At 43.6% G+C, this 143,687-nt stretch overlaps 3 protein-coding genes across 8 annotated transcripts; 1 reads left to right on the top strand and 2 right to left on the bottom strand.

Moving 5' to 3' along the window:
• Nucleotides 1-35,716: 35,716 nt before the first annotated feature.
• MTX3 (metaxin 3) lies at nt 35,717-46,402 on the bottom strand. Of its 5 annotated transcripts, XR_015261470.1 has the most exons (10): nt 46,304-46,402; nt 45,666-45,735; nt 44,034-44,110; nt 42,455-42,547; nt 41,245-41,427; nt 41,021-41,097; nt 40,003-40,160; nt 39,502-39,590; nt 38,879-39,048; nt 38,056-38,127 (listed from the first exon to the last, which is right to left on the bottom strand). XR_015261470.1 is itself a non-coding variant. In XM_086770897.1 (9 exons), the coding sequence occupies exons 1-9, from the start codon at nt 46,382-46,384 to the stop codon at nt 38,053-38,055; spliced, it is 903 nt and encodes a 300-aa protein (XP_086627023.1). In that variant the 5' UTR covers nt 46,385-46,402; the 3' UTR covers nt 35,717-38,052. The 5 variants fall into 5 exon arrangements, 3 of the variants coding, with proteins under 3 accessions (XP_086627023.1, XP_086627022.1, XP_086627024.1); XR_015261471.1 differs by lacking the exon at nt 39,502-39,590 and having other exon boundaries at nt 35,717-38,101; XM_086770897.1 differs by lacking the exon at nt 38,879-39,048 and having other exon boundaries at nt 35,717-38,127.
• Nucleotides 46,403-51,090: 4,688 nt separating this feature from the next.
• THBS4 (thrombospondin 4) lies at nt 51,091-91,877 on the top strand. The gene is made up of 22 exons (XM_086771466.1): nt 51,091-51,189; nt 55,283-55,486; nt 59,602-59,849; nt 60,943-61,048; nt 67,463-67,545; nt 68,114-68,165; nt 69,500-69,672; nt 73,556-73,693; nt 74,277-74,354; nt 77,957-78,109; nt 79,450-79,554; nt 79,789-79,896; nt 80,935-81,094; nt 81,771-81,889; nt 82,699-82,751; nt 84,736-84,929; nt 85,225-85,403; nt 86,359-86,407; nt 86,492-86,688; nt 87,197-87,369; nt 89,511-89,650; nt 91,649-91,877. Exons 1-22 carry the CDS (start codon nt 51,111-51,113, stop codon nt 91,708-91,710), a joined length of 2,853 nt encoding a protein of 950 aa, XP_086627592.1. The 5' UTR covers nt 51,091-51,110; the 3' UTR covers nt 91,711-91,877.
• Nucleotides 91,878-95,534: 3,657 nt separating this feature from the next.
• SERINC5 (serine incorporator 5) lies at nt 95,535-139,872 on the bottom strand. Of its 2 annotated transcripts, XM_086771468.1 has the most exons (13): nt 139,711-139,872; nt 126,395-126,562; nt 119,105-119,283; nt 118,683-118,765; nt 115,675-115,768; nt 113,868-114,079; nt 112,938-113,033; nt 109,469-109,595; nt 106,776-106,842; nt 103,829-103,868; nt 103,009-103,156; nt 102,633-102,708; nt 95,535-95,616 (listed from the first exon to the last, which is right to left on the bottom strand). In XM_086771468.1, the coding sequence occupies exons 1-13, from the start codon at nt 139,735-139,737 to the stop codon at nt 95,605-95,607; spliced, it is 1,329 nt and encodes a 442-aa protein (XP_086627594.1). In that variant the 5' UTR covers nt 139,738-139,872; the 3' UTR covers nt 95,535-95,604. The 2 variants fall into 2 exon arrangements, with proteins under 2 accessions (XP_086627594.1, XP_086627593.1); XM_086771467.1 differs by lacking the exon at nt 95,535-95,616 and having other exon boundaries at nt 96,011-102,708.
• Between the last annotated feature and the right edge of the window lie 3,815 nt (nt 139,873-143,687).

Below are 143,687 nucleotides of genomic sequence, written 5' to 3'. Positions count from 1 at the left end.
CAGAAGCATGGGCATGACTTGCCTCAGAGAGGCACAGGCATCTGCATGCCTCAGCCACTTACTCTCCATGGGGAAAAGCATTGGTTGGGCTTGAGTGACTTCAGAGGCTTCACAGCCCAGTGAGGGGGTAACACATGATGAACTCAGTGGTTCTCTATATCATTTTTTTGCTGGTTAAGTGGATAAAACACTGTCCACACATATAAGGAGACAAGGAAGATTTCTTTCCCTCCTCCATCTTCTGAAAATGAGTGAGACAATAAAAAGTGCCTTCAGCAGTAACACAGAGGAAATCACTTTTGATCTTAGTCATCCCCATTTTACCTCTTGGTAAGAACATCAGATAGGTCACAAATTCTCTGGTGGATACAGTCCTGGACTCAAGTTCTCCCACCCTGAATATATCAAAGGGAGGAAATAGAGCCATGACAGAGAAGGCAAGGAGAAAGTACTGGATAAGAGTTGTACCTTTTTCTTTTTTTTTTCTCTAATAAGTACTACCTTTCACTGGCATAAGAAAAGCATGTTTAAAATCAGTTATTTGGTTGAAAATGCATTATTCTACTCACATGAGAATTTCTATCAATTTTAGGTCTTTTAAAGCAGTGAATTTATTGTACTTCAATTAATCTGGTACCATTTATTAGGTCACTGATTGGTACAATAAAGGACAGCCCCAAGACATGTCAGTACTATAAAGACAGGCAATAAAACTCTCTCATACATCAAATGTTACGTATCTTTAAATATCTGCTATTGTATTTAGGATGAAACCTGCCAGAATTAATCACTTCAGGGGGAAAATGAAATCTTTTGACTCTTCTTTTTGGAGGAAAAAAAAACAACCAAACCCCCAAACACTTGACTGCTTCAGTTGTTTTTTACAAGTAAAAGACGTATGCAGGGTGGTAATGTTCTCACCTGTGAATCCCTGTCTGCATCCCCTCATTTGGGGGATGTTTATGGGCAGGCTGCTAGAGTGGTAGTACAGAAACCCTATAGGCAGTCATGCTGCTTGTGTCACAACTAACCAAATGCAGACCTTGCTGTCAGTGGTGGATCTGCTTGAAAGAACCTGGCTCAGCCAAGCGTTGACCAGAGTCATGACTGCTCTGTAGGCACTGGTCAGCTCTGCTTGTCTCCTTTGTGAGCTGGAGGCTTGAAACAGTGAGAATTATATATTACTTATCTCCAAATTCAGGCAGCATTCTTTGTCGAGTACCCTCTTCATGCCTTACCATGCTTAGGGCTCTCCTTACTCAGCTTACTCTGATACATGGATGGCTCAGAGCCACAATGGTAGCGCAAGGGGTGGCTCCAAGCAGATGCGAGGCCTGGGCACATCTCTTCTCCCACCGTTACTGTGTGCTTTGCACTGCTACCCTGCTCTAGGACCTGCAGCAGTTTTCTTTGCTGCTCTCCCCACAAGGCTATTCTGGATTGAGTTAGCATTAAGTAACAACACAGTAGTAGGGGCAGGAACAGAAATGGAAGGATCTGTACTTTTTTAAAAGCTCCAACAGTAGGAGACATGTCAGCTTGAATTTTTCCTTGCTTCAGCATGCCTTTGGTTTTATAGCTCTTATGCTGAACACAACATGTATTTTATAATTTACACGCTTGAGTATATGCTTAACTTCAGAGGACTGTTTCCATAATTGGAGTTAAGACTGTGCTTAAGTGTGTTACTTAATCAATGACTGAAGGCTGATGCAGAAACATTGATTCATTATGTAATAAGAATTACTAACACCTTAACACACTAATAAACTGCTAATTGGTTTCTGCCTATTGCACTGATAGGATTTAAGACAAAAACAGTGTACTTGCAAAACAATTTGGGATCCTTATTAAGCAGAAATGAGTGGACTTGCCTGAACTCATTATGTTTGACTGGAAAAATGATATTTGTTTTTACTGATGGCGTAATTAATTGTGTCCAGGTTAGGTGGAAAGCTTTTTATATCAGCTAATGCCTTAGCACATTAAGAAAATTTCAAACCCAAGTTTTTTCAACAGTTCAGTGGCGTGGTTCTGGTCTGTGTGTATGCTTGACAGATGTGGACCTGGAATCTTACTGTGGTTTTCTTTTGAAAAAAATATTAAGAAGGAATAACAATAAGCAGATTTTTTTTTAATATTCTGCCCAGAAGGCAAAACTATTTTTTTTTTTTTGCTGAAAGCATTAATTTTCTTTTCAAAATGGGGCATCTTAAGAGTTGGAGGAGTGCAGGTACCATGAGTAATTTAAGAAGCTTGCACCTTAATATGAAGACAAGTGGAGAACCCAGAAAGACTGAGGGGCAAAAAGCACTCCTCAGGGAAAAAAAAAAAAAGGAAAGAGTGACTAAGGCACAGTCAAGTTAACAAAGTAATTATTGATATAACTTCTTGCCTATTAGCAGCCTTCATCTGGAAGAGGCCAAGTTCAAACCTGTTGTTTGTGAGTATCTGGCTTGGCATATGTTTTAAACTCTGTTCTGTGGGATGAAGTTCCTTACACAGGGACTGTGTCTTATAACCTAAGGTAAAGCTTCATATCCCTCTGGTAAATAGAAGATTGGCTTCTAGGACTTCAAATCCACTATATGCCCGATGTTTGCTCATCTGGAAACTCAATCAGACGAAAGAGAAAGATACTCCTGCTACAGCCTACTACATCAGTGTGCTGGATACCTGAAGCTAGGTACTTCAGTTACCCAGCACCACACTGAAGTTAAGAAGTCAGCTAGAGTTTTATGGAAATACTTGAAGAAGAAATGTTTTCCTTTACTTTATTCACTGGGTTAAAGTCTTAGGATATCGGGCAGTTCAGAAGAGCAGAATAAACAGTAACAGAGAGCTGAGCTAAGTCTCCAAGTGAGAACAGTGGGTGTTCTGGGGATCAGATCCTGGCTTGAGCATTATGGCATCTGAAAACCCTCAGTACGGCTCCTCAGTTTGGATTCCTTCAGACAACACCCTCAGACAGGGACTGCATCTAAAGCTAGAGTGCGTCAGCATTGGAATAACCTGCCTTTTCCAAGTGCTGAGCTCTCTCCACAGTACTGTGCATACTGAATCACAGCATATCAATTAAATTGCTGATTACCCATCTTCAAAGAGGACAGTGATTCAAGTGGTAACACAGTGAAGAAGCACACTGCTCCTTTGGACTGGCACAATATACAGCAAGACCTTTACTAAAAGTTCTTTCACAAAGCTGTTATTCTGTATAAACGGGGAGGGGGGGGGAAGTGAATGCTCTCTGTTGTATTTATTTTTTTTTTTTATTTAGTTGTTGATCTCCAGCTTACATTACACCAACATCACTTTTTTCACTTGAGTGTTGCCCAGACTGGGCACTTTTTAACATTCTGCTTTCCTCACTTAATCAAGAAAAGTTTCTCACTGGAATATCTCCTAAGAGCAGATACTTGAGGTTAGTGTTATTTGTAGCAAAGAATACTGCTTAATGGGGCAGTGCTAAATGGGAACACCAGCCACTTACGGCTTTTGTTCATCTCTCCTTCCTGACAGTGCTGCAGGTTCCTGGAGGCTCCTGCTCTCTGTCCCTCAGATGCCAACTCTCCAGCTTGCCTCACCCCTGAGACAGGCAGAAGAGCTCCTCTCTTCTCTCTTGTGCATTCAGCACCAACTGTGAGTGCTGGGCCACTAAACTGGAGATTTTATACCAGTTACATATGATCAAGGAGGAAGTCCTCATCCCATATCAGCCAGGGCCCCCTCACAGCTTCACTTTTCTTGCAGGTACCATACACCAGTTAATGGAGCCAGAGCTGCTCAGAGGCTGCTCCTCTGAGAAGATCCTGCTTTAGTCACACAGCTTACAAACAGTCACCTTCCTGCGCGCTTTTCCTTTCCAGTGGGAGTGAGGATGTTTGGAGTAGGAAGCGCTGTGAGAAATCTGCGTGGCTTTGGAACAGTTTCTTCTTGCAGCGACTGAACACTGAGTTCCAGCTCTCCCACCAAGAAAAGCCAGCTACCCCATAGCAGCCTGGATCAGGTTCTAATCCTGCCACATCATCAGTCAAAACAGCGAGAAAACATCCTTTATTGGATTGGCTAAGCTTTGAATTAAAATAGATGGAATGCTAACACATTATAAATGCTTAAGCAGTAAAGTGAGGACAGGATAAAAATGAATGGTTTTAGAAACCAGCACTGAGAGAGAAAAAAGAGGTCTTAAAGAAACCCAAGAGCATAATACGTCATATCTACGAGGGACAAAAATAAGCACTAGGAAAGGAAAACATATTACTGTGATGATAAAAGGAGCTGTTTGAGAGTGATTGTCTGCAGACTCCAACATCAAAATTAGACTAAATAATTTCTTTTCCCAGAACTGCAAAATAGCTGTTTCCTCCACATGAAAAATGTGTTTACCAAGTATTTTCTTGTGCTTTTCATTACTGAGCCATTGCAGAAAAGAGCTCTGATTTTGCTCTTGGAACCCAGTACTTGCCACAGTAACACCTGAGGCTTCCCATGAGCCATCAGTCTGGAGGTCTGTGTATTAGTGGAGAAATCCGATGTTCATAGTCTAGTAATACTCCTGGGCTTGCAGAAAGCTACAAAGCATTTAATCTTTGCATGTCTTCCTGCAAGGCTGACCTTCATAATATATAGTACAGGTCACTGTGAGCTAGGAATTCATGCTGGGAAGTAAGAGTGGATCTTCTGTAGGAGCATAGGGATGTAGCAGCCTCAAAAAGTTCTCTCATAATAATTTGTGGGTTTGTAGTAGTCAAATGAGAGTATTCAAAGGAAAACAAATGACTACTTCTAGAGACCACTGAATACCTTCTGCTCAGTAAAGCAGTCTTTGAAGTCTAGACATAAATAACCGGGATGGCTAAACTATACTTAATATGACTGGGTAACCGTTTGCATGTGCATGGCAGCACAATGTGTGGGCAGTTCTTGCTTTTGGAAAGCAGTATCAGTGCTTCTGTGTCACGTACCAAGCAGTGAATAATAGCTGAGACCAGAACAGCAGCAAGGATGGAGGAGCAAATGTGCCTGAACACCACTAGCTCCAAGTGTGATCACCCAGGGAGAGCCTGCATGGAAGGAACAAGGAGAAACTGCCTGATGAAGGGTTGGCAAGGAAGTAAGAGAGTGTCATAGTAAGTAAGCTTAGCACAAAGTGGTTAGTCTGATTAGCTTGTGAGTTTTAACTAAATCCTTGTATTGCTGTTGTATTGGATTAGACTGCTCCAAGGTCCTTGCTAAAACCTAGAACTGCTCATCTTTTTGCCCCTGCAGTCTCACAAAGCTTTGCAAGCAACAGGGCTCCTCTGAGTCTCTCCTTGCACACACAGAGTGGGGGGAGCTTCCTTGCTTCTCTTTTCTACTACAAAAATGCATCCCTTTTGTGAGCTCTACTTATTTTTTTTTTCTTTCTTGGCTCTGATTTGTGCCAAGAAAGACGCTCTCCTGCTGCAAACCCGCTTCTGCATTGGATCCTGCTGTGGTTTGCCCTTACTCTATCACATCCACCTAAGCCAAGCTAAAGCAGGAACAGAGGAATGGGATCATGCAGACTTTCTCTGCCAAGTCAGCTTTTAGCTGTTACCCATCTGTTTGATCTAAGCAGTTGTTGTGGAGTTTTTAACTCCATTTCACCATCTATGATAGGAAAATATTCTGGCCATAATTTCCAATTAAGAGGAAAGGAGAATTTTGGTTCCCTTTTCAAAACACAGCCAGCAATAAGCATCTATCTGGATCGCCTGTTGCTTCTGACACCAGCCTAATGGAGCAAAAATGTTCAAAATTATGACCTGCTCTTCACCTGATCTCTTTCTCTGTGTCATGACCAGCAGGTAGCGTGGCAAGCTGTTTTCTGAGCACAAGCAGGGAAAAATTGAGTCTGAAAATGGAAAGTGCCTGCAAAGCTTTGCACCATGGAAAGGGCACCAGCCCAGACTCACATTACCTAGAATTTGTATTAAAATTGAGCATGCCTAAAAGTGTTAAGATCAGCATCTTGTATTTGTATCTTTGTATTCAGTTTCTGTATTTCAACCTTTTTTATTCCACTTTTTGAGTGCATTTTGACCAATCCTTTCTCTTTAGGAATGCTACAGCAAACTCAAGCTCTATGTCATCTCTTAGTTTTCTCCCTGCAGGAATGTTCCCTTTCCTCAGCCATCAGCTGGTTGATTTCCTGCCTTTGCCCTTTGCTTCTTACCATATTGAATCCCATCTGGTTCATACACCTTAAAAATGTAATGTGCTAGTGTGCTAGCTGTCTTTATATCACACAGAATGTATAAACATAGGAGAAATCAATGACCTGAATTTATAAGCCATCAGAGAGAGAAGATGAGAAAGCACTAGAAAAAAAGATACATTTGGGCAAATAGAGAAGGAGGGAGTTATTGTGGGTCTAAAAGATAAATAGGTTTTCTCTTTAACAGCAACTGCTCTCAGTTTTCATTGAGGTAGTTTGAACTGATTTTTAAAGAGAAGTGGAAGGACTGAGAAATAGGAAATGTTTGGCAATTCAGATTTGTTAGACCTCCAGAGGATATCACAAAGATAAGGAATAAGGAACTTTTTTTTTTCTCTTAATGTATTCTATAAACAGCTTTTGTGCTAGATTTCAGAAGGGGCCAGAGTGGTCAAGAGACTCTATAATAAGAAGATGCAGGAATTCCTCAGGAGGTCTGGTTCTGTCTTCTTGCTGGTAATGGATGCATGAAAAGGCTAGATTTCTTTGCATTTATATAGCTGAAATTTCACTTTGGCACTCTGGCAGCAGATAAAGTATATCCCACAAAAGGCTGTGCCAGAAAGATCTCCAGTGAGAATTCAAGGTACTACAAGGTGCTAGAAAAATACGTATCACCTTTCAGGCTTAAAGCAATAGAAATTGCAATTTTAAATCTGGATATCCTCTCAGATCCCTAGGCTTTATTGATAGGCACCCAGTGGAAAAACTGGGAGATTACCAAGACTGTGGTCTGGAATATGCTGAGGAGTTTAGCCATAGTATGTCCTACTTCTTGATAATAACTGCAGATGTCTGATATCCACAGTTGAATTTTGTTGCAAACCATGGGTGCAGTTAACTCTGCTCTGTTTTTTTTCCAGTTGTCATGAGTCTATACATTGTGGACAATAGAATACCTGCTATTTTTAAAAATTACCACTAGAGATTCAGTTGCTGTCGTAGCACATAAATACTGTTGCCTTTAATCAATTTTAACCCAAATACTGTTCTGAGTCACAAAGACAGGAACTGACACAATGATATGTCGACTCACAGTAACTGAAGGATAATTAAGTATTGGTTTCTCATGTCTTGAGCAAGATAGTAACTTCTGAAGGTTTTCTGAACACCACTCTGCGAGTTCCTCTGAGTCAGGTCTTCAACCCTCAACAGATGTCTTATTCAGAAGAACCTGGACCTAGACAGAGGTTCTAGAAGTGGACACTTGCTTGTAGCCAAGACAGGAAAAACACTACAGGGGTTTTTGCAGAGCAAGGGTCTTAGTCAGATGAGGTGCTGGTGTCTGTGCATTGCAGGACATTCTGTGGCAAGGATGAGGGTGCAGAGACTAGAGACTAGTGTTTATCTGTGTTTGTACAACATCTGCCCCAAACAGAGCCCTGCTCCATGACTAGAGCATTTGAGTGCCCTCTGCGATGGCAGTAGAGCTGATTTATTTGAGCAGTCACTTGCAGAGATTTGTGAAGACAGTAAGCAGCCTTTAATAGGAACTGCTATTTTAAAAGAGCGTAATTTGTTCCCACATATCATCAGCTTCACCCCTCACTGAGATTTAATTATGTGGCACTCAGGAGGATTTTCAGCGCTTTTTTTTCTTTTGTCTATCAAATCCTGAAGATATCTCATTAAAGCCTGTGAAAGTCTTCTCAAAATCTTCTCTGCACCAAGGCCACAACAGTTGATGAGCTATGTTCAATTGTGTTTAGAACCAGCTGAAGATTCACTCTGTTCCTTTTTGACACTGTGCTTCTGGGAAGACATCAAGGATTTTTATCAAGGATTTTATCCTCACTGAGATTTAATTATGTGGCACTCAGGAGGATTTTCAGCGCTTTTTTTCTTTTGTCTATCAAATCCTGAAGATATCTCATTAAAGCCTGTGAAAGTCTTCTCAAAATCTTCTCTGCACCAAGGCCACAACAGTTGATGAGCTATGTTCAATTGTGTTTAGAACCAGCTGAAGATTCACTCTGTTCCTTTTTGACACTGTGCTTCTGGGAAGACATCAAGGATTTTTATCCTATAGAATTTTTTAAAGGTTTCAGTCACAATCCTTTTCCAAACTGGGAGACAGAGATGTTCTGGCATGAAAAAAAATTTGTCTCATCCACTCAGAAACAATCAGTAGTTTCTGAGTGCAGCCATATCTCTAAAGGTCCAGTCCCTGGGACTCTGATACTTAATTATCTACAGAAATTTAAAAAGTATTAAGAAAAGATGATTGGTAAGTACCGAGGAGAGAACTGCTGGAGTTGTCAGAACTCTCAGCAGAGCAAGGTGAGCTCCAGCAATTGTACCCACTTGGTACCATTTCATGATGCTACTGTTGTAAGAACAAGTAGCTGAGTTAGCTTCTTGTAAATCCTATGTAAAAACTCATACCAGCAAGCTCTTGCCTACTCTGAAGTGAGCAGGCTTTGAAAGAAAATATTTCTTCATAAAATTCCTCCTCAGCTCTCATATTGCATGCTCAGCTGTGTTTCAGCTAGGCTTGTTCCCTTGGGCAGCTCTTAACCAGTGCTACCTAGTAATTTTTGATGATCCAGGTTTTCATCAGAATTTGTTTAAGTCTGGATAGGTCACACTCTGCCATCTGGCAGTTAAAAATTACCTTGGCTAAGTCTTTGTAGATATGGTGTCTCTCAGCCCCACATGCTTTAAGGAGGGCTACCTATGGTAGGATGGGATTTTCCCTTAAGACCACGTAGTGCACTGTCCTGATTTTTTCAACCTGTAGCTGCTGAGCTGGCCCTGTACTGCTAGCAAGCAAAATGGAATCTCTGAATTGTTGATTTTTTTCTTTTAATATGGACATATATTGCTTTATCTGGTGGCTCATTTACTTGTAGGTTAGAAGAAGATACTGCCAGAGAAACAAAGCTTCTTAGTCTATTCAGCTCATGTCTGTTCAGGCTAGAAGGCCTTGTGATCTGTTGTGACTGAGAAGATACTGAGAATCTACACTTGCTTAGCAAGTATCTTACAGGTAGCTCTATGTTCCCTAAATATCCTTTGCCTAAGCTTTGGTGCCTAATAATCAGCTGAACAATTCGCTACAGGCTTCTACTCATGTCTGCATAAGTTGTATTGCACCTACCAACACCAAAACTGCTGAGATCTGGTACAGTGGCTGTGGGCTTTGAAGTGACATCAAATACAGGTTGCAGGATGTGGTCAGGAGAAATCCTCACAGACATTTCTGGGTGTTCTTTCAAGAAACTCTCTGAGATCAGGTTAGTCATGATATTCCTCAGCAAGTGTATCGCATGGGGGCCTGCACCAGCCCTAACATACTTTTAGGAGTGACATTTCAGGTTTGACCCATTTTGGATGTGGTCTTCCCTTCATATATGAACCACAGGCCCTAAGAATAGCAGTTGGCTTTTCTGGATGATGTGCATTTCCTTCACGTAATTCTAGTCCTCAATTGTCTTCTAACTACATGTACAGATGTGATGGTTTCCCTTATCTAAATATCATACATACAGAGGTTCAGTCCCTCCTTATTGTTAAAGAACTGCACTCCTTTGAAGAGTTTCTGAAGCTGTTGTGACACTCAACAGCATTGATATTGTACACCAGTGACATTCATGCCAAATGGGCAATACAAAACCTCCGCTCTCTTTCACTGGTCCAGGTTAAATCTGTACAGATTTTGTAAAGACCTAGCAGGTGTCTTGCCTTTGCAGCTTGTCAAAGGTTTTGAATTATCTTTCATGAATTATTTGCCCCTCTAGTTACCGAGGAAAGTGACCCTGAGCCATTCCAGTCATGAGCTGAAGTTCATCTGTGGGAAAGTTTCCAGGTTTCCTGTTGTTGTGCAGCTAGCATAACCTTTGCCTTGAATTTAAAAAGAGTATTGCAGATACCAAGCTATAGATCCCACCTCTCCTGAGAAGTTCTGCAATTCAGCAGTGGCCTCAGGAATGACACACCAATTACCTTTGCTTGAGATCTATTTCCTCTGCTTTGATCTACTCTTTCTTCCAGTGAGGTTACTGCTGGTTTTCTGGTGATCTGACAGACCACATCTTTCATGGGGTCTTCATCATAGCTGCCTCTGCCCTGCTCCCAGATTCAGAGCACTTATTCTGCATACTGTGCTAAGAGATCCAGACTCTACGGCAAGCTCCCCCAATTACTGCTACTGGCTTACTTAAGATTACCTGTCTCACAGTTGGCAAAGACATTTCTGTTTATTATTCTGAAGTATGGGCACTTTTCCCATTTCTTTATAAGCACTTTCTCAGTCCCTTTGTGCCTTCCAGCTAGTGATGGGACATAAGACACGTAAAGCTTGATTTCCGGCATTTTATTTATTTTCCTTTCATTCAGTAGCTATTTCCATTAACTACTGGAACAGAAGTCTGCAGTGTTGAATCTTTTCTCTGCTATTGCAGTAACCTGCTCCATCCTGTCCCCTCTCCCACTCCTCCAGCCTATCGGGTTGACTTTTCTCCCTAGCTATTTGTGTTGGGGCCTCAGGCAATGATATTTCAGCCCCAGCATTCTTCCCAGGTCAGGAACAGCAGGGAATTTTCCTTCTGACTGCTTCTGATAATTTCCTACAAGGTGCAAAGCGAAGAAGTGTGTGCTCTGAGCTCCCAAATGGGCATTTATTTACATGTTTGGAGTTAGACAGCCATTTGACTAATGACATTTTGAAAGTGCAAATATGCTTTTTTTTTTTTTAATCCACCTTCTGTCATCATTCTCAAGCAACAGACAATCAAAACATCTTGCAGGTGGTAGCTAGCTCCCATGGCCTCTAGGTATAACAGGTTGTCAGTTATTGTTTTTTGTGATCTAATGTTGAGAAAGGCAAGAGTCTCTTAACAAAGCTTTAGGGGTGGGCTGCTTTAGGTGAAATTCTCAGTTGTAAATTAAAGTGTTATGTTATTTACTGTTTGTGTAGGAAATTCGTGTAAGAAGACTAAGCACAAGACCCTGTGAAGGAAGAGTGGGATTTTATTTTACAAATCTCCATGTAAGTTGCTTCTACCCAGTGACCTTCTCACACATGCATATTCCAAAGCAACAAGACATATAAGCAAGTTTCCTGACTATTTGCTTTTCCAGTTTTGGGTATCTGTGCAGCTGTGGTCTGCTGTTTGGTTGGGAGAGCTGGAAGAAGAACAGCACATGCACCAGGCACGTTTTGTTGACACCCTCCAGGCACCAAAGGGTGGCTTTACCAGAGCACGGGCTCTCTGTTCTCAGTGTAAAGAACACATTCCTCTATGTTTACCAGGTTCATCACTTACAGTCACGTCCTTGGCTATGAACACAGGCCATTCTTTTAACCCTTGTTCTGTTTTTTGTCATACTTTCACACACATATTTCAACTTTATCTTAGAATTGCAATATTTCTGTTACAAATCTCTGCACCTGCCAGTAGGTATCGGGGTAGCTTGAGGGTGGAGATTTTCAGAGGATACCGTATGGCAGGTTTTCTCACTAACGAAGTGTAGTCTCCATGTCACACACTAATGCCAATACAATCCCACTCTGGGTATCTCACAAAATACTGAGTAGCAGTATTTTGAAAGAATTTTATATTCTTCAAGAAGCCATACATTCCTGATAATTGTGGAAGGTGCTAGGCCTGGAGGAAGATTGTCTCTTCCAAGAAAAACAACCGAAAATTAATTTGGAGGACTGTGCCAGTAGGAAGCCACACTTCAAGTTGGTTCATTTGCTGTGTACATCCAGAATTGGCTTCTCTGCTGGAGCTTCAGCCAGGATATGAAGCATTCATGACTGCCTTTGGGATGAGACTTGCCTGGGTTGAGACCAACAAAACGCATTCCACACACATAACCCAACAGTCCCTTGAGGGACAGACACATTGTGCCATCTGCTGTCTCCAGCCCAACAGAGGCACGCTGATCATTTTCAGCAAACAGAAATGTTGGAGTGGTACAGCAAATGGCAATACTTTCAATCTGTTAGCAGAGCTGTCTTCATTTTTTAAGAAGATTCGTCCTTTTGGTGTCTTGCCTTACTCTTTTGGGAATTGTCACTGGGCCTGTCTTTGTCTAAAAACTGCGCCTAATTCTGCTGGTATGTGTGTAGAAGCATATTTCTTGACCACTGAGCTCAAAAGATCTCATTGGTGAGCTGCTGAGCTTCCAGATAGTGCCATGATGAAGTCCTTGTGAGACGTATGCTCCAAAGACCTTACACAAAATATATCCATTTTCTTTTATTATCAATAAAGATTACAGAAGAAAGATTCTGACACTAAGTATAGTGTAAGTAAATAAATTATACAAAAAAAAATTATAGCAGTCTAGTTATTCTATGGTTTTGTAGAAAAACATATTATCTTTATTAGCTGTAAAAACAAAATTAGAACCATCTGCGGGATTTTGCAATAATTTATTTAATTTCCTGTTTTCTGAGTTATTTGACTTCTAGAGCACAATTGTTATGGGGAGGGAGGAAACCATCAACTGCTTTTCTTTGAAGATGGTACAGGAAATTCAGGAAACTTAAATTTCAAAGATTAGCCAGTTCATAAGAGGAATGTGTTTTACCAAGTCCGTGCACATTCCAAATAGTGAACTGACTCTTGACAGAGCTGTGGCGACCAGCAGCCTTCATCTGCTTTTGAAAAAGGAAGAAATAATGTTCTTCCTGTATGTTGAGGGCCAGGAAAAAAAGGGATATGTAAAATAGTTGTGTAATAGTGTCAGAAAATAGGCACTTGCCATCTTTAACGTATCAAAATAGTTGATGTTTTCTCCCCCCTACTGCCTCCCAGTCCCACCTCCACCTCGATGTAAAGATCAGGTCTTCACTGATGAGTTCTTCCCCATCAAAGCATTGCAACTGTTTTCCTTCCCACACTCTGAATCGAAAGCCAGAAACCTTCCCTTCAGGGAAACACAAGTATCTTGTTGGGGAGTAGCAAAGCCATCATGTCAAGTTGGCCTATGGAAACATAGGTTAGGGGTTTAGCTCTCAGCATGCAGATCTTCAGCAGCTCTGCCCTGTCCCTGTGGAGTTCTTGGGCCAGTGTAGGCCATAGTCTCATTCCTATTACTGAACTCCAGCTAATATGCCTTCCTCTGGTATGCCTCAAAAAGGAGGCAACAAAAATGCAGCAGCATGAATGGGCCACATGTAAAAGCTAATCCTGCTGAGGTCTTTGGAAATATTTGCATGGATTCGTCTTAAAGGCTTGATGCAGCAGAGAGAAATAGTGGTGTCTGTAATGCGCATGGCTTTATTCCCATGTCACCTGCTCCCAGGGACCCACAACACCATCTTGTGATCCACCCAGGTTTCAGGGTTAGGAGGCTAAGCCATGAGCACAATCCCACTAATGCAATTCAGCTCCCCTCCAGCTGCTGAACAGTTTCAGCAACCACCCCCTCTAAGCAAAGTAAATCTTTCAGGGGCTAAGACCAGAAATCATCCAACATTATCACCACTTGGGATACTGAGGAAATGCCCTAGTTGCCCTCTTCAAGAAATGCCAAACTCCTGACTCAAAACACACCCTTCTGCACAGGTTTCATCTTTGCTCCTAGGGAAGAAAAGCAGCCAAGGAAGAGGAAGTCTCCTCAGAGAACAGCTTTTATCTAACCTCAAAGGCAAAATCTTCAGAGAGCAAAGGATTAATGAGCTCATTAGCAAACAAGTTGCATGCTGCTACAGACAATAGCAATATCTGCTTTCAGGCACTGTGAAACCTTTCAGTTCCTTTCTCATTTGTAGGCCAGATCCCTTGAGCTGTCTATTGCTCTCCAAGGCCTCCAGGGCCTTCCAGGACCAAGCCTTAACTGTATGCTGAAATGCCTAGTTCATGCAGATGAGCAGTAGTTTCAAGAAAGCTGGGCCAGGGAAGATGCAAGTGTCTCAGTACTGAAAACCCAGAAGAGATACAGTGACCATACAGTCTGAGCTTTTCTAAAACTCAGGCCAGAGAAGGATCCTGAATTCACTTTGGCTTCTGTTGGAGCAGATCAGTGCGAAAACCAACCCTCTCTGTTCCATGAAGGTGGAACCACTGCAACATTGCAAAGAAGACCCAAGAACTAAATATTCTGCCTATTAAGAATACACAGTGCCATATTTCTGTTTGAGTTCATCACACCTCAACATCTGGCCATTGAACCTGCCTGTGCCATTCTCTGTCAGAATAATGAAACTTAACATCCTATTTCTGTGCCCTTAAAGTATTCTTAGACTGTGATCAAGAACACTCAAACCCTTCTTTTTTTTTTCGCTAAAGTCCACAAATTTGAGCTCCTGCAGTTGTTTTCTGGAAGGCATTTTCTGATCTGTTAACCATTTGTAGTTCTGCTCTGACAGCTCCTAATTCACCAGCATTCTTCTTGAACTGCCAGCGTCAGGAGCCAGCCAAGCATTCCAGTATCTGCACCAATGTCAAAGATAGATATGTGGCAACTTCTTTGCAGCTGGCTGCAGGCCCATTTTCATGTACTCCTTTAGCCCTTATGGCCTCCATGTCACACACGGAGCTCATGTTTGGCTAGGTAACTGCCAGGACCCCATGTCCTTCTTCAAACTGCTGGGATGACTTCCCTTATCCTGCAAAACCACCACACTATGCTTTGTGGTCTTCAGTGGATGTTTTGCCATTTAGCTGTATTGAAATGTAACTGTTTGCTTACCCCACACAGTCAGCCTGTCTAGGTTGCACATGGTTATATCTTTATTTTGCACTCCTTTGCATTTGGGGGTATTTTTTACCATCTGTGCTGCTAACAGGCAGTGTGACAGAATATAAAAAGAGTATTAGTTATTCAATCCAGGAACAATAGGGAGGGTGACTACTCTTCATCTCCTTCCTTGCCTTTTTTGTCTCTGTCTTGTAGCTGCTGCAATTTTGTCTGAGCATAAGGACTGTTACAAAAGAGGACAGCGCATAGTAATGCAGATGGAGAAGAGGGTGCTTTGGTTTACAGTGAATGTGGACACAAGTGCGCAAGATGTCCTCCATGCTCGCCCCCACACAGCCCACGGGAGGCAGTGCACGGACACAGAGATGGCCACCTTACACAACTGAACCGTGTGAGCTTCCTCTGCGGGTGCACAGGAACACATTTTAAGCTAGCTAACCGGTTAGCCGCAGTAGCCAGCCATGTGGGTTCACCACTGCCACGTTCACACTCTTTAGTAAGCCCTAGGTTGCTGTGACTCTTGTGCTAATGACATTCAAATCCGTCCTTGCAACTGGCTTAGCCTCAGTTGTGTTATATACCCAAAGGCCATTCTGGATTCAGCAATGCTTTATTTTTTAAGGCACTAAACATCTTCCAGAATTAGAGCCTGTAAAATAGACCTCAATGTCTTTTCTCATTTGCCTTTTGACTACCAAAGGAATTAATTAGTATCAGCATGAGTGTAAGAACTGTGGAAAACAGAACGAGCTATATGAACTTTCTCGAGTCTGTTCAGATCCCAGAGAGTCCTCATCAGAATTCATCCAAATGTCATCCTTGGTTTGCTTCTTTCAGAAACCTAGTATTCCTGTGTGATTAAAATGATCCTATGGATGTGCTGTTCATCTGAGCTAATTAAAACCTGTAGACTAACAGGCACATTTTGCTCCTTTTTCTATCAACAAATGTTGGAGAGGATATATATGCAAAGATGTGTGGTAGATCTTGGCATTATACTATGGCAAATTATTTGTAATAAAAGGGATAGAGCTAAGCTGGTACTATTTATCACAAAACTGATTTTCAGTGTTGTTTTTTATTTTGATGTTTCAATAATAACCTAATAATTTTAATTCCAGGAACGGGTAAGGACGAATATATTACATTCTAGTCTTTTAAAATAGTTTCACTCTTATAAAACAGTTAATATTGAATAGGTTAATGTTATAATTTGGTTTATTAATTCTTTCAAATATTTTTTTGGCCAGCTCTTGATATAGCTTTTTTAATTAAAATCTCTGAGGGTTACATTTGAAGAATGCTGCCCAGGCATTTGTTAGGTCTCTGCCTTTTAAGTCTTCAGTGATTGGCTAACTAAATCTATGGCTTTGCAAACTCACTCTATTCTGTGTAATGGGCTATTAAGCAAATAAAACAATGGAGAAATCTAGTCTGGAAGGTGTCACTGTATGCCCTATTCTAATATTTTATTGTTGTTACTACCTTTATAGCATATTAAAGACTGCAATCGTTTGAATGGAAATACACACAAGGTTATTTTAACAGCCAAACCCAGAATGTAACACAGCCACATTTCTGTTGAGATTTCAGAAAAGTGATTTTTTTTTTCTTGTGTTTAGGTATTGGTTCATCTGTGATCCTCTATTGTTATCTACAATTTGCCTTGTTGGCTGCAACCCCTTTTGAAAACACAAGTGCTGTTCTCTGTTTGGAGCATGGATCAGCAAAGGCTGTTCCCACAGTATGTATTAAGACCATATTGGAATGAAATGTCTGCGTAACAAATTAGATTTATAGGCAGATGGATAAGACAAGCAAGTAGATGAATTGGGTAGAGATCCAGTCCCAGCTGACATATGTTGAATCAATATTAAAATAGCTGTGTTAAACCACAAGGCTTTTACACTGTGTATGTTGACAGGAGTGGAGAATGGATGGAGAATGAAAGTGAGCTTTTTCCAAAGCAGGGTAGTGGAACAATTTTTTCAATTATGATCTCAGTAAGACAAAAACATTGGTATCCCAAAACAGACAACATTTGCTATTTAAGAACATACAGTACTGGCACACGTTTCACAGGTTATCCTGTAAATGCAGACTGAACACATTATAAGCACTGGCTGAAGGGAGGCTAATACAAAGAAAACCCTGTTGCTCCTAACGCTGAGAGTAGCTGCTCTAATTGGTGCAGGCCTTCCCCCTGCGCTGGCCGGATGGCACAGGACAGGGAGTGTTGAAAGAGATACCCTGAGACAGGTTGGACAGCTTGGCACCAGCTGTCGGAGGGATATGCAGTGCCATGCAGTGAATCTGGCATCACTGCAAGCTCTTACCAGTTTTGAGATGTGTCTCATTTAATCAGAAACTTCTGCTGCTGCAATATTATTAATGGCAATGGTGCTTTGAGCATCGCTAGGCTGAGATCCTTTCACACTAGGCATTATAAGAAAGTTGTAGCAAATTATAGTCCCTGGGACTGATATCCCACTCCTATTGCACTCAAGGGGATCTTTACCCCTGGTACTAGTAGGAACTGTAGCATACCTTCCCATATCAAACCATGCATGTCCTTTGTAGTACAGCTTTCAGGTAGTAATGCACAGCTTGAGATCTGATCTCAGTAAGGCAGGTAAAATCTGTTATGAGAAATAATGGGATCAGTGGCTGTGCTAAGGTAAAATAACTAGCTAAGGGGCAGGACAAGAAGCTGTAGGTATCTGAAGATGAGTTTAAACTATGACCCATACTTCTGCATTGACTTAATAAGCCTGTGGGGGGTTCCCATCAGCAAAGAGTCAGATGCTGAATGTCACATTTTTCTACCAAAACAAAAAAAAACCCTAAGAAGCCACGGGTCTTAAGGACCGTTTTTCTGGATTTGGAGATGCAGAAACAAAATTTGTTATCCATCATTTTAACCACATAAACCCAACACTCATCAAATTATTCTCAACCTTTCCCTTCCTCATGTATGGAAACCAGATTTAAAAGCAGACACACATTGCTGTTTGGGCACTTTGCAAACATCTGGTGGTGATCAGAGGCCTCTATGTCAGTTAATCCAGCTCACAGTTGGATTAATTCTAAGAAAAATAATTATCTTCCATGGCTACTGGACTGTTGAACCCCTGAGGAGCTGGGTAGGCATAAGGAAGGTTGTTATTAAATTGCCACCTGTGTTATGAGCTGGTTGTGCCTTACAAAAGGGACAGGCGTCCTGAACCCCCAGCCCCGGCTGAGTGAGGTGGCTGAAAGTGCCTTGGTCTGGGTCTGTCAGCAGGTGCCATGTCAGAGGGTTCTTGGTGGTCTGGAAATCACTGCCTCTGCCCATTGTAGCATCAGTGTAGTCCTGCTATGTCTACCCTCATGCAGAGCCAGGAAATAGGTCTCGGTCTTGAAAAGCAAAAGGGAGATCAGCTCAGCATATGAAGGACAACCATCTCCTGTGGGAGAAGTGGATTTCTGAGGCCAGATGGAGAGAAGGACTATCTGTTTTAAGCCTGGGATGGATGAGTGTGAAGATCAAGCTATGAGAGCTAACTACCTACAGCTGCCAGGTTTGAGTCTCTTCTCTGTGTTACACATCTCAGAGCAGAAGGGCTGGTTGGGTTGGAGGAGGGTGGGATCTCTGCACTCAGCAGTTATCAGTATTAACTGCTGTTTTGATGGTGCCTTAATACTGCTACCACAGGGGCTCATTACCAGTTTCTCACTCTTTGTGAAGTGCTGGCATCCTAAAGGATTGCTCAGATTTGGTTTTATTCTATCAGGGTAATATTGATATAGGGAGGGTCTTGAAAGGCTTCACTTAGTTTACAATGTCAGCCTTAGCCCTTTTATCACCTCCGAGGAAGAAGCTCAGAGCTGCTGCAGGTGATGTAAAACCTGCACCTGACAGCACGTGAAATAAAAAGGTAGCTGAGCATTTTGGAGAGGTGAGAGAAAACATAGAACTGCTGTTTACTTTGCTCAAGTGGCTTATCTGGATTTTCATCTAGTCAAAAAGCAATGCCAAGAGGAAATTCCAGCTGAAAAGGCATGAGCTCCCTTTTTCAAGGCATCTTGAGTATTTGACAACACTCTCATGCTATTTTTTGGCCTCTTTCATACTGGGGAAACGCTTGAGATACAGTACTGTCAAATGAAGTATAGCACACAGAGCCGGTGAGAAATCCGAGAATAACAGAGTAGCACATGGCCCAGTGTAGGCGACGTTGTACACAGGTATATGTGTGTCATCTTATTATAGCAGTTTCCAAACTCTGGGGTCATGGAGCAGCTGGTTAGCTCAAGAGGTGATAAACGCTGAGGTAGAGAGAAAAGACTGTCATATAGCCATGTTGATTGGCGAGGCTCTTTGTGCCTTGGAAAATATGAAATCTCATGTTTCTCACCATCTCTTCTAATTTAGCTTTCTATGGAGGGTTTTAACAACGTGAGAAGTAATTAGAAGTAAATATGGAGTTTTTTTCCATCTGCTCATGTTTTAAATCCACAGTTGGTCAAGCCCAGCACACTGAATTTGAAATGGGCTGTACTCTCTGCTGCATACAGTGCAACTCATCCAAAGCCCTAGGGAGAAGGTTTGCAGGAGGAGACAGCGAAATTGCCACAGCACTGATCACCAGATCCCACTGTGCCCTGCAGGGTGATGAACAGCAGAAGAAACCCTGCCGCTTCCAGAGAATTTTCTGGTAATGGGGCCAGAGAATGTCTGCTGTAGGACGGGATGGGGAACCCTGGGTTGGGGATGGAGGAGGGCAGGGAGAGGGCTGCTGTGGGACACTGCGGTTGCAGCCAGGCAGGGCAGGACAACACCAGGAGACCTGTGACCCCCATCTTCCTTTGGTGCTGAAGGACTCACTAGCTCTGCAGTTTGTAAACTCCATACAATGGTGTCCAAAGCAATCCTGACTTGGAAAAAAAAAAAGAGTATTTTCCTTTCCTTGGTTCAGTGTCTCATCAAGTTAACTAATTCATTAGGCTTGTCCTAATGAATACTGGCCTATATTTCTGTCAGAGAAATGATAAGGGTTTGTAATGCAAAGGTATGTACTTAAGATCACCTTATGAAAACACTTTGATTGCCTTTTCAGTTACCGGTAACTTTCCAAAATGTGAAAGCTGCTGATGTTTGCGAAGTTTGATGTTCTCGCTTGCGGCAAGGACACAGCTGAGTGGTTTTGTTTAGGAGGAAGCAAAGGGTGTTTTTGTCAGAAAATGCTGAGTATTTATACATACAACAATCAGCCCTGCTCAGATGGCACATCTGCTTTTTCAGAGACTGGCAGAAATGCAATCGTAACAGCAGTATTTTGTCCCTAGAACCACTTGGAAAAGTGGAAAAAAAACCCAACCCAAAGCTGGTCACTGTCTCCACCTGGAGGGAAAAGGCTGCCTGACAGAACAAACTCATCCCATAGCACAAGCCCTACCCCTGCCCACAGAATGGGGCAGCCCACTGGGAACAGGAGAGCCTCCAGAACCCCCCTGTGGAGATTTTCCCAGCAGCCGGAAGAAGAGACCGGGTAGATAACTGGGAATTCAAAATATCTGCCAGGAGCCCCTGGAAAGTCGGGCACTATCAGCTTCAGGTGCAGTGCTGGTTGCTCTTTTTTTCTTGACTGGGCAGCATAAGTGTAAGAAAAGCACTATTGCCATTTAAATAACAAGAGTGACTTCTAATTGCTCTGCAATATCTCTAGTTTCCAAAGGACTGCAGGAGGAATATAGTTATTGCATTCCTCAGGAAGTTGCATTTACGTTTGATGATAACAACATCAACATTCCTTAACAGTTTCTTGATTGCACTTTCCCCTCTAAACCACACCAGTGGTCTTTATCATTTCCCATCAGATCACAGTTAGCCTCTCATGTGTTTAAGCCCAGGGCTCTTCAAGCTTGTGCGAAGAGCATGAACTGATGATGCTGATGCTGTGAACGAAAAGTCCCCACAAAAAGCATCACTAGGCTCACAGACCAGTGTTAAAGGCTTATTTGCCACCAGGTCACGTATCTCAGTCTGCCTGGGAAAGGGTGACTGTGGTCCTGTTTGATCTCCCAGCAGAGGTCTGACCTGGGGAGGTGGGGATCCCTGCTCAGTTGGTCAGAACAGCAATTGCTGTAGACAATCAAGCTAATTAAAACGTGCCTAAACTCCCACGTGACAATCCATGAAATGCATCCTCCTCCAAGTCACAGTGTTACCCAAGCCCCTCTGATACCACAAGACCATACAGATCATGGAGCAGAGCCCTGCAGTGAACAGTGCACATTCTGGGCGCAGGCCAGCAAAGCTCAGTAGGCAGCTAGGTCCGTGCTTGGGTGAACTGGGGCTTTTCCGGAAACAGCTCAGAGTAAGATTAATCTTTAATCTGATTCTCAGTTAGGAAGATACACCGACCCTAAGGAGGAGATGCACTCTCAGAGGCCATGGGGACCTCACCAGCAGTCGCAGGGAAGGCAGCGCTCTGAAGTGAAGCATGGACCTTGCCTTTGTTGTTTGTCTTTTTTTTTAATCCCTTGTGGTAGCTAGGAGGTGATCTGTTTTCCGTTTGCCTGGAGTGAACATTACTAGAAGCAGGGAAACCAACTGGGAAGCCAATGGAGCAGAGTAGAGACAAGGGTTAGAGCCACTGCTTTTATCTCCCAGGAGGAATTCCGCCATGCAAAAATGTGTAAAACCAGTAGATTTTAGACCCTATTTTGTGAGAGCTTGTCATGCTGGTTTTGAAATGCTGTGGGGCAGGGAGGGCTGGCCACATCTCCAGAGGAATAGCTGTGCAAACAGGAGGCTTGGTCTCATGGAGGTGCACTGGTGTGCAGTGGCTGGGTGGCCTGGATCTGCAGCAGAATGCACTCCAGTATCTCACAGCCTGGGATGCAGCTGTGTGCACAGCCCCAGCCTACAATTAAGCAGTGAGCCTTGGTCATCCTCTCCCTGCCAGTCACTTAACCATACCTCAGCTCCCCACTGTATGCGGTATGTGTCCTGTGGCTCTCAGCCACACTGAGAGCTTGATTCAGAGTTTCCAGGGCTGTGAATACTGACTGTATGCACCACCATGGACGTTATTTAGGTATCTCCACTGTCAATGGGAGATGAAAATTAGAAGAGGGGTGGGATGAAGCTGAGATAATATCTAAGAGGCAACAGCATCTAAAAACCCGCAATAGGAAGGATCTTATCTGTGTACTTAGCACCGCCCCACGTGGTTAGCAGGCTGGGCATACACGTGCTGGCCCAGAAGTTTCATTGTGTGAGAGTCCTGCTCTTGTCATGAAGCCAGTATGTGAACCTGCATCATCAAACCTATGTTCAGCATTTCAGTATGAGAAAAGCCCAGGTTCACCTCAGTCTTTGTAGTTTCCAGGGAGTAATGTCATTACCACTATGTCAAAGGATGTCCAGGGTTGCCTGCTGATCTGGCCTGCTGAGCATTTGTGTGAGAACCACACTTCAAGATGGCTCTGTGATGGGTTCACTCTTACCTGCCAGAGCTGCTCCAGCAAAAGGAGAAGCTCAGTGTTGAGTAAGCAGCAGAGCACGGCTGCCTGAGGAGCTCTGCCCTGGCTTTTGGACAGGTTTTTAAATAGAGGGAGGTAGATTCAGATTAGATATTAGGAAACATTTTTTTACAATGAGGGTGGTGGAACACTGGAACATGTTGCCCAGAGAGCTGGTTGATGCCCCATCCCTAGAAACATTTAAGACCAAGTTGGATGAGGCTCTGAGCAACCTGATCTGGTTGGAGATGTCCCTGGTCCTTGCAGGGGTTTGGACTAGATGACCTGTAAAGGTCCTTTCCAACCCAAACCATTCTGTGACTCTATGACTTGCATGCTGCAACTTGTGGTGGCACTGGCTGACTAAGCAAAGTCTGCCTTGAAAGAGTGTGATGGGAGTGTGCTGCAAGTGAAGTTGTCTTTGACATGAGGCCTGAAAGGGAAGTCCTTACCATTTATTGCTGTTCCAATTTCAGGAGTGCTTTCCTATCTGTAGGAGTGAGTGTCTAGTAAAGCTTTTGCATCAGGATGTTAGCTTGGATTTACTGGCTGGATTCCAATTCAGGCAGTTACCATCTACCTCTGCAAACTTTCCATGCTGTTTCAGTTGGCTACAGAATGGTTTTTCATTACATGTTCAAATCTGATTTAAATAGTTAGTTCATACACTTGAGCAATTCCTTTATTTCTCACGCAGTGGTGGGTGAAAGGATGTTATGCAGCATATACTTGGATCCACTTCAGTGGAAGATATTACCATCACTACTGGGGTTGCAATGCAGAACAAATTCATGCTGAAGGGAGCAAGCCAGCAAAACTGGAAAATACTTCATTGTAAAACACAGCATACAGCTTATAGTGTCCTACTCAATATACCAGCAGCTTATGACAGAAACATTTAGTAACTCCAACACATTATTAATAGTAAATATTTAGTTCTTGAAAAGATTACTCGTGCTTATGCTAACCATAAGAAATGAGATCTCCCCTCACTGAAAACAAGCCAGTTAAACACACAGCTTAGTCTCTGCAACAGTGGCCAAACCCCATTCTAGATGCCTGCAATTTTCTAAAACCCCAAGAGGACAGACTCCTCCTCATCTACTCAAGTTCTCTCATTTCACCAAGTAAACTTTTTTCTTCTCTTATATTCCAGTTGTTGAAATTCATTCACCACCCTCTGCTCAAAACTTTATTTATCCTTTTCCTCCCACTTCTCAGAACTGTCATGGTTATCAGCTCAGCAATGTGCAATGTAGATTCTTGAGATCTGATGTCATCTTGCTTGGCATATGTTACACCCTCAAATAAGCTGTTGTGCTGAATAATGTACCATATGTGTATCTCCCAGGTCCTCCCAGCATTATCAAGACTTATCAGTACCACTTAAACCAGAATTTTTGTCCTTGTTGTGTAGAGCTTCCAAGTCTGGTGTTACCAACTGAAATAAAATCCTCAGCTCACCCTTTCTTCTCTGCACCATACTGCTTTGCCTCTCAAACCCTGAAAAGGTTCTGGGAAAAACCCACTTTGATGATCTTTTTAAGAAAGAAATTGCACTTGCTTATATATGTCCACTTGTCCTGTAACACTCTATGTGCTGCTTTGGATGGGGTTTTTTTCTTGCCTGTGGTTTGTGTGCATATAGGTTGAGAAGTGGAGTCAAAAGAAAATGCAGCAGTGAATTCCACAGGAAACTCAACAGAAAGAGATTTGCACCCCAAATGGTCTTCCCGTAGGAGTTCAAAGTTCCTGAGGGGTAGTGCAGAACTAGATCAGTTCACCAGAGATGGTGTGGAGCCATTTCCTTGCAGTTTTCTGGGGACTTGGCTGGACACTGCCCAGTCCAACTTAGCAACGGTCCTGCTCCAAGTGGGGAGGGATGTGAAACCTCCAGCAGCCCCCTTCCAGTCAACACCGTGATGGTGCTGTGTGCCAGAGTCTGACCACCCTGGTCTAGGAGGCTGCAGACCATGACCTCAAACCTGGAGAAAGGAGAGAATAGAGTGACCCAGAGTGACTACAGCAGGCAGGGTGGTACCACAGTGCTCCTGCTCCAGCTGCAGGTCATGCCTGGGCCTTGGTTTCCCTTGAAAGGACCCTGCAGGGAATGATCCCCACCTGGAACAATGGAGCAGGCAGCTGCTTCTCCCAAGGGCTCTTTCCTCCGTTTCCTCAGAGACTTGGGCATCCTGTAACAGACATCTCCCTGCAGCCAGCCCTGAGCGAGCCTACCTTGCCCTCTGCCCCCACCAGCTGTGGGCACATCTGGGCACTGAGGCAGCAGTCATGGCACTGCTCACACTGAGCCAGACACACGCCATACCATTTTCAGAGAAACTTCCGTAACATCTTTTCTTAGAGGAATAATGAGTGCACGTGAAGTAGTGCTCTCCAATTGTTACTCATCAACAGAAGCATGAGATCTTATGAGCCACCTTCATTTTTCAGCCTTAATGCTTTCTGCATGCATGTTACAGGCATCATGTGTTTAAGTGATGGAAATTTAAAGACTTTGAAGCCATTAAAGGAAACCGGAGTCTGATCACCATTGAGGTATCTGGTTTACAGTTAGCAAAACATTCTGTTTTTCCTGGATCCCATTTGCACCCTGGGTAAACACTAAGAACAGATGGTTTACTATTCAAGTTTTACAAGTGGTTCAAACAGGAGTAGGCACCCTGCATGCTGCAAACATTTATAGAGGTTAAGTATAATCACCTCCCGCTAGTCCCTGCCAACTGCATTAATTAAGTTAGTGGTGAGTGTGGGGAAAAGGCCTAAGAAAAGGCAGTTTTATGAACATATTCCATTATTCTACGCAGTATTTAAGATCACAGCTAAAGAGCTGACATAGATGAAAGAATCCCATGTCTAGAGCAGAGACTTAAATTTTCATGTTAGGTTGTTTACCAATACTGGTGACTAGCAAAATAAATCTTTACTTTCATTTCACCCTGCAGATGGGAAAGGCTCTTACAACATTTGCTTGTGAGTGGTACTCTATCTGGAGTGCTTTTTTGTTAACACTGATGTACTAGCACAGAAGGAGAAGTAATGGGAAGATTTTATTTGCATAGTGGTTCTTCGGGGCGACTGAAAAGTTATCTTTTGTGTTTTTGTTTTTGGCCAACAACAGTTAAACTTTATATATCTTCTCTTTCTTTCTTTGAGCAGGACAGTGTGAGAGCTGCTGATCAAGATTTACAAAGCTCAAATTTATAAGGAAACCTAGGACCTCATCTTCTTTAACCACATCTGAAGTGCAAGCCAACAAGAAGATCTGTCTTTGTGCTATAATTTCTAGGTATATTTGATTTCTGTGTATTTTTCATGTTCAGCAGGAGCTGTACATCTGCAGAGATCAATAGTCAGTTGAACGTGCAGTCTAATAGTTTTATTTCTTGCTTGTCCAAAGTCTAAAGGTCTAATGAGTATCACACTCTCCCTTGCAGGTAAAATATTTTCATAGCTTCCTCTTGATACCTGAAAATGTGGAAGAGCTTCATTATGCTGTTAAAATCAGCATAATGACTCATTTAATAGCCCAAGTAGATCTGCTCAGAAATCACGACAACTCATGAAATATAAGATTCTATTTCATTAGTCTACAGGAATATTGACCTGGAGAAAAAGATTTAATGTTAAATAAATGCCACTAACTAAGAGCATCGATGCTACAAATGGAATTTTAAATTTGTAATTTGGAGAGAAGTGGTGTAATGGGCTCTAGGTTGCAAACAGGCTTTGTTACACAACCTTTATACTGCATTTTTTAAACTAAGCCACAGGTGTTAGTAGCTATAAAATGTCCTATAGATGGAATACTGGCTGTTTATAGGGTTAGTGATTCAGGAGAAAAAAAGTCTCTTTTCTGAGTCAGTACTGAAACCATGTGCCACTCTGGTTTACTTTTAGGACACAAAACCTAAGGCCTGATCAGCTGTCCTCATTTACATACAATAGATCTTTGTTTAACAAGTATTGAATTTTAAGATGACAGAGAACTGGAATTCTGGAATATGAACAGAATCAAAATGCATTTACTGTTCATATTGTGACAGCCAGTATTTTGTTTCCTGGAAAAATCTGCAGTCGCTCTGCTCAAGGCTTGCCGAGAACTGAGACTAGTTGTTGTGACAAGCCATCATCACGTTTGGCACTTTCACAGAAATTGAAGTTCTGTTCTTCTTTCCAAAGCCTTAAATACTTTAAAATACCTTCTAGAAAAAACCACAGCTCTGCCTCAGACACCTGACTCCTCAGGAAAACAGTCACAACTATGTTCAGTTTTTGATGAAGAAAGAGGTTTGGAAAGGAAGGAAAATAAAATTCACTTATGCTCTAACACAACTAATGCTATTGAAAGCAATTCAAAGGGCAAATATTAAATCATTATGAAGTAACAAATGCTTCTATAAAGAAATAATCCTTTTGTTTCTCTGTCTGAATAATTTTGTCAAAAATGCCAGGTATTTTTTACCATTAAATGTTCTGGGGTAAAAAAAAATCACTATGTTAGTTCAACAAACAGAGAACACATGGTTTAGAATGTCTACCTGGTTGCTCTTTGAAGGAATCAACCAAAATGTCAGCTCTCCTTCCTGATACTCTGAGTACTAAAGTATTTGAAAAATAATACGCTTTAAGCATGAGGTGCTACAGCACACCTTGGAAAAGTCAGGTGGTGGGATTACAGATTGCTCTAACTCTGAGCGATGAACATGCTATCAGGTCATCATGTAGGATCCCTTCTTTTATTTCTGGACATGCTGCTTGCTACTGCAAGTCTTTCTTTGATGCCAGGCTCCCAGTACGGTAGCCTTCTTCAGCTCTTGTTTTTGTAATTTCTGTGGAGTAATACCGTGAGCTGTAAAACAACTTCTTTTCTTTCACCTTTGATAAAGTGATCCCATCAGCAGCTGGGCCCTCCAAGGGCACCTTGGGGGTCAATCTCCAGAGGTGACGTGGCTGCACATCAGGCTGGGAGATACAGAGGCCAGCCTTTGGAAATCCTTGTCACCTTGCCCAGCCTACAGCTCTCTGGCTCAGACAGACATAATGAAGCACTAAAGACTCTTCCTTGTCTTGCTTCAGTGTACAAATGCATTAGTGAGGAAATACTAAAACACAATTAGAAACAATGGCGCTAAGTCCTAAGTGCATATCATTTTGTAAGGATAATACTATAAACTGCAGGTCCAAGAAATAATATTGTCCCTTTCAAAAATCTTTCCTCAATGTTTGTGCCTGACTGGTGATGTCAGAACTCAAGGCATTTTGTTCTGCGAGTAAAACAAAGGAAGTGCAGCCACTTCTTTGCAAAAAATACTTGGTTCACGATATTCTCATCCATATGGTAAAGGAGAGCCTAGGAAAATACCCTGTTCTCCTTCTGAAAGGCAACACCCCACCAGGAACTGTGGGGTACCTTCCTGTGACATAGCTGAAGTTACTATTAACTTCTTGCAGAGTTCAGCTACTGAGTGATTGGGAAGATCTAGAAAAAGGGTGAAGAGCAGCAAGGCGCAAGCAGTGCAACTGCTCATGCCAAGTCAAGCTATAGCATCTATGCAGTGTTGATGCCTGACCTGTGACAGTACCATAGGCTTCTGCAAAAGTGCACCAGGTAAAAATTGATTTTGGAAAAACAAGGGACGGGAGAAAGTGGGGGCAAGTTAATATAACCACCATCAGAAGTAGTGAAAAGAAAAAAGTAGGCAAATCAAATGCATCTATATCAATTTTAAATTACTCTATATACATTCTTTCCAGGGTGTGTCATCTTCATACACTAAATTACCTACATTTTTGTAGGAATTATCCCAAACCAAACCCCAGCGAGACATCTGGTAAACCTACAACTGAGGGAAGTGTTGCTAAAGCTGAAACCACACAAGAAGGTTATTAAAACCTCAGACCACACTGAACTGACTGAAAGGGAATGCAAAGGATATCATTATTTTTAAGAACTAGCAGCTAATTGCTTAATGAAAATCAGATGGTTTGCATCCTGTGGGTAAATTCCAGGAGTGTAACCTATTTTATTTCATTCAAATGGTCTTTGAAAGAATTGTGGTCTGGTTTTGTTCTGTACCATCCCCTGTGCAGCAACAGGCACTTTCAGTAATGCTTCAACAGAGCAGCGGATGCAGTGAAACAATGCAGGCTCTAAGGCTGTCAAAAACCTTTCATATGTAGCCTGACAATTCAGAAAGCAGATGTCATTCTGGCACTTAGTGTTTCTTTCTTCAGGTGTACATCTTGTGATACAGGAAATAAGACACTTCCCTCTATGCCTGTGGACAATTTTCGTACTCAAATGGCAAACAAAGCACCTCTCAAAACTGATTTTTCTTTTACGTCAGACTTTTCCAGGCACAAGAAACCAACAGGTATGCAAGAATTCTGGATACTAGAGCTGTGAGTTGGAAATTTGAGAGTGGAAAATGCAGTCTTACGCAGATGCGGGCAGGGCTTTTCTACAAACACGTGCCCTTACTGTAAAGGAGGTAAGGAAATCTTTCTTTACTCTGCCAGATAAATCAGAAGCTCATACTCTGCAAAGGTTTTCCAGACTACAAATCACTTCAGAAACTTGGCATGTGCTTTAACTCAGCTCCGGAAACCTGAGTATTTCTTAGGAACACTCACCTCTCCTGCAACCAGATGAGTCAGCCAACATCCAGGAGCCTCCTTCCAGGAATCTGACCTACTCAGAAACCCATAAAAGAAGCACTGGCAATAGTCAGTGCAGAGGACAGACACCATCTTGATAAAAGGGAAAACACAGTGGGCAAATACTCTTAACAATGTCTACACTGACCATTCAACAAAAGGCCCTAAAATTGCCGTGGAGTCCTCTTCAACTGTTTTCCTTTATGAACCATACAGGTTAGTCAAAGAGACTTCAGTCCCCACTTTTTTGTCACTGATATCCCAGCTTCTCTCATTTAAGCTATGCATCAGGCTTGGTTCAGGAAGCACTTGTCATGGCTGTGGGTGAATTTCTGATGCCCAAAGGCAAAGACAGGGCATCCGTATTTGTCTCCTGTCCTACTTAAAACTGGTCATTAAATCCCAGGGCAAAAGCTGTAAAAGCAGCGATGGGAGCATCCTAACGTGTTGGAATTTTCCAAACCAAACCTAGTAAGCAATCAGCTGCCAAGTTTAGGTTGAGTCTTCCTCAGACTGGTGAGATTGCAGGAGCGCTAACTGGCACATGCCATCAAGACATGTCAACACAAGTCAGGGGCCTTCTACACCAAACTGACCTAAGCACAAATAAGTGTGACCTAAGGCTGACTTGGGGGAAAGCTGAGCTGGTAATATTCGGAGAAGTGTGGGAAATGCCCTACTCTTCCTACTCTCTTTCACTGGGGACTGTAATCCCAACTGACCTTGTTCTCCCTGGGCTCTTTGATGGCATTTGATGTCTACTAGACAGGGCTGTAAACAACACAGGGCCCTTGGAGATTGCTCTCAAGACCTGCCCATTGCTGGAGGTGGTATCTAGCAGGTACCATAGCTCCCACAAAATACTCTTCAGGAAAAAAAAGTAAGCATCCTGCCTGCTTCAGTCCTTCTGAGCACGTCACTCCATCGCTATGTTCTCTACACTGGGTGCCACCAATTGCCAACACCATTTCAACACTTAAGTCTTCCCTCTGTGAAGACAGCTACCTGGCTCAGCTAAAAAAAGGAGACTAGATAAACAGAATGATATTTGTGAGCCACTAAGGAAGCAGATGGAACAGATGGGAAACTGCTTTCTTACTCCATGGAAGTCAGGGGAATCTCCAAGTTTTCCATATCCTGCACTGAGAAAATGGGACCTTTTAAGTATTTTTGTGAAAAATAAGGTATCTCTGCCCACTGCAGAAAAGCTACTAAACCACTATCTCAGACACTTACTTAGAGCTATGGAGCAGCCAAAATGAATTCTCACTTTCCTTAATTCAGAGCAGAGAGCTGAAATCCCTCTCCCACGTAATGACAGAGTATCAGCTATTCCAGGTGAATTTGTGCCTGTTCTGTATCCATCAGTTCTCTTCCTGCCTCTCCAAATTCCTATCTGGGTATGAACAATCTTTCCTGTCCAAAAAATGCATTTTTTGTGAATATATAGGTTTCAAAAATTTGCATTTTCCAGCAGTAACTGTTTCAGCAGGATACATGTCACTGACCGTGGAGGTACTGCAGCCCTTCCTTGTCCCCATGGCTGCTGCTGAGCAGTGGAACATGCTACTGGAGGGTTTTCTAGAGACGGCTCTCACCATGGTCACAACTAAGAGCAAAACTCACTGGGAAATCCTGACCTGAACATATTCAGCCTAGTTTAACCGAATATTAGTCTTGCCTTTCAACAATGAGAAGAGAAGCTATCTCCTTTTTTTTTTTCCCCCCTTTTTTTTGGTGCATTTAAGAATTCTCAGAACACAAAGACACTCCATAGCTTGACCCACATGAAAACCTAAAGACTTTCCCTTCAGCGTCTGACTCTTTAGTGGTATGGCATTCAAGTGCACGTTAAATATAAGTTGAAATAACTGACTGTAGGAATGGAAAAAGGTTGGAGAAGGAGACTTAAGATTTAAAATAAAAACAAATAAAATGCATAAGGAGAAGAAAATCAGCCACATTTATTTGAAATAATTACCTACATAAGCAATAATTGCAAGTATCAAAGCCCTGTAAGAACACAGGTAGGCAATAACAGCTATGTGGAAGTCAACAGAGAGTGATGCATCAAAGGTAAGAGTGCAGACACGGGGATGCTCTTAAGGAAAACAGCCTGTTCCTCAAATAGCAAAGGACAGCTCCCAACATTACCGCTTGCACAATTGCTGTTGTGCCAATAGTAAATCAGCTGGCAGCAACTGGTAAATGATCATTCACCGCAGCAAATGACAATACAAGCAAAGCTGGACTCTACTTCCATCACTTGAAGGTTGCTTTGGGTAAGTCGTAGTGTTGCAGAGACTCGCACTCCCTTGTGTTCACTCTTCCTCTCTCACCTCTTCACTCTTGGAAACAAAAACCGTGAGGTGTTTGTGTGAATTGGCAGGCTGCCTAGCCACCCTTGTCAAAATGGCTTGGCAAATTTGAGCTGAGCCCTGAATGCTTACACAGGAGCTGCTTCTACTTAACGAGCCCGCTTGATACCCAAGGCATGCAATTTCTCTGTGCTCTTGGTTCAACTGAAGGACCAGGAACATTCTGTATTTTGATAACAGTAAATCATCAACAGACCCCACATGCAACACTTCAACATTGTAAAAACTTGGAACACTGACATTCATGATGAAGAAAACCCCATGTGGTTTTAATTAGGGAATGAGCAAAAGGGAGCTGAACAGTGCTGAGGAACAGCCTTCTGCCATAGGCTGATTTATTGCAGTGGAACCAAACTTGTTCCATCATCGATTCCTCGTCTCAGCTTAACTTTTAATGAAACTCAGTAAACCTTGCTCGCTTGGCCTTGCATTGAGGCAGACTGGCCTAGCACATTACAAGTAATTTATGTCTTTATTTTTCAAAATCTGCAGCAAGTCATTGGATTGCCCCTATCTTTTGCCCAGAAGAGCAGTATGTCATACCTGGCAAAGCAGTCTTTCACAGTTCCAAGTACTGTAACACCAATAAATATCTTGGACAACTGGTCAGTGAGGGTGGAAGTAGATGCCCCTGAAGCCTTTCCTTTGCTAACCTTTTCTGTCATTCTCCTTCCCAGGTTCTCAGTGCAACATGATCTGATTTCACTTGGGACCTGGGATCTGTTTCTGGGAGCTTTGCTCCCAGACAGAAACAGCAAACCAGTGTGGTACAGGGAACACTGGATCTCCTTCTTTCCTTCTTTGCTTTAACATCTCCCTGAGGTGGTGTAAAAACTCACCTGCTTTCCTGGCAGCTACCTCTGGTACAGAGCTCTGCCCCATTACGGCTGTTCCCAAGCCCTCCCCGTTGCTGGGCAGGCTTCCTAGTGCAAGGAGGAGACCAGGACAGCAAGGCTTGGCTTCTGCCCCACAGCCCAAACCAGGACATGGGGTACTACAGCAGCATTAAGCCCCACATCATCATCATCGTGCTTAACCAACCTCATTTCCTTTTAAGACTGGGTGACCAGACTGGTGGATGAGGGAAAGGCTGTTGAAGTGGTCTACCTGGACTTCAGCAAAGCCTTTGACACGGTCTCTCACAGTATTCTCCTAGGGAAACTGGCTGCCCGTGGACTGGGTAGGTATACCCTTCTTTGGATAAAGAACTGGCTAGGGAGCCGTGCCCAGCGGGTAGCAGTTAATGGAGTCAAGTCCAGCTGGCAGCCTGTTACAAGTGGTGTGCCCCAGGAGTCGGTACTTGGGCCCATCTTGTTCAATATCTTTATTGATGACCTAGACGAGGGGATTGAGTGTACCCTCAGTAAGTGTGCAGATGACACCAAGTTGGGTGGTGGTGTTGATCTGCCTGAGGGTAGGGAGGCCCTTCAGAGGGATCTGGATAGGCTGGATCGCTGGGCTGAGCTGAATGGGATGAGGTTCAACAAGGCCAAGTGTCGGGTCCTGCACTTTGGCCACAATAACCCCATGCAGCGCTATAGGCTCGGAGCTGAGTGGCTGGAGGACTGTGAAGAGGAAAGGGACCTGGGGGTGTTGGTTGATGCTCAGCTGAACATGAGCCGACAGTGTGCCCAGGTGGCCAAGAGGGCCAACGGCATCCTGGCCTGCATTAGAAATAGTGTGGCCAGCAGGAGCAGGGAGGTAATCATCCCCCTGTATTCGGCGCTGGTGAGGCCGCACCTCGAGTATTGTGTTCCGTTTTGGGCCCCTCACTACAAGAAAGACATTGAAGCCCTGGAACGTGTCCAGAGAAGGGCAACAAAGCTGGTGAGGGGTCTGGAGCACAAGTCTTATGAGGAGCGGCTGAGAGAGTTGAGATTGTTTAGTCTGGAGAAGAGGAGGCTCAGAGGAGATCTCATTGCACTCTATAGCTTCCTGAAGGCAGGTTGTGATGAGCAGGGGTTTGGACTCTTCTCCCAGGCAACAAGCAGGACCCGAGGAAATGGCCACAAGTTGTACCAGAGGAGGTTTAGATTGGATGTGAGGAAAAACTTTTTCTCCCAAAGAGTGGTCAGGCACTGGAATGGCCTGCCCAGGGAGGTGGTGGAGTCGCCGTCCCTGGCAGTGTTCAAGAGGCGGCTTGAAGAGGAGCTACAAGATATGGTTTAGTAGCTGTGGCAGCAATGGTAGTGGGAAGACGGTGGGAGTAGATGATCTTATAGGTCACATCCAACCATGTGATTCTATGATTCTATGATCATCCCTGCATGGCTGGGTCTCACATAGATGCAGAACAGCAGTATTTGACCAGCTTGACCCTCTGCGTGGCTCTTTAATACCACCTGCTGTGCTGATCAGCCTGATCCTGCATCAGTACTCCAGCAAGTGCATCAAAATCCATCACCTCACTGGCATTGGTTACCCCAAGCTGGGTTATGGACCATTTTGCTGAATCAGGCTAACCACTAACACAGACTACAATGATTCACAAAACTGGACATTTTTACCATGAAACAGTACATTTTTTAATGCAGTGACTTGTTAGTCAACACGGTCTTTAAGTATGTTAGGGATTGGACAACTTGTTGCCAGCATTGCAGACCCGCCAGATTTAAGCTACAGCAGTTTGTCAGGCTAGCTGGTCTGCCTTTCTATATGAACCTTTTTTTTAAAAAGCACTACAAATGGTTCCTATTGCGATGCCAAGAATAATATCAGGCAAGAGAGGAAACCTACTCAAGCAACTCTGGAAACCATTTTAACCAGGAATCAAATACAATTGGGTGTTTTTTCTTAATGGAGTGCTAAGCTACATTAGTGAAAGTGATGTGAATTCACCAGCATGTAAGTATATATAAAAATGTATATAAAAGCCTACTGTAACAATATTTTCAGAGGGGTGAAAAGACATTTTTAGAGCTATCTTGGAAATGTTAAATAGACCACATTTGTAGCAATTAATTCATAATATTTCTCATTTCTTCAGGAATTTCTTCAGGTTCCTACAACCACCTGACAGAAAGAGAGAGAATAGCCCTGAAGATACCTACACACATGCTTTCACCACAAGACTGCCTGGGAGCAGGGGTGTTAAACTTGCAACCTCCCTGAGCTCTTCACCCCGCTTACAATTGGCAGGCTGCTCCACAAGGGAAAGCATGGCAGGCTGGATGAGGTGCTCTAGTGGTAGTAATCTGTTCCGAGCCACCACCTTCCAGGGGGAGGGCAGGGAGGAGGGGGCCCACCAGCTGCCCTGGTAGCAGCAAGACAACGGAAACCCCGGCGTGGATCCTGCACTTGCACGTTGGACATGCGTGCTCAGAAAGCCCAGTACTTTGAGACTGCAGAGCTGTAGCATATACCACAGCCAGCTACTCTGCACAGGAAGCAGGTTCCATACAACGGTTTCATGGTCCTACCACTGCTGCTTGGCCAGAAGGATTGACCTCTTGTGTTTGTGGACCACCTGCAACCTCAGGCAGTGGAAGAAAAGCCAGTCACTGCAGCAGGTGTTCGCTCTGCAGCTGAGGTAGGTAGCTAAGGCTTCCTTTACATTCAGCAGACACGCACATTTTCAAGAGCCAATTCACTTTGCTATTTGCTACTTTAAGGAGATCAATTGGACCTGGATCCCATCTTTCCTCACTAGCCAGGGAAGGAGCTTTGACTACTTCCGATGCAGGTAGCTACAGTTACTCAAACTGATCCCACCTGGGGGACTGCCCAGCTCCAAAACGCAGGCACACAAAGTGCACCAGTAACCCAATAGGCAAGCCTGAGTTGTCAAGCCAGAGATGACAGTTTCCACATAAAGGAGTTTGGTTTTGAATTCACCTTAGATAAAGAAGTGCATGGCTCTGCACACACCTTAGTTGTCTGGAATGGCATGCATTACTGCAGGCAATGTTTGCTGTGGTGTCTAGCCCTGCTGCCCTCCACCATCCAGTGAACTGAGTTACTTGCGCATTGGTTTGTCAAAATTTTGCTCTCACACAGCCCAAGGCTCACACTTAGTAAGATTAGAAAACCCGTGTATCCCCATTCCCCCCTTCCCAAAAGCAGCTGTGTTGAAAGAAAGGATTGGTACTGAAAAGCCGTGATTAAAATTTAAAATCTAACCTCATGGTTATGTTAAATTGTTCCAACGTCTTGTTCTAGCAGTCAGCAGGTTTTTTTTTATTTATGGAAAACATAAATCTTTTCACAAGGAAAAAGAAAAATGTTAAAAAATGTTCATAATAAACACTACCAGAACTCCACTAAAAATGCAAAATTTTAATCTTGGAACAATGACCTTTTTACAAAGAGATTTTAAAGATTGAGTGTACATATTCACAAAAGCAACAAATGAAGGCATATTCTCCATAGCCATGTTTATAAATTAAAGACTTTGAAAAGCCATGTGACTTGATCTCATTTAAACCTTGTCAAGATACAGGCAGTAAAAATTTTAAATGTTTGACTTACTTTTACATGTAGTGGACTGTCAGTTCATACCATTATCACGAGTATGAGCTACATGAATTTCAAATCACTGAAACAAATACTCTAGCAAAAGCATGAAGTTTGAACATTATTTTAAAGTGCTCATTAGAAACCCAACATTTCAATTATAATTAAGAAATGTTATAGATATTACATTCCTTACATATCGATTCTGAAAGTAGAGTATGTACACAATCTACAGTCTTGTCTTATAAATAGGAAATAATTTATCTATGTATCTCAAACGTGACTAGTAGCTGAAGGGAAGGTGACAGATTATTTTGATTTGGCTGGAAAAAGGAAAAAACCAAACAGTCATCCCATACATACAGCTATGTGAAATCCCAACTGCTACCATTTTGGCCAATCTCCTTGACTAATTCTCTTTACACTCACTCACGAAGTATCTGCAGGTACGTTGCCAGTAGAGAATTACAGCACCTCTCTTGTAACAGAATTGCTTGGGTCTCTAGAACTGGCAAGAACTCTGGCTGCTAGAAGAACATGTAATGAGACACAAGTCCAAAAGTTAAACAGAAGAAATATACACTACAATGTACTACAGTTTGCAAAGATAGAAGAACACTGAAGTAACTGTCAAACAATACAAATTTGCACGTTTTTTATTTTAGTTTTTCAATGAACTGTTGTGCTTATAAAAAAAATAAGACCGAACTAATTAAAAGGCATCGGTGACAAATTTAAAAGCCTACATCTGCTTTCTTACACCAGCCCTAAGCAGTTCCTATCAATCCAGAGCTGCAGTATGTTTGGAGCTAATCAAACCTGGAATCATCCCTGATGATTCTATGATTTTATGATCCCCTCATGGACTCACTGGAGCGAGTCCAGAGGAGGGCCACGAAGATGATCAGAGGGCTGGAGCAGCTCTCCTATGAGGACAGGCTGAAAGAGTTGGGGCTGTTCCACTTGGAGAGGAGGAGCCTCCGGGGAGACCTTACAGCAGCCTTCCAGTACCTAAAGGGGGCTTGTAAGAAATATGGGGGCAAACATTTTACCAGGGCCTGTTGTGACAGGACAAGGGGTAATGGTTTTAAACTAGGTGGAGGTAGACTCAGATGAGACAGAAGGAAGATATTTTTTACAATGAGGGTGGTGGAACACTGGCACAGGTTGCCCAGAGAGGTGGTGGATGCCCCATCCCTGGAAACATTCAAGGCCAGGTTGCACGTGGCTCTGAGCAACCTGATCTGGTTGGAGATGTCCCTGCTCCTTGCAGGGGGGTTGGGCTGGATGGCCTTTAAAGTCCCTTCCAACCCAAACTATTCTATGATCCTATGATATCACTACCAGTCACCTGTTATTTGACTTAACAGTTTTGCAGCATGTGGTATTACCCTGTGCACAAGTTAAGCCTGTTTCACACAGGACTAATACCATGTACCCGTGAAATGTTAGTATTGTACATCATTGTAGTCAATAATCCCCTTTAAAGTACAACATGACAAGTTTTCAAAAATACAAACAACCTTAAAAGGCAAGACCTAAGAGTGTTCATGAAAGTACAATTAAAAAAAATATTTAACTTCCTCTCATAGCTTTTCATTTCTCACACACCATGAAGGGCAACATTTCATTTGTTTCCCAGCTTTTCCACTGATTTTGCAACGGACTTTGTAATTTTCAGGCAGATACAAAAGTATACCCAGTCACAAACAGTAACATGATTACAATAAAATCAAAAGCCACAAATAAAATAACGGTGAACATTCCGTAAGTGGAATTTTAACTTTTGGTCAACATTTCTGCTAGACTAAAGGCAAAAGTATGCTGTACAAAATCACTTGTAACATCTGCAGGAATAAGCCTCTTGTTTACTTTAGCCTCAGCTTCGTGCGTGGTCAGCCTGAACTATGCAATTTCTTAAAATAACAGGCAGACAGGAGATTGTAAAGCTGTATTTCTTCCCTAATTGTACACATTAGCAGATTCTTCCCTTGCAAAACAACATTCATGTGAAAAAATTTACTGTGGCGCTCAGAAGAGTTGAAGGCAAACACACGTGTATGGGCAACAAAAGCTGTCAAGGTGACAAACGATTCAATGGACTGCCTGCTTCTCCACCTGCAGCAAGCTTGAGCGTTGTTAGCTTTCGAGGGGGATGCTGAGGACTCTTTCGAAGGTTGTCATCCATCTGCAGAGAAATAATGAGAGCCGGATCTGGCAAACAGTAGAATACAGATTATACAATTAGTCTAGTTGTCAAAGCTGCCACCATTAATGCTAGTTTGGGGTATTTTTTTACCCTCTTATTTCAGACCTAGCCAAAAGTGATGCCTTAGCTCCTTTCCACTCCCAAACAGATACTTGTGTTAGAGCTGTTATTCATTCTATTAGCATATGGTGCATCAAAACCCAGGGCAAATAGCTGTGCTTCTGCTTGTCAAGATTACTGAAGAAAGTAACATTGCTACTTTCTTCTAAGAGGTCAAAGTTTCAATTCTGTACAATAACCAAATGCTGCTAGAAAGCAGATCAAAAATCAAACTGCTACCATCAATGTATGCTTTTTCTTGCTCAGCACCTTGCAAGAACAAATCTTTTTCAAATTAGATATGTTCTGGAGGTGCTGGGTGAATTCGTTACAGATTTTAAAAAGTATTTAGTAAAGAACTTGTGATAAGACCTTTTCAAAGACAGGTTAAAATTCATCTCTGAATATAAAGATTTCACATTTTCATAGGAAATCAATCTAATGCCTGGTGCACAAAAAAAAAAGAGTCTAGTTACTACAGAATAAACAGAATCACAGAAGACAGCACAGGGGAGATCTCCAAGGTTGTCTAGTCCATCTCACTTCCTGAAGGTGGGATCAGCTTTATGTAAATCACATCTGACAAGTGTCTCTGTAACTCATTCCTTAAAACTTCCAAAGCCACACCTCAGTATCTCAAAGAGGTACTAATGGTACCTAATGGTACAGAAGTTGATCACAGTTAACACACAGATTTTCTGGTTTTTTTCAGGAAGAAACGCCTTCTGTCCTTCTAGTTGAAGTGTTCTGTCTGCATCAGAAGACTAATTCTTCACAAGCATTTTTCACATAAATTGCATAGCTTTTGATAGGTGCTGACTGGCAGCCTTAGAAACAAAGAGTATAAAGAAATAAAAGCTAGATGTAGAAAAGAGAAGAGTGTGAACGAGTGTCTGTAGGTTAGGGACTGCAACATTAATCTGGGAGCAAACAGAGCTGGCAATTGGTCTTAACTTGAAGGAGTTTTGATCAATACATTTGCCTCCTCCTTTGCTGTAATGTACACCCGTGGAAAGACACACTTCCTTTTTTGGTATGTGCATTTTCAAGACAATGTTCTTTTGACTGTAATAAAAATACTTTTTAAGTACAAGGCTTCATTAATTATTCCCTTCAAGTAACATCATATTATTCCTGCCTCTTTACACAAATCAACTCAATAAAAAAGAAGCAATTAAAATAAAATGTCCATTGTACAGTTGCAGTTGCGATGTAAGAATATCTGTGAACAAGTACCCACAACGAAGCAGGAAAATTAGAGAGACTGAGGCAAAAGTAACCTTTTCAATCAAGTTGGATTCCTTATTTACAAGCTGTGTGAGTTTCTGCAGATTAGCATCTGCTGTATCCTGTCCAGATGGAGAATGGCCTGGAGAGTGAAGGCAGAAAGATGAAGAGTGAAAAGGTATTTACAAAAGCTTTTAAATTCTTTAAAAATAAATTCACACTGAAGAGAAAGTTCATGCAGTATTTTTATCCTAATAAGAATTTAAGTGGAAAAGCCATTCCATGTGAGAAAAACAGAAGTACAAAGCATGAGCCACAGCACAGATACAGGCGCATTTTGTCCATGCTTGAGTCTAAAACCCAGTATTAATGCTTGCTTTTAATTTTGAATCCTTTCTGCACAACTTTGGAAGCTCCTCTACCTCATTTCCCCAGAGAAGCTGTAGTATAAACTACATAAAATCTAATTCTGCCTTGGTTCACAGATGGAATCTTGGAGTCATAATCCAAAAAAGACTATACACAACAAAAAGGGGAAAAGAAACACAGCTTACCTGAGACAGTTAACCTGAAGTAGCAAGTTAAAATATCATCACAGAATCGACACAGATTGGGAAGCTGTTTCAAATGCTCTTGTAGTTGTACTCTAGGGAAGCACACTTTATAAATCGGTGCAAGGAAACCAAATACAAAGGCATCTAAAGTGGTAGGCCTGAAAAGAGGGACACAACAAAACAACAAAAAAACCCAGAGTGACTGACATTAAGACCTCTACAATGTAACTGTTTTCTGCGTAGGTCAAACAACTCAGGACAGAACACAGTCTGCTCTTCTGGCATTCCATCTTTTCATATCAATCTGGTAATATACAGACTATTTACTGATTTCAGCACCTCTGAACTAGAGACATCCTGGCAAGCTGAAACAGTAACTTCAGCATTAAAATCCAGTCATGCTGTCATGTACACTGATAAACAAGCCACTCAAACACAATTCTGGCACCACAAAAGCCAAGCTGTATGCCAGGGAACTGTGATTCTCTCTCATGAAGCAGCCTGACTTCAGTGGCTAAAGGAACAGATCATCCTTTTTAGGACTTGTTGGTGCTGTGCTGTTGGAAACATCTGCTTCCTGCTCTGAGCATAGACTACAGGAAGAGGCATGTTCCTGGACCTACACCCTCCTCCCATGAAGGCAGTAGTAACACCTCAAGTTTAAAGCATGTTTTCTACATACAAACACAGGAAGTGACATTCAGTGGCTAGAAAAGCACTCTAGTGCTACACTAACTCATCAAGCACTCCATGTTTTCTTAGCAGCTGTGGGAGCATCTGCCTCCTTGTGGAAAAAATGCAGAATAAGGGAGACATCGCATTGCTTTAGTCCAAAGATCTCACTTGTGCCCTGTTTGCTCATTCAGATTTATCTGAAAAGCAGAGTGTAAGACACAAAACTACTGTGCAGCACTTTTACTATTCTGTCAGGCTCAAAAACCACCAAAGTTTAAGTGTTAACAGACTCATCTGCCTTATTAGTCATTTGAAAAAAAAAAATAATAATAATCACACTCACGTATCTCCAAAGAAAAACTGTGATGTTCCCAGTCTCTTTGACAGGAGATTCAGGCACTCCTTGGCGTCCCTGTATATCTGATGAGACACAAGACTGTCTAAGAGTCTTAGGCGTAGCAAAACTAGCAAGCACAGCATCATTCATCATTTGGCAGTGTGCTAGACTGTTGCAGCTCTTGTCTCTGACAGCAACAACTTAAAAATTCTTTACTACACAACACATACCTGTGCTTCCACTTCAGTGACACTGTAGTGCGGAGGCCCTCCCCTGGTTAGCAAGATCCTGTTCAGTGCTTCCCTGGACATCTTTCCAGGCAGATACAAACTCAGTGGGAAGGCAATCCTTGAGGCAAACCATGGCTTTGTCACACTGCAGTAATTTTCAGCCTCAACCCAGAAAGTGTGCAGCTATATCAACATAAGGAAAAATATGACTGGAATTTGAGAAAGAACCATAAATGTCTCTTAAAAGTCTGATGTGTTAAGATCTCTGTCAGAGAAGCAGAAGCACCAGGAATTATTGTAATTTAAGGCAATCAGGCTCCCTATAGGATTATACTAATCATTTGAGTGTAGGAGTATATAATTAAGGCAACAGCTAACTTCTAACTGAAGAAAAACAACAAAGATATTACCTATGTAATATCTTATGCATCTGTATACATGTGCATAAAATTACATAAATACTCATGTTTATGTACGTGCATATAAACACACACTCATACACACACACACTGTACATTGAAAACACATTGCAAACACATTGCAAAAAAAGTTGCAGACGTACAGAATGAGGTTTGAAATTCCTAGATTTTTAATTTTATATAAATCTTAAAATAAAAGATATTATGAAATGATTAATTCAAAACCTTGCGGGTCAGCTGAGAGGCTAGCGTACAATATCATCAAGTCAGAATATTTTTTCCTGTACAAACTGAAGCCAAAGTCACTCAAGAGATCCAATGCCTGGGCATGTTTATAGCTGTAATGTACTCACACTAAATTGGTGAGGACATGCAGCCATGTGTTACATAGAATTGAAAAATTAAACTATTGATGGGTATTTTAATTTCTCAGAAGTTCTAACTGAACAGTTCAAAAGGATTCCACAGTTGTGCACTCCATATTAGAAACATCACATCTCACTCAATGCTTTTAAAAAAAAAAAAAATCACACAAAGCAAGAAAAAGCATTCACAGGTGCCCTTTTAAAGTATCTTTCATAAATTCATTATTATTACTTCACACCCCAGAAAGAAACACTTCTTTCCTTTTCCAAAGTCGCTAGGCAGTATTTCCAAAATTGGAGTAACAAAGCAAATACATTCCAGCCAGGACTACGGCTGCGAGACCTTCATGTCTCTCACGTTGGGCACCTCTGGTAGCATTCAATTACAAAAATTCTGACTATTATAAAGTATTTCTCAATGCTTACCAGAGCAGGAAGCAGTTTTTCTTCAAGTAGTGCAATATATGCCAGTGTATCAGCTCCTTGTTTTGCAGACAATTCATAATCAGCATTATATTTCTATGAATTAAAAAAAAAATACATACTACAAATAGTGTTACACAGAACTTTCCAAAAATATGATCAATTTAACAGCTACCAAGTCAGTAAATATAAAAACATTTTTCAGGACAAAAAGCACGTGCTCACTACAATTCCTCTACCTCTTCAGGCCAGCTCTGTCAAACCCTCTTGCATTTCCCTTTTTTGCTTTCCCATTCTTAAGAATTCTGGGCCCTCCTACTCCCAAAATAACTCTTGTGACTTTCCCACTGTTTTCCAAGCAACTATACAGCGATATAGAGGTAATTTTTCAGTACTTAGGGATGAAGCCAACCTCTGGCAAGTCCCCATCTTTATTTTTGAAGAAGCATCTGGTACTTAAGCTGGTGTAAGCATAAAAAAAGGCACACATTTCCATCTTTTGCTTTTAATTACCATTCTAGAAACTTAGAATGGGATGCTAACAAGATGAAGGACCAAATGAACAGCTGAATTAATACAGTTATAGCTGACTGAGCTTTTCGTTCTGACACTGGATCCTTTTAAGTACATTAAAAGGGCTGCTAAATTTTTGGGGGGAGAACAAATTTGTTTCATTCATTTAGAAACAAAGTGTCAGTGCTGACCCCTAGATATCTGAAAAGCAAGGATATTATTGTTACACTTTAACTCAAAGGGGGAGTTTTTCTCCCAGCATCAAGGAATCTTTGGTATTCAAATAGCTATTAAAGCTCTGAATTTTAAAACTACTGTCTAAAATCCCATCTCAAATGTGCAGTTTTCAGATTCTATTTTTCTACCCACAAAGATTTAAACTTTTGCTAACATGGCATTCATCAGATAATCTTCTTGACTAGGTAGGAACTGAATTTCTGACGTAAAAACAGAATAATGGGCTGGAGGAAAAAGATGATGCCATGCTTTATTAGACATCTTTATACTTTGTGAAAAAAAAAAATATTGTATAGCTTTACTCTTTGTGAACAGAACACTAAGAGATCTGAAAAAGGCAAGAAAGAATTGACTACACAATGACATGATGTGCATCAAGAAGTGCTTGCAGACATTTTTACACTGCAAGCTATAGAAAAACTATGTAGATTTAAAACAACGCTGTTTCCTTCACGAAAAGAGCACTGGGTGACAATTACCCATTGAAGCAGTTAAAACCACGTTTCCCAAACTGATATCCTAGGTCTGCAAACCCACAACTATGTTGTGTTATAACTGAGAGCAGGGTGCTCCGTGAGAAACTGCTGACTTAAGTCCACTTTGTTGTCCTTTTCAATGAAGTTTTCTCTTGCCTGTTTTTAAATCTCTCACGTAACTTATCATCAAACTTTCAAACAGAAATCTGTTATCCACCGTTCTGCAGTTCCCATGCACGTATGAAAAACTGGGTCCGAACTGACTGCCAAGTTTTTGGAAGCCTGTATCAATGTATACGGGGGACACGAGGAGTCACTGCAAGGCAGAGAAAACAAAGCTTTTGAAAGAGACCTACCTGCTTTCTTAAGAAGTTTAGTATTTTTGCTGGCTGAGAAATAACAATATCTTCTGATATCAGGACTGGTACATCTCCTAGAAGGTATAAATAATACAGTCAACAATTTATTTGGATGAGTTCTAACATAACTAGAAAACAGCCATTTCATCCACTTTCCTCTTCTCCATACATGCTCTGATCTTTTCAATATGTACTCATTGGCTAAGTTTTACATAGCAGAGTTCCACCAAGGTTACAAATACATTTAGTATATTGCAGCCTTCACTAATAACAATATACAAAAAATTTAAATCAGACTGAAGCCAATGTCTTCTGCTAGATATCTGATACTTTGAGAACTAGGCTATTTGTCTGGATTTCAGACGTTCATCTTGAGACAAAAATTCCAACCCAGTCCAACTGCCGTCTCAACTCATGCACCTCTGGACTAGAAGGATCTACTTCAATTTTTCCCCACCTTTCCCCTCAAAATCCACCTTAATCATTTGTTTTCTGTAGCCTTGCTACAACCACTGCCCAAGCTAGCACTGCATAACCATAAACTATTCCAGAACCAAGTATTTCCCCCTCTGCCAGAAGCTTACTGGTCAGCCTTTACTCATCGGATTGCAGGATCGAAGACCATAGAGCATAAAATCTCTATAACAGAACATGCTATCTTACAGCACGTTCACAACATAACTGCTGCAATGACCCTAACATGACTGTGCTGCTAAATACTATTAAAGTATCAATTATCAGCAACACTCACTATTTGGATTTTTTTTTAATTGGATTTTATGTATTTTGGCTATGAAGAAAGCCACTGAACTTTTGACACGTATATCCAGCTAGTTCTTGGTGTTTTCTGCTAATAGAAAGCAATACACTGAAAAACAAGAGTCAGAAGCACTTCTGCATGGACACAGTAATGCCTAAACTGACGATGTAGTAAGCGTAGACAATGGAGTACTTAAACCCAGCAGCGATTTCACCTTTCTGGAATACATCAAGACAGTAACTTAAATGCTGAGCAAACAAGTAAGCAGTGAGTAGAAGTATCCAACACAAAGAAGTCATCTCAGATAGCTCTTCAACCTCTCTGGTAACTCAGATGTTAGTCACCTTTTCTGAGTCAATCTCTCTCACTCAGCACAGTACTAAACATCCCAGCTGGTGCAAGTTATACTCCTTGAGGCTCACATTCCACTTCCAGCCATACCAGCCCATTCAATTATGCATAATTAAAGAATACTATTTCCATACATGAGTCTAGTTACTATCATTATAAACATGCAAAGCGTAAAAAGCCTTAAAATCTGCTTTCACTATACCATGAACTTAGACTGCCTGACAGAAACAGGTACGCATGTACTTGGCACCACTGTTTGTTGACTGTCCTCTGCTTCACCCATACACATTTTAATAGTGTCCTTTGAGGCACTTGATTTACCTCTTCTATTATTTTATTCCCACAAACTCATCACACTTGATCCTAGAAGGTCATTTATTGACGTATCGTGAAAACAGGCGGCAGGCTATGCTCAGGAACACAAAACCAAAGCAAACTCAGGAACAACGCAGCCATCGGAACTCAAATTTACCACGTGCCGATGGTTAAGATAATTTTAAAAACCGCAGAGACGGTACCTTTTGGAGGTCTCCAAGAGCTATTTATAGTATTAACCGTCAGGGGAGCACCAGAAAATTTGGCGTAAGCCTGCAATAAAGATTGCGGAGGGGGGAAATTCAGTCACTATGTGTAAGACAGCACTTCAGAAGTTGTTTTAAACAGCTTCGGGCACTGAAGACCGACTAAAAGCAAATGCGCCTGCCTGCCGCCTTCAGTGCCCTAATGCGTTTTTAGGAACTGGCGCCCGGTAAGGCCGGGGCCAGGCAGCCCCGGGAAGGCACGATGCCCTCACGAAGGGCAGCAGCCCTGCCCGCCGCTCCGCAGGGGAAAGGACGCAACGCTCCGCGGCGAAAGGCGCCGGCTGCCCGTGGGGAAAGAGCCGCACCGCCCCGCCAGGCCAGGCCCCGCCGCGGGCCCGACCGCCGCCGCCTCCCACCCCGGCCGAGCACGGCGGCAACGGCGGGCCGCTCGCTCGCCACAGGCCCGGCCTCAGGGCGATGAAGGCGGGCGCACCCCTCGGCGGCGACACCGCCTCCCCCGCGGGAAAGAGCCCTGCGGCCAGCTGTGCCGGTGGCGGGCAAGCTCCGGGGTGCCGTCCGCTCCTCCCTTGTTCCCTCCCTTCCTCCCGGGGCGGGCGGCGGCCGCTGCCCGTTACCATGACGGTTAGAGACTCCGGGTGCAGAGACGGCAGTCCCCAGTCGCCTCCCCAGCAGTTCAGCACCATAGGAGCCGCCATTTTGTCCGCCGGCCCGGGAGGCGCCGCGCTGCTGCCCTCGCATGGCGGCTTCCGAACACCCCCGGCCGCGCCTCGGGGAGGGAGAAGGCGGCGGTGCGGACAGGAGGCGGCGGGGGGGTCCCGGCGTTAGGGCGTCCTGTCCTGGCCGTGGTCACCGGCGCCTGCTGCCGGGCCCGGGGGCGAGGCCGCTGAGGGGAAGCGGGCCCGAAGCGGTGCCCGCCCTGAGGCACCGTCGTTTCACTCGTGAAGATGGGGCCTTACGGCGCCGCACGGCTGAACCCCAGCTCTCCCGCTCTGCTACCTCGCGCGAAGTTGTGACTTTCCACAGGAGCAAAAATTGTGGCTTTCAATCAATTGCGAAGAGCAGCTGTCAGCAATTTAGCTTTAAAAATAGGGAAATCTGAGCATATGGTACCAGTTTTGACCAGGTTATAATGATAACCCGTGCAGTGTGGGTTTTTTAGTGTGGACTTTTAAAAGGCATCAAGTTGTCAGCTGTTTCATTCCAGTGTTCATGCAGACATGCCACAACAGGTCTAAATACTAAGTCGAGTAAAATGTTTCCATCCTTCCCACCCAAGGAAAAAATACCACACACTGATTAAAAAAAACTCCGCACTGACCACCCTCATTCAGGTCTTCTATGCATCAAGATTGGAAGAGAGCAAAGGCAAAGCTTCATCTGGGCTTCCTCCCTCCCCAACTCCACATCCATGGTTTCAGATCTGCATGGAATTTGTGGCAGAAAGTGTCTTGACAAAAATCCACAACATATATCTGAGATTATTCTGCTCCAGTTTATGAGGAACATAGAAGAAACGCATATCCAATTTTTCTTCAGAAAAACACACCACTGACAATGTTAACAGTAGCAAAAAAAAAAAAAACCAAAACACAACAGCAAGATTATTACATTTCTCCCTGTAAAGAGGTACTTAAGGTACATATTTTTAAGGACACCTTTCTCCTCTTTTCCTCCCTATAGAAACCAGGTCAGTCCATCTTCTTAACACAGGCTGCAAGAAGGCTTAGGAGGTAAATAGGAGAGTGAACTTCCTTTGCACTGCCTTAGGCAATCTGCGTCCTCCCTTCCCCACCCAAAAGCTCTTCAGGAATATTTTCTTCTTGGTTACCTGAGTGGAATTCCTAACAGTGTTAATTAAAAGTAAATAGGTGCATTGAGAATGGATATATGCCTTGACTTGAAAAAGTAGAGCTTCATTTTGTATTTCTGAAAAAGCAAAACTTCTTCTGAAACCCATTTTTGAAACCTCATGTTCTACAAATTTTTTATGAAAATATGGCAGGATCAAACTCAGAAGTGTCAACATAAATATGGAAGGATTTAGAGCTGATATTTCACTTGCATTATGACTTCTATATCTTAATTGCCCATGAATTCTGATTTTTAATCATCCATATAATTCTGTAAAAACAGTGAGTCTCCTGATGCACACTAGGAGCAAAATATGAAAGCTGAACTAAGCAGCAGGGATTCCTTTCTACTTCCCCTACCTCATTACTTGGAATTTGAACAAGTCACAGACACTTCTGCAAAGCAAAATCTATAATGTTGGCAGCTTCTCTATATTCTGTATTTTTATAATTTTATTAATTTATGAAAAGTAAGCAGGACAAATATTTTAATGGTTGAGGTTTGCTTGCAGATCCTATATAAAAAAAATTACAGTAATGTACTTCCTTACAAAATGTTACTGGCTTTAAGAAAGTTTCTTGAAAACACCATGTCCAATAATAACACTTTGATTCTTATCCAAGATATTAACCTCCAGTCAGTTAAGCTGGAGTTTTTACTTCAGAGAATTCACAAGAGTGAAAAGGCAACAGCTAGTATTCCATTGTTTTAGGTTAGATTAGAAGGTCAAATAGCCCCTTCCAGACAGCAGATAAACATTATACGCTTTGTGAAAATCCTTTAAAGAAGGTTGTGCTTGAACACAAAATCCCCTTCAGTCTGTAACATACTCCAATAATAAAACTCAGCATAGAAATTGAAGCCAAAATCCTTAATTCTTCTAAATCTCCTCTTCAAAATGAAAACTGGAAAAATTGCAGTGACCTTTATGTGTACTGCCTAAGTTCATCTAAACATGGACTTAAACTTCCATTTATATATATTGTGAACTGGTTCCCTTCCATTGTATCATATTGTGCAGCATGCTCTGTTTGCCCAGCGTGTCCATGTGCATTCTTGGTGAATAAGCACAAAGAATTAGGCAGACATAGAGCAAGAGCAGAATATGGCCCTTACAGTTACATAATTAACAAGTATATAATGCTACAAACAGGATCCTCCTCCCATAGAGTTGATCAGCATCTGTGAAGAGTCTAGAAGAGACTAGATAGTTAAATCAGAAGTGAAAAATGATAAGTTAAAATTATTTAATAAGCATTCTTGATGGAGAAGGGAATTTTTCAATAAAACATTTTGTATGTTTCAATAAACTCAAATAAAGTACATAATAAATGGTTGCAAATAATAGAGGGCGTTCCCTTAGACAGGTGAAAGCAAAACTTTACTATCCTTTTATCCCGTTTTTTTTTGTCTGCTACTGTCACTGAATACTTTAATACGGGACTGTGATGATTTTGCAGACCTTCATGATGTTTTTGTGTCGGGCATTTAAGCCTATGCTGTCAAAGAATGCTCTTTGGTGATGAAAGGCTTCTCCTTAATAGATAGTAGAGCAACATAAGTGCTGCTGTAGGTGCACCTATTAGCCCCTGCAGCATCTCTGCCATCTCCATCCTTAAGGTTGGGGACGAGTTCAGCACTGATACTTCTTTCTATAGAACTTGTGGCACTGTAAGTCCTTCCTTCTTCCTTTTTTTTTTCCACATCCTTGCCTCGTGCTCTACATTCTTTCAGCCACCCTCTTTCTCCCTGCTCCATAGCACTCTGCACCTGCTGCTTGTTTTTCTCACTCCACTGTGCAGCTCTCTGCCAGCCTGCTGACACCACCACGTTGTCCTGTCACTTCCACTACAGGGGCAAGGATGGTGGGAGTGAAGCCAACGCGTTTCTTCTTGTGCGAATACGTATACAGAAGAGCAGTGGGTTGAGGAGAAGGAACAGCACTGAGCTGGGACACACTGGATATGGGGGAGCATCCTCCAGCCTGGTGATGGGCAAAGGAAGAGATAAGCAGCTAAAGGAGTGGGTCAACACTGTTACAACTGTTACACAAATAAGCTAAGAAACAGGGTGTGTTACAGGGTATATATCATGTGGGGAGCGCAACTGAGGCTCATGTGAATACAGGCCAGCTGAAGGTATTTGAAATCCCACTGCGCCTGTGTTGGAGAGGACCCCACCCCTGTGCTCTGTGCGGTGGTGGGGCTGCTGAGGCAGACCCTTCCCAGCGTGTGGGCCGCAGCCCCAGCCCTGCAGCGTGCTGTGCCTTGCTTCGCACACAATGAGCCCCCCAAAGGCAGCTCTCTGCGGTGCTCGTTAGCTGCATACGCCAAGCCTGATGTGACTGACCATTAATCAACACTACTGTTCTCACTTAACATAAAATTTCCCTCCTATTGTTGGCCTTCTTTTCGTGATGTAAATAATAGCAGACAGCTCCAGCTATTCCAACTGTGTGCTGGGTAGCAAGCTGTGAGGGGGTCAGCCGTGGGTTCCTGGGTTCCTTCTGACAGGACAGAGGTTTGGCTGCAGGGCTGAGGCACGCAGAGAGGCACAGGACAAAGAGGGCTGTGCAGCAGCTTGGGAAGATGACCAGGTGCTCTTAGCTTCTGAGCAGAAGCAGGGCCTTGCAGCTCTTCTATGCCATGGGGTCCTGTGGGAGTCCCCTTTTCTTTGTGAGCAGAAGGCACAGGAGGCTGGAGTCAGGGTAGCCTGCTTGATGGGTGGTTTCACATCGGCACAGAGAAAACTGTTTCCACAGCTGCTCAGCCCCAAAAGGGGTTGCTTGCTTGCTCCCTTTCTCCTGTGCTTTCTTAACGTCAGCAATGCAGAGGCTAGAATGAGGAGAGGAGAAACAATGGGATAATGACATCCTGGGGGTACACATAATATTGAAAATTCTTGTAGCTGAAAGCAGAAGTTTTGGGTTTTTTTTTTCAAAAACTGACTCTGGTTAAGTCATCAGGTTTGGGGATTTGTTAAGACAAGCAACCTATTTCAGTAGTTTCAGTCTGGTCAGTTTGAGCTCTTTTTCTCTTAATGAAATGGAGGAACAGACGATACATCCCTCCCTTTGCCAGTCTGAGTCTCCTAGAAACCCAGTTTGCCCCAGTCTGCTATCTGCACGGCTCCTTTTGGTGACACTCCTCAGTTAGGAAAAGTGGATATGTTAAATTCCAGCCAAGACCAAGCCTACACACCAGAGTATCCCCATCCCTTTCGAGTTTGATGCCATCAAACACCTTTCAGCCTCCAGGGCTCCTCAAAGGGCAGAGACTCCGGCCGGTCCCTCGGCAGGTGTCGATTTTGCTGGACCTCGGCAAGACCCGCGGCTCTGCCCATGCTCAAACACCCCCACCGACAATTCGTTCCCTTCTGGTCCACCCCATTCCCCACCGCGGCCCCCGACGGCGCGCCCCCCGCCTGCCCCTGGGGCCGGGGAAGCCCCGGCCAATGGCCTGCCGCCTGCCGCCGTCCCTCCCCGGGCCCGGGGCCGCCCCCGTTAAACGGCGGGGTCCCGGAGCAGAGAGGTGCGCCGTCCTCCGCCGCCCAGCCCGGCCCGCGGCCGCCATGGGGTGGGAGCGCGGCGCCGCCCTGCTGCTCTTGCCGCTCGCCCTGCAGCTCTGCCCGGGCCGCGCCGTCCCCCGAGGTAAGCGCCCCCCGCCCCGCACTGCCCGTGCTTTCCTTGCCGTGCCGAACTTTTTCTTTCCCCTCTTTCGTTCCAGACGGCTCTAGATTTGCAGCGTCCCGGCCCCTTTGCCGGGAGCCCTGTGCTGGCCGTGAAGGGCTGGCGGGGGCTGGGGCGTCGCCAGAGCCGCAGGTGCGAGAGGAACCGGTGCCGCGGCGGGCAGCGGGGGCTGTGCCCCGCCCCGCCCCCCCCCCCCACCCACTGGCTGTGCCCCGTCGGGGGTCGCGGTGTAGGCGCTCCGTCAGCCGCCCCACCGCCCTGAAATCAGCAAAAAGCGGTCTGGTTTTATGGGGGTGTTAGCGGGTGCGCTGGACCTCTGAGGAGCACTTTTTCAGTTGGAAGTTCTCGGGAAGAGAGCTGCTGAGCTGTTACTTCATAAAGTGTGTAGAAAAACGGGTGCCTTCTAAATCCAGGTTACTTTGTCAGTATTACACAGGTAGTACTCAGGAGCCGCTTTGTTGCGGCTCATGCACAAAGTGAGGGGTGTTGCTCTCCAGTAGCAGCTTGTGACTGGAACCAGCTCAGCTAACTGAGTTAGCGTGACTTGGTGCCACTCCAGGAGCCGTAAAGCTGCTCCTGGTTCTCTCTGCGTGTTTTTACTCCCCTCCATTGTCTTATTAAATGATGTTTGTCATTTTACTTAGTTATTCCGAAGATAAGTGTAGCAGACCTAAAAGAAAGCCAATCAGATTAATTTAGCTGCATTTCCAAAAGCTTTTATTAAAGTCCTTCTTGATATGAAGTCGTTTCAGAAAATTGTCATATTGAGAGTAGGGTATTGACATGTTTTAAAAAATTGAGGCAGATTTTCCAGCTTGTCAGGGCAGTGGCCACTCTCAATGTGAGATTTTAACCTTCTTGCAGTCAGTCAGAAGTCAGTTGCACTGGGTTAGGGTTTCACATGAAGTATTTAAGCCAGCATTAATTATCTTGAAAAGTGATAGACAACAATGGAGCACTGTTTTTGTTTATGGTCCTTATGGTTACCTATGCCTGCAGAAGAACCTTGGAGGCTCTCAAAAAGCTGGTGTGACATGGAATTAAGGGACAGAGTCTTTTATTTTGAGTTCTGTCCTCTCCTGTGCCACCAATTTAATTCTTCCATGCCTTCTCCTCTTAGGGCTTCTCATGTTGTTTAGCTCCTATCTGAAGAGCTAGCCTTTATGTTTTTGGGCAGATCTCCAAAGAGTGGTTTGCCATGGTCCCGAGGTGCGGCTGATCCCTTGTTAGCGTTTTCACAGGAGGGTGCACAGCTCCCTTCCAAAAAACACAGAAAGCAGGTAAGGAAGAGAATTTCTAGTCTGCCTCATAAGTGGGCTCAGTGTAGCCCAGTGGGTATGCATGCTCGTGCTAGGAGGCTTGCACGAGTCCTTACGCTCACTGCACAGATTGAAACCAGCGGCTTGTGAATGTCAGCTTTGGCAGTCCTTTTCTATCCGTTTGTTTTCAAGTCTGCCTTTCCAGGAAGAGGAACAAAAAGATGAGATTCTTCTAAAAGTGAAATCTGAAATCCTTGTGGATCTTTTTTTCTTGTTGCTTCCAAACAAGCAATTGTCTCTGTAAAGTCTAAGAGATGTCTCTCTCAGCCAGCTCTACTAAGGATGTAAAATGAGTTCTCATAAGCCTATTGCTTTTCTGCCGGTCACCTTTGCTAGTATTTGTGTAATTTACACTAAAGGGTGGATCAGTGTACTGTGTTTACATGCTGGTCAGTGAAGATATCCCAAGAAAGGGTTTGATAACATGGTGCTAAGGGATCTGGTTGAGGCGATGTGCTTTACAGAGTGCAACTGCCAAACCAATTTGAGCATTCATTTAAATATGCAGATTTTAAAAATGTCAATAAATGTTTTCTGTTAGTTTGCTAGTGTTTAGTCATTGCTTTCTTAGTATTTTTCCTGTATTTTTAAGTGTTTGACTCTAGCAGACATTAATTAGTCTTGCAGGAATTCATATGAAGTCAGTCATTAGACCTAGAAGGACCGGACAAAATGTACAGCTGTATTTTGTGCTGTCAGAGACTTAAATACTGTGTTGTGGTGCTCTGGCTGAGAAGACACAGCTGTATTTTATGAATGATTATTACTTGTAAAATGCTGTTGTACAGGGTAGCAAGTTGCATTTCAGTCTCTTGCTTGGGCAGTTCCTTTGCTCTGTGTGCCCTGATGGGATGAAATACCCAGCCTTTTGCTTCTGCTGCCTGGGCCACTGGTTTCAGTGGGAGCAGTGGTTGTCCTGGGATGAATGAAGGACAAGTCCTTTGACCAGGTCTGTCTCAGATACGTTTTTCAGAGTTGTTTGACTACAGTATTGCAAATGCATGCAAATCAATGGCCTGATTCTTTTTCTATTGTGTCCTGAAAACTCTCAGTAGAGTCATGGGATCTTTGGACCCAATACAAGTGTAGACTTAAGTGATGATCTGTATTTCAATGGTTTCATGAGATGAAGGGAAAAATCTCTTCATTTTTCTTTTCTTGGAAATGACATTGGAGTCTAGATGAATGGCTGCTCCAGAGCAATCAATGGAAGCAGTACAAACGCCGGCTGTGATATAAGGGAACAGGGTTTCCCACATGGCTGTGGGTAGGTCTGTGCCCATGTGATTGTCCTCTGAACGCTCTTCAGTCTCCCCCTGCTTGTGGCATGTGGAAGGATGGACCCATCACCTTAGTTGATGATAACAGCTTTGAGGTTATGCTGGGTAGAAAAGGTTCATCTGTAAAGATCCACCGGTTTTTGGCCTGGGAAACTAAACTTAGTGGTACAACCACAGGCTTGAAACAGGGTAAGGTGCAATGTGCTGTCACGTGCCTTTGCTGTCTGCCTGGTGTTAGGGCTCTTCTCTGGTGGCAGCTCTACAGCGTCATGCGGCTGTGGGAGAAAAATACAGCCCAGCTATGGTAGGCCTGTGGAGTGGCAGTGGTATACAACGGCTAAGGATGCCCTTATAGTTAAATAACACTTGTGTGTAGTCATTTATCAGATTTCATTGCAAGGCTATAATAGACATGCAGTGCTTTAGTAGCAGTCGGTTGAAATAGGAGGATATAAAGAAACCTAGTGGAATAGTTTATTGAGTTTGGAGACATTGTGGATTTAGAGACATTAAGGAAAACCCCATTTTGTTGTTTCAGTGCCATAAGGGGGGTGGCTGACGTGCATATGAGTATAATGTTAGACTCTGCTGATGCATTGTGCAAAAATTAGAAGAAAAATTTGAAACAGCTTTCACTATGCCTTCAGGGTTCTTTTTTTTTTTTTTTTTTTTTTTTTTTTTCTTTTTCCAATCAGGCCTGTCTGTCTTTGTTATCTGTGCCAGAAGGGAAAGATGAGTCTTATTTATGTAATAGATCTTCTGAGAAGTCACTGAAGTGAGAAGGAGGTTATGAACATCATAGTGCTTACCTGGCTTTTTAGCATTTTAATTGCAAATGCCATCAAAATGGTTCTTCAGATAAGTACACTGGAAATCTCTGTGAAAATTTTGGTGCTGGATCCTCAGTGTAATTGAAATGTGAACACAACCATCTGAATTTATGAAAGCAGAAATAGGTTTAAAAGCTTTCTTTTGAGGTGCATCTGTAGAAAAGAAGAATTTTGGAGATCTACCTGAAAATACTTGTGTACCTCAGTTTGAAGACTAGATATTTCAATATTAGTGACTTATAAAAAATTATTTCTTAAAGAAAAAGTTGCTAAAAGATGATCAGTTGCAACAAAACCTGTATGATATTTTGATAGAATAATAGAATTCTATCAAAAAGAAGGCACTCTTGGAAGGCACTTTTAAAGATCATCTAGTCCAACCCCCCTGCTGTGCGCAGGTACAGCTTTCACTAGATCAGGTTGCTTAAGATGTCCCTGCCAATGCCAAAAACTTTTTAATTTTTGTTTTTGTGTTATTTATTTTAGGTAGGACAGCTTGTGTTCATTTTAAAGTATCCGTATGGAATACCGACCAGTGTACAATCTCCAGTGGGTGGCTTCAGACTACATTCTTCTTTGGTCATTATTATATTTAAATTGCTGTTGAAACTTACTTATTTTTCAGTCCTTGATCTTCTTCCATATTCCAACAAGAAAGAGGTAACGACCTTCTTGCAACAAGCACTCGGTGATCCTGCGCTGAATGAAGCGTACTTGGTGTCAACATTCAAACTGCAGCCAAAGAGCACAGCCACCATATTTGGCCTGTATTCGTCAGCCGACAACAGCAAGTATTTTGAGTTTACAGTAATGGGACGGATGAATAAAGGTGAGTTGTTTGGGGTATGTAGCGGAAAACTAGTGTTGGATCCGTAGTTACTGGAGTGTCACCGATGGATGTTGAAAACTATGTGATTAACCTTTGTGCTTGAGTCATTCCTGGTGCATGCTGTCACCGCTTAAGCCCTCTCTGACAAGATAAAAGCGTTGGTTACATCCCCTCTCACTCCCCTTCTCTTTCCTTCCTCTCTCTGGATGCTACTCTCTCCTGGCCAGGGGAACCTGACCTGACAATCAGCTGGTATCTCCAGTCTGCCCTGCTGCTTGCTTGCTCTGAGCAATGCTGAGAAAGGAGGAAAAAAAATGTAGGGTGGGGAAAGGAGTAAATTGGTTTTTTTCTTTTCTTTTTTTTTTCTTTTTCTTTTTTCTTTTTCCTTCTGTTTTTTCTTTTTCCCCTGAGGACAATCACTGGTTTTTATTACTCAGGAATGTGAGGGACAAACGCACATGCTGCCTCATGCATATGAAAGGCAGGTTCTTGTTCTGCTGACCCTGGAGGTTAGATGTGACTGTGCCAGACAAACATTCCTAGCACTTGCAGGATCTTTTGGGTGACTTAAAGTGTTTGTTCTCCGTTTATTGAAATCAGTTAATCAAGAGTTAGAGTAGGAACTTTGGAGAGCTTTCATCAATCTCTAGACCAGATCTAGGATATATTGCTGTTTTAAGGTTCAGTGAAAAATTGTTGAATGATGTAAATTACCATTGCTCCACCGACTTCACCACTGCTATGATAATTTGCTGCTGCAAATGTTGTAATTTGGCAGCTGAGTCCAATGTACTGTGAAACTCTACTGAGAAATTTCAGTTTATACATAGAAAAATCATTCTGTCTGCTGAAGAAAAGCACACCTTTTGCTTGGGAAACGTAGGGGATGAGTTAGATAAAACATTGGTAGTTTCGTCAAGTCTGCCAAAATCCTTCTGAGGTCAGGAAAATAAGAACTCTTGTGCTATGTTTGTGTTGGGAGTGGGTAGGACGTGGTCACACAGCCTTATCAGTGTCATATAGTTCCTAATTGCTAAATAAATGATAGGTCACAGATACTTCCTTTCAGACACACACAATTATGTGTGTAAATGTTATACATATATACAGGAATGCATATGTATACACACAAATATGTATCCATGCAATATTGAACATGTCAAAATCTTTTATTAGTTTTCAAGAATATCTGCATGCCTGATGGTTACTGATGCACTTTAACTTTTGACGTTCTCTGGTGGAAGGTTACGTGGCTTCTTTTGCTTTTGTCCTCGGTATGTCAGTGATGTATTTGAGAAGTGTCTGTGACAGAACGGTGGCTTACAGATAGGCGGCATGAAGACACTCCTCCTGTCAGTGACCAGTGTTAAGTAGATGGAGGATATCTGTAGCCTACGTGTTGTAAAGGGCTTGTGAAACAGAAGGAGGCTTTTCGCAGCAAGGCTGTTCCATGGAGGTCTCTTTGCCTCCTTGTTACTTTAGTGCACCTTGTTTAAGGCATATGACAGCGTGCGAGTAGTAGGCAGTGTTTTCACGTGTGATTTCTCTGGAGGTGTCAAGTGTCCCATATGGCTACTTCATACAGTAGGTTAAGCCACATCCAGAAGATCGTCACATGAGCTGAAAGTATGGAGTGTGGGCTGTTTGTGATCCCCTGAAGACTGGGGATCATCACTTAAGTGGTGAGCCAACATTGACATCTTAGTAAAATGCAAGTTCTAAATATCTATGGTCTCGGAAGGGTGTGTATGTGCATAGTGCTTCCTGCGCATGGTATTTCCAGTTACGCACCCAAATCTGATCTACGTGGATCAAAGCAGGCCTTAGTTATCCTTTAAAGTGCCACATTTGAGAGCTGTGTTCCCAATGGTTTGCTTATGTTCTGGTTTTGTTGTAGTATACCTGATAGTAAAATGGTCATAATGCCTAAAAAAAAAAAAAAGGTGTGGTTTTTTTTTTTTTTTTTTTTCAGATCTGTGTTTTTAAAGCACAGATCTGAATTACTGGACAACTGCTCAGCTTGTTTTGGTCAGACCAATGTACTTTTCAGAGGCAAATGACATCCGTGGATTTCTTATCCTTTTTGAATGATTCCTTTATGAAACAAACAGCAATAAGTGTGTAAAAGTGATGCAAATTAACAATTCTGTGAAGCGGTTCCTGTTTACTGGCAGGATTAGTGGTTTCATTGAAAATCTGTTTATTGAGCAGTACAGGTGAGCCACTTACTCTCATGAATGTCAATGCAGAATATCCTAGCAGCAAATGTGTAACGCAGGGGCTTGGATGAGTTAAATCTTACCGAGGTGGAGGCTGTAGTCCAGCAAAATCTCCCTTCAAAAGCCTACTCTGGTTTACCGGATGGATATTTGGCTTTGTATGAGGAAGGAATACTTGATCCTCCTTCCAAGCCAGACTGCTCCTTGTCCTGAAACTATTCTGGCAGAGTCCGTTCTGGGCCCTGCCACCATCTCCTCTTTCTTTCTGTAGCTTACTGCTGTGTTTGCTCACTCTGAATGCAGGGCACATGTCCAAAGACCTTGCTTTCATACGACCAGGCGTGCATAATATTCAGAGAAGTAAAATGCCTGCAATGTGCTCCGTCTTGCCACATCTCTGAGTTTGCCAAGAAATTCTACCTTTTCGCAAGTTACTGATGACCTCATGCACCTTTGCGGAAATCTCAGCTCTGGCAGTGTTTTGACATAGACAGCAGTGAAAACATTCCTGATATTGATCGCAGCTGCTGAGGCTTCAGCACTGGTGTAGACTTTAAAAGATGGAGACATACCCTGCCCCGTTCATGTTGGTATGAATCTGGATTCTTTAATAGTTAAACTGAACAATTAGGAAAATAATAGGGAACCTGCACCCAGTAACTCAGAAGGTCACCAACAAACAGAGGTACCACAGCATCAAAGAGGGTACACAAGTAGTGGAGAGATGGGAAGATAATTTGTTAAATGAATAGAAATGGGATGAGTTCAGTAGGTGTTGTTAGCTCTGAAGCTAATATGATTTTTTTCCCTCCACTATATCCACAACTTTTAGTTGACCTCATGTTAATGTAGGTATTGCTTGAAGGTCAGAGTAACACCTAACTGTTTAGGTGCCTGGTCTCTGTGCAGCTTGACTCCTCAGTGCACATAACTGTTATCATGAGGAAACAAGGAACATGCAGGCTAGCGATGAGTGGGATCTTTGAAGCAAGGTCTGTCCAATACTGTAGTTATACGCTGTCTAGATGCACTCAGCTCATTGCTTCTGCAGATATGCGTGCAGAGAGCCAGGGAGAGATTTTGTGGAGAGATCTAGCTAGCTGGTCTAAGGGATTTAGCTTGCAGATCCTAGCTTACTGATCCAATTTCCTGAGGAAAGAGACATTTTTTCAACATTATGCAGCATGTAAGAGTGTTTGTTTGTCTGCTGTTGTGTTTTTTGATGGTGCATTTTACTTCATAAAATGAGAACTTGTTATGTGAATTGTGAAGTAGGTCATGCACTAATGCCTTAAAAAAGAATTGAGAGGAGGCTTAGTCATCTTTAGGGGTGGAATATATATTTTTTTGCATTACATTTTGTTTTTACTTACTGTTTGTTACAGAAATGCAGGTTACTGGCCTGGAACCATGCTCCCTTTGGTTTCTTTAATGATGCGTTTGGGTGCACTGTCAGATGGCCTCACTGAGTGCAATATGCACTGCTGGAACTGATTTTTCTGGTTGTACATTTCTGCTAAGGTCTGTCAGATACGTACTTGCTGAAGTGCTGACTGCAGGCTGTCTGCTACACCCTTTACAGCCCGTATTTTAGCACATTACACGCTGTAAGGTGGCATTGGTTAAGCCAGTTAGAGAGGCACGGACAATGCAGTGAAAAACACAGTGCAGCAGCAGTGCTTCACAAACGGGGAGTCACGCAAGAGTCCTGGTAATCCTGCTCTGAGACTCAGTGTCCCATTTATTATTACCATTTATATCTGCATATGGGATGCATTTACGAAAGCTGACATGTGGAAAAATACCAGAGGAATTGCAGATTTCCACAGGATCTTCCTTGATCAGCCCTGGGTTATCTGCTATCCTCTGATAGTCCTTCTGTTTATTTTGTACTAGTGGTGCTGCGCTATCTGAAGAGTGATGGGAGGCTGAATTCGGTGGTCTTTAGCAACATCCAGCTGGCTGATGGGAAACCCCATGCTGTCATCTTGTCGCTGAGTGGCCTGCAGCAAGGATTGAGCACAATAGAGTTGTATCTGGACTGCCTGCAAGTTGGTGCCATTCAGGACCTGCCAAAAGCGTTTTCAGCGCTGTCTCAGAGGTCCGTGGCGGTAGAGTTGCGCACTCTCCAGGGGAAGCCACAGGTAAGGCGGAAAGCTGGTCACAGACTGAGCACTTAGAGGGATCACCAGGGATCCTCTGGGTCATGGAATCCAGACCTCAGCCCTTGCAGTAGCCGAGCTCTGTACAATGGTGCTTTGGTAATACTGAAGTATTAACTTGTGAAATAAATGTAAATGTAAGTTCCTTACGGAACAAGTGAAATCCTATCTTCACTAAACCCAGTAATAGTTATGCATTGTAAACACAATTTTTAGCTTATTAAAAAATAGTGCTGCCTCCCTCACTTCAGTCTAGGTGTTTCTTGGACTGGACTTTTTGCAAGGGTTTAGCTGGTGCAGTAAAGCCAGCTCTTTGTCAGCTTCTTATAGCTGTTCAGTATGAACAACCCTTGGCTGTGTATGTGGCTTTCCTCTTCATGATAAGCCAGTTGGACTAAAAAGACAAGGGGAGGACTCACACAGTGCAAGAGTCCGACCCCCATCTGTTTGACTACAATAGCTTTTCTTCCTATGTCTGCCAACCACGGGTTGACATAGTTTCCTGTCATCTCTTTGTCAGTAGTCCAAGGTAAACAGTATTTTCCACAAGCATCTTCCATCATCATTAGTGCAAAATATACATTAGAGGCATTTTGTCCCCAAGGTTGCCCCTATGCTTTTTTTCATTGCAGGCTTGAAAATGAGCCTGTTTATATGGAGACTCAGTAAGGTGCCCATATTCCTGACGTGAATGTAAACCTGTTTGAGAGGGGGAAAAGACTGCTTTGGATTTTGTTGTTCAGCAACAAAAGATCATTCTTATATGCCACAGATATAAAAATACGTGAACTTCCTGGTATGTGAGAACATATGAATTGGAATACTAAAAAAAGGTACAAAATAAACCCATAGCTATGTGAAAATCTGCAAGGCAAACATTAGGGATTTTATTACAGTTTAGATGGTGATGGGTGGTCCTGAAGGGGACAGTGTAGGAGCCCTGCATGCTTAGGAAATGAGAAGCAGCCAGAAAGATTGCTAATCTCTCTAAAAAATTAATTTACTTTGTCTGATATTTCACATTTTTTCCATTGTTGTACCAGAATTGTGAGCTTTGTTTTTCTTGTGAGTCCAGGATACGCTAGATGAGCTGAAGTTGGTAACTGGAGGAACACTTGCCCAAGTGGGGAACCTGCAGGATTGTTTTCTTCAACAAATTGAACCTGTTCCTCAGTACTCCGGTAAGCCTGCAACCAGAAGTTAAAATTGTTCCTTAGGATACCAGTGAAAAGAAGCTAATGTGATAAATATTAAAAACATGAAGAATCTCTATAGACAAATAATAACAATTGTTTGACTGAATTACCGCCTGTCGTAGTTCAGCCCCGATCAGGACCAGACTACGCAGTCTCTCTCTCACTCCCCCCACCCTCCGAGAGAATAGGGGGAGATGATATAAGAAAAACGGCTCAAGGTTTGAGATAAGGACAGGGAGAAATCCTTAAAGTTACCGTCACGGGCAAAACAGACTCGACTTGGGGAAAACTATTCATTTATTTTCTAAAATTAGCAGGAGAATGAGACAGGGAACAAGATAACCTCCCCCCACCCCTCCCTCTTCCCGGGCTTAACATTATCTCTACTACCTTCCCCTCCCGAGCGGCACGGGGGGGGAAAAGGGAATGGGGGTCGCGGTCAGTTCATCACGTGTTGTTTTACGCCGCTGTATCATCGTCAGGGGAAGAACTCCTCGCATTCCTCCTCTGCTCCAGCGTGGGGTCCCTCCCACGGGCCACAGTCCTTCATGAAACTGCTCCGGCGTGGGTCATCTCTTCCACGGGGTGCAGTCCCTCTAGAACAGCTGTCCCAGTGGGCCCTCCACGGGCCACAGCCTCCTTCAGGCCTCCACCTGCTCTGGCGTGGGGTCCTCCACGGGCTGCAGGTGGATCTCTGCCCCTCCGTGGACCTCCATGGGCTGCAGGGGGACAACCCGCTCCACCATGGTCTTCACCACGAGTTGCAGAGGAATCTTGGCCAGGAGCCATATTACTCCTCCCCCTCCTTCTTCACTGACCTTGGCGTCTGCAGCCGTTCCTCACAACAGGCTGGCAGACGCCTCTCAGGATCCTTTTTACATCTTATTCACTTCTCATCTCCTCTCCACTTCTTGCAGCCGGGCCGGGCCGAGTTGGGCCCAGTCGGCTGCCCGGCGGGAGGCCAGAGGGTGAGGCCTGCAAGGCCCATGAGGCTCGCGCCTCCCCCTCTCTGCCCCCCGCTCAGCTGCTTCACATCTTCTCCTCCTCTTTTTCCTGTTTTCCCCTACTTAAATACGTTATCGCAGAGGCGTTATCACGGGACATTCTGCTACCAATTGGCTCGGCCTTGGCCAGCAGCAGGTCCGCCCTAGGCCCGGACGAGTCCACTGAACAAAGGGGAGCGACTTCTAGCAGTTTCCTACAGAAGCTACCACCTTAGGCCCCCCCTCACTAACAAAACCAGAACACCGCCATAATAATTTCCTGTAAATGTTTTAGAAATAGCTCCGTCTGGAGAGAAGGCAATCACTGCTGCTGGTGATAAAGCAATGAGTAGTTGTCCTAGTGAAGGAGGAGTCTGTAATGATTAAAAGAGGCTTTTTAGCCTAATTTGGAAGACTGACTTTCGTGATCATAATCTGTTTGTGTCAGCTTAGTAGTATTTCAAATTGCAGACAGGAAATAGTCCTAAATGTGATGCATTCCTATAGGCTTTATGAAGATAGGAGTAGGTAGATGAATAGAGTAGCAAGATCTATCAATGTACTTATCCACATGATCAGTATTTGTCTTTTGTTGATCACTGGAATGTCCTGGAGAGAGGACGAACAAAGTATGAATAAGGACGCAGGAGACTGCAGAGTGTGTTGGTGCTACAGCGACACAGCCTGTGGGTCTCCATGGGTAAAACAGGATGCCACTAGTCCTGCTGCAAATTAGCTGAGGCTTTTGTCGCCTGCTGGACTGGAAATCTGCTCCAAAACCAATTCCATTTCTGCCTGCGCTGAGCATTGTGGAGCCTGACCTGGGAGCAGGGAGGGCAGGAAGGACCTGAGGCTACTAGGATTCCTGCAGGTCCCCAGGGTGCAAACCCCTGTGATGAGAGAGGATGCTCTCTCACCTCTTGACCCAGCAAATTTGGGCTAGACTGCTCCATCTGTACCCCTTCCTAGTCCCCGTCAATCTACCTTTCTGCTGCAGGTGTGAGGGAGAAGAATGGGTTCACACTGTGCGGTGTGTTAATATGTGACAATATGGGGCGAAAAAAAAGTGAGTTCAAGGTTTGTAATAGGTGAAATATGATTCATGAGAAGTTCACTCTCTCTTGAGACCCTTTCCTCTCCGCCCTGCCAAACCCAATCCTGCGGGATTGCTACTTTTCATTAGAATAGAGACAAGATACACAAATTTTATATAAGAGCATTTTATATGTAGGCATCAGTGGTGTTCAGCAATAACAGAATCTGTTTTAGCTTTTACCTGTCTAAATCCCCAGTTGCACACGCTTCTGTTTTCTTGCTCCTTAACCTATATACACCTCGGTAAAAAATAGTTTTGTCATCAAAGCTCTTTCTTTTTCCCTGAATCAACAAGCATTTGCATGTAGAAGGGAAGAGTTGATTGAGTGTTTCCTCCTGGAACAACGCACAGCTCTGAGCAAGGTTTCCATTTTGCAGACTTGCAGCTTTCGCTTTTATAACTTTTTGTTCATTAATCAGTAATACAAATGGTAGTAATGCAGAGCTGTATTGTCTTTCCCTGGCTGCCTCTGCTTCAGTTGCTTATAACCTTCAAGTGGAATTAGTATCATATTAATAATAAAACGCCTCACATGAATATACTCAAAGTCTACGTAGTCAAATCCACCAAAGGAAAAGGTGCAGGTGTTCCAACAGCAATGTTAACTCAGCTGCCTTGCACTCTATATATGATTCATGGTGCTCTTTTACAGGAGCAATATATCAGACAACCACAATTTTGTCTTCAGACAGAATAAGCTGGAATGCAAGTGCTTAGCTGTATAGGGATGCGAGACCTATGTATCTTGGTAAAAGTTTGAGTTTTCATATTAGTTGGAAAATCCTTGGGAGAGCTTTGGACCTGTACATGGCTTTGGCTGTGTGCCTGGTCATTGCTCACTGCTCTGGCAGCAGCATTTCCTCCATGTTCATTCTGTGAGGTTGAGTCACCTAAGCAGTGTGGATGAGAATATGATGATCAGACAGAGGTGAAAATATGTATTTAGATCTTCCTGTGTGGGTGGGAAAATACAGTGCAAGATGCACTGGGTTTGGTGGGTGAGATTAGTGTGTTGCATTTAATCATCGTCACAAAATCCTTCATGTCAGAAGGGATCTTTGGAGGTCATCTAGTTCATGTAGGGTACCTGAACCTGACTTAGTGTAAAGAATAATAGCTATGTTGCACCAGACCAAAGGTTCTTTTAACCTAGCTACTGTTGGAGACCGTATGGCAATGTAAACCCAAGGGCAGGAGTGTAAGAGAGTGGAGTTATAGTGTGGTTTTCCCCAGATGCTTTCCTGTTCTCCAGCAGTTCATGGTATACAGAGCTCTTGACTCAGAGGTGGAGTTTTCGTATTTTGTATTCAATATATGTTTCCTTCCATGAATCTGTCCAGTCAGTTTTGAATGCATAATCAAGAATTTCTCCTTGCAAGAAATTCATGACGTGTCCGAGGAGACACCTCCTTCTGTTTACTTTGAACCTACCTCTTTATAATTCTACTTGCATCTTGTATGTGCAGCTTCTTTGGTGGAGGATTACAGGCTGTCAGGAAACTCTTCTTTTGTCAGCCATCATCCATGCTTTAATCATGGCTGGATCTCTGGCCAAGTAACCACGATCTCTTTGAATGACACTTCAGGACTCTTTGCCGGATGGGGTCAATTGGGGTGCTTGAGCCAGTATTGCTCCGAGGAGAGCTAGAAGAAGTATCTAAGAGGTGTTTCACAGTGAACTGCAGTTACACAAGCTAATGTTTGTGCATTTGCCCTGCCTGGGCCAATTAGCTGTGCGGCAAAGCTGGCTGCCTGCTCTAAATCCAAGGACCTGTACATCTAAATCCAAGGAACATGTTGCCCAGAGTTTTTTGGATGCCTCATCATTGTAAGTGTTAAAAGTCAAGCTGGACTGGGCTTTGAGTGGCCCAGCCTAGTGAAACATGTCCCTGCCATGGCAAAGGGGTTGGGCTAGATGATCTTTAAAGGTCTCTTCCAACCCAAACTGTGCTATGATTTTATACTGCAGGGCCCTGGGAAGAGAAAGACAGGGTAGCTCTCTGACATGACCTCAGGCTTACAGAGAATAAGTGTGCCAAGGGACTTCAGTTCCCTGTTGGACAGTAATTCTTCAGATCTGTCTCTGAATTTAATTATTGCTGTGAAAGCCATTCTGTTACTCAGGTTGTTACTGCCACAGAATATAGAGCTAGGGACTACCTGAACTGAGGAGTTGCCTCAGAAGATGGTGTATGGATGAGACTACATGGTGGGACCAGATAACTGTATAGCTTTGCGCTGTACCTTTTTCTTACCCTGCTTACCCCTTGGAAAAGCCACACCAGAATACACTGTGGAGCGCAGCTCCCTGAAAGGCCTCTCTGAGTTCTTACTACTGATCATCCATCACTCTGCTGCAGGTGGAGCATACCATAGGACGTAGCTTTAAATGGAGGAGAAGAAAAACCCAACTATGGGAAGTCATCTGTTTCTGATCTGCTGTCTAAATTTACAAACTGGACATGTGGTTCATGGCAGTATAACCTGTTTAGTCCACCTTAAAGGTTAACAGTCTGGAAGACTTAACTGTACAAAATAGATGTGGTTTTGATTCAGGTGCTAGCCAAGAAACAGCATCTGAAATTTTGAGAATTGTTTTGCAGATATCAATCAATGATGCCTAAACCATTCTTTGTTTAAAAAAACCAAATGAAACAACAGCAGACCCCAGCCTCTGTGCTGCCAACCTGCATGCCAAGTTCCACTATGGGATTATGAAATATCCATGATACTAAGTCATAGAATCATAGAGTGGTTTGGGTTGGAAGGGACCTTCAAAGGTCATCTAGTCCAGCCCCCCTGCAAGGAGCAGGGACATCCCCGACTAGATCAGGTTGCTCAGAGCCTCATCCAGCCTGGCCTTGAACATTTCCAGGGACGGGGCCTCCACCACCTCTCTGGGCAACCTGTTCCAGTCCTGTCGCCTTCCTCTCAAATGAAAACAAGGCAAGGTTGGGACTAGAACAGAGGCAGGTTCTGGAACAGATGGTTGCCAAGTCTTTAAAATTGTTCAGTGTTTTGATGAGAAGATCTGAAATGAAGAAAACTTAGTATGTGAAGAGTTGGATGATTCCCACTAGAATGTCTGGAAACAGTTAGGCATGCTTTGAAGTACAAAACGATGAGGTGAACATTAAGAAAAGCATTTTTCATATAAGCTTTCAATGCTCATAAAAGTAACACATGAGTAAACCTCCCTGAAGTCATTGGGCATACTATCAAAATACCCTGCCTGCTTAGAACTAAAAGAGCGTATATTTGTGAAATTTGTTTTGACACACAGGCTTAGAGAAGTAAACAAATAGCTGCTCAAGAGAGCTACAAACTCACAAGTGAGCTACAAACAGAAACTACTATGAGCTACTGTGCTAAACACGCTCTTTGCTTCTTCTCAGTCACTGGGTCAAAGCTAATGTTTAATTTAACAGATAAGAGTCTCATGTGAAGATCTTGGTTTGGTTCTGGTCCTTCCCTATGGCTCATTGCAAATGTAACTTCAGGTCTTGTCTTAGAGGTCCTTAGTTTGTTACTTGGTTTTGAGAACTGGCTTTGGTGTGAGTTTGTAGCATGTTGACTAGATATTTTGTGAGTCCATACAAACTCCGCGTTCTCCAAAATCAAATACAGTTATAAAATGTGTACAGTGTGATGAGCTGCCTTTTGGAAGAATATCTGAATGACTGTTGCAGGTATTAAAAGTGCTGTTTTTGTGAGAGCAGGCACTCCTGATGCATGGTCAGAGCTGCATGGTGAGCTTCCTCAGAAAGCTGGGTCACTTTCTTTTGAAAAATGTGCATGAATCTGTTTTGGTGACATGGAATACACTTACGGAGGGTGACTTCCCGTTGTATGCACAGATACACCATGCCCCTGCCTTGCCCTCCTGTCCCAAATAGGTTCTCACAAAATCCCAATCTTGAAATCCTGAGGTTTCACTTAGGGTTGCTGGTCTCAGGCCTGGAGGGAACCAGTAACACTGGCAGCATTAGTTGCCAGTGTTGTTAGGTCTCACTACAGAGCCTTGATACTCAAATAATGGTAGAAAAATCACGGACTGCTTTTCTCTGTGGAGAGGTTTCTGCTTTGCCTGTTTCTGTTGTATACAGTGGAGTTCAGTCCAGAAAGTTCATGCAACTCACTCTGTAAAAATTTGAGCTAAATATTGTGTTTGCTCTAAGGATTCTTACAGGGCTTAAGTAACAGTAATGTATGCCCTTCTTGGCTTTTCATGGTATTTCCATCTTGTATCTCAGAAATTACCATGGCAAATAAAGGAGAGTTATGTGCATCGTGCACTCTTTCATTACTGTTTCCCTGCAGGTGATTTTAATAGGCAGCTGATGGGTCAGATGATGCAGATGAACCAAATACTGGCAGATGTGAAAGACCTTCTCAGACAACAGGTAGGCTTGAGTGTGAAATATCCCAAGCTTGCTGCTTTTGATAGTGTCCAGGCAGTATATTCATGTAAACAGTAAGGTCCTGTGTAGAGTTTGTTGCCTCAGCGGCACGACATAGTGGAGAAGAAGTACCCATATAGGTCCTGGTACTCTGTGCTTACTATGGAGGATCACTGAATGTGGGAGGGTAGGGGGCTTGCTTATTGTAGTGTCTTAAGTGGAGAGGAGCTAGAGTAGCCATCCTACCACTGTTAGAGGTAGGTCTGTTGCGCAGAACTGAAGTTGCGTTTGTTCCACTTGCTGGTGAGTGTCAGAACTGGAATTGCTGGTGGCACCTGCCTTTAGTTAAACATGTCATTCTTAAAGGTCCTGTTGAGCAAGCCTGAACTGAAGGATGACTATTATCATTGTCCGTAATTTTATTGGGTTCAAAGAGCATCTCATTTCAAGACTACCTATGTTGCATGGTTTGCGTGACATCTTGTGGAAAAATGGTAGTGGTTCTTCTGGCAACCAGGTGCAAACTAGAGCTGCCTGTATCCAAATAATGTTTATTTTCTATATCCTCAAGGTCAAAGAAACAACTTTTCTGAGAAATACCATAGCTGAGTGCCAAGCATGTGGTAAGTATTCCTGTTATTGCCTGTAAAAGGCAACCAGATGAGATGTACGGTTTTAACACTAGTATTGATTGCATCAGCTTTATGTGGTTTCTAAGAAGTACTTAAAAAAAAATACCGTGTCCAGAGTTCTAGATACATTGGACACAAATTTAAAATAGATTTTCATTAGAGAAAAAGCTTTCAGTTTCTATAGACCTAACAATCACCTGTTCGGGAATAAAACCCTACTAAACCAAGCAGTACCACTCACCCTGTACTGTCAGTTCTCACTCTGCCACATGTTCCTGGGGAAGGAGACATTGCCTGCCAGGTGTCTCATGAACAATCTTAGTAGAACAAGGGGGGAATAATTTTCTACTCTAACTGGTATTGTCGGTCTGAGGAAGATCCTGTGCAGTGCACCTGACAGTTGTCTGATTCTGAGTAGGCAGTCCCTGGTTAACAGCAGCAAGACCTAAAATATGGTCTTCATCTTTTCACTAAATGGAAGAAATAAATGCTTTTCCAAATGCCACTGCATGGCCCTCGTACACAACTGACAATCAGGACACATGCACTCAGTATTAAAAAAAACAAAATACTCCCTCACTGGATGGGGTGAGAGCCTTAAACTCATCAGGCCGTTTAGTTGATTTCTTTTCCCAGTCTGTCAGTCTCATCAGAACTCAAGTTGAGCTCTGGCCAGGTTAACCTTTATGTGTAAGTGCCAAAGAAAAAGTCTTTAAATCCCGCATGCATCAATACTGATGTTCAGCACCTGCCAGAGTCTCAGAAAACCTTGCTTTTCCCCAGGGCTGGTGTCTGTGCACCTAAGCCAGTGTACTTGCAAGTCCTGCTGTGTGTTTGTGGGCCATCAGCTGCTGCTTCTTTATTCCCTTCTTTGTAGACTGTCCAATATGCTCTGACAAAACCATGGCACTGATTTTCTGAGGAAGTGGTAGTCTTGCTGATTTAGCCGGAGAAATGCCTTGAACCATCACACTTGAGTCCCTTGGGCCATCTGAGGTCACTGGCTTTCAGAGTTTCCTCCCCTGGCCAGCAGCAGATCTGTGCTGGGACTAACCTAGTAGGAGAGTTCCCGTGTGTAGCCAGGAGAAGCACGTGGACCTAACAAAATAGCCTTAATTTCCCCTGTCTGGGGACACAGCAAGTGTCCCTTCATGTTCCCAGCATGAAGTCTCTTCAGCCACAGCACAGCTGGTAGCAGCGCAGTGCAGAAACACAAAGCCCCTGCTGCACAGTGTCTTGGGGATCTCTTCAGAGTGCTTGCCAGCTGAAAGCTGTGATGGATGTTTCTTTCAATTGCTGAAACTGTTGTTCTTTCTGTGTTAAAGGTTTGGGAACTGTGAATTTTCCAACTCAGCCTCCTCGGCACAGTAAACCCAAATGCGAAGTTAATTCCTGCTTCAGGGGAGTCAGGTGCGTGGAGACAGTGGAGGGATTTCAGTGCGGCCCCTGCCCTGAAGGGCTCACAGGAAATGGAGTTACCTGCTCAGATATCGATGAGGTAAAATTGTGACTTTCATGGAATTAAAAAAAAAAAAAGGGAAAAAAAGCTAAAAAGCAACTGTGTAATACATATAAAGAAGTCGCTGATGCTTGCCATCCTGAGCATTTGCTGACTCTTTGCATAGTGATTATTAATTCATTCTGATTTGATTCTACCTCCCTGTTTTGCTGTTGCTGCAACTTTACAGAGGTTATGTATGTGAAAACTTGAAATACCCTGGTGAATTGAAAAGTCGCTTAAGGGAGTTTAATGTTTGAAAACCCAAAAACAACTGAAACAAGCTTTTGACTTAGTTGTTTGTATTCCGCAAGAAGATGCAATATCTTCTGTTACAGGCAGAACTGCAGAAGCACTTCTTGTCAATGTGGGCTTTGCTTCTTTAAATTGTAGTGCTCCTGAACCAGCCTTGGAGACCAAAGTCTTCTCTTCAACTCAAGCTGGAGCCATGTTTTCAGCCTCACCTTAAAAGTCTATGAAAGAAAAGAAACATTTATTGTTATTGTTCCTTTTGTTTCTTCATGGTTGTGTTGAAAGCTAATGATGTAAATCTTTTTTTTTTTTTTTCTTGTGCTATATGTTAGAAATTCAGAGCTTGCTTGTATTGAGGACTGAGTTAATAAATTTGCAGTATCTTAAACCGTTAAATAAAACCTGTGTTAATGGAATGTGATACTTAGAACAGAAACTATAAAATCACTTACAGCTTCACCGCATTTTTTCTGTGTGATGATTTCTGCCATTACTCTTTAGTGACTTTTGTGGAAAAGCACCTGGAGGTAGTAAACCAGGGAGCCAGGAGAATTAGGTCATTAACTGTGCCTGTGGTGTAAAACAGCAAAAGCAATTCCTTTTTTCTCCTTCCTAGCCAACAGGAGATGTGCTTTGACTGCTCTTTTGCTTTACTCCCTCTTGCAGGCCAGCAGCAGAGAGGATGCGATGTGCCCGACTTATATCTGTCTGTGAAAAACACTGGGCAAAGAAAAGTGGGTTATGTGTGGCAGTTTCCCGAGTTGTAGGCAGTGTCTTTTGTTTTGTCTCACACGGCATGGACTGTGTCTGCTGCAACAGAAGGTGCAAAAAATGGAGGTGAAGCTCTGAAATGTGAATGCAAGAAGTGAAGCTGAGACAGCTGTGGTGTAAGTTAGATGCCACAGATGACTATGGTGAGAGACTCAAGCCAGTCTAGGTGGAACCCACCAGCATGGACAGGTTCCACCTCCTGCACCATATCTAGACTGAGGCAGACCATGGCAACAGTCTCCCCTCTGACATTTTCAGGGTCGGAGAAACTGCACCATGACAGCACTGGTGGGAAAACAAACCAAGACTGGTCTGTAGGGGCCTGACATGAACGTGGTTTTCTGTGAGCACTCAGGCTCTGCCACTGGAGATTGATGTGCCTTCATGTTCCTGCCACCACTCCCCTTGGCAGACATGGTCTCACACTGGAAGCAGTGAGGATGTTTTGCCAAAACAGTGTCATAGATATACAGTCTTGCATATATGTGGTCTTTACATGGACATTGCTACTAAAATATCACCTTATCTTGTGTATTTTTGTTCAGCAGTAAATATCTCCTTTAACAGTTGCATTTTCATAGAATCATAGAATGGTTAGGGTTGGAAGGGACCTTCAAAGGTCATCTAGTCCAGCCCCCCTGCAAGGAGCAGGGACATCCCCAACTAGATCAGGTTGCTCAGAGCCTCATCCAGCCTGGCCTTGAACGTTTCCAGGGATGGGGCATCCACCACCTTTCTGGGCAACCTGTTCCAGTGCTCTACAACTCACATTGTAAAAAATTTTTTCCTAATATCCATTCTAAATCTACCTCCCTCTATTTTAAAACTATTACCCCTTGTCCTATCACAACAGGCCCTACTGAACAGTCTCTCCCCATCTTTCTTGTAGGCTCCCTTGAGGTACTGGAAGACCACTATAAGGTCTCACCGGAGCCTCCTCTTCTCCAGGCTGAACAGCCCCAACTCTCTCAGCCTGTCCTCATAGGAAAGGTGCTCCAGCTCTCTGATCATCTTTGTGGCCCTCCTCTGGACATTCTCCAACTGGTCTATGTCCTTCTTATGTTGGGGCCTCCAGAACTGAACACAGTACTCCAGGTGGGGTCTCACCAGAGCAGAGTAGAGGGGGAGAATCACCTCCCTTGACCTGCTGGCCACGCTTCTCTTGATGCAGCCCAGGATGCGGTTGGCCTTCCGGGCTGCAAGGGCGCATTGCCTGCTCATGTTGAGCTTCTCATCCACCAGCATTCCCAAGTCCTTCTCCTCAGGGCTGGTCTTGACCCATTCTCCACCCAGCCTGTATTTGTGCCTGGGATTGCCACGACCCAGGTGCAGGACCTTGCACTGGGCCTGGCAAGGTTGTGCATGGGGACAAGAAGAGATGATAAATGGCAATAGCTTTTCATTGTCTAATAAGAGGGGATGTGTCGTATCATTTGTTTTCTTCAGCTGAGACTAAGAAGGAAAGTAATTTTTTTTTTTTTTAAAAGGTATCTAGGAATGTCTTCTGGGAAAGCACCTTTCTACTGAATAAACTACTCTGTAGTTCCTAATAACTGCCATTTAAAAATGAGTTCATGTACAAATTCTGATAAAGACAAATCTAGAAGCTTTCTCACTAAGAGCTGCCATCATCTTTTTTGAGGCTGCTAGCATCTCTGCAATATGCTGCTTATTCATTTCCAATTTGAAGACGTTGCTTTGGTGTACTCATGCCCTGTATCTTCGGAGGTTTAGCTCTGCTCTGTGTACGGTGTAATTTGAGTGCCCTCTGCTGCCTACAGTGGAAAATCCACCGCAGATAAGGAGCACAAAATGTCTGTCCTAGGTTTTACATTTTCCTTGTGGTAGTTGTGGACCTATTTCTAACAAATCTTTCCGTCAAACACGCTTTGATACTCAGCATGCCTTTCCTTGCTCCCTTGTGTGTGTGCGTTTGGTTACAAGCTGTATGTTTGTTGTAGGTGGGTATCTTCTGTCTTGTTCTCCCTCCATCTTGTGGATGTTTTTCTGTTAGTGACAGAAGAGGGGGGAAAAAAGGCATATTTTAAAAACTCCTTTGTATTTCTTTCTTATGTTTCTTATTTACTGTTGTCTTTGAGCCATACGCGGCATAATGATATTGTGATGTTTTTGGTTGTCTGACAAATATTACCTAGCAGCTACTGTTGATGTTGGAGAGGCAGCAACATGGGATGTGGTTCCCAAATTGGCTCCCACGAGGCCGGTGAAATGGGTCACAGCTGTTCTGTAAAACCGCATGAGGCAATGAAGCGAATGGTGCCTTCAGGCCATTGGTGATACTGTGGGCATGTGGTATTTTGGAAGAAGTGCTGAAGGTTGTTTCTGAGTCTTGGGTCTAGAAATGCGTAGGTGCCACTGACACATCTCTGCTCATCTGGGTCAGGTTTGGGTTCCTTCTGGCTATGAGATTTGCCCAAATGTAAGTGAGGGAAAATGCTGCTGCCACTTCTGTGTGTACAAAACACAACTGCAAGACCATTCGATGGGTTGCAGTTAGGTGGCTTTCCTCATACTGTGGTCTGAACCCTCCCACGGGGCTCCCAGCCTCTGAGGCAGCTGAACCTGCCCAGCAAAAGTAAGGACTGGGGACCAGAGCTTAGGCATCAACCTCAGGCTATAATGGGAGATTGCAGATGTTACTTAAATTACAGAGATAGCTAAAGATCTACTGCGGTCAGAAATACCTGCAGAGACTGTTTCCTCTGTAAGCCAGCTCTGAACAGAAGACATACAGACGCTGCACGTAGCGTTGCCTTTGGCTGGGAGGCCTGTGCACATAGTCAGAGTCTGGATGTTACTGAAGCATGAACGTGTGCTCGGTTCATTTTTTTCTTTGCAGTGTCGTTACAGCCCTTGCTTCCCTGGAGTGCGATGTGTGAACACTGCTCCAGGTTTCCGATGTGAGACCTGTCCCCCGGGATATACAGGACAGACTGTGCAAGGGGTAGGACTCAGCTACGCCAAGAGCAATAAGCAGGTGAGGTGATGCATGTGTATTGCATTTTATTTATACTTCAGTCATTCCACAGTTGCCTTGTGCAGTTAGGCAGAGCTCAGAGTGTTTCAGTTAGAAGATCTGTGTTGTGTTTGCTTAGCTTTAATGGGAGTAGTAACGGTCTGATACTCAGGACAGGTGTGGAGACAAGAAAAAAATGTCATTATCTTCATAGGTATCTCTGATCAATTTTAAAGGGGCTCTGTTGATTTCTGTAAACTGGCTTTGAGCTACGAAGAGTATGATAGAAAAGGCCTCTCTTACTGTTATTTTTTGCATGTTCCTGTAGTGCCGTATAAGGGGAACTTAGTTCTTCTCTAAACTCTTGTGGGAAAACCACAAGCCCATACTAAGGTTTAAGTTTTCTGTATCATAGTGTCTGTTCAGGGTTTATGTGTCTGGACATCCATTGGAAAGTTAGCATGGGGTATGTCTGTGCCATTCTGAGAGGGGTTTCAGGAGAGGCTATGACTCATTTCTAGAGTTAAACTTTAGTGGCTTTTCTTAAGACTTGGATCTCAAATTCATATTGTTTTTATTACATGTTGATTTGTTCTATTGCTAGGTCTGCTTAGATATTGATGAATGTCAGAATGGTGGACTTGGACTCTGTGTTCCAAATTCCCATTGCATAAACACTTTGGTAAGCACCTTTTCATTTGTGGCTTTAAAAAATAGATTATTTCAAAATTCCATGGGAGTAGGATTGCATTTATGGCTTTGATTGGAGAGCTGAATAATGCAGTTTGTTTTTTGGCTTCATCTAAACCAAAGAATCCTTTCCTCTTTTCCTGACTAATAATGAAAAACAATCAATATTTTATTTGTCATTAACATGTCCATCTGAGGTGTATCCTTATCACTTTCTCTGAGGAACAGCAGGAACTATTCTCTCTCCACCATCCAGTTATGTATGTTTATGAGTATATTACTGCAAGGAACCTCCTTCAAAAAATTAAACTTTGCTTCCCCTCATCTCTTCCCACCTGGGAGCTGCTGCAGCAAGCTGTTCCCCTGGGTACTCTTCTTATGGGAGTAATATCTTCGTTCTGTTAGGGTATTTATGCAGTACCAGATAACCCTCTAAATAAGTACAGAGAGGAGAAGAGCTGCAATCGGTACAAGACTTTTAATATCCATAGATATGAAATCCAGGAGAGCAAGCATAGCAGAAGTAGAAGTGGTTTGAAAGATGTTAGGATCCAATAGAATGAGTGTACAACTGTTTTAATGCTATGAAGCAAGCTGGACCTTTCACTTAAAATCACAGAATCATGGAATCATTTAGGTTGGAAAAGATCCTTAAGATCATTGCGTCAAACTTACCTAACACTGCCAAGGCCACCGCTGAACCATGTCCCTAAGCACCACATCTACACATGTTTTAAATACCTCCAGGGATGGCAACTCAGCCTCTTCCCCAGGCAGCCCGTTTCAATGCTTGACAACCCTTTCAGTGAAGAAATTTTTCCTGATATCCAATCTCAACCTCCTCTGGCACAACTTGAGGCCATTTCCTCTTGTCTGTCACTTGTTGCTTGGGAAAAGAGGCCAAAACCCATGCCCCTACAACCTCCTTTCAGGGAGTTGTAGAGAGCAATGAGGTCTCCTCTCGGCCTCCTTTTCTCCAGACTAAACAACCCCAGTTCCCTCAGCCGCTCCTCATAAGTCTTGTGCTCTAGACCCTTCACCAGCTTCATTGCCCTTCTCTGGATGCACCCCAGGATCTCAATGTCTTGTAATGAGGGGCCTAAAACTGAACCCACTATTTGAGGTGTGGCCTCACCACTGCCAAGTCCAGGGGCACAATTGCTTCCCTACTCCTGCTGGCCACACTGTTCCTGGTGCAAGCTAGAGTGCTATTGGCCCTCTTGGCCACCTGGGCACACTGCTGGCTCGTGTTCAGCCAGCTGTCAACCAGCACCCCCAGGTCCTCTTCTACCAGCCAGTTTTCCACCCACTCTTCCCCAAGCCTGTAGCGTTGCATGGGGTTGTTGTGATCAAAGTCCAGGACCTGCCACTTGGCCTTGCTGAACCTCATACAGCTGGCCTCAGCCTATCAATCCAGCCTGTCCAGATCCCTCTGTAGAGCCTTCCAACCCTCAAGCAGATCAACACTGCCCCCCAATTCGGTGTCATCTGCAAACTTACTCATCCAGATCGTTGGTAAAGGTATTAAACAGAACTGGCCCCAAACTGAGCCCTGGGGAACACCATCTGTGACTGGCCACCAAATGGATTTAACTCCGTTCACCACAACTCTTGGTGCTCAGCCATCCAGCCAGTTTTTTATCCAGCAAAGAGTAAGCAAAGAAAAGCCATGAGCAGCCAGTTTCTCCAGGAGAATGCTGTGGGAAATGGTGTCAAAGGTGTTACTAAAGTCCAGATAAACAACATCCACAGCCTTTCCCTCATCCACTAAGTGGGTCATCTTGGCATAGAAGGAGAACAGGTTTGTCAAGCAGGACTCACTTTGCATAAAGCCATGCTGGCTGAGCCTGATCACCTGGTTGTCCTGCATGTGCTGTTTATGACACTGTCAAATACTGTTCTGCTATACCTGGCTGCACAGACCACACTTCCTCCATAGTAAGAGAAGGATTAAAAGTATCTTGCAAGTGTAAAGGTGGTTTTTTTGGAGCTAGGTATTGTTGAGGCTACCGGTAGTGTTTGAAGTGATGTACTTTCCTTGTGAAGAACCTTGTTTTTTTAAGGGCTGCTTCTCCTTTTTTTAAATTTTTTTTTATCTAGAACCTTTCTGTCACATGTTATATCTTATTGTATGACTAGACATGACTAGTCCCTTTCAGGAGAACATCAAGCCCTGTTTGCAAGTGGAAACAAGTGGCCTGCCATCTGTCAAAACACAGCAGTGTGGGTTTTTTACTCCTGTCTCCATTTAGAAACAGTTTGGTCTGGAGGTGCTGCCTAAAAGGCTATTTTCAGGCATAGCAGGGCTTGATACAGGACAGAATAGACTGAGCAAATTCAGCAGACTCCAGAAGATAATACCCTGGCATCCATTAGGAGAAGGTGCACAGGCCAGTATGTTTTATATAGTCCATACCATTTGTATGGCCTTGTGATTATTTTACTCTTCAGTCATCTGTATATCTTCATCTTCAGCCTGAAAGTATGCAGACAGTACTGAGTTAAAATCTGGAATGAAGCTAGGAACAGAGGACAAAAGTAATGCCCAGTTGGGTAGTAAATCTATCTCTCTGTCATGGTGGACTGGGACAATCCTGACAGATCCTCCAGCGGGTTTTGTATGGGAAGAGTGAAGTTACGTGATGTGCCTCAGTTCCACAAAGGGATGGATGCACAAGTTTGTCAGAGATCTGCTTGTTTCTGTTCCTTGACATGTCAAAAATAATTATTCTCTGTAAGGAAAAAGATTGTTTTCAATTAACTTTTATGTCATAGGTTACAAATCTACAAGTATGTGAGATAGATACAAAAGCCACATTAGATGCCTAAAGAGGACCTCTTCTTATCAGCATTTATTTGTTTATATCTCGTATGGTCATTGTCTCAGCACACACGGAGATTCCTTGGCTTAGCTCCTTTGGGTTTGTTTACACAAGAGAGTAGCACATATATAAAATATATGTGTATGCATCTAGGTAAGCCACTGCAAAACGCTACATGGATGTTCTTATTGCAGTGTAAATGAGGATGACTGTGTCTTCAACTCCTGAATTCTTCTCTGAAGAACAAGATTTAGCTCAAATTGGCTTAAAAACATTTAAGTTGAAAAAAAATAAAATGAGACAAAGACATGGTGAACTTTTTTTGTCTCTATTTGATTAAAAGTTGTGCCCAGCTGAGTTTAAATAAACTGATGGGTCTGCTTTACACTGAAATAAGAGCATCCAATCTGATTAAACAGGTGCTGCTTAAAATTTTACACAAACTTTTGGCCATCTGGAAGCAGCTCAGAGTAATGCTGGCAGAGACAAGGCACCATAAAGAAACTTTTGCTGCTACATGACTTTTCTCTGGCTTAACAAAAGACTGGTCTAAACAGGCCAGAGTTGAGCATGTTTTCCAGCATGCACTGTGGAAGCCAAACCTGATTTTCACATAGAAAATAAGGTTTGTTCACTGTGCAAGAGGCCTCAATGGGCGAAAAACAACACTTGCAGAGCACAGGCAGTGTGACATTAATCTCGCTCACGTGCTTGCTTTGAAGGAGAAAGCAGTCCTGTTAAAAGGCTGGCTAGTAACTTTTTGTTCTTACAGGGGTCTTACCGCTGCGGCCAGTGCAAACCAGGATATACAGGAGACCAGGCCAGGGGATGCCAAGCTGAGAGGAGCTGCAGAAATCGAGCCCTCAATCCATGCAGTGTCCATGCCCGCTGTATTGAGGAGAAGAGAGGAGAGGTGACATGCATTGTGAGTTCATAAATTCATGTATTTGTACAGTGAAAAAATAGCCTTTTTTAGTCTGGAACTGAGAAGGTCTTTGTGATCTTTTTATACAGTTGCGTGTTTTAACCCAACCCAGACTGTGGCACGCTGGCCCAGACCAGCTACAAAAATAACCAGACTGAGTCTATCTTGCGATGGTTTTCTTCTTGCAGCATGTCTGTAAGGCAGCCATACTTATGTACCATATTTACTCTGTCTGTGTAATTAGATCTTTTGGGAATGGCTTTTATAAACTTTCCATAGTTTCCTCAGAAAGGACTGTCAAGTGTCACTCTACAGAAGACATCTCAAGGATAAATTCCTCTCCTGGTGCTAAGCTATATAGCAGTGAGTAGGGGTCCTCTCTGCATACCCAACGTGCCTGTATTTTACCTGCTGATAGAGATCGTATTTTTCCAAGTGAGACCACAGATTCTAGGCACGGCTGTACTTGTCAGCTGTGGGAGCAGGGGAGCACCAAGTGGCGTATGAAGTTTCATTGTAAGTCAAGTATATTTCTTAGTTTTTCCAGCTTGCAAGGGGAAGCAAGAGACTAATCCTGTGTCCTAAATATGGATACAGTGCATGCTTTTGCTGGCATGTGCTTTGGTAGTATTTTTAAGTAGATCTATTTCAAAGAAGAGGAATCTAGGATATTTTAAGTCCATGCTGTAATGGGAAGGTACCAAGCTCTCATTTTAAGGGGAGGCCAGAGTTTGACATGCAGTTCTATGCATATATTTTCAGTTACAATACAAATTAGGCATTGGTTTGAAACTGCACCAGTTTAATTGGCTAAGAGAAACTTATGTGCAGATGCACTTGCTTTGCTGATGCAAACTTGGTAACTGTCAGCACAGTTTTTTCTCTAAACCACTTCTAGTTGCAGATGTATTCTTGACATACTGAAAAAAACACAGTCATCCCATCTAACACTGGGCCCCTTGCTAAGATGCTGGGTGGATATTCTGCCTAGGTCCCCTCTTTTCTTTTTCTCCATCAGCAGGTGAGGAACTGAAATTGATTCCCCATCAGTGTTTAAAAGAAATCTATAGCTCACACCGAAATCATTAGGTGTTGCAGGTACACGTTCCGTTTAACATCAAGTCTTAGCTCTTTCTAGCTGTGCCTAGATATAGAGAGCCTGAAACAAAGATTTTGTTTCCACTTTGAGAGATGCTGAAGTGTACCTCATTGTACTTCAGTGTCTGTCCATGCCTTCTATGTGTTAGTGTTTTCATGATTGATGTGGGGTTTCCCTCTTCAATATTGCTACAGTGACTCATTAACCTTTTGGTAGTACGACCATGGTGTTTTATTGATAGTGTGGCATCGGCTGGGCTGGTGATGGTTATATTTGCGGAAAAGATATTGACATAGACGGCTACCCTAACGATGAACTCTCATGCTCTGCTGAAAACTGCAGAAAGGTAAGAAATTCTTTCTTAATCCTATAATAATTCAGAGCATGAGGGTTGAAGAAGAAGAGTGGAAGAAACATGACTAGATGGATTAATCTTTTTTCAAGTCATTGAATTCCTCTGGATAGATTGTATTTAATTTGATTAATTGATTAATTAAGACAATAATAGAAAAAATCATTTAAATTATGAAGACATCCAGTTTAGCCATAGAACACCAGACAAGTCTCGTTTTTTGTCTAGGACAATTGCAGATTTGTTCCAAACTCTGGACAAGAAGATGCTGATGGTGATGGGATTGGAGATGCCTGTGATGAGGATGCGGATGGAGATGGCATTCCCAATGAGCAGGTGCTGTGTATAGATCAGGGTGGAGAGGCCTGTGCAAACAGAAGAGTTTCATGTTACTGCAATAGGCAGTGATTTTGAAATCTGACTCACTACTATTTGACAGAGCTTATCCTATACCCATTATTGTCAGCAGCTCTCTAAATCCTGTCTTTTTCTGTTATATAATGCTTGCTATTAAAAGACAAAAACCCCAGACTGTCTCACCCACCCTTAAATCCCACCGGTGTATGCTCCATTATTATGTTTTAGCATTGATTTCTAGAGCTTTTTATATACAGAACTTGTGTTCTTCTGTCACACTCTCCCACAGCATGGCCTTCAGGAACATTACTTGCATTACTGTTCTTTTTAAAGAGCAGGTTGACCTGAAATCACATTCCATGAAGGATCCAAAACCCACATAAATTAATAAGTGTCTTGCCAGTAACTTGAAAAAGCTTTGAATCATGTTCTCAAAGCGAAGGAGGTTTCCATGTGCGTACAATACTGCAAAATATATCAGAAAATAAATACAGACCGTCTTAGAGAGTCAACAGCAGCTTGGTTGACCAAGAAAAAAAAACACCAAAAATCCAAACCTGTACTTTTTGCATCAAAAAGTCCTGGTTTTGCAAGTATTTCAGCTTTGGTTTGAGTCTGTACCAGAAGGGGGCAATGGCCTTTCGGTGAGAACATCTACAAACCCTGTCGGGATCTCTGAACTGCAGCTTTTGAGAAGGACCATGTAGGGAAGCCAGGGCACCAAAGGAGGTTACTCACCATGAATGCATCCGAAATCAGAAGTCAAAGTTATAAATAAAGCCTTGTGATACTGGGTGTTTATGTTTAGGGTTCCCACGGTGTGGCTCAAAGCAGAGCTTTGAGGGAGCCAGTGAAATCTGATACAGAGCTAATATTCACCTAAAATGTCAGACTCCTCATGGTAATAATTTTTTGTGAAAGTAGAAAAAAAATACAAGAGTTATGTAAATCCACTAAAGTAGAAATTAATGATTCATGACCTGATTCATGCCTGAGCTGGATATGTGTCTCTTGCAGGATAACTGTGTCTTGGCTCCCAATGTTAACCAGAGAAACGTCGACCAAGATATCTTTGGAGATGCTTGTGACAACTGCCGCAATATCCTGAATAATGACCAGAGGGACACAGATGGTGACGGGAAAGGAGATGCTTGTGATGATGACATGGATGGAGATGGTTGGTAATTCTTCACTTCCACCTTCTCCGATGTTCTTGAAACTTGCCCAGAATGTGCCGTGTGTTAGGGGATTTCCTGTCACTGGTGGCTAAGTGTTATGTAACACATTGACTTTCTTCATGAAGCTTGTGTTTGGAATCCCTTTCATTTAGATTAATATATATCTTTTAGCCTCTGTTGGAAGCACTGAACACTGTAACAGATAAACCAAGCCATGTTTCATGTGTAAGTTAAGGCTGGTGGTCATTCGGTAATTCCTTAAAGGTGCAGACATGTCCAGAGTACCCAGCTGCTGCCTGTCCCAGGTGCCCAAGAGCTACACAATGTGTTATTTTCATTGCTGTAGGAGGCTTGGAAGAAGTAAAAAAATCACAGCCCTTCAAATGAAATAACAAAGATACACATCCTGTCCTGTAACAAGATAGAATGAATTGTCTGTAATTAATGAAGTGTGTGTGATGGGGTTGAAAGCTGTTCTTTAGCAAGATGTTTCTGACTTGTATGAAATGAATGGATGCACACATAAGGAATATTTGCTGTGCAGGCTTATAATGTCACTGCAAGACTAAGTAGTTGCTGAAAAGGAATAGTGTCTTTACTGTTCTTGATGTTTATGTTGTACAGTAACAAATACGGGAATTATTCTTAACTAACATCCAATCCACATTTCACTAGGTATTAAGAATCTTTTGGATAATTGTCAGAGGATCCCCAACCAAGACCAGGAGGACAAGGATAATGATGGTGTTGGTGATGCCTGTGACAGCTGCCCTACAATCAGCAACCCAAACCAGGTTAGCAGACAGAAGGAAAAAGTATCCTCATTTAGGGAGAGGGACGACTACCGAGGTCCAAAAAGATGCAAAAGAATGAGGCAGCCCATGCAGCCACAGTGTTTATAATTTAAAGGTATTCAGGAAAGTTTTATGGAGCTTCAAACTGTCCTGACGTGGGAATGGGGTGCCACCAGGTGTGTTCTCATAACTTGGGATGTTGTTAGCACTCTGGCCTGCTGGTATCTTCTACTGTCATGCTCTGAAATGTGGCTGTGCTTCAGTCCCACGGATTCCAATGCCAGACTCCACACAGGGGTGTGATTCAGTTACACTTGATATTTCTTTGATTAGGACAAAATCCTGGTGTCCTTATTTAGCAAAAATTTCACTGCTCCTAGGTGAGAAGTCAGTGGGACTTTTCATATGTTTTGAATTCTGGCTAGGCCCCTTGTGACTAAAAAAAATGCTGGAAACTTAAGAGAAACATGGTAGATTTTTAAAGCTGCTTAAGAAATCAGCCTTGGTTAGAAATGAGGGATACTTATTTCCAGTAGCAGAGGAATCTTGCTTGAACTACTCATTTTGCTTGAACTGCTCAAATCAAATTTAACCCTTGATTATTCATTGTCTCAAGATTTTTTCTGTAATAAAACTGACTTTTTGGTTAGATGGAGAATGGAAACGAGCAAATACATTTTGTAAAACAAATGTTTTTCCATGCTTTTATTTTGATTGTATTTGATTTGGTCGTGTTTTGGTTTAATACTGCCGTTTTAATAGATGGTCCCAGCAGCCGATACTGGAACTTTCTCTGTTTTCTTTTGCAGTCGGATGTTGACAATGACCTGGTTGGAGATTCCTGTGACACCAATCAGGACAGGTATGCTGTGTTGTGGCTTTTAACAGCAGCAGGAAAGTGGAAGAAGCTAGTTTTGCACTGAAGCATCCTGTGGATTCCTGGAGAGCTGCAATGCCTCAGACTAGCCTGGATTTAATTCCAGTACCTCCTCAAAGAGACGTTATTTCAAAAACAATTTTATGATTTATCAGCCTTTTTGGTTCACTTCCCTGTAGCAGTACAGTTACAGAGCCCTTCACCTTTAGCCCCATATTCACACAGGCTTCCGGGGAATTCCTGTGGAAGTGACATTCAGAGCAGTTATCTGGCTGTAAAACCCGGAGCACTGCTCAGAGCTTCTTAGTGAAGTAACATCTTTTTTCCTTTCCTAATTTTTCATTCCTCTTTTCTTTCTTTTTTTTTTCTTTAGCAGAAATATCACAGTTAAGGGCTGTATGTTTTTCTGTAAGAACCTGGTGTTTCAGAAACAGAATTTTATTATCAAGTGTAAAACATTTGCAGATACTTGCTTTAGCTCAGCAAGAGTGGCAAGGTGGCACAGCTCCTCTATGGCTTTTACATGCCCTGAGCATTCAGGGGAGCATGTTCTACGACAAACTGCTAACGCCTGGTTGGAAGCAGCTTCTGCATAAGGAAAGGGAAGTGATAAGTCTTGTGCTGGCACATCACTTTACCAGCCACAGATGGCTGCAAGGTCTCACCCCAGGGCCGTTGGTGGGTGCTACTGTCTGGGATGATAAGTGTGGGGAGCCCACATCCTCACCTCTGCAGGAAGCATTCCCAGCCTTAGGCCAGTAGCTGCCAAGGCCCCACACTGGGAGCTGTTTTAAGTAGATATGGCTTTGGTTTTTTCCTGTTTAAAAAAAAAAAAACAAAACAAACCTTCTTTTTTTTTTTCCCCTCAAACCTAACTAATGTGTATGAAGCATTGCCTGGTAGAAATGCTGTAGTTCTGCCTGGGGTTAACCTTGCAGTAGATACGTATGTGTGGCCCTCATTGCATTTAATCTCAAGAATGTACAGACATTAGTTGCTCTGACCTAAAATGAAAGCACTTTTCTTAAGAAGGGAGAGGTAGGTGGGAATATGCATAGCTATGAGGTGCAGCACTGCTGTAATTTGACTGCACGTCTCTTCTGCTCTGCCTGTGCTAGGCAGAAGGCTGCTGAGGGGAAACACGCTTGCTTATCACCAGAAAACGTGTACAAAACACGTCTGACTGCAGGCCACTTTTTTGCATAGATGGACTTAATGCTTGGCATGGAGAAACAAGGCAGCAACGCATAACTTCCCAAACCCTTCTCTGTGGTCTATGTCCCCATTCCTGGTGACTCTTCGCTGTAATCAGCTGATGCAGCCCAGGACTGGACGGGTGCTTGGGAGCTACAGACTTTCTCCTTTTTCTTACTGTGAGGCTGCCCCATGGGACCGTAATGTAACAACACTAGTGCTTTGCAGGAGGGTGAAAGTGGGGCTTGTTTTTTAAATAAATCTGATTTCAGGTGCTCATGCAGAGTCTCCCATAAATTTTCACTCACACTCACACCTGCACATTCATGAGCACCAAGACATTTGTGGACAACGTGTGTGACAAGGCACACCAGCTGTTGAGCTCTTGCTGTCTCCTGGGTGTCTTTTGATTGGTAACACTGCACTTGTGGCATGTACCTTACACATCCTTTAGGAGTGGATGTTATTTGCGATCTTGGGCTTTGGTGTCTTTCCCACTCCATGTAAGGCTTCTTTTTCTTTTCCTTATCTGAGTATTTTTATAGCTCCAGACTTAGTCTTCATCTTTCTGCTACCTTATCATACAGTCTCTGTTTGTTCCCTGTCTCCTTGCTGTCCATCCACCTGAGTGACACTAGGTCATGGTGGCCCACTGGTCTGTTCCCACCTCTGAAGGTGTCTCCAGTGCATTTCCCACTCAGGTACCCATGCCATCCCACATGAGAGGCAGGAGCTGATGCCTGCGTGACATTTCTTTTTGTCTCTGTCCTTGCAGTGATGGCGATGGGCACCAGGACAGCACAGACAACTGCCCCACCATTATCAACAGCTCCCAGCTGGACACGGATAAGGATGGGTTGGGTGACGAGTGTGATGAGGATGATGATAATGATGGCATTCCTGACCTCTTGCCTCCAGGCCCTGACAACTGCAGGCTGGTCCCCAACCCAGGGCAGGAAGATGATAATGGTAAGATGGGTATTCAGGAGCCATTTTGGTGCTTAGGCACTACATGCTTCCCCAGGCATTACACATGTGCACTAGGATCCAACTGTCACCATGGGTGCATACGCTCATCCCAGGAGGGACCCCAACACTTGGCGGCCCTTTGGCCAAGGCAGAGGTCCTCAGGTCCCCTCCCTGTGCACAGCAGCCATCAAGACTGAGACTCCACCTGCTTCTTGGGCGCCCTGATCCAGTGGCCTGGCCAGATGTGGCTACTTGCTGCACCATAAATCTGCTTTCACTTCTCTGATGCATTCAGGTGATGGAGTTGGAGATATCTGCGAGTCTGATTTTGACCAGGATACAGTGATTGATCAGATCGATGTGTGCCCTGAGAACGCAGAGATCACCTTGACAGACTTCAGGGCCTATCAGACAGTGGTGCTGGACCCAGAGGGGGATGCACAGATTGATCCCAACTGGGTGGTTCTGAACCAGGTAAAAATACATCTGGTCTGTCTTACCTGTGTGAGAAAGATAATTTGAAAACCACAGTAAATTGTAATTGCTGGACCTCTGGCAAACAAGTGAACAGTGGAAGCTGTTGGTTGGTTGACTGTTTTACAGGAGTTCTAATGAAGGAACTTCCTTTTAGCATATGATAGCTTGAAGCTTGATGCTCCTAATAATCTGAAATAACTACAGACTGATCAGCTTGTTCTGGGTGGATTTCATTGCTGCCAGGAAGACAAACAGGAGACTTTTGTGTCACGCTATTGAAATATTTCTATAGTAAACAGTTTCATTAGTCCTTCCCAGAATTTGGAAGTCTGACCTGCTGTATAGCAGAGCATTTACTCCTACATGGAGCCCAATAACAGTTATCTACACTGACAAATTTTACCCTTCAGGAGGCTGATGTGTTCTGAGTCACAAGGTATGCGCAATGTATTTCCATTGACAAAGTCTCTACTGAGCCAGCTGAGATGTGTACACCTTCCTTAACCCAGTCCTGGCAGTCAGTGTGATTCCAGACTCCATGATCAAACTGTATGAGCTAAGCCTAGGAAAAGCTCTCTTCCTCATGCCAGCCCTCTCCCTCGCTCCCTCCCTCCCTCCTTCCCGTTCTGTGCCCTGCCCCCATCCCGTCTCCAATTCTAGTCAGGTTCAGTGACTTCCAGGAGAAGGGGTAGGAAAAGAAAGTATCAGAGTACTAATGTGTCCAATTCTGCAGTGGGAAAAGAAAAATCCTTCCTGACTCGGGGCACACGAGCAGCTGAAACATTAGTATTTGATTGTAGTTTTTCATTCTGAGCTACAAGTGTTACAGACATGTTGTGAGCAAACAGAGGCGATGGGTGGAGGGAGTGCTAGGTGGAGGACAGAAGAGGCTGGCAGGCTTAGCCAGCCCACCTTGTGACGCACGCTAACCATCCTGAATTTACTCTTGCAGGGCATGGAAATTGTGCAGACTATGAACAGTGATCCTGGCCTTGCTGTTGGTATGTACCTTCTTCTGAGATTCAAGTTTCACAGCAGAAAACTTGCAGCATGTGCATGCGTTTTTAACCTGCGTCTATCCTCAGGTTACACAGCTTTTAACGGTGTTGACTTTGAGGGCACTTTCCATGTGAACACGGTGACAGATGACGACTACGCTGGCTTTATTTTTGGTTATCAAGACAGCTCTAGCTTTTATGTGGTAATGTGGAAGCAGACTGAACAGACGTACTGGCAAGCAACTCCCTTCAGAGCTGTTGCAGAGCCCGGCATTCAGCTAAAGGTACTGGTCATGGATTCTAGCAGGGGACACAGTGGTGCCTGTCTGTGCCATCCTGCCATGTGTTGGCCATGCCACTCTGCTGTCTGACCGCGATGGGCTAAGCTGTCATGCCAGACCACTGGCCAAGCCATCGCCCTGCGTGTTGGCTGTGCTGCCCGACTGCTGTTCTCTCCCAGTGTCAAAACTGCGAGGTCAGGCAGCTGCTGTAATAGTACTATTTTTAAAGGAGCTTAATCTCCAGTCTTGCCCCTGCTCATCAGCTGGAGCATGTAGTCCCTGCTCTCATTGTGCTCTGGCTGTAACTGGTGAAATTGCCTCCTTCTCCTTGGGCCAGGTACTCAGTTGCTCTTCCATGCAGGAGCGCCTGCCATTACACAAGAGAAGTCAGAGGCTTGTGAGCAGGAGGGAGGGTACTTCTGCGGACCTGCTCCCTGCTACAAAAAAAACCTTAGAGGTCCTTAAAGCAACATTCCTCTGTGATCAGCATTGGAAAATTGTATTTCTGCAGGCTGTGAAATCCAAGACAGGCCCTGGCGAGCACCTCCGCAACTCCCTCTGGCACACGGGGGACACCAGCGATCAGGTCAGGCTGCTCTGGAAGGACCCCCGAAATGTAGGGTGGAAAGACAAAGTCTCCTACCGCTGGTTCTTGCAGCACAGACCCCAGATTGGTTATATCAGGTAAGAGAGGAAAGGATAGATAAGGTGAGTAGAGATACGTGTCTGCCTAAACTGTTGCTTCTCAACACTTAATTCAGATGATAATCTGAGAATTTATAGTATGTCTGGGCTTTGCACTGATGCAGCCTTATTCAGGTTAGACTTGTGAAATTCATCCTGCACTTCTTTTCCTGGGAAAGACAATTCCAAGCTAAGCTTGTTTGTAACTGAAGTTTTCTACCATCTGGCTGTTATAACTATGCCCAACTCTAAGAAGCCCTTTTCTGGCTTTAATTGTTTTCCAGGCTACTACTGGCCACTGATCTGAAACACAATGCATTTCAAAATTTATTTATTTTGATCTTTTAGAATATTTTTGTTGGAATTGTGATAGTTCATTTACGTATTCTGGGATAACAGAATTAATCAAAGTTGTCCACTTAAAGGCTGTCATCCTAAGTAAGATCAGTAATTATCCTGATGTGGTAGATTTGAGATTACACACCGCATATTCAGAAAGTTTGTCAAAGCTACGTAGAGCATATTATCTATTCTTATTTCATCATTTGGAAAGAAAAGAGTTATTTTTTAAAAAATTCACTATTCAGGAGGAAATGTTTTACTCTGCAACATCCAGATCAGCAGGAATTATACTTGTAGATCAAGGTTGATGTTAAAATGCAAAAATTAAACTGCTCTGGCATCCTCAGCTCAGGTTTTGCAACCTTAGAACAGAACAGAAATACAGGTCAGGTGTTCTTAAAAAAAATAACCACCCTGCAGTTAAGATGCAGTAATTTGATGGTGTAATTATTCCACTTTTCTAGTGCAGAGCATCATCTTCAGCGGTAATTGGAGTGAGTGTGTTTGGCTTTATGCTAAAATGGATTAAGAACATTTATACTCTCAGTTATTGTGTCCCAGCCACAGGGCAGTAGTGAACAGATTTTTGGTGGCAACTTTTCTTTATACCAGGCTGTTTGTGAAGCTGCTTTACAAGCAAACATCTGTCTGTGGTTGCAATCTCTCTAGCTAGCCTAATTCATGCCCCCTTCAACTGGGAAAAGTGGCAAAGTCACTGTCACAAGAGCCTTCAAAAACAAAAGGCAGCCAGGCCTAAAGCAAACCTCTGCCAGCTCTCTGTCCACATCTCGCTGTGTGGCCAGATGCCACAGACCATAATGTGTCTAGCAAAGGTTTTCTGAGGCTTCAAGGAAGCCTAGGAAAAAGTCACTGGAACCAGCATCTCCCACGGCAATTTGAAAGACAACAAGTTCTATTCATTGTGCAGATACTTTTGAACTGCCTTAGCAAATCAGGAAATAAACTCAGGAACTTAACAGGAATTGTGTTTGTTTATTTTTTTCTTATTATATGAAAAGACACAGGAACTTTCTTTCCCTTCACTGCTTGCTATTTTACTGCCTGTCAGACCAGCAGTGTCCTCATCCAAAACGGGGCCCTCCAGGCTCCTCATCCTCTAAGTCGTTTACCCAGTACCCCAGAGGCTGAGGACTTAATACTGCAGCAGCTCGGCTGGCTCCAGCGTGGTCCTGCTCAAGGCGCCGGTACAGGGCATGGGCTGGAGAGCTTGCAGGGCACAGCTGTTCCCAGAGCTATTTGGGAATTTGCCGATGGGTTTTCTAACAAGAAGATGCCAGATCATTGAAACTGTTCCTGGAATTACTCATATTCACATTTTTAGAGAAATATCACAAGTTTAAGATTCCAAGTGGTTTGTCTGAAACTTTGCCTGTTTTTGAAAAAAAAGTGTAGCTTCAAACTGTGTGAGACAATATCAATCTGACCTTCTTCAAACAATGTAATCTGGTTCTCCCTTTCTCTGATGATAACTGTCAACTGTGGAAATTTTCGAATTAAAGCTCTCAGCCTGACTGACTACAGGAAAAAAACATCCCAGGGCTTTTGTAGGATGTGTAAAAAAACAGCAACCACCAAACACCCTCCCTGCCCAGCTCTTGCCAGCATGCAGCATTGCTTCAGTTCCCAGCCTGCAGAGGAACTTAACTACTTTTTCTCCCCTACGCTAGGTGGGAGGATAGCACATCCGAGGCTAGAGTCACCATGGGTAAGGAAATTACTTTTATGAATGCTGCAGCCTTGGAAAAGACCTAACAGAGCTTCTGTTTGCTTTCATTAAGGGCAAGATTTTATGAAGGCTCTGACCTAGTGGCAGACTCTGGTGTAACTATAGACACCACGATGCGAGGAGGACGGCTTGGAGTTTTCTGCTTCTCTCAGGAAAACATTATTTGGTCCAACCTGAAATACCGCTGCAACGGTAATGTTGCTTTTATGTCATTTTAGCTAACGACTAGCAAGTGACCATGAAGAACGAGTAGTGTGGCTGTTGGATTAAGCCATATTAAGCCATTTTGCCTCCTTTCCTTTGCTTTTCATTTACAAGTTATTCACAGCTGTGAAACACCTCCCCTGACACCAGCAGCACACTGCAGCCCAGCCAGACGGGAACTAACACCTCACAACTGCTCCTCCCAGAGCAGTCACTCTGCTGCAGAGTTTGTGCCAACTAAGTAGTATAGCTGTCATCAGAGAATTAGCAACGTTATTTAAAACCAACCAACCGTGAGAGTTGTATGTGCACAATATACTGAGGCCATCATGTATAGGATGCCTCCAGCTCTGAATACAAGGTGAAATAAATCTGGAGAGCCAGTGGGATTAGTCACCAGGAGTCAGTGTCACTCGTGTACTTGCTGGTTGCTCCTGTCTGTGCGAGGACAGCATCAGAAGATGCCCTTTCTCCTACGGAGGAATCCTTCTCAGACTCTTTGGGAGCGTGCTGGCTCACTCTTCTTGGGGTAAGAGCCTTGGAGCTTAGCCCTGATCTCCCACAATATGGGAAAATTCAAACCTTGGTCGCTCACACCGAAGCTGATCATGTTAGAGTATTTCTGCCCTGGCAGCAGTTCAGCTAGCTTGAAGTGGAGTTGGAGAGGCTGCCCCGCTCCTCTCAGCATCAACCCCTACCTCACGAAGGCAGCCTTAGGAAAATAAGCTACCAGCCAAGTTGGAATGGTTTCCTTTTCTGCTTTCTGTGAATCAAAGAAGCCCAGCCCAAGTCTGCAGTGGACAGTCGCTGCACAGCCAGACCCTGTCTCCGTGGCTTGTTCTGGTGATGGACCGTGGTTCTTGGGTCCATCAAGGTACACCTAGGCGAGTGCTTGCAGGTCATAGTTAAAGAGGAACTTCTAGACAGTGGTGTTTACAATCAAAAATTACTTGGTAAGAGTCTCGAATAACATGTGGTTTCCCAGAAAGCATGTTTCACATCTGCCACTGAAGTTGCAGATACTTTCCTGGCAGTGAACAGGTAGTGGCTTTGCTGTAGGCGCTGCAGTTAAGTCAATGAAACCCCCTCAAAGTCATCTCTGGAGCCCCCAAGTATTCCTGCTTTCATTTCAGGCAAGTTCCTCATTTGCAGAAAAAGCTTAAAAAGAATTTCCAGGCCTCAAAAAGAGAAGTGATCAACAAACAGCAAAGGACTGACTTACCCCTTTTTGGTAGATGCTGTGTGTATTTATATAGTTACTGCTATTTTTGGATTTGGAGTTACCTGTCCAGCATCAGGGTGAAAATAAGCAGAGTAAAGGTGAGGTCAGGCAGTTGAGCTTCACTGCCGTGGCTCCAGCTTTGGCTGTAGGTTTAGGTCTACGTTTAGCTCTGTGGCTCTCCAGATAAAATATTCTGGGATCTGGCAAAGGCACACTGCAAACTGAACACTTCAAACAAACAGAACTGTAGTTACGACATTGACCCAGCTCCCTTTGCCAGTTCTGAAGTTTTTCCTCCAGTTGCTGTTGGTCCTTGGGTTAATGTTTCTGTCCCTTCTTGTGGCATGGGAAACCATCACAGGGATCCTGAATTAGGATACATGAGAAATAAAAGACGCTGACGCTTGTCAGCTTGTGTCTGGGGTGCAGAGCAAGGCAACCACACTTTCTGCCTTTCTGGTCAGTGTTTATTAATAAAAAACGTAAGAGGGGAAGCCACAAAGGTTTTAGGTGAAAGTGTAATTTGAAGATTGACAGTACTCCATTAGAGGCTGGCAGTGTAGCACGCAGCGTCTTGTTAGCCTCTCTGTGCTTTTCAGTGTTGTACAGCTAAAACTGGAAACATTCCCTGTTCATTCTTAATGTGTAAACAAAAGAGAAGGCATCTTAACTGAAAAAAAAAAGTAGGTGGGTAATTCATTAATTTAAGTGCTCCTTGATTTTGTCAGAAAGTACTAAACTTTTGCATATTTTCCTGTTTTCAGACACTATCCCAGAGGACTTTCAAGAATTTCAAGCTCAGCAATTTGGCGTTGGTGATATTTAAGAGGGAAAGGCAAACTAACATTGCTATTGCAAACAATAAACCAATATATTTTAAATTCCTATACGATTGTTGTGGCAAGAATGCACACCGCAGCTTGTTCTCATTGATGTGACTATGTCAGACTTTTTTTTTGTATAAAAGTGAAAATAAAAAGGAGACAAAATATACTGGGGCTTCACTTGTTTTTAAATTTGCCTTAAAAGCTAGGGAGCAGCACGTAATGGAATGATACTTGCTTAAAACATTCTCAGGAAAAGTTTGAATCTCTTGCTATTTTGGATTCAGTATTAAAGTGGGTGGGGACGAAAGTGCAATTTTGTCTGTCTGGAACGTGTCAGAAACAACAGGTTGCATCCGGGCGTGAAGTGGTTGGGACCTGTCTGGCCAAGCCAAAGGCTTCTTAGTACTTTTCCAGCCCTGCTAGGAAAAAGTTTTTATCTCCGTTAGAGCAGTTAAACTCCTTTGGGGAGTCAGTCACCTTTGGCAGGCCTCCTCTAAAAGAGCTCTGTTAGACCTCCCTGCCCTCACGCTCCCAGAAAACTATGAGTAACACTATCACATCCTTTAAAAGCAAAAAGACTGACTGCAGGGTGTTGTAGTCACATCTTATGGCTTGCCTGTGACTAAAACAAACAAACAAAAAAGACATACGGAGATAAATGCAGAATCGCCTATACAGAGAAAATAATCCTAACAACTTTCACATACACAGAAAAAGCCAGGCTTTGACCTGCTGTCCCCACTCAGAGCCAAGCTCTCAGCAGGTACTGCAATCTTATGAAAATAAGACGCCAAGTTAAAAACTCAAAACACTAAGCACTAGTAACCATTAGGAAAGGACTGGAAAATAACAACCCAAAAAAAAAAACCCCACAAACCTGTATCACAATGCACTCCATAATTCAGAGCATAGAAAGATGTTGGAAACCATGTATGTTTCTACTACATCCTTTTTCAAAATGGAGCTAGGAAAGGAAGGGAGGACAAGCTCCAAGAACAGCCTAAGAGAAGGATATTGCAGCCTATAGGATAATTGCTTTTAAAAGGACAATGGGAAACTACTTCAGCGGGAGGGCATGGGGAGGGAGGAAACACAGAGAGGGGAATACAGCAATGGTTTTAAAAAATCAGAAGTAACTCTGAGAAAATGAACAGCCGTGGCTGGTTTGTAGCACAAGAATATAGGAGAAATGGTGAGTTAAATTATCAGGTGAGAAAATAAAAACCCACCAAAAAAAAAAAAAAAAAAAAAAAAAAGGTGTTTCTGGTTCTCAGTACTATAAAAATCCCCTTAAGGTTTATGGTGCTATCAAAGGCTTCAGCTACAGGAAGAGTTTTCACTGCAGGCTTATCCACCATTGTCAAGGCTTCTGGGAGCACCTGTGGGAGCACCTGTCCCACGAGGGATCCCAGTGTCCCACAGCAAAGAGCACGATGCAGGAGCGTTGCCCTGGCATGGTGCTTCATCATGAAAGGTCCTCCAGTTGCAGTCCTCCTACACCAAACCCAACTTCACTCACCAGGTTTTCCACAGAGGACTGAAAGGCTTGTTACTTTGGAGCAACACAGAGGATACTGTCAAATTATGCTTAAAAGATGAGAGCACACATTTTTTTTTCTAGCTGAACATAGGGTGTAACTGCAGTATCGGTCATTTTTGAATGAGAACACAGACCATAAACCAAATCTACACCTCCCTTACCGTGCATTTGCATTTTACTGGATGGAGCCCCTTCTCCAGGCAGACATTCCCTCTGAATGGTCTGGGTGCAATCGGGGCAGAAGGCAGTTGTTTGTGCTACGCCGAGGCACGGCGGGGGTGCCCCACAGCTGGGGCACACCTTGCCTGCGGTGCCTGCATTTTGTACAAGTGGTCTCCTCACAGAGGATGCCACAGGCCTGTCCCTCCCTGACCTGCCTGCAGCACGTGCAAGTTCAGGAACAGCAAAGTCCGGCTGTCACAGACAAAGCTTTGCCCCAGGGTCATAGTCCAGGCTTTGGGAACCTCCTGCCCTCACATTTTCATCACTGACTGTACAATCCCTGTGTAAGTATTTAAACAAGCTCCTCTTGCACCACCACCTCTTTCTGGACTATTGTGCAATGCAGACATAGCTCCATGTGTGGCCCCTGGCAAGTAAAGATGCTGCTGTCCCACATCTTTAAAACCCACCCTGTCGTTCTCTCTTGCCCCCACCGCCCGTAGCTGGGCTGCATTCAGCTGGGGCAGCAGCTGCAACTACTTTGGAGCTCAGAGTCCTGGGGTTCCTCTGCACCAGGGTCTAAGCTCTCACCAAAGGTTAACGCTTTCCTGTGTGCTAAAAACACCGTGACAAGCACACTTAAAATGGTTCTGTTCTCTAAACTAGAATAGACCACTCCAGTTGGAAGGGACCTACAATGATAATGTAGCCCAACTGCCTGACCATTCAGGGCTCACCAGAAGTTAAAGGCTGTTATTAAGGGCATTGTCCAAATGCCTCTTAAACACTGACAGGCTTGGGGCATCGACCACCTCTCTAGGAAGCCTGTTCCAGGGTCTGACCACCTTCTTGGTAAATAAATGCTTCCTAACATCCAGTCTAAACCTTCCTTGATGCAGCTTTGAACCATTACCACGCATCCTATCGCTGGGCACCAAGGAGAAGAGCTCAGCACCTCCCTCTCCACTTTCCCTCCTCAGGAAGCTGTAGGGAGCAATGAGGTCACCCCTCAGCCTCCTTCTCTCCAAACTAGACAAACACAGAGTCCTCAGCCACTCCCCACAGGAGATGCCTTCCAGCCCTTTCATCAGCCTTGCTGCCCTCCTCTGGACGCATTTAAGGACCTTCACATCTTCTTAAATTATGGGGCCCAGAACTGCAGACAGTACCCCAGATGAGGCTGAACCAACACTGCGTACAGCGGGACAGTCACCTCTTTGACCGGCTGGTTATGCTGTTTGATGCACCCCAGGATGTGGGTTGCCCTCTTGGCTGCCCGGGCATGCTGCTGACTCCTCTCACATCTCCTGTCAACCAGCACTCCCAGATCTCTTTCTGCAGGGCTGCTCTTCACCCACTTCTCTTCCAGTTTTTACTTGTGCCCAGCATAACCCCGTCATAGGTGCAGCATCTACCATTTCAGCTTATTAATTTTAAACCCATTAATCATTGCGCAATGCTGCAATCTACCTAGATCCCTCTGCACGGCATCTTGTCCCTCGAGAGAGGCAACAGCACCTCCCAGTTTGGTATCATCACCAAACTTCCTAAAGGTGCATTCAACTCCTGCATGCAGATCATTGATAAACACATTGAACAGGACTGGCCCTAGAATTGAGCCCTGAGGAACACCACTGGTGACCAGTCTCAGACAGATGTAGCTCCATTCACCTCAACCCTTTGAGCCAGTTCTTCACTCAGCACACAGTGGACTCCCTCATCTCCTGGTTTGACCATCTCCTGGTTTTAAATACTAGAAGAGAACATCCCACCAGGATGCTGCAGAGTCAGGTGAAGGTAGGGGTGTGCAGACTGGCGGGAGGCTGCTGAGAGAAGGTGGTCCGCTCTCACAGATCCTCAGCACCACTCGGGAACCGCTCTCTGCCTTGCACCTCAGTGAAAAAGCATAGCCTCCCAGCTACCTGCACCAGCGCTCTCCTGCACCAGAGCTGCATGAAGAACAGCAGCTGCCGTTCAACCCTTTGAAACTCAGCCAATGGTTTCTCATAACCACAAGGAACTCATCTCCTGGTGTCAGTCTGGCATGGGTGCAACCACTACTGCAGCTGGCTCAGGCCAAAACAGGACTCCATGACAGCCGGAACATGCATGGTGAGAAGCAAGGAACAAGGACCCATGGAGACACAGCACTTTCCCTGGTGCAGATCCAGGTGTCAAATTCAGCAGCTGCCTACTCCACCATCTGGGCAAATGAGGAAAGGAAAAAAAAACAATTCAGAGATCTTTGTTTCAAACAACTGCACGGGCTTCAGTGCTATAGTTGGCCTGGAAAATATTTTGTTTGCACTGTCAGAGGCATCTGACACATGTCAGAGAGTTGGATTGTACAGAGCAACCTGCCATCTTCTGAGATCATGATCTGGAGGAGTACAAAAATAATATAGACAGTGAAGCCATGTAAAATTTCACAGGTCAATTTTTTTTTTGTTAAACAACATCCCAATGTAGTGAAAAAAAAAGATAAACGAATTTACTTTTACCAGATCAGTAACTGCTTAGCTCATCTATTTATATATATTTTAAAGTTTCCCCTAGAATTAGTTGACTTTTCAACTTTTACATATCACAACAATTAATTTCAAATGTAAGAAAAACTTTATTGGTCCATTAAACATTAAATCTATAACAATACATTCACTCGGTATACAAAAGGAAGTGTCCATAAAAACCACTAACATGCTTTAAAAAGGCGAAGCTGTTGACTATTTTACAATTAAGATCTTACAATTCTGGAATCTTTACCAATCCTTGAAATCAAAGTCTTACAGTTACTACAGATCACAACACTCGCAAAAAATGTTAAACAAACTAGCAAACTGCCACTTCACTGGGCTACAGCTTAATAAAATAAAACCACACATACACACCAAAAACTTCCCTTGAGATATTAAGAACCTTGAAAAAGACTAATTGAAAACCCCTCACCATTAAGAAAAAGCGTTTACATTTTGACTCCTTTGCATCCAGTTTTCGAACATGGCATATACGAGACTGAACACCACTCACTGGTGGTAAACAAAAAGCAGACAGTGAACCCATATGTTCCTAGTATCTTCTCAGCTTGTATATGACAAGTTAAACAATTTTCTCTGAAAGTTAATCCCCTCACTTTAAGTTTGCCTGAATGTCCAATGATACTTAAACACCTAGACATCTGTCAGTAAGAGGAAAAATGAAGCTATGGCATGAGTAACAAGACATTACTTCCCCATAGCTTTCCCAAACTCTTCTTGGCTTCACACTGAGGCTTCTTTGGCAAAAGCACGGCTGCAGTGCTGCACCCTGCAGCTCTGGTGACCAAAAGCCCTGGAAGCTTTAAGCTGCTGGAACAGTATCAGAGCTGATGACTGTAGCTCTGAAAAAGTCTGTGCAAATGGCTGTACGCTACAGCACTGGGAGCTACTGGAGACTGGCAAATGGGGGGAAGCCAACATGGCTTATATCTGAAATAAATTAAACTTTTAAAAAATACCATTATTGAACAGGTGTGGAATGGGTTGAAACTAGATTTTGAGTAAAATAAAACAAAACAAAACTGGATTCGACATGAAACCTACTGATTTTCTTCAGGCATTAGAAAGATGCCATCATGCCAGTCTCCCAAAGTTTCTGCTTCAAACCCTGCACAGGGTGTCTCCATCCCCATCCCCGGGCACTCAAGTGTTTTGCCGTCAGGATGTTGAAAATGCAGAGACATAGCAGTTCCCAAGCTATGTGTTCTGTTAGAGTAAAAAAAGCCAAAGCTTTCTAAGCGTTTGACTCCTGGCATTTTCTTGTACAGTCATGTGAAACACTCAGTTCAAACTACTGTTTACAAAACCGAAAACACAAAGTAAAATGTCACAATGCTGATTACATGTTTTCCTCCCACGTGAACTTGTATGCCACTTAAGAAAACAAAGAAGCCATTTTCCCAGAGGAAAACTGATCCACATAAGAAATTATGATCCTTGACTTCACTGCAGGTTGTCCTGCTATAGAACGGAAAAGACTGACATGATCTGGCAACGAAGTCTTTGCTCGTTTCTAGCACCAAAGCCATCCCACTTGACAGCAAGCAGAAAGGGAGTGAAGCAGGTTTGCAATACCTTTAAAAAACAAATCCAAGGAGACAAAAGCAAATAAAATGAGGAGATACAGCCTGCAAGCATTGACGTTGCTTCTAAAGCCCAGAAGAAAAGACGAGAGGAAAATTTTAGCTGCAGATAATCTTGTGCATCTAGCCACACAGGAACAGCCTCATGGTATTGTGCTTCATCAACTTATTTAGGAGAAAAGCCTAATAGTTTACAGCACAAATTCTTTATAGCATGTTTTAAATGTAGTCAGTGGATTATTTTGTTACCAATCTGTTAGAGATGTCCATGACACTGTGGGCTGCTAGCCAAAGTTCAAGCAGCACTATCTCGAGTTCCCACATTTTCCCGATGCATTGGTCAAAACCAGAGAACTGTTAAAAACCAGCTTTTTCGCAACCGCAATGGTTGCTTCATTAATAGTAACGTTCTAGCCCAGAAATGGTTGCACCAGTGGCTGATGAAGCAGTTATACGTGCACAGTGTATCATCTCAAAGCGCTTCTAGATTTGTAAAAAGGTGCTAAAACACAAAATAAATAAATAAATAGACATGCAGTGTTTACGATTCTGAGGGGATCAGCCCTCTCTCTGGACTATGCATACATTAGCAACACTGAATTACCCGTTTCAGACAAAAGCGGCCCAACCCAGCCAGGATTCACCAAATTGGCTAGGCAAGATTTTTGAACCTCATGGAAATGCTTGAAGTGCAGAGCTCAGAGTATCACAAACATGTAACAACTCTGAGGTGTGATCACAGTGGAGTTCCTTAGTTGGCATCCAGCTGCAAGGGCTGCCTGCACTCTTTGAGGAACTAGGTGGCAAACAGCAAACAAGCATATCCATCTGCTTTCCACACATGCTTCACCAGGTTTTATGGTCTCATTTGTCAGTCCAGCTATCTGGATTCAGAGGCCTGCTCTCCAAGGCTGTCCTACAGATTCTACCTCAAACAAGGACCAGGCACGACTGCAGCTCTCAGTTGCCTTCATGAGAAAAAATAATCGTTCCAGTCTCAGGCAGCAGTGCAGCAGCAAGGTTCCAAATAACCTTTCTTATCGTATCAAATTTGAAAAAGTAGGAAAATGTCAACAAAATTATTCTGCCTTCCCAGAGAACTATTGCTAATACAGTCTTTTCCTCCAAGAATACGTTAAATGACAGCATTAGTTTGAATTCAAGTTTAACTAGAGGAAATCTGGTACAGGACATGTTCTTTAGTCTTCCAGTCTTTGTAACAACAGCTTCCTCACTTCACACAGCCCGCAAATACTAGGAGCCAGAAATGCTGCACTGCTCATTTACGTCTGGGAACAAATTCAGTGAACAACCGTGGTGCAACGCAGGGTAAGACACTGCACAGCTAACCACCTCAAGCAGTGCAGTTACCTGCACTTTCAGGTATGGCAAGAGAAAAGTTAACTGTTTACAGTTTAAACATAAATGTGAGCAACAACTACTCACTTATTTACAGAAATATCAGGCTATGTGTAAGTCTTCCCAGTTCCTCTTCCATGGAACAGTAATATCTGAATCAGTCTCAGGCCGAGATGTGTGTCAAGCACAGATTACTTAGTCTTCCACATGCACCACGGGTCTGACTGTGTCTCATACACACCGCTGCAGTGTACAAGGCAGCATCACCCAGTCATCGGCTCAGTTCAGGTTTTCCAGTTCCAGTGCCACCTAATTATTAGCTGTCACAGCAGTCGGTATGAAGGCACTTCTTAAAAAGGTTGTAAAAGCCCATTTGCGTGAACTGTTTGGAATCTATGAACCGGGCGTTTGAATCCTAGACCCTAGCTGAGGATTTTATTACGTAGTTGCACATGGAAGTTCACAGTATGGATTTTACAGTGAATGCTAAGGCTGCAATATTTGCCTGGCCAGCAGGAAGCTGTGTCTCACTGAGGAACTAGAGGCTTTGCACACCCAGATGCCACCAGTTACTGATTCCTTAGAAAGGCCTGGACATAGCTGGATCTGGGGCCACAGCATGGACACACAAGTGCTTAAGGTTATTTTCAGGGTCTTTTGCCACAGTGTCTGCTCAGAAGCAGACAAAGCAGTGTAGTCAGGCACTGCTCCATTCCTACTCTACCTATACCTGCAGATCTAGATGCTTAAGGTTAATAGTTGGTGGAAGGAAAGGATGAAGGAGCAACTCAGTGAGGTGAGTGCTGTGTAAGAAGAAAGGACTCACGCCACACTGCGGACCTTCCTCTTACAACCCTGTTTCCTCTGTGCAAAACCTACTTCCTTAAATATAAACTTATTAAAAAAATAAGCACAAGGAGGTGCAGGAAGTCGTTATGCAGGCATATACTGCCTACATAAAGTAAGTGTTTTCATAAAAATAAGAACATCCACTGACCAAGATATGTATTAAGATCATCCACATTTGTGACTGGAATGCCTGCTGTCAGAACCAGAGAATAGTTACCATTCCCTGCCTTATAACTTGACATACTGCACGCCTCCTTCTGCAGAGCTTCTTGCCCAGATTGTTCTGTTATAAAAAACATTGCTAATTAAAAAAAAAAATACGCTTGGTTTCTCATAGTACAACTCATACAGCACTAGAAGGCAACTCCTATGAGTCTCTACACTTCAGGGAACAGCACTTGCCAAGGGAGGAGCCAGAGCCTGGACTATCTCAGCGGCAGCTCACAGTTCTAGCACTGGATCAAGACTGTTTGTCAGAATAGCTGCTATGAGTTAGGAGGGACAACTGTTAGTAATCACTGCACAGCCTGTAAGCTCTTATCTTAGAGATTGGACAGACAAAGGCTCCTAGATTGCGAACGAATTAACAAAGGCCTTTTTCTGCTGCAGAAGGATTTGCGTGGCTGGACTCCAAATGCAGACAGAGACATAATGACGGGCCCCCATGCTAGCAGAGCTCTTGGCAAGATCAGAACCTCCCAGTAGAAGCAAAATGAAAGAAAAAAAAACCTGCCTCCCTCTCCAGGGAGAAGCTTACCTTTGACATTGAGTTAGAAAAGCCATTTGTTGCTTTTCTAACTCAATGTCAAAGCTAAGCTTCAACTGTTTTTTTTTCCTCTAGGCGCAAACAAGGAGAAGAGCAGCAAGAGAGTCATCTCATCTCTAGACGGACAACTCCTTCCCTCAGATCTCAAGACAGATGTATTTTGAGGGTTTTAATCATTGGGGTAGGTGGTATAATATATATCTGCAGACCTGTAGATTTTTTTTGAGGTAAGAGTGCATAGGGTGGGGAAAGATCACACCCCTAGTGAGCTCCAAGCAAGGCAGAAGTCCTAGGATACCACAGCAACAAGGCAGTTAAAAACGGTAATGAAAACAAGAGCAGAACTGAGACCTGTTACGTTAGGAGTACTCAGCAGGTGTGCATTAGCCATCAATTATTGCAACAGAACAAGTAAGGCATGCAAATATTTTGGCCACCTCATTGACCTCTATATTGTGCTTTTCTTTGTTTTGCAGAAAGCATTATATGAAGATTTAAGGCTGAATCATATTTCACAAAAAGAACTGCTAAATCAGTTGATTTTGTTTATATCCCCCATATTTCACATTGTATGTGTGTGTATATATCTAGAGAGAGAGAGAAGAAAAAACCTCTAGGACTAGCATAAGTCATAAACTAATCCCACTGGAACCCAGATAACTACAGTGTGTTCAATCTTATTCAGCATTTAGGGCATCTGAGCTGGTGTTCTACCACCAAGTCATCTGCTTAAACCAAATAAAAGTGACACGTAAGGTTTAATATTGTCAAGTCCGTCATTTGTACTAAGGCAGCTGCTGTTGTTACATTTGTGTCTTCTGGTTTTGTTTTTTTGACTGCTTACCCCACTGCTTGGAACGGGAATTCTCCAAAAGAAGTTTAATCAGCATTAATGGATTGCTTGGCTAACTCCCATCCCAACAGCAAAACCAGCACCAACAGAGGAGTGAAAAAACACAGCAGCTAGAAAGAATACTTTTCAACCAATGCACAGGCCGAAAAGGAAGATGACACACTATAGTCTTTTTCTGATCATCACTGCATTTAAAATATTGTAAAATTAGCCATGGAAGCAGAACTGAAGGTCTTGGGAGATCTTTAGACACAAGCTGAAACAGCACAGTAGTAAAGTAAATGAGCACTCCACTTTTAAAGTTAACAGCAACCGGCAGTGCTCCTCTAACTAGCATTTTCTCAACAGCAAACATTCCGAATAAAGAGTGTACCATATCTTAAATCCCCATGCAGTACACACAACTTGCAGTTTAAGTGAGCTGGCAAAGCAAAGTTGGACAAAATTCAGAGTTTAAGAATTTGCGTGTAGAACTCCCCTTCTGTTGACAACTGGACCGGATCTGAATTGTACAAAATATTCAGGTGCCTTTTAAAGTTATAATAGAATAAATACTCTATTATCATTGGTACATTGCTTTCTCAAACTAGGTATATAATAACTTAATATATTCAATATTTAGATAAACAATTTTTAGTAGATGCTTTGGCAGTCAAATTCTTATTTCTACAGAAGTATTTAGTTATGTTTTTGGAAAAAAATATCTGGATACTACTTACAAGAATTATATGCTGTACCAAACAGCAGTCCAAATCATCACTGCAAACTGTAAAAGACACAGTTAATAAAAGGAGTATAAAAAAGAATGCATATTTGCTAGAAGATAGCCAGCATTCACAGGAAGGAAGAAGACACATCTGCACCATGATTTTTTTTTCTTGCCAATGAAGCCAGAGAAAGATTGTAAGTTATTTGAAAAGCATTTCACTTATTCCAGTTTATACAACAACTCTGTTTCTTACACTCCATACGCTAGTGTTACAGAGTTTTGCAACAGATTTGTTCCCTTGGGCAATGCTTGTTCAGGACAATTTAAAAAGGTAAAAAAGTCTTCAACTGTTTGTTTAACTGACTAAAAAGTTACTAACTGGTATATTATGATAAGTGGGTAATAGGTGTTTCCCCATTACAAAGTGACTGTTGTATTTTATTTGTAACAAGAAAAAAAAAAAGGAGAAAAATACAGAAGGACCTTCTAAATCTTCACACCGAGAACTCTCTGGTTGGGCAACAGAGTGGAGCAATAAGGGTCCATAGGTACAGACAGATACAAACCCAACAGGAGACCACCTTGATCCAGAAGATGGACCAGGTTCCGGTGAAGAATTTTTCAATCTGAGCACTTTCATAACTGTTAAGAAAAAAAAAGAAATAGAAGCAATAAACTCACTATTCGTATCTCAGACTACAGAATTCTCTGCTCCTCCAAGAGAGTCACAGACTTCAACTAGATTAACCCAGACATGAAGCAGGGGAGAGTAGCCCCTTATAGAGCAAGATGTTGCTCAAGAATCACACAGGGAAGACTTACAATGTCTCTTCCAGCTTCTTACTTAAGGAGAGGAGACACACTAACGGCAGAAACTCTCATTCACATCTTTCCTCACTGCAGAGAGACATTAATTTCTCAGCTTTAAAGAAATACACTTACTGGAACCAATGAGTTACTGTCATCATCACGTAGAGCGAAGCCAAGAAGAAAACAAAGTGGAAGTAGGCATAACTGTACACCGTGCCTTTCTTCTCATCGTAAATCACAGTCTGGCCTCCCCTTTTTTCAATGTAGTCTTTAGCATCAGCTGTAAGAGACAGGAAACAAGAAAGCTTTTGCAAATTCAAAGAGAACTGAAAACAGCAGCTGGCTTCACGAAGAACACAGCAAAACACCTATGGTGTGATTTAGGAAAGCATGATAGAGAGCAACACTGGAACATTTCCTTGCCCTCAGGGCATGGACCCAAGCCTTTAGTAAAAGAAACTGGAGTGGCAGTGAAATCCTGCCTTGCATCAGCTTCCTGGCCTACTGGCCAGTTTTTGAGCATTTGGGCCATTTAAATTGCTTTACCTGTACAATTTTCTCTGGCCAGTCCAAGCTAATCCTGATTGTACCACCCCTGCAAACAGTACACTCCCTTCCTAATTCACTCCTGAACTGCAGTCTCTGCAGAGCTGCTAAGCCAAAAATCCAGTAGTCACACCCACAAGCATGCAAAGAGCAGAGATTACTCTTTGTACGTTGCAGTAATTAAATGTTCTTTAAAGAATTATTAACTAGCCTGTTGTTTTAAAATGGTGTTGTTACATTTCTTGCTTCCTTCCATAGCCTAACTTGGATCACTTCAGCTGCTTTAGTTTGCTATGCTACAGAACAAGGACAGAACCAGCTCTCCATCTGCAGCTGTGTCCTTACTCTCTTAGCTTTGGTCTGAAAGCCAGAAGTGAGGTAAATTGTGTGGTGAAAATATAATTACCGTCTCCATCAGGCATGCAGCAAAAGCAGCAACGAGCTACCTGTGGAAGAGACAACAGGAAGGGTAAGAGTCTGTGCTACAGCAAAGAAGCAGAACATCTGGTGAAGGAAAGTCTGTTATGCCTCTGTTACAGACACTAATTTAGAAGAGTCTGGTTTGTATTTCCAACCAGCACAAAATTCAAATTAGGATTTGCCAAGCAGCTCACAAAAGAAGTTTATAAACTTTGGAAAAACCTACTCAGTAAGATTTGGAGCCACTTAACCATTCCTTAAGAATTACTCTATCCATTTTACGTAACTCAAGATCAAACACTGGTGCAAATAATTATCACAAAATTATGTAAAAGCTACAGCAAAGTGGTTGCACATTAGTAGTTCAGAGGGTACTTACCTCTTCAGACTTGCATCTAAGTGCTTTTTAAATAAAAAAATTTCTCTACTGAAATGAAAGTACAAAAAACTTTTAAAACCCTGCTGCATGGGTTGGAAATCACAACTGCACAACTCTAAGTCGGAAATTTACTTATCTTTGCAAGATTTTGCTGAAATGGAGCCAGAATGAGTACAAGCAGAATGAGCAAAAGCAGAAAGCTGGTTTTATTGCTTTATTTAAATGAAGATTTTCTTTTTTTTTTAACTGATGGAAAAAAGAAAGCTGAAATGGACACTTATTGTGTTGAGTGGTAATGTAAATGGGAAAAAGGTGCTGACTATCCAATAAATATTTAAGTACATTTTCTGCACTAGATCACAGTATAAGTCAGCACATTCTGTAGTGTACCACCAACATAATTTATTCCAATAAAATCCTACTCTGTTTTGTTGTGGTCTGATGAAGACAACGAACTCTGTTAGGAAAATACCCTTCCCTAACTATTACATCAATCAGTCTTTCCAGTATGGAACTGTATTAACTTTGTTAGCATGTATTAGTTCACAGTATACACGGCAATGTAATGAGGTAGTGGAGTTTTACTGGAGACTTTGGTACTGCTCATGCTTAAGTAAAACAAACTAAAGGATAGCTTGGCCCTGGAAATAAGGACTTTGCTTCTTAGAAGCTTAGAGCTGTTCATGAAAGTTAAAAGATACCCCCAGACAACCAAGATAATGCCAGCATCCTAGACCCTCTAGAACATCTTTGAAACCCTCCCAGCATCATAGATAAGTAACTATCGCAAGATTTACTCCAGGGATGTCTGGATCAATAGACAAGAACACTGCAGAAACACAGTTGTCTTACAGAGTTTTACTATGACTAGTAATTGGTGCTGCGGATGTTAGTGATTAGTCAAACCATGCTATACTTGAATGCTAGAAGGATATAAGTACCCTATGCAAAACCACATTCGGGATGCCCCAATTTGGCAGGGCCACCTCACGCATATGAATAAATATTTATCCTGTAATTCTATATTTAGTGTTCCAGCCTCTCTCCTCAGCTGGCACGGGCCAGCTGCAGATTTTCCTAACACCCTCAAAAATCAGATAGTAAGTCTCTAAGGTAAAGTCCCCAATAGAAACACCAAATGGCAGTTTTTACCCTGCATGTCCATGATTACGTGTACTCACTGGGTTCATAAACTCATGAAAAGCCAAAAAGTTCATTCTTTTTTAAAAGACTAGCTGAGTTTAAATAGAATTCTTATTCCATATCTCTTTCTACTGCTTCACCTACAGCACTAGCCTGAGCTCTCCTTGGGCCGCACTCACATCCCGAAGCAAGTATTGGATTCCCTGAAACTTTTTAATCAGTTGCAATTAAGTCCTTGCACACACAGAGTGATGCAATTAGCAACACTGGTACACAGACCACTAACCACTCATAATACTCAGTTGTCTTCAGCACAGACAGACCCTCTGTACACTACAAGAAACTGCAGAGCTATGTTCACACTCCTGGCCAGGTGACAAAGGCCCTCTGCCACAGGGAAGGCAATCAGAGTGCAATTAGTTGCTCTTCACCAGTCATTTCTTTATATTTACACTCAGCAGCTCTTGCACTGCGCTTTAAAACCAATGGTCTGGAAATAATCCTGCTAGCAAGCACTGTGGCAGACGAGCTGGACCCTCGTGGTGAGGGGTCTGCATGCAGCATCTGTGTGATGCCAGCTGCTCCTGCCACAGGGCACACCACAGCCCCAAGCTCCTTGGACGAGATCTCCTACGGCGTAATGCTGGCAGAGGAAGGTGGGTGGGTGCGAAGGGCGGTTGTTTTCTTCCCAGTTCCCCCGGCCCCAGCCTGCCCCTCATCAGCACAGGGCAGTAAGGTGCAGGTCCTGCCCAGATCTGCCGGAGGCAGCTCCGGACGGGTCTCGGTGCTGGATACTGAGCCCTCTGGCGGGCTGCCACCTGCAAGGGCTGAGGCTGGTGCGAGACACCAGTTGCACCATCCTGCCAGTCAAGGCCAAAGAATAGGTAGGTGGAATGAAGAAACATGCACTCCTTAAACAGGGACAAAATAATAGAATCCAAGATTACAGGCAGAAAGAAAGGAACTACTTATGTGTGGAAATAAAAGTAAGAGACAGGAACTTGGGATCATAGTCAGTTGCTATGAGAATAAAGGCAATCAGGACTGAAAATGTTTGAGAATGCCTCCAATTCTTTATCTGATAGCTTCCTAGCAGACTTTTCCTTTAAATGAGAGGACATGAGCTTGTGTGCAGCACAACAAGACTTACAGGAAGTCTGTGGCACGTTAAATAAAATGCAGGAGCAGCAAATTACTTCTTTACATAAAGGAACCCCCAAGGGACCAGCAAGAGCTGCAGAAGGTCTAATGGACAAGCGCTCTGACGACTCCTTACCCAGAGGCACATACCACGCTACGAACAAGCTTTTGTTTTCACCTAATTACAGACTGCTTCGCCATGAAAACAACAGCAAGAAAAGCACATGAGGAAGTCTGCAGAGAAATCCTGTGGGAGGAAGCAAGAACTCACTTCAGTTTCAGGTGTTGCATATATTCCCCTCAGTGCCTCTGAACTTGCACGTGTTGTTGAGGTCAAACTAGGAGCAAAAGAAGATAGCATCAAAAACCTCATAAGTATGAGCCCAACAGGGTGATTTTTCAACACCACAACAAACAAACAATAGTCTACTCCCATGTCTAAGCTAAGCATTTGCCCAGATATAGCATCAAGAACTAAGCATGTGAAAAGTTTGTTCTGCACAAGTATAAACCAGCCTGACAGACAGACACTGGCCAACTCAGCCTGAATCACCAGCACAAAAGTAGGTCACCGCTGAAAAGTGGTGCATTCATCACCATGAGACAGGAGCAAACAGCCGAGCACTCCAATCTGCAATTCAGAAGAGGTCTCCCCTGCTGGGCAGAACCAATGCTTTTATGTTAACTTCACAGACACACCTTCGGCTCAGGACTTCTGTAAAGGCTTTGCCAGCAAAGTTAACAGGTCACTGGCAGCAGTCAGTTTTCAAAAGTAAATTACCAACCACTATTGCCAATGTACCAGTTGCTGGAAATCACTTTCTTGCATGACTGTAGTTGTCTAGGGGGAATCCCTTCTAGTTTCTCCTGACTATAAACACTTATTGCTCAGTCTTCCCCTTTCAGGATGTGTAATGTAAAGTTCCCATTACCCACAGGGAGACCTGGGTTAATGTTTTGCTGTACACACTAAACCTTAGTAAGCAATACTCCAAAACATTCCCTTTGAAGGCCTGCTTATCTCCCCAGCTAAACGGTGCACTTCCCCTCCAGGCTATGGGAAGGCTGTCTTCCTTCCCAAAACACCTTCCTGAGGAAATACTGTTGTAATGAGAGCTAGATCCATGATACAGGATATCCATATATCTGATATCATGGAACACATGTGTATTTGATATCAGAAGAGCAGCCATGCTATCTTTTCAGAAAGTCTCTCATTTTCACTTCAAAATTATGAAGGAATTTCAGTATGTGAATTTTGAAGTGGACTAATTCAGAAGAGGAACCTGCTCAAAAACCTGCAGCAGACAGGCAGTGCTGTCTCCTGGCAACCCGCTCAGCCGAAACAAGTGATACATCACGTTTCAATCATCAGCAACTCCCTTGCTCCCTCTCCCAGAGTGCAATTTAATTTATTGACATGAGCTGCAATAATACAAGGTGAGCATCACAACTATATGGGCACAAACAGATCTTTTTAGAGCAGGAGATTGCTGACAAATCCTGATGGCAGCACTGTACTCATCACTTGTTCAAAGGAAGCCCTAAACCTTCCCAAACAGCTTTGTTTGTTTTAAAGACCCTCAAGGAACAGTCATAGCCTCTGCCAGGAGGCTACAGAAATTTCAGATAGCTCTTTTAGACAGGCATAACTGCATGGAGTTTTTCTTATAGAAAGTGTAAATACAGAACCTAAGCACCCTGAGCCTGTCTGGGATCTTGGACAGCTGGAAATTTTTCCCCTCCACCTCTAGATGTAAATTGCTCTATTTGGTTTTCATAGAATCATACCATGGAATGGCTTGTGTTGGAAGAGACCATAAAGATCATCTAGTTCCAACCACCCTGCAATGGGCAGGGACACCTTCCACTAGACCAGGTTGCTGAAAGGCCCATCCAACCTGGCCTTGAACACTTCCAGGGATGGGGCATCCACAAATTCTCTGGGCAACCTGTTCCAGTGCCTCACCACCCTCATGTGATAAACTGTGAACTGTTTGTTCATCAAACCTTGTCAGAACAATGGAAATTTACATAAAGTATGCAAGGTTGGCCACAGGCATCCCGCTATGTAAAAACGGCATGCTGGACTGTGAAAGGAGGGAGGGGCTCATGAAGACGAAGGGTATAAAACCAGTAACTTTCTAACCATATGGTTTGAAAAAGCAATTAGTGGGAGGGGGAAGTCTGTTTTCATGAGGAGTGAGAAACAGTCTCACATTATCTCGAGGGAGTGATTAAGAGGAGCAAGGATTCGAAAGTAGGATGGCATCCATCACATAAATCTCCTTGCTCAAGGAAAACAGGTGGTTAACAAGGACATGAATCGGCCCAGACTGATAAGGATACTGCCAACTTGTAGGATCAGCACATTCCAGGCAAAGGTGAAAAGTACACCATGAAGAAGACCTACGGCCTTCCTCCCAAAAGACCCCCGAAGACCCTCGCCCACAATTCCTGGGAGAATTTGCGTAAGCGCGAAGGACTGATAAGCTAATTAACATACGAAGCGAGAGTAGGCGGGTTTAGGTAATGAATATGTATAAGCGTCAACGAAATATTCATTGTTTTACTGTATAAGAATGGGATGGTTTGCTACCTCAGCGCACGCCGTTGGCAGAGCAGGAGACTCCGTAGCCACCCAGTGCTGTTTTGCTTACTGGTCGCTTGCTTTAATAAACCAAATTTTTAATTGGCCAATCTCTGTCATTTAATTAGACAAAGGACAGATAAACTATAACACTCACAGAAATATTTTTAATGAAATATATTTGTTTCAAAAGTTTTATTACCTTATTGAACATTTTTGTCTAAAACATCTAACCATTCTGAAACTAAGGAGAATATGAGCCTTCCAGCTCAGTTCTATTTGACTTCTCCCCGTTACTTTGTCTGTATGAGGCCTGCTATAAGCCTACGGTAGCTGACCACCACACTGGATTTACTGCAAACCCTCAGTCTTACCAAGAATATAAAATGCAGCCAAACAAAATGGTAGTCCCCAGACCAGTAACCAGGTTTTCATCTCTGTGCAGGCCTTGGCTAAATTCAGGTACACAGATTGTGATGTTCTGATTGTTTTCATCCAGGACTTCACAAAACAAAAGAAAGAAAGAGAACAGTTAGCAAAGCTTATTTCACTGCATTTCAAAGTAGTCTTCAGACTGAAGATTTTCAGTGAAATATTTTTATTACTTCAGGCATTGGGTGGGTACATTTCAGTGGTTTCTATCTATCTTTTGAAATGATCACACAGAAAGATATCATGTAAATCTGACCTGGCAGATTCTGTGTTTTGGGCAAAATAAAAATGTAAGTTAGTAGGGTACTATAATGTCCTGTTTGACCAGAGAAGACAAACAAAGGAAAAGATTGGTGAACTAAGAAATAACACTTCACCAAAGACTACAGAGCCATGTAACATTGAGATAGTACACATCTGATATCATAAATTACTTTGACAGCAGGGGTGTCTTGAGGACAACTATGAAATTCATACTTGCTGAAAAAAAGTGGTGTGTAGCTGCCCTGTTCTCAGATTGATATACAAAAGACCAGAGAAAAGGAGATACACGAGTTAAAGGTAAAATTTTACCTTGACATCTAAGCAAATGCTACTTTTAGGTCCCAGGCAAGACTTTTATCTTAACATCTATGCAAATACTACTTCTGGGTCCCTGAAATGAAACCAATTCAGTTCCAAGATGCATATCTGGCTTTTTGGTGTCTGCTTGGGGTCGAAGCAAAGTAGAGCAGTAGCCTGTAGCATCACTCCAAAGGCAGAGATTACAGCTGCACCTTATCTCAAATCAAGAGCTTTTTGAGACAATGCTGCTTCAGGCAAACTGTGTTCCCATCTCCTCTTTCCTTCCGGCAGCCACTCTGCATCCCCACTGGGACAGCACAACTGTTTGTAGGGGCAGAGGGCAAAATGTACGAAAGGCTACATTCAGGTTAAAAATAAACTCAAAGTCAGCCCGTGACCTGTGTGGCCCTGGCCCTGCAGGGCTGCACAATCAGCTTTACTGGCACACAGCAGGGACAGCACGAAGGTGGGAACAAAAGAAGGGATGACAACCCTTTATAGAGTCATAGAATCGTTTAGGTTGGAAAAGACCCTTAACATCATTGAGTCCAACCATTAACCTGACACTTTCAAATCCACCACTAAACCACTACACGAATTCTAAATACCTCCAGGGATGCCGACTCAACCACTTCCCCGGGCAGCCCGTTCCAATGCTGCACAACCCTTTTGCTGAAGACATTTTTCCTAATATCCAATCATTGGCATAACTTGAGGCCATTTCCTCTCATCCTATCATTAGTTACTTGGGAGAAGAGACCAACACCCGCCTCCCTACAACCTCCTTTCAGAGAGTTGTAGAGAGCAATAAGGTCTCCTCTCGGCCTCCTTTTCTCCTGACTAAACAACCCCGGTTTCCTCAGCTGCTCCTCATAAGACTTGTGCTCCAGACCCCTCACCAGCTTCGTTGCCCTTCTCTGGACACACAAGAACCTTGACCAGAGAAGTGTCCATCAGGGACACACCTGCAGCAAGGCAGATCCACGCTTTGGTAGGCCTTTTAGCTAAGTCTGGCACCAATAATGTAATACATGCTGTGATACACATATATTCAACAGACATTATCTTTTGTTTGTCCACTCCTTCTAAAGACATTGGCAACTCTGCTTTTTGGGTGTGGCAAATAAATACTTGCAGCTTGCATTTTCCTCACACCTGGTTTGCAAAGTGGCAACGTGCAAAATGGCCAATTCGAAAGTCCCTCCTTGAGGAATGGGTCAACATTAGGTAAGTTCACAGTAAATCTGAGTGACTGACATGGGACACCTTAGTAATAGCCAGCATCCCATACATCCTCCAGCACATGCCACTGCAAAAGCTGCACAGGCCAGTATGAGAGTCCTTATCATACAGAGAAGGGAGAAAGGAGCATCTTTGATACCAGACGACAACCAAGAGAATTCTCTGGCCTGGGAAAATAAGGAGGAACATCTCATTCAGAAGGTCTGAGAGAGTGTGCTTGATGCACACTGACAAATCCAGTAATCACACTTGCAATACATACAAGAAGAATCAGAGCATTCACTTAACTGCTGAAGGATTTGACTGTCAAATGCATGAAATAACCTGAGACCAATGATTTAGTACTATACATCACTTTCTCCCTCATTCCTCCCTCCTTTTCTTTTACACTGTGTCAAGTCTTATGAGGCAATTCAGATGCCTTCTAAATTAACTTCTATATTAATTAAAAAACACTGCTTAAGCTCCATAAGCAAATCTTCAATCTAAATACCGTCTGCTGTTCCTTCTTAACTCTAGAACACATTTGTGTATGTGTCCCTGTGCCTACACAAGCGTGACAGAGAGAGATTCTTTCCCCCATCGCTTCCCTTTCTTCTTGGGAGGCATCTGTAAAAACTTCTCCTTCCTGCCAATGGACTTATTTTCCTCTAGTTATAGTTGTTTCAACTATTCAATACTAGAAGTTGAGCAATATTAAAGAAGGGGTTTTTAGCATTACTGATTTGAACCAGAAAAGTCTTCTGTAAGTGAAAAGAACGCTCCCTGTCCAAAGAGATGAATCTGATGGGTATGTGGGAAAAGGAAACAGTTTGAGTTGTGCTTGAAAAGTCTTGCTGCTTTTTTGTAACATAAAGAACTTAAAACCCTAGGGAGTTCCCTACTTCTCGCTTGCAAAGCCAATGGTTAGAAGGCAAGTGGACTACAGGAACTCCGCTGAAGAACAGCATCATCTTAAACAACTGCAGCATAACTTTGGGTCCTTTCTCAGAATGTTTCCTCTCAAAATGAAAGGTAAATGGTACTCCAAGTTTTTGCTCCATTAGGAGTCCAGAGCTCAGGCTATCTGGCATACCAATTCTAGGAAAAAAGAAGTGATTTTAGTATCCAGTCTGATGGCCAGCACCTACTAACTGGTGGTGGACCTAGTAAACTTTTGGATGGAGCTAATCACCCAGCTTCTTCCAGAGGCATCCAAGAGCCATTTGTTCCAACTGTTTTCCCATCATGTGACCAAACAAGTTACATATTTAGCCACGTCCTATCGTACAAGAACATGCACTTGCCAGATGAAGGACAGGCTACAAGACTCTGGGAAATTCGTCCATAGGGCGCAGGCTGGAATTGCACTGGTGCAACAAATGCAACTAACCCAAGATAAGCTTCCCTAGACCAAAGCATTTAAGGCACACGGAGAGTGCCAACTGCGTGGTCTGTCTGCTGCACTGATTTATTTTTAGTATTTGCAATTTCTTCTACATAGGCTAGAACAGGACAAACCCAGCTCTCCTGTATCCTTGAATCTGTTAATTCAGGTTTGCTAAATTCTTGCTTTTAATACATGACATGTCTAAAATAATTTACATAAAGCATTAGATAACTTACTAGTTTCTGGTGGCTTGCTGGATAGCGCTGAGAAAGTGAGGTACATAACGTAGCAGCTGATAACTCCTGACTGCAACAAACCAGAATGGGGCTGGCCTTTACATGGAAGAGGAAAATAAGTTATTTTTGTAGACATTTTCACAAACTGAAGAAGAATTTCATATCCTCTAGAGAACAGCACACTAGTACCTTTCAGAAGAGAAGAGTATCTTTTATGTTTTACATAAAGCAGTTCCTAAATCTTTGAGGCACTTTAGATACGTTTCCACTGGCAGGTGAAGAGAAAAGAGTCTGTCCTTTAGTTCTGCTGGCTCTTTTAGAAAGGTATTAAGAATTACAATGTACACTAAGGATCACCCATCTGGTCTTGCCCAAAGCATCAGCTTTCCACTTGGCTATTGATAAGCTGCCATGATAGTTTTATTTGCCTGTAAAATCTGTGTTGAAGTCACTCAAATTACTATTTCCAGGTCCAATGTATGGAAGATACTAACAGCACACATAAAATACACTGAAGCATGAAATACTGCTGGTAAGTCTTCCAGACACAAATTTTACAGATGGTAAATCACAGGCAACCAAAAGTAAATGGTAAAACACCAGTGAATGAGTTTGACTGCTATTACACCAACTGCTGCCACTGCAAGAGTTGTGTAGGCTGCACCACACATTACTGGCCATCAGCATGGGAGTCTTCTTTACAGTATGATTGCCTAATGGCACATCCAAAATGTCTGACACCTCTGTAGTTTTAGCAGCTGAGCTGATGACCTGCAACAGCACTTCATAGTGTATATAAAGGGACGGGGCAAGGGCAGCACCAGCTTTGAACTATCATGAGACTTTCTGCCCAGAACACAGCTCATGCCTCCAGGCACACAACTGTGGCAGCACCAGAAACCCAGGAGAAGAAGAGGCTGGCAGACTCACGATTCTGGACACAGGGTGATACAGCCACCAGCGACACAATGAGGCACAGGCCACCGTTAACACCAATCAGGACCTTGTTGTACATGCAACCCTCTGAGCGTGTGTAGAAAAGAGCCATGAGGACTAGGGCTGCCACAGCAACTGAGTACAAGATGAGAGTGACGAGGGCAAGCAAACCGTTCCACATCTGCTTGTGATTTTCACCTGCAGTCCTGGGGAGAGAGAGACAAGCACCTTATCTTTGTCTTCCCTTCCCCCAAAAATATGAAATTTTAATAGCAGAACAGTTCATATCCTCAAACACAAAAGACAGTGCTTACTTTCCTGAAGCATGTGTACACCACTACACCAACACAGGCCCTTGCAAGGCTCCTCCCATGAAACCAAGGGAAACATTCCTCAGTATTAGCATTTCTCATCTGTATTGCCTTACCCAGCTGTTTCTGTAATTATAGTCCACTGTGGACTCCTAGAACTCCCATTCTCTGGGATCAGCCCCATCAGCGCATTTCAGCTCAATATGTCAGGGATTTTCTCAGTGGGAACTCGGAGTGCTCTAGGCTCAGCTAGCGAGCGGGGCTCTTCACACGAGGACAGGAGAGGCACGTTGCTTGTCATGGCCTCTCTTCTGCCCTTTAGCTATCCTGACAGTTTTACTACCCTTTTGCTTAAAAAGCCTCCTCTCCATCTAAGTCTATCCCACCAGGCTCCCTCCGCTAAACTGTGGACCATCTTGTTTTCCTCCTTTCACCTTCCAAACACCTCTTGCAAAGATCACTCTTTTTTTCAGGAGTAGCAACTTTAAAAGTTCTTTTAGCACAAAGGGCTTTTTGGTGCACGGGGGGTTTTTTGTTTTTTGTTCTTGTTGTTTTATTTTGTGGAAATGTGACTTATTTTAAAATAACATCTTATGTAGAGAGTGCTCAAGTTAAATGCTGCTGCTGGAAATCTTTCATCCACAGAAAAGCAGCTACAGTAATTAGCAGTAAAAATATCTGTGATATAAGGAGATATCACCTCTTCCAGGCTGAAAACAGGTATCTCACAAAGCCCAAAGGTCTGCTAAAACACTTTCTTAGTAGTCAGTATGCTAACAAGAACAAGAGAGGGGTGCAAAGGTTTATAGAAGAAGAAAGGAGAGACAGAAAGGGTGGAGATGGAGGCAGGAGTTCCTGCATAAACGTGGGAGGACAATTTAAATATTTTCAATTCATGAGAGGCTAAAGGCTAGGAAAGTAATAGCAAATATGCTTAAACCAGAAAGGAAATCAATACCAAAATGGGGTATATGTGGGTTGATAATGGAATCTTGCATATTTAGATGAAAGCAAAGAAACTGCAGATAAAGCAGCAGTTCTCATGTACAGAAAAAACAAACTGATGTGCACTAAGCTGACACAAAAAAAAAGCAGTATTTACCAGTTTACATCACTGCACACAATTGCACTGTTATATTTTGCAAACCCAGTTTTATTCTCTTCCACCACTCTCTTTCTTAGCAGGTATATTTTAATATAAAATATAAACAAACTTAAAGTAGGAGGTTTTTGCATCACTACTACCTATTGGAAGCTGAGCAATTCAGGTTAAGAATAAATCAGCAGAGTAGAAGTGAGTAAGGAGGAAACATCTCTGCTGGGGAAGGAGAAAGTGGATGAAGCAAAGACAAACAGCTCTAAATATTGCCATTAAAGTGTCTTCTTTCAGAAATTATATCCATGCTACTACTAAATTCTTTGTTATGAGAAATGTAGTGTTCAGGAGTCCACCGGAATTTTAAGCAAATAACTACTTGCCCAACACATACCAATTTTTATTCCATTTGTGTGCGAACTCAACAAGCAGGATGAGCTGAATGGCAATGAAAAGGAAACCTCCTGTTGCTCCTACGTAGCGCCAGGCTGCAATGCAGAGAGGCAGAAAATAGGTCAAACTGCAGTCATCTTTCCCTTGAGATAAAATGGAATTATTCTCTATACAGTGCAGCTGTTACTCTGTTTGAGTATCTCGAGCTCACAGATGCAGCAGGAGACGACAGATTTCAGCTGAGAGGCCAGCTCAGCTTACTCAAGATTAGCTCTCTGTTGAATTCAGCTTGCAACCTGCTACACTTTCAAAATAAGCCTATTAGGACAGTTACTGAGTTTCCCTAACCTAGAGAATTTTTGTGGAGACCATGAGTTACTATATTCAGACAGAAAATACTGAAACCTTTATTTGCAACTGGCAGGAGGGAGGTGGTATGAAGGCAATTCACAGGAATCTAAACCCTGAAATTGCAAGGTACTGGAACCCAATACTAAAAAGGGCAGTTTCTTCCTTTCCAGATTCCAGTAGCACAGAAAAACAAAGGTGGGGCTTATCTATTTACAAATGCTGTCCTGAGCCACTCCCAAAGAGCCAGGAACACTTGGTATTCAATCACTAGTTTTAATTCAGGTTGTTTGACTACTTAGCCATTGACCTACATATACTGTATTTGGGTAACTATTTGTATACTTAGGACAACAGATCTCTTATGTGCAGCATCAGAAGTCTCTGAGGAAATACAGATACTTATTTAAACGTTTAGTTGCATACACAGCTTGTGCTGCTGTACAGTGCATAGCCTATAAATGACACCAGGTCTGCAGCTCATTTCAGTGAACAGCACTGAACTGCATTAGCAAGGTTCAGCCACATCCTACCATTGTGTTTTCCTTTTGAAAAAAGCTTGTGTAAGTGAAGTGGAAGAACAGAACACCTAGGGCACATTACGCTTCGCAGATGATGTAGAGATTTTTTTTTTTTACTGTACCATAAGCTCATTATTTGAAAGCAAGCAAAAATGCCACTTGTCTGGTTTTACTAAACGCATTGTATGCACTTGATAAGCATGCTGTTCAAACAAAATAAAAAACAGAAGAAGGGAGCATGTAAAAAAGTACATAAAAAATAGGCAGGGACCAAGGTATGCATGTGCGTTTGGGAAAGGTAGAGTAGGAAAAAGCAGATCACCAATGGAGTGAGTAATTAAATAGCCAGACTGTCAGGATCTCATACTGCCACAGGAAGGACACTGCGGGATGTTTTATGGATCCATCATTGATAAGGTTAGCAACGCCAGTGTGGATTTAACACTACAGCCCATGCCAACCTAGCGCTTGCATGTAATACTCCTCCTCCATGGCTAACACACACTGCTAAGCATGGGAAGCATGGCAAAAGCTTTCTTTTTTTTTTAAGAAAAAATAAGCAAACTGGGAGAATGCTCCAGTGGGGTGGAAAAAAAAAAAAAAAAGACAGTATAAGCTTCTTGATGGGAGAGGGAAAAAAAAAGGAAAACAGAACCATACAATACCCAAACCATCTGTAACTCTCAAATTCAGGAGCTGACTGGAGGACAGTTTAGCAGGATAGGCAGCATACAGCTTTAGACTGAAAAGTCAAGAGCTAATCTGCAGAAGAAAGCTTGTTATGCTGTATCTCCACGCTAGGTTAGACAGCTGTTGAGAAACAGCACTCTAATCAGCACAGAAAGTTCTGTTTCTCCTTTTCCCCAAGCACTTCATTTCTTGACAACTTTTCACCATGAAAAGGGTCACTTGCAAAGATGTCAGGCAGTCTCACTTGCTCATGAGTACAACACATTGCACCCCTACATCTTTCTGATCCCACCGCTGATTAGAGACCAAGCACAAGCACATACAGCTATCCTGTGACCTTGCAGAGGGAGAAGCCCTTCACGTCTGTGGCATCAAACTGAATCAGGACCAAAGAAGCAGCTAGTAAAAGCAAGCAGATGAATTACACCTATCAGTGGTTTACCGGAAGTGGTTTTTACCTTAGTGTCCCCGAGCACTGTGCTCACAGTAAGTCTGCCCACTCTGTTCTCTTCCCTCATGATACTGCTTCCTTTTCCTCTTTTAAACACTTCAGCTAGAGGATGATCAGTATTGAAAACACAGGTAACCAAGAAAGCCTTAGTGTAAGCAGGCAGCAGACACAATCACTCCTTTGCATTACTGATCCCACCTACTTCCACCTGCCCAGACGCAACACCTTAAGGGCATACAAGTACCTGGCAAACTGAAGAACACAAACTCATCTCTGTATCACCACCATTTTTGCTCCTAGCCCACAAGAGACCAGTGACAAGCCCCGCCAAGAGCTGACATGTAAGTACTGGTTCAGTACCAACGTGGCTGTGCGGTGCCAGGGTGTCTTCCAAAACTGGAAATGCTTCAGGCACGGCATCCTCAGCACAGCACTAGCAACAAGCACCAAGAAGTCTAATTTTACCTTACTGCACTTAGGCCACCAGCCTGAAAGCTAACAGCATCCCAGATTCTCTTGCAGCACTGCAGGTTTCCAGGCAGCTGACACCAGTGCCTGGCAGGTCACCGTGCCCCCTTGAGCACTGGCACCTCTCCACTGCGCAGCACCATTCACGGCTGCTACTGCGCTACGGCAGAGCTACTTGCACAAGCGAAATTAACACACGGATCTGTGTTCTAGAGTAAACAATTTATTGTGCAGCATTACAGCTTCCTGCTTCTTAAAGAATTTCCAAGACAGCACCACAATGGTATTTTTACCTATGCCCCTTGGCTTGCTCTTGGTCCAGAAAAAACATGCTCTTTACTCTACATTCACATGAAGACCACTCAGAGTTCCCCTGAAACACCTTCAAATATTCCTTTTGAACCTGCACTATACTGGCTGTACTTGGAAGAAATATAGCAATATGATTCACGTTGATCAGACCTTTAGGATTTATAACCACTCACAAGGTAGTACACAACAAAGCAGCATAACAAAACAAGAAGGACGTACCATTAAGGAAAGTGTCCTGATCAGGAATGAAGAAGGCTCCTGAGCACATTGCTGCCAGAAGTATAAGTTTAAAGAGCCAAAATCTGGACAAGTGGAGAGAAAAAAAAAGAAAAAATAATCTGGTTGCAATAGGAATTAGAGGTCTTCAACTCAAGTAGAAAAAAGAAATATTTATTCAAATCCCAACAAGAGAAAAAATAGCCTTTGATTACTGATTGCCACTTTTGCTAGTTTTCACATGGCATTATTTCCAACAAAAGCAGTAAAATCAACTTCTGGGGTTTCTGGTTGGTTTTTTTTTTTTTTGGTTTGTTGTTGTTGTTTGTTTGGGGTTTTTTTTTTGCCTAGTACTACACCCAACTGGAAAATAGGCAGCACAAAGTAAAAAGAAGTGGGAATTAAGCAATCAAACAAGTACTCACCCGTTATGAATGTATGCTCGGCAGCTTTTGCTGCTGTTAATTTTGATGGTGAACAAGAAGAACAAAAAGAAGAAACAGGCCATTCCAAAACAGACTTTGTACACTGCAGAGTATCCCACCAACTTCTCGCACATCTCACCCGCCTGAATACTCTTGCACATCTCCTTGTAGAAGGGAATCTGAAAAGCACAACATGTTACAAGCCGTTAGATAGCACGCAGGGCTCCTCGTAACCACGCGTGTCAATGTCTATGCACCACGGACTTTTCACTGGCTTTGTTTAACATCTCTCACTCTTGATACCATTCAGCCTGGATTTAAAGGTTCAAGGCACATAAAGAAATGTAAAACACAAGGGACTGGAGTTTTCCAGAGCCTCCAGTCTCAACTCCTTCCAGATGCTTTGGGGTACTAGTTCACCTACCTTTCCTTCAGCTCTGTTGGCTTAAGCCATCCCTGCCCCTTACTGCTTAACCCCTCACCCTGGGAACCCTCTCCCTTCTTCCCATGCTTTACAGCGAACTACTTTGAGTGCTTCAGTACTCGTGAGCCATATCAGTGGTTTTAGCAGCCAAGGGGGCACGAGTGGGGCTGCAGGGCAGGAAGCTCTGGCTCGTGCTGCCCTGGGTGGAAACACAGACCGAAGCACACCCAAGCAGCATGAGCACACCCCTCCATCCAGCTTCTAAAAGGGAGTTGTGCCAGTTGCCCTAATTTTGTTTTAAACTTACAGAGAGGCAGGAAAATTCCACCTTTCTCTTGACTCACGGAATATTTGCCTTTGAGGCCTCGCTCTCACCACAAGGGGAACACAAACAGCTGCACATTTTGGCTTTCAGTCTCACCAGGCGGACATGATACTGGGTGCTCAAAAAAGCAGGGTTATGTGGCCAGGACCTACTCCTGTGGGGTGCCTTTGCACAGACACCCCACCTCACAGGCAAGGAACCATTCAGCCGTGCAGAAATACAGGCATTTAATTAGGAAACCACCACTCGTTTCAAAGAAAGAAGGGCCTCTCTGTACACTCACAGCCCTTGGCTGAGGCTGGTGAGACCAGTTGAGCAACACACCAAACCCTCTGGAGCTGATCGCTGCTACCTGCAGCAGTAACTGAAGGAGACAGGAGACAATGTGTGCCAGGGCACAACATGCACAAATAAGTCACTCGGGCAAAGGAAATGGGAATCAGACTTCAGAAAGCATCCAGCCAGGCCAGATTTTGCTTAGGTAAAATATACAAAGATTGTGGGCGACATTATCCTTGAACATTTTCAAGAAATTAGCAAAGATAGGAGTCTCCTTCCTTCAGAGGGTAGGTCAGTACACAAAACCAGGACAGGGAAAGAACAAACAGGACCTGAGAGCAAGCGATCAGGCAGCATTCCCAGCTGGGCAGAAAGCCATCTGAGATGCAGGAAACAAGGGATAAACATGTGCACTGCCGGCTTCCAGCCACCAGCCTCTGAAAGCCTGCTTCCCTCAGCAGGGTGTGCAACTCCCCATCCTGTGACAGCAGCCCAAATCAGTCAGGAGCTCAACAACTCTCCCAGTGGTTTCCCAAAAAGAGCAAATATTTTAGCAGCTCACAGCAACACTAGTTGCTGTGCTAAGAGTAGCAAACCCATCTACGGCACCGAGCTGATCCTTGGTGGACTACAGCCAGCCAAGGAGATGAAAAGCAGGTCTCAATGCAGCTGCGTGGTGTTACAAGAATGGATTCAAGCTGGGCGACTCTGAGATGCTCTTTCAGAAGTAACTTGGAGATAAGTAGCGACTGCGCCAGAAACTGGACAGTAAACAAGTAGCTGTGGCTAACTCACATCCAAGAGTTTTTAGAGAACTCCTGAGAAACTGTCTGGAGCATCAGCAACGCTGTTCCCAGGTCTTGAAAGGCAATGAAACATCAGAGTGGGCAAACATGCCAGCATTCAAAACAAGTAAATGGATTAACTGGAATAACTAAGAGACCTATCAATGTCACAGGGGTGCCAGGGCAAGCCAAGGGGCCACAGCAATGCCAGGGAAAGCAACTGGGCTATCAGTTAGTGCTTTCCCATTCTTTGCTTATAATAACCATCAGTCAGCAGAGATTAAAAAGATGCGTAATACTGAACTAATAGTATTTCTGAGAAAATTAGATACTTGTTTGATATAGACGGCAGTACTGACCATGGAGATAGATTCTGTAAGATTTGTACTTCACACTGAGCAGTATTTTGCTTATGGGACTTACAGAACAAAACAAAAAAAAGTACCATGGAACTTGACTAATCAACTAGCTAATTAAAAACAGCTCTGAGTAACTGTAATTGGGCATCTTCTTTGATTACATAGGTTTCTACAGAGATCTTGATGGGATTTTTGACTCTGTATGTTCTTTTCTTCATTCTGTAGTAATTTCCTTACAGATCTGGCTCAGAGAAAATGGATGGATTCACAAGAACAATAGCTCAGTTTGTGCCTAAATAAGCAACAAAGAGCTCAGCCATCATGTAGTATGCACAACGCTATGCGTAATACATGATGGCCACAGGAATAGTCCTGTGGGATTGAACACCCTTTTCAGAGACCTGTGATCCTGAAGGAGCAAAACAAGAATAAAACCAAACTCTCGGGGACCCCAGCAGATTATAAACACAAGCACAATGCTGGAGACAAAAGGGCTGATGTAATGAAAAGGGCATGTTTTTGTGAGAGGATGGTTTACTGCTGGGAACAATTTATCAAGGCTTATGTGACTTCTTCACTGAAAGTTAAAAAAGACTAATTTTTTTTTTTTTTTAATTCTGTATCTCTGAAATATGTTTAGCTGCTGAGCCGCTTGCCCACCTATGTGATTTACCAGACTTGGGTGGTTGATGGGTAGTTTCATCAGCTGCTAAGTTTGATATAGGGAAATATCTACTTTCATACCTTTAAAAGCAATGTAAGCTAAATTCTTTGGTCTCTGAGTAGAGCACAAAACATTCTTGTTGCTGAAACTCAGTATCTGCTCAGATAACGTAAATGCCTCAGGTGCTGTGCAAGCAATGATGTTATCACAGCAAAGTCGGTAATTTTCCAAGTTTCCACTGAAACCCTTTGAGATGATGGCAACGTCTACAGGAACAGGGACAGACTGCCCTGAACCTGCTTTCCCCTCACTGTAAGCTGCTGGCACCTGAAATAAATGCAGCGCAAGAAGCAAGCCAGCATGGCCACACCACATGCAGGCTCCAGCTGGCTGGGGCTTGGCCACCTCTGAGCTTGGGTCTGTCTGCACCCAAACGTGTGAATGCAAGAGTACGGGAAATAGCATCAGAGAGGGACTGGGAAGGAAGAATTGGGAAGAAATGGGCCTAAAGAGCCCAAAGGAGACTGCTTTCATCTAGATGTCATCATCCAACAGAGGCAGAATGAACAGGCAGATGAACTTTGTTATGGAAACTGAGAAAGCATGAAAGAAAATCTGTGTAAGTGGGATGACAAGGGCAAAAACTCAGGTAAAACTGCCTGTCTTGAGCAGCTGGCAAACAAAACCAAGCAGACTAAAACAGAGGCTGTCTTGCATCGATGGCTAACTTCTTATCAGAAATAGGCAATGGACATCTCCACTTAAAAAAATCTTTTTTGGTAGCAAATTTGGATTTTAACATACTAGAATGTAGTTAAGGGCCAAAATATAAAGCTGCTTGGGCAAACAACCTTGAAAACATGCTCTGCCAGAACATGTAACAATCTAGAACTGAAATGCTTTGACACAACTGAACTGTTTTTTTCTGGTATTTGTTTTCCTGAAAACATCTTTCTTATTCTTCCTTTCATTATTTATGTAGGATATGGATATTTTCAGGGTGAAATTTCTAGTTGCGAAACAGTTTTATCATTAAAAATTTAATTTAAAAAAATAAATCAAAATGACAGACCAAAACAATTCTCTACCTTTTCTTCTCTCAGTTATCCTTTGAACACCCGTGAAATGCAAGGTTTTGCTTCAACAGAACATTAGTAAGTAAAGCTGTACCTGTTCTTCAAAAAAAACAGAATAAGCGGGAAAAAAAAAAAACAGAAATCAAGGCATAGAAACACGTTTTTAAATTGGGTCCTTTTCAGTTCATTTGGAACAGAGCCAAGTCTGTAACCATTTTGTGTAACTGCATATTGGTCTTTTCTGTCTTTCTGTCCCCATCACTGAGGCTCTCATGTCTTGACTGATGCTCTACTCCATCTTTTGCTTCCATATACAACCTTGCTCCTCTGAAATCTACATGTGAAAATATTCAAAAATATTTTCAGGGTCAAAACCATCTACTCCTTCCCTACCCCTCCACTGCCTCTTCCCCAGAGATCAAACACAAATGCCTTGGTTTCTTTGCGCATCCTTCAGAATTTAACCCTTTGTGCCTCTCTCCCTTGGTGTCCCATGGGTACAGCAACAGCTCAGAAGATAGGGAAGAAGAGTGAAAAGAAACAGAGAAAAACTTCCCCCTCAGAAGACACTGTTCAGTTCTTAAGGCTCACCACAAAATAGGATGTCCTCAAAATGCTGCTGTTTAGATTAGGAACCAAGGTTTTTGAAACCATAACCAAATACTCCACAGGTACTGTGTCCTACCACTGACACCTGGTTTCATCTACCTTGCAGTTTTGATGGAGATGTGGAAGTTGAGCTCTGTGGGACAGTGCCTCATTTTTCTTGCCATGTTGCAGGGCCCAGAGCAAGTCTTCAGCTCTGGGCTGGCACCTTCAGAGCATGGCACCTCAGGAACTGCAGAACTGTTTTACACATGTTTTAATAGACAGAATGCATGACCATGGGGGTAGATAAATACTGCAAAACAAACACAAACATTTTTTTTGAAGTCTCTGTTTAAGATGTCCATAGGAGATGTACTTGTGCTATTGCTTCCTTTCAAAATAATGCCAAAGGACCAAGTGCTACAATAGATACTTCTAGAACTGTTTTAGACTTGGGAATTTATACCAAATCAACCAAAAAAAAAAACCCTCACTGACATGGCAGAGATTCCTTTCACGTAACATCAGCATAAGTATTCGATCTCTAAAATGGTAAAGTAGACACACGGATCCCTGCCAAGATTATGGCTCCATAAAGGACTGCACTAAAATTTTAAATTTTAATTTAATGAAATTAATTTATTTATTTTCATATAAAAAGTAAAAAAATTATAATTAAAATTAATTAAAATTCTGTCTCCTCTCAAGAAGGAGAGGGTGAGGTCCTTGAAGAATCATGCAAAGTGTTCACTTATAGTCTGGCTTCAGGAGCTAGGAGTGCTCCATGATCCAGCCAAAAGCAAAGGAATCAGTAAGTGCCCAGCACTTAAAAACACAGTTCATCATTGGGAAGCTGACATTGGTTAGTCTGAATAAATATTTTGAAGGTGCACTCTGTTACTACTGGGCTAAATTAGCTTCAGGAGTCTTTGAACTTTTAACAGCCCCAAACATTATTATTAAATCAGAGAACAGATAAAGAAAGTCTACTTTCAGATGGTCCATCTCCCGTGCAAAGACACTAAATGCTCTAAATTAAGAGGGTGATTATCTTTCCACTTCATGGTAACAGCTACTCTTTGTGCCATTTCTTCCCACACTGAGCTTTCAGGACTATGAACTGGAAAAGAAATTTGGCAATACTGAAAAGCATGTTGTTGAAGGCTTCTTGAATCACTCTTCTGTTGGATAAAGAGCGAGGTTTTTGTGTTAGGGATAGAAGCTGCATTAAAACCACACTACTAATGGAAAACGACTTTATGAAATTTGGATGTGAGCACATAATTTGTCTCCCACATTCTGCAGTTCCTTCAGTTCATTTTATTGCCAAGCTAAGCACCTAGTAAGTCAAAGTAATTCCTGGCAAGCAATTTCAGCACACACATGTTGAACACTTTTTAAGTTGCAGCTCTCAGGCAAGCATCATATCTGTACTGTGTGCTCTGTTGCTGTAAGCAACTTCTGGTGGCCAGGGGTGAGAAGGTGGCACTAGCATAACTCAAGCGAAATGCTATCAAATGAAAGAAAATTAGTACAGAACATACAAAGAGGGTACAATGGGAAAAAAAGAAAGGTCACTGGTAGCAGAGCACAGAAGCCCTCAACCCAGTCCCATCATAAACCCACTGATTCCTCTGTGTGGCAGGGACAGGGTGCTACCATCAGCTTCTGGATCCGGGCTGCTGAGGAGGTAAGTGTTTCACAGACAACTGAAAGTCAAGCACAGAAGGTAAGCAGGGCATCAACTTGACCAGCAACTGGTTCAAGGAGGAAACAGCGTTAACTGTGCACCGACTGGCACTCCTTCTTGGGTGGGTAACAAAAAACAATTAGATGCTCGCAGGGAGAGAAGCCTTCTGAACCTCCAGGGCAAGTACACTCAACCTCAAAGCAGGCCTGATGCTGAGTTTCATGCAGAAACCTAATTTTTAAGAATTAAGCAATCCAGCCATTGTTCCCTCTACTTAAAAACAGACTTCTCTTTTTGTACTTTGTAGGGGGCGAGAGAAAGGATTTGTGCTACTACAAGCAACTTGGGGGACTTAAGAAACCAAACCAAAGATGTGGCACAACTGGTCTAGTGTGTGACTGCAAGCAGGCTGGTGAGCATTTAGCTTAGGGAAGTTATATTAAGACTCTGAAAGAAACTTGAGTTTTAAAATCCAGTTTTAGCCCAGCTCCTTTCATGCTTTTGAAGCTTTTTAATTAAAAAGACAATTAACAATGAACAGTATCTGCTGTGGTTAGAGGCCACGTGAACACGATGACTAACGCACACTGAAGAAAACCCCTTGTAAAGGATTTGCAGCATTGTGCATTACAGTAGCCTGTTACACAGCACAAAGAACACAGAACTAAAATTATAAGTGCAACACTTGAAGAGATATTTTCTAATTTGCTGCTTCTGCTACTAAGCAAGTTGCCAGAGATGAACTCAATGTTCGGCTGAAACAATTTCTTCTGCTACAACGTGTTACCTAACAGCCTGTAGTGACATTACCCACGAAGTAAACCTGGGATGGGTTCACTGCAGCGGGTTTCCGCACAACGAAAGAGGAGGAAGGATGCTAGTCCTATGATTCTTGACTCTTCCTGTTGTGAAACACACTCGATGGGTGAGCAGTCGACAGGAAGAGGCTGAGCAGGGAAAATCATCCTGTCTGGGTTTGGAAGTGGATGGGTGGACAAAATCGACTGCCTCTTGTGAGGGAGCAGCCCTATACATGAAGAGCTGTGGAAGGAGCCGCATTTCCTTCCAGGGACAGCAGTGGGTTCATCTCTCTTACTTACGTGCGTTTTCATTTCGTTAGCTACTGTTGTGGACATCATGACACAACAGATGATGGTCACCAGGATGAAGTACAGCGCATACATGAAGCGGGTGCTAGTTGACTGTTTTATCTTCGGGCAGCACGTGCAGCACAAGGAACAGGCGGCAGCACCACAGCAGCAGGCCAACTGGAAAGTAAGACAGAAAAACAAGTCATTCCATCACGATCTTTAGTTTCTGAAGCTGGGAGACTCCCTGTAAAACTCCAGAATTTCTTAAGTCCTCTCCTTCCAACTGAGCATCATTTAAATGGAAGCAAACTGTGTTGTTTATCAAAAGTCACTAGGTTTTAAGCAGATGAGATTCTAGCTTTCCCACACGCTAAGGATGAGAGTGAACAGGATGAGGAAGAACCGCTCCTGATTTCTTAATCCTGCTCTTTGCTATCTCTGTGCTGCTCATGGTCCTCACTTGTTCCACCCAGCAGAACAGGCATTGCAGTGCTAAGGCTCCGTTTCCTGCAACACACTCTCCCCACTCCAGAGTGAAAAAACAAAGGACACAGACTCCAAAAGTGTTTGATTTTAACATACAGATAAAACTATCTTGTTTCTAAGACAAGCTGGAAGTTTTGTTTCAAAACAAGCTGTACAGATCCATTTCAATTCACCAGAACCATACTGTCCTTTTTAAGGTGCCCTTTCTGCTATACACACAGACAAAAAAAAATTTTTTTTTTTTTTCGTACAGAACATTTTATGCTATTACAGAATTTGAGCAAATTAAAGGGGGGAGGGAAAACTGTTTCAAGCCACACTTTGGAACAGTTGTGCTGAAGGCTTCATAAAAAGACAACAGCTACAAAGAAAAAACCCAAACAAACTGAAACCAACAAACAAAAAACTACATTAACAGTTCTAAACATTTGGGGCGGTAGAGAAAGAATCTGGAAACACTTGGCTTAATGCAAACAAATCAAGAGATGTCTGAGCTTGAAAAACCCAAAACACAATTACATCATCTTGTACTGAAGAAAGCCAGAGAACAAATTAAACTTCAGTTATTTAGACACACTTTGCAAAGGTAGAGCGGTGATTCCACATGCAAGATGGCAAGGAAAAATATCCACAGCTGCAAGGAAAATAATACCAAATCACACTTTAGCTGCTATGATTCAGTTCTTTTCTACCTGCAACTATCTGAGGGTCCACAAGATAAACAAGAAGCACAGCAAAAAGCATATAATTGCCTTCTTCAACAGGGTACTGAATAAATCCTGAAAGGGATCTAGCTCAATGTTCATTATTTCCTTGCTGTCAACAGTATCATTAACTCCCAGTGAAGCTGGATTCACCTTCCCTGTCTTCTACTTTTTGAAAAGTCATATATAGAAATACAAATACATGCCTTGTTTTTATCCATAAGGCAGCAGTGTCCTTGGCCAGGCCCTTCCTTGCAATAGGCAGCAGCTTCATATGGCTCCCACACTTTACCCAGCAGCCCTCACCACAGGAGGAATTTCTGGACATCAGCAGGCGGCCAGGAGCAGGGAACCTCTCTTGCAGGTCTCACTGCTGCCAACCCAGAGCAACCTCACCCCCAAGCACTCTCATTTTCGAGGGTCTCCCTGTGGCTCATGTATAGCACAGGGGCAGTGCGCTGCCAGTGCCAGGGGCTCAAGCACACAGAGGCGGCTTTTTCCCGGTGCTTGCTCAGCCCTCAGAGGGGCTGCGAGGGTGTTCAGAGGACTCCCCTGCCTTCCAGCAAGCAGTTGTGCAAGATGGATGGCTTTTCTTAGCCCTTGCCAAGAGATTCAAAATGCACAAGTGCCACATTTGAGTCGTCCAGGCAAACTTCACTCACTTGTACATGCCTTCAGGTGCCAAACCACCATGCAGTACTTTCCTCCCAGGACACTTTCTCTTCCAGTATCAATGGCTGTCCGACTCGGACATGGGGGCTTCATGTGTGTGTTTGCAGACATGCATATCTGATACAACTCCACAGAGTCTCACAGCCAGACTGGTTGACCAAAGAGCCCCAAATTATTTCTAAGAAGTGTCCTGAAAAGTCTCCAACTTGTCGTTTGCTTGCCATGACTATCTGCTGAAACACCCAAGCTCTGGCTTCCTGCCCTCAGCCCCGCAGAAAGTGGGTAGCGGATGGGACGTTGCCTCGCTCGATGACGACTCTTTAGTTTGCAGAAGACATAAAATGGGGACAGTCCAACCCAGCTCCCACTCTGCTCTTCAGTCAGTCCACCACCGGATCTCACGCCAGAGGAGACGGGGGCCTCAAAGCATGCAGCTGCTAAAACTGCTGCTGCTGCAAAACAGAAATCCTCCCCAAAACACACAAAGCTCCCACTGTGGGGAACAAACAGGATGGGCTTGTGTTGGCACCAAAGCTGGAAATTAAAAATACTACGTGCATAAGCACATCATGCAAGTATACTTTCAAAACAGAAGGCACTGGTGGCTGAACGGCAATTTTATTTTTTATATGTAGTGAAATTAAGTTAACTTTTACAGCATCAACTACAAGTCGAAGAAATAAGGAAGCTATGGCAAGTTACTGATTCAGCAAACAGAATAATAACACTTAAAAAAAAAAAAAATCAGAAAAGTACAACTCATCCACTTCAGAAATACAGAAAAAAAATAAAAGATTTAGACTAAAGGCCTTTTCAAATCTGTATCAGCCAGATCCAAAGTATCCACGATGAATTTCAGTTGGTGATCGTACACACCATAAAGTTAAAAACTGTAGTATTAAGTAAAAAGGTATGCAGCTTTGGCATTTGTAAAGGGAACAACATTTTCCCAAGCCAGCTGCTAGAGAGCTCTGCCAGTGAAACCTCATCTACATCCAACAACGTGTCTGCTATTCCAGTCCTGGGTCCCCGGAGCTGCTATTTAAAGCAACAAATACTTAAATAGAATATATAGCTCATTTATGCGTTGCTCCACATTACTTACCGATACTTTAATGATAGTTTCTAATACCGAACACACACCCTATAAATTGGCAATATTGGTGAAAAATACCAGTGTCTCCATTTTTCTTCCAGATGCACTCCTTTAAGCACTCTGAATAGCTGTGGAAACCATAGAAAGTTGGTTAGGTTATTCAGCCACAGCCCCAGATTTGGTGGGGTTTTTTGTTGGTTTTTCTTTTTTTAAACCCTGGTTATTACTAACTACATTCCAGAGCAGGCCGCAATGAACAAAAATAAATGAAAACAGTCTCTGTCCCGAAGAGTAAGATACTGGCCACAACCTACTGACTGGTTTCAAAGATGTTATCTTTGGGTGGCAGATTTCAAAGCCCACATACACAACAAACTCTCTGTAAAAAGGTTGTGGTCAACGCACTGCTAAACTACACCTTCCCTCTGATGCCACATGCTCTGCCTTGGCATGGCCCATCTCGCTTCTCCTCTGCCTTGCCTTTCGACCACAGCGAGGGTCTGTTCTGGCGCTCAGGACCCACTCGTGCAGAAGTGCAAGCCAGTAACAAATTGTTCCTATGTTAAAAAATTGGACTGTGAAAAAAAACCCATGTCATAAATCTTTTACAGATTTAGCTTATCATTAAACAAAAGCTCCTCCAAAGGACAAGTTTTGCAAAAGGAAGGCACTGTGTGGCTTTGAGGACAGACAACCCAAGGTCTGTGATCACTGGCAGCAGGTAGGCCTTGAAAATCCTGGTCTGTAGCTACAGAGCTCCTTCAAAGTCCTGTGATCCTTCCCAGTCCTGGGTCCCCAGGAGCCCAGCACAACGGTATCCAAAAGCCAGGCTGCTCTGTCACGCTGTTACAGCTTCAAGTCTTTCTTGTCCAAGGCTCCCACAAGCCAGGCAGCAAACACAGCCACCCCAGCTCCCTCTCTAGGTTGACATCTCACCACGTAAACAGCACAGTCTGACAATGATTACAAGCACTACGCAAATATTTATGCTCTCCACAAATGCTTACAATCAGCCAGCCTCCTCGCCCTAACTCACCGTAAGGACTGGCTGCCGGCTTTGCTTGGTGCTACTCTTGGGGAGCTCAGGGAGGGAGCAGTGCCAGTTAGCCTGAGATCCCGAAACTTGAAAACCAAGTGTGCTTGAAAACAGACCGTGCTGTGATTTGAACTGCCTAGATGACAGCTGACTTGACTGGCTGCACAACAGCAGCTGTAGAAAGCTGTGTGGGAAATTTTTCTGTTAAAAAAATATTCCAAGTGCAGTTTCACAGCCATTTCTTCTGGTAGCCAGGTTGGCTGAACAGCCACTGGCTTCCCCTCGGCCTTTCTCTTCCACCAGCCACTCGCTCACTTCTGCCCTGGCACCAGCCCGCACTTGCCCTGATAGCTATTTCTGCTGATGGGGGTGACCAAACAAAGCAACTTACTGGCTAAAAAAAAGAAAAAAAAAGATAAATGACATATGAGGCCTTCTCAGCTGCTGATTTATTATGCAATGACAGAAACAGTTTTACCATTTCAAGTGAGGGAACAGTGTGTGGGCAGGAGGGGAGAGCAGAGGTAGATGCCTTGCAGCAGTCCTGCAGGCTCGGACCCTTCTCTGAACAGACATTTCTGCCGTGTTTTCCTACCAACTCATTTGATTTGAGTGCAGTAGGTTTCTGTCAATGCAGAGGAAAAGTAATTTTTACATCCGCACAGCGAGGAGCGGAAGCAAGCAAACTAGATAACAGCCCTTGCCTGTGCAAACCACTTTTCCAAGTACAGGTAGACCTGAACATATGTGAACACATCCATCTTATGCCAGCCTGGAGAGTATCTGTGGTGAAGAAGAGTTAGACAGAGTAAAAGCAGGTTTACCAGCCTGCGCATGAGCTATGGCTCCCGACAATGAATACTCCACCAACATACACTTAACATCTGCCACACACTCAAGTCTTGATTTTTGCAAGCTGTAGCCCAATCTAGTAAACCAGTGGAATGAGAGATGATGGTAATGTAAAGCACACATGTAACTGTTCACACATAAGACTTCAGAAGTAAAGTGAGTATGTCCTGCCTACTACTTTTGCAGAGACAGTGGCATTTTTAGAAGGTATTTTTCAGAGGTGTTTCCAAAAAAATCTCAAAGGTTATAGAAAATATTTGGCGTAGCCATTAAAACAAAGTGAGGAGTTTCAGGATCACTGCCCAAAATAGCCTACGGTACTTTTTAAATATACAAACCATAGGGAATTATTAAGCTTATCACAACAAAGCACTCTTCCTTTTGGTAGACTTCAGTAGAAATTGTAAAAATCAAAGGAAAAAAAGCACATTAAAAAAAAAAGGGGCATATTTAAATGAAACAAAGACTTAGCAGCGTTTCATCTCTTCCCTCCTAACTGAGAACCCTGCCAGCATGGCCGGGGAGACCACACGCCTTCCGGCCCGTCTGCAGAGCACAGGAATGTGCCTTGCTGAAGCTTCTTTTCACATGGGGCCTACAGCGGCTTAGTTTTTCATGCACTGCTTGATTACTTGACTACCAGCATTATCTGAGCCGTAAGATTTGCAGATAATGCGATCACTGTGCTGTTAACAGCAATGCTTATAAAAACTCCCAAACACCCACCCTCACAGCTACATGCAGTATCCAAGGAGGCTGCAAGAGAAAAGCATCTGGCCCTGCACAGACAGTGTCCTGAAGCGGCTACGCACCTGCCCTTAGACTTTCTGTTTCAAGAGAGAGCATGTAGGAGGCCAGCCATTTTGTTAGGGCAGTGGTTCATGAAAAGAAGACACCCAATGCCAGGTGTCCTAAGTGGTAGGAGCGGGGGCTCAGACTGTTACTGAAAACTCCCACTGTTACACATACACATTTTGCACGGGTTTCTTCAACCGGTCTTGTGACTACACAGTGGTTTGTCTCTGTGAAGCAACTAAATTCACCAAAGAGGCTTTATTTTGTCCTTTGTCTGACTTAAGTGGCTTTTCACCACTTCACCTTTAATACTCAGACTCACCATGTGGATTAAGCCGAAAGGTTTTGTGACCAGCATACCCGTTAATCAACTGACGACCTATTTTTGGCAGGACACCTCACACGGCAAACTGTGCAAAATTAAAACAGACTTCAGGGGAAAGTCACGTACGTCAGCCTAGGCACCGCCTGAATGCTGCTGTCCGGCGAGGCTTCCCGGCCTCCAGCTGAGTTTCCAAAGGGAAGGGCTTCTGCCCGCAGAGCGGCCACACAGCACCAGGCAGCTGAAGAGCCAGGTGAGCGGGCAGCTCTAGGACAGCTTACCAGGAGAGCTACAGCATGGAGGAGCTGTTGTTGGGCACCGGCCGAGCTGCAGCCAAGCTGAACTGAGGACAATTAGCTTCTATCTCTCTGCTCAAACCTTACTAGGGGGTGACTCAGCTCAGCATTAGAAAATAACGTCACCACAAAAATGTCTACATTAAAGACTGCTCAGCTGTTCTTCTCCTGATGATTTTGGAAAAATCAAGACAACTGTTTAGTCTTATCTGAGCCTTGCAGCCTACCACGTCATCCAGTTCCCGAGTAGTACAGCTATTTTCCACCAGCCAGACCATCTGGAGTTGACAGCAATATGAGGTGGGCTATCTCTCTCTCTGGTTACTTACATCTATCATTAAAAACTGCAAAAACCCCCTCCACTTCTGATTTGCCTGCTACAGTTCCCAGGCACTGGTTCTTGGTGAGGCTTTCTTCATTAGCTGAGAGATACTTTTAATTACCTGGTCTTTTCTCCCTACTCATCAAAGAAGGAACCCAAGCCGCTTACCCTCAGTCTCATTTGACAGCTTTATGATTTTTCCTCCTAGCAACCTAAATTGTTTGGGCTTTTTTCCTGCATACTCTCAACTTTCCCCACTCCCTCCCACAAAATCACAGCGGCAGCATTATCAGCCCAGCAAGTCACCTTGCTCCTCTCCGCCGTGCACAGCCAAAGAGCGGGTGAGACTCTGCCCCACAGGACGCCACGCACCTCGCGTGTACGACCAGTCGTACCTGAAAAGCGTATTTTAATTGTAATAGGGTCATGCTATCTGGGTTACACCACCTTCAATAGTACTCTCTGCTCCAACAGTCCTTGTGTGCTTTCAGGAGCAATTTTAAAGGTACCCTCAGGTCACTGATGAAAACAGGCCACTGTTTTCCTCAGCTTCTTTGCAGATCCCGAAGCTTCTTTGCATTGACCCCTTGATGATCTCCACTGAGAGCAACCTCCGCTGGGTGACAGGTTCAACTGTCCTTTCCTATAACTTTTACAGTTTTCTCATCTGCAGGTTGTTCCACCTCATGCTGCAGCTCCTCCTCTGGTCAGCTCTGACGCTCGCGACCAGGACTCTAGAGGCAGACTGGCGCACGGATGCGACACGGTGCATCGCCAGGGAGAACCACCAACACAGTGCAGGGCAGTAACTGCCGAAGTCCACACACCACAGGAGTGAAGAAGCAGTTACAGTGAAACCCCTGTATGCGTTGACTTAGAACCACATAGCTGGAACAGCTGCTTCACTTTTTAATAAACTGACAGCTCTGACCTGTTCCACAAAGATGTTGTGTCTTTAAAAGGTACTTTTGATCCTGGCTACAAGTAGATTTAAGGCAGGGGAAAAAAGATATGAACACTTTGTACCAAGTGACAAAAGCCAATAAATTTGTACCAAACATTAACTATTTCTCACTTTTTTTTTTTTAAATCTAATTGCTCAAAGCACTGCTAAAGATGTTTCCGTTCAGATCAGTGACACAACCACCAACTTCACAGACATTTCCACATTGTCAGGTTCCTGCCAAAATAGAGCCTGCCCATGTCTTTCCATTCCTTACTTCTTGATGAGCATTTTTAATTACCATTACAATGACTACACAAGAAGTACCTTCAATAGTATTCCTGAACCACTGTTTTGCCAGTGACGGTAATATAAAAAGTCAAAGAAAAAGCATACAAGTTAGGTCTCTTCAAAATATGTTAAGAATCGTTCCTGTTAAAACTCAGTGAGAGAGATGACAGGTTGACATATTTTGGATCAGCCCTACTGGACAGAAAGATGTATAAAACTTTCCATTTTCAGACTCTGTACATTTGTATGTTTAAAAACTTGAGCATATGCCATCTCTAATTGCTGGAAGTTCCAATCACTAAACTGCAAACATCACTCCCAGCATAGTTATCACTAATTAAAGAGACGATGAGATTGCTAGGTGTGTCAGGACTCCCTTCAAAACAAACATGGAGCCACCTTCCCACAGCTGCTGCCATAGGTAAACGCAACAGTCCCCACAGCTCTGGCTGGCCTGGTCCCGCACTGCTGCACGCTGTAGCACATGCAATGTTAAAGCCTATCTCTTGGGTGACCTGAACAATGCAGTAGGTCAAATTCAGTCGGCAGAATAGTCAATCACAGCCTAAAAATCTAGGAGGCCAGGCATTTAACATATCAAAACATATTAGAGCCCCACAGAGTCAAGAAAGAAATGGAAGTGCCATTAACTTGGGTATGGGAAGGACCTTGGAAGCAACCAAAGGTCTTCACACGGCTAAGCTGAGAACACCATCCAGTCTCAGCTGGTGTTCAGGATGACAGCAGTCACCAGCTCCAGACAAGACCTTCAGCTTATACTGTAGTTGCAGCTCAGGCCCTCATTCAGTTGCTCCCCTGGAACAAGTATGTCTTGCATCCATTGTAACAGAAGTCTCAGTAATGGAAAAAACATGCTGGAATACCTATATTGGCAAAAACTAAAAACAGCAGTAGGATTTATATCCTTCCACAGAAAAGTATCCCCTTGCCCTTAAAAGTGAAGGCCTTGCTTTCATACTCTCTTCACTCCACAGCTACAGAGCCATGGGTATGTAAGCTGTTTCTTCAAACCCACAATGCAATCAACTTGCAGGATGCAAGACAAAAAGGCTGAAAAAAATAGGCAGCAATGCGAAATTCAACAGGAATGAGAAAGACTATCTTCTGCCTGGAATGAGAAAGAGTATCTTCTGCCTCTTACGTACTGCCAGTGAAAGGATTCCAACCTAGCGATGCAAGTGTCAAATGACACAACACTCACAGGATCTCTTTGTTTTTTGGTTGCTTTCCCCTCCCTTTCTAATCACTTTTGAATCCAGCAACAAATATTATCCAGCTAGGGCAGGCAGAGGGAGGCCTCAAAGATATTACATTCTTACAGTTTCCTTGAAAACAGGCAAAAGGTTTAGCAGAGAAAAATGATCTCACAACCCTGAGCAAGGAAAGGGCTGCAACACAAGTTCAGTATTTATTAGAAAGATACCAACCTCAACAGACAAAGCTGCAGAAAATCAGGCTTTTCTAATTCAGTTGTTCAGGCAACATTTGTTTAAAACAAAAAACCACCATGTTTCTGCAAAAAGGGAAAAAAAGTCTATCCTCAGTCTGTTTTTCCTGACTGTATTTAAGTGGAGTACACTACAGCACCCCACATAAGACCTCTGAGAGCTAGTTTCATCTTCAGTCATTTGTCTTTTTGTAACCGAGTGGCTCAGTTTAAACACATAAGCCAAACCCCTCTCACTCAGGAAGACCATTTGCAGAAGGAGAGACGTGTTTTGGGGAGCATCACGTGGAGCAGAGCCCGGAACGCTGCCGGCACCATCCCATAGCGCTGCCATGCATCACACCACGCACACGCTCCAGCAGTGCCCTGGCGTCCTCAGAGGACACAAACTTGCACAGGGACGACAGAGCCACCCTTTTCACCACGTAAGGAAAAGAGGAGACCACGAGGACCGGGCTGCAAGCCCCCTTCTCAACCTGCAGATGCAAACAGGTAGTGCCAGAGGGGTAGGCCTTCCCTTGCCCCAAAAGCCATAAGCCCCAGGAGTCATGAGATTGGGTGAGGCCAATCTTGTAAACAAAGCTGTTTGTTTGTTTTAAACCCCTCAGAGTTACAGGTCTGGGTATAAAACAAAAATCTGTTACTCTAACTTGCAGCACATCTTACTGCATTTACTGCATGATCTGTTTTCTAACTGCAGAACAGTACCAAAGAAAGCACTTAAGATTTAACAGACCTACAAAAATAGCTTTATGAGCTTTAATAACTACCAGTTCTAAGTGAAAAATCCATCTTCTGGAACAACCCAGCTACAACATACAGCCCCCCAAAAATTAATGTTAACTATCTAAATTACATTTATTTAACTCTGGAAAAAACACATTCATTGTAATAAAGATTTTCCGCAACAGCTGCTTTTCTTAAACCATGATCTCAACTTTATTCTCTTGAGAATAACTACTGAAGAAAAGCCAAATGTAAAATCCTGTTTCCTGTCAATTTAAGCAGATGTTTTTATGTAATCAAAAGCATTGTGGAGGCCCAAGCCAAACTGTATTCTCAAAATAGGTCTGCCAACTAAACACTAGCAAAAGAAGAAACATTTAGCAAGCTTACTACAGCTCAGAAACCTAAAAATCACAATTCTCTTCAAAACAAGGTTGCACGTTGCCTGATAAAAACCAACTGCAGAACTTAAAGTTTATAAATGGCCAAGTTCCTTGAAAGCAAGTTCCCAGTGTCTACTTGGCAAGGCTACAAGTCACACAGTAATGTTAATTAAGATTATTTTAAATATTTTTTGAGTGCAAAATCAGCATAACTAAAATACACAAAGTTTGGCACCTTGTCATTGTATTCTTTAACAATAGGAATCTGGGCTCCGAAACCTGAATGCGTTTGTTCCAACAGCCACTGTCAACTAGATGTTAGTACGGTTTGACGCAAAAGTACTGATCACTCATCGTCTACTTCACATGAGGAAAATTTGCTGGCACAACGAATGGAGGAAAAATGGATAGTCAACTGATGTTAACTCACAACAAAACTTTGATATCAGCTAACAGACATCCATGTGTGGGTGTCTGTCTGTTACACTTTTTTGTTGTTGCAGACATTGCACTTTAACAGCTTAGAAGGACAATACCAAAGTTCTCAGTCAGTTGTAGGAAAGCAGATCCACGGAAACAGAGGCAGACACAAGATCTACACAGGGCAAAAGTACTTCATACAAAAACCCCCTACCCCATGGGATATCAAACCCATTAAACTAGTGTACTTCAGGGAAAAAGGAGGGACCCAACATAAGTGTTGCTTTTCAGGACTTGTATAAAGTTCCATCTTCCCTCAAGCACATTATCTCTGTTTCCAGAGACAGGGTTAACTTCATCTTTGAGGCAACATTTAAGGAGAGGCCAAATTCCTTCTCAATTTTCCAGCTTGATTAACAGTATCCATAAAATGCCTGAGGAAGTTGCGTTGAGAGAGAAAGAACTTCTATCCCTTTTGTTTTTAATGTGTATTAATCATGTTAAACAAACATCCCCTCATCAAGGCTGGAATAAATCAAGTCATGAACATAAAGACTATTTTTCCTTTTAAAAAAGTTACACTGCATGCTATTGAAACATGGTTTACACCATTTATCATCTTAGCCTATAAAAAGGTCATCCACAATAAGATCGCTGGTATAACTCCAGCAATATGCCGTGCTTAGCACAGATAATTCTTACATCAAAAATACTGCTTAAGCCAGCAGAATTCATCTCCCCAGGGTATTGCATAATTTTGGCGCTACGACTGCATCCACTTTAGGGCTTTTGCTTCGGCTCCAACATCACTAAGGAGTTCAGTTTATTTACAGACTCCAAAGTGACGCACATCAGCGTCAATAAAACACATTACTATCAGATATTACTAGACCGGGTAGGAACAGTGGCTTTAAGAATGTCTCAAAGCGTGGTCACACTAAAGCCATGCCATTCACCACGAGCCTCACAATGGTTTCATCCTCTTGGTATTAAGTTACTTCTCCAGGAGCTACACCAAAAAAAAGCAATGAAAATGCAAAGAGCCATGAGCCACTGCAGTAACATCACCTACTAACAGCGCTTTGTAGAGCTGCTCCAAAACTTGTGTCACACGCTGTCAAAATGCATGCGAAGCAGCAGTCAGGGGGGCACCCTGCTTTTAGAGTAACATTAGCAAACACAGTTATTGCTGTTCCCCACGACCACCCAGGGCTCTCTGGTGAGGTACAGGGGAGCTCACTGAGGACGGGCGCGTGGAGGCATGCTCAGTAATTCTCCCAACCCACTGAAGACGGAAAGAACCACAGCTAGAAGACCAAATCCAGCCTGGGATTGCAACCTTCAGGAAAGACCTGAGATCTTTTTCCAGGTGGTTCGCACAAAAGCAAGAGAATAATCAGATGCTGAGGGTGGGCAAAGTGACGAATGAAGAAATATTAATAGAACTAAGACCGTAAGGTGTTTAAACACATAAAACAACAGGAATAAACTCACTGGCTAGACTCTTGCAGATGGGACAAGAAGTAATGGGTTTCTATTGCAGAAGTGGAGATTTGGGAAACAACCACAAAATAAAGTGTCTGGGGGAGATGCGGTCTAACACCAGGCTAGACACACAACTGGTAGGGACAGGAGTCCTTCCCTTGAGTGCAGCCAAGGAGAGGACAGGGCTTGGCGACCACCCTTCTCCAAGCCCACAGTCCTTCGTCCATCAGAAGGGATTCAGTCGAGAAAACCGGTGCACCCCGGTCAGACGCGGTGCACCGATTCCTCACCCCACGGATGCTGAGGGGCGCAGGTCCCGCATCGCCCCCCGCCACCGCTCGCTCTCGTCTCTCGCTTCCTCTGCCAGCACCCGCTCAGTTTTTCCGCAGGAGTCAGCGCCAGGCTCCGAGCAGCCAGCAGCGCAGAGCGGGGCCAGGACACCGGTCTCCTTACAGCGGCGAGGTCTCACCGCCCACCACCCGCGGCAGCTCTCCAACCGCCCAAGCTCCCGGCTCTGAGCGATCTCTCACCCCCCCGGGGATCGCCCCTTGCAGTGCGGGTTTCGGGAAGGCTCCCCTCCACCTCCCCCTCCCCAGCCTCCAGCAGAGCCCACCCGCCGTGCCCCAGCGCGCCCTGGGGAGCAGGCAGCCTCCAGCCGCCTGTCCTCCCGAAACAGGCGGGGAATTCCTCCGGGAAGCTCCGCCGACGCGCCACGGGAAAGGGCCCAGCCTTTACGGACAGCCACCGCCGCGCCGCTCGGCTGCCCCTCCGCCGGGCGCCACTGTTATTTTAACGCCTCCATCGCCCCGGGCCGGCCGGGGCTGACCGACGCTGCGGCCGCGGGGCAGCGGCGGGATGCGGCCCCCGCCACCTCTCCCTGTCCCGTCCCCAGCGCGGGGGCCGTCGCCCACCCGACCCCGCCGGGCGATCCCCCCCGGGCCGGCCCGGTGGCTGGCGGGGCCCGCGCCGCCCGCCGCGCGCACCTGCCGGCCTCCCCGCGCCCCCCGCCCCGCTCCCCCAGCCCCTACCTGGCCGGCGCAGCAGGGTGCGGACATGCCGGCGGCGCGGCGCGGCCTGGCCTTCCTCCCTCCCTCGCTGTCTCCCTCATGCGGGAGCGGGCAGGGCTGGGCCGGGCCGGGGCAGGGCAGGGCAGCGCGGGGTCCGCCGCCGCCGCGGGCGGAGCAGCACCGCCTCTGCCCAGCTACCGTCCGCAACGCTCTGGGCCCGGCCCGGCCTCCCCCGCCTGCCTTCCGTTGTCGTCAGCCTGCGCGGGGGGTCCGGGCGTGAGGGGGAGCTCCGCGCCCAGTTCCGCGGCCCTAGGGCCGCGCCGCCGTTGTTACGGCTCCCCGGGGCCGGGCCTGGCCAGCGACCTTGCCCTGCTGAGGGCCCGGCTTCCCCGGGCGAGGGGACGCCCAGCGAGCCGGCAGCCCCAAGGCCGCCGGCGGGGAGAGCGCCCGGCCCGGCCCCGGGGAGCTGCACCCCGCCAGCGCCCGCGTCTCGCACAGCAGCTGGCGCGGCGTGATGGCAGCCTTTTGTGCGGCTTGCCCGAGCCAACAGAGGTGACAGTTCCATCTGCAGCCGCGACGTTTAGCGTGGGACCCTCCTCCGCGGGCTGTCCTGCTCTCGAGGACACCGCAAAGACCACCTGCCTGCTCGGTTACCCTCAGAAACACCTGGGTTTTAGTAGCTGGAATGAGAGAATTAAGCGTAGGGATCATTCAGAGGCCAGGCATCGAGTGGTAAGTTTTCACGCTGCTGTGCACCAGCCTCGGGTTCAAACTGCTTTGCTGTGTCCCGGGGCACCCGCACCTTCGTGGAAAAGTCATGTGCATTAAAAGGACGGCTTCAGGGCTGTGCCTTCCTACAAGGAGCTGGGATCTTTCCTGGTGTTTCTGAAATACTTCCTCCAGTATCAGTTGTTAGGAGCCAAATGTAGTACTAGGCACTAGCTGAGGACTTCTCAGCCTCCTGTGCGGTGGCAGGGTATCTTCAATTTTGCGGACAAAGCCACCAATAGCAGCAGCGAGGGTCTCTGTGGAAAGACTCCCTCGCCTTGTTGGCTTTGTTGCCTCTGTGTGTTTGTGTGTGCGCGCATGCACGATAATATTTAAGACAACTGTTTGGAACTTTATTTCTAGTCTTAAGCTGCCTTAGCTTTAGGAATTCAGCTATTAAACCGCATACAGGTACACAGATGTAGATAACATAGCTACACCTGCCAAAAAGGAAATCGGTATGGATTGCAGGATGTAGTGCGTAAAACCCCTTCCTCTTCCCTTGTGTGTACAAACAAACAGAAAATCAATGCTTTCGGAAGAGGATCATATGATGAATTGGCATGACATAATTTGGGCTTATACTGGTGACCGAAGAGACCAAGTTACCGTAAGGGTACAGTTTATAAAAAGCAGACATGTGCTTTATTTTTAATGGTGGTCTAACATCTGCATATACTCAATTAGAGACGGGGTATTTACCACTGTTGTAAGATTAGTTCTGTCAACCAGATGGTTATGTAGCCACAAAGGACAGCAGCTGGCAGGCATCCCAGAGGACCCCACCGCAGTTCAGGCACCGATGCGGCTGATGCTCCTGCTCCGTAGGAGCAGAAAAAGCCCCAACCTCAGGTGATGACTCCTTAATTCAGGACTGAGGGTTGGAGCCTGAGTGCACCTTCTCTGATTTACAGCTCTGCTCCCCAGAGGCAGGGCTGAAGAGAAAGAATCAAGAATCGAACAACGGAAAGGAAAGCAGCGTTGCCAGCAGACAGGCAATGGAAAACCACTGGTGTTTTTAACTTCGAAACATTGTCAGCTTCCTGAAGCATGTGGTTAAGACATGCATCACAGCATAGTAAGAACTCAGCAAAAGTGTATTAATCTTCTAGGCTTCTCATACAATCACGAGAAGTTGACTGGTCAGGCTTTGCTTAATTTCCACATCTGCAAAATCAACCCAGATCTTGAAGGGGAATCTGAAGTTTAATTTGAAAACAAAACTGTCTTGCAAAGACTGGTGAAGGTGACATACGGGTATGCTGGAAGAGAACAAGTGGCTGTACCACACTTCAGCACATCTGCGACAGCAACAAGCATTCGCTGGGCGGGGAACACCTTTAACTCACTGCTCCATGCAGGTCTGTTAATGCCAGCCAGCACTGTTACCACTGGCACCAATACCCAGCCTCTGCACTGAAGAAAGCAGCAGAGCTGCGTAATGGAGTTTCCAATCAGCTAGAGCACCCCAGAGCCCTAGGATGTGCGCCTGGGCTTTTTGAGTGAAAAATTCGTCACCAGAAAGGCTTGAACTTTCCTGCTGTGTTGCTGGCAAGCACTAGGCAGGCTAAGGGCAAAGCAATGAGCAGATGTTACTGCATGAAAAGAACTACCACTCTGAAACTATTCATGCATTTAGAATAAGGTTTACCCATCAAATACATATTCTGAAAGAAGAGAAGGCTGTTGTGTTCCCCTAATCTGATTTACTGGCCAGAAGTCTTCAACCAGTAATTCCTGCCTCAAACTGTTCCTTTTGGCAGGGTAAAGAGTGCCTCTTTAGAAGAGATGCTAATTCTGATTTAAGGCTTGCAAGTGACAAGGAATCCATAGCATCAGTAGAGAAAGGCAAGATGCTTTGGCCTTGCTTTGTATAAGGAATTTTCTGAACATAGAGTTACAGAGATTTAATGAGTCAGGCAGAATAGGGGCAAGAAGTGGCCCCATAAGAAGTAAGACAGCCAAGGGGTACCCAAGAATGGAGTTAAAACTCTGGTCTCAGTTCACATGCTGGAGAGCAAGGAATAAAGGAAAGTGTTCGGTTGGAAGTTGTAACCATATGGCACTTCCCAGAAGAAAAACCCTGGTAAGAAGCCTTTTGTGTCCTGGGCGCAAGCCACTTTCCTCAGTGTGTAGGTAAGCAGAGCAGAGCAGAGCAGCAGAACCTGAAGCTTCAGAAGCATGTCAGTTTGAGCCACGTACCTTCAGGCAGCCTACAAAACTCTGCCTGCAGGATCACCAGCCCTGTTTCATACATGCCAGTGATGACCTGCATCTCAGCTTTGCTCAAGTCACCAGGAAAGGCATTACCTTTGGATCCAAACTGCAGTTTCACTTGCAGATGTTGCACCTTTTATGCATCCACTTTATTAATTCCCAACTAATTTCAAGGTGGATTAATGTAACAGAAGCAGAGGTTCTCACTGTCTCCTTTCGCTGTGAGAAGAACGCAGTATTACTACCACTATAGAGAACTCAAAAGATGTTAGTGGTGAAGCAGAGAGCTTTTTGGCATAGCGCAAGGAAATCATAACTTACCAGGAATGCTCAAGGACTCTGTGCTTCCTCAGCACTCGCATAGCATGAACCAGCTCAGTGTATTGTAGGGTTAGAATATTAGGAATTGTGCTGTTTTCTTCACATCTCCTGAAATGAAGCTGCAACTTGGAATGCTACTTTTGATGTTCGGTAATTTCAAGATTTTTCAATAATTAAAGCATTTTGGTTTGTGCCAGCTGGCAAAGAGAAGAGCATAAGAAGTGTGTATCCAATGAGAAGCAAAAATATAACACTTGGCTGTTTTTCAGCTGAAATGAAATGCAGAAAATTTTTCCAAATGTAAATGCAATCAGAAAGAAAACAAAACCAGGTTGTTATACATCATGGTGGCCACTTACATAAAATTAGTTAATTTTTATACGGTAAATTTAGACTTTATATGCCTATTAAAATAAAAAAGATGTGAAATTGCTTTTTAGGTAAATCTGTATTTTGCTTGAGCCTAGCAATTGGACACCAGTCAAAAATGTGGTTATGGGAAGGAGGGGAAATGTCTGTGCACATGCACGCACGTGTTCTGGAAACCACCACTCAGACCCAAACTGAACCTCTAACACGGCTAATGACCTAACTGCTATGATGTTTGCTGGAATAGTTTCCTGTGGAAAATGTATTCCAGTAAAGGGGAACACCATGCAAAGGTGTGATCAGACAGTAAAAATAGCTTATTT

The sequence above is a fragment of the Chlamydotis macqueenii genome, chromosome Z (genome assembly GCF_036417535.1).
Source record: "Chlamydotis macqueenii isolate bChlMac1 chromosome Z, bChlMac1.mat, whole genome shotgun sequence".
NCBI classification, from domain to species: Eukaryota; Metazoa; Chordata; class Aves; order Otidiformes; family Otididae; genus Chlamydotis; species Chlamydotis macqueenii.
This window is presented reverse-complemented; position numbering and strand designations above follow the sequence as displayed.

Excerpts from the sequence above, each read along its gene's own strand:
- MTX3 (XM_086770896.1), bottom strand. The coding sequence starts at position 46,384 with ATGGCGGCTCCTATGGTGCTGAACTGCTGGGGAGGCGACTGGGGACTG. Across the intron at positions 44,111-45,665 it reads CTCTTGGAGACCTCCAAAAG|GAGATGTACCAGTCCTGATA; the intron begins GTACCGTCTCTG and ends TATACCTTCTAG. Across the intron at positions 41,428-42,454 it reads AAAAACTGCTTCCTGCTCTG|CTGCACACTTTCTGGGTTGA; the intron begins GTAAGCATTGAG and ends ATGTTGATATAG.
- THBS4 (XM_086771466.1), top strand. The coding sequence starts at position 51,111 with ATGGGGTGGGAGCGCGGCGCCGCCCTGCTGCTCTTGCCGCTCGCCCTG. Across the intron at positions 61,049-67,462 it reads ACCTGTTCCTCAGTACTCCG|GTGATTTTAATAGGCAGCTG; the intron begins GTAAGCCTGCAA and ends GTTTCCCTGCAG. Across the intron at positions 73,694-74,276 it reads ACGCCAAGAGCAATAAGCAG|GTCTGCTTAGATATTGATGA; the intron begins GTGAGGTGATGC and ends TTCTATTGCTAG.
- SERINC5 (XM_086771467.1), bottom strand. The coding sequence starts at position 139,737 with ATGTCCGCACCCTGCTGCGCCGGCCAG. Across the intron at positions 119,284-126,394 it reads CTAACGAAATGAAAACGCAC|ATTCCCTTCTACAAGGAGAT; the intron begins GTAAGTAAGAGA and ends TGTGCTTTTCAG. Across the intron at positions 103,869-106,775 it reads ATGCAACACCTGAAACTGAA|GTAGCTCGTTGCTGCTTTTG; the intron begins GTGAGTTCTTGC and ends TCTCTTCCACAG.